Below are 144179 nucleotides of genomic sequence, written 5' to 3'. Positions count from 1 at the left end.
TCAGGTTGAGAACCATTGGGCTAAATCATGTAAAATAAGCCCTTATCCTTAAACTAACTCTAGTGCGGCAAAAGTTATTCGGCTATTAATATTTTACTACAACTCAATGCATGATATGACATACTACAACTTAAGTATATTTTCATTTATGCATGTAAAAAACTTTTTCCAGATCATGGGTCAGGTCATAGTCATAGACATGGTCATCATCGTAGTCTGCCCACTATAGAAGAAGTGCTTGCTGAAGAAGATATCAATGAGAACCAAGAGAATTATAGACTTTCAGACAATCTCCCGAATTCGTCCAATCCTGATGAAGATGGAAATCATGTACAAATGAGTAAGTTTATTGATATATTTTATAACAACTCCCTATTAAAAATACCCATCTTTGCATTAAGAAGCACAATTATGCCAAATTCATAACCTGTGATATGTAACTGTTATTACAGGTTATACTTCACCTTATCACTCCCATTTCTCAGAAATGAAGCAGATCAGTAGATTAAGGCAGGGGTTCTCAAACTGTGCATTGCTGCACCATGGTGTGCCTCCAACCTTTGTAAGTGGCGCAGCGGAGACCCTGACAAAGGTTTTTCGAAGCAATTTTTTGTTTAAAAAGCTCTGGGGGAAAAGGTTTTTCGAAGCAATTTTTTGTTTAAAAAGCTCTGGGGAACCGGCGGAGCTCGCAGATAAGCATTGAATGGGGAAAGCGGGTGCAGCCGGAGGTCAAGTTTGAGAACCCCTGGATTAAGGCAAAATAAATGATATGAAAAGAAAAAAAAATTGAAATTTATGAACCTCCAATTCATGAACTTACATGTCCTCTGGTCTTGAACAATGTGTCATTTTTTGAATGTCTTACTCATTTGGAAACATTTTAATATTTTACGAACTAATTGTTCCACTCCATTTAAGTTCGTAAAGACAAGCATTAACTGTAATTGGAATATAGGCTCTTGTAATAAATTTCATTGCATTTACTTCTGATTCAAAACTGCATTTACAGTAACAATATATTGTTACTTTAAATGCAGTATATTGTTACTGTAAATGCATCGTATTACATATTATGCATAGCAAGCATCTTGAATTTATGAACATTGAAATCGTCAACTTGCAAATTGATCATTTTCAATTACCGTATTTTAGTACATGTATGAGGAACCCCCACCCTGATTTTTCGGGCTTAAAATTTAAAAAAAAGTTGAAAAGGTATATTTGTAATACCATCAATGTATAAGGAAACCCTCTTATTTTTGGGACCCAATTTTTGGCAAAAAAGGGTTCCTTATACACATTAAAATACTGTACTTCTAATGATATTATAGTCTGTCTCAATATTATAGACTGTCTCAAAAGTATATAGACAATGATTTTTCTCTTAAATAACTCAAACATTTCATATTTGAATCTCAATTTTTTTATACACAAATCTCATGCCAGTAGAGTCATTTCACGGTAGTTGAACAGAATTTTTCTCAAGTACTAAATTAATGGAAATTAAAAACAGACTGTCTCAAAAATAGGCCTGTAGCCAGAAATTTTGTTTGGAGGGGGACTACTTGCATTTCAGGGGGGGGGGACAGATCCCTAAGTCCTTTTTCCCTGCTACGGCCTTGCTCAAAAGTACTACTTGGAAAGATTTACAAAGCCAAAAATTGAAAAATTTGCATATTTCAACATGGCTGTTTACCCTTTGAAAGGTGGTGATACAAATAGTGTCCCACCTGTTTACATGCTTTTATATGGGTTTTTGGGGAAATGTCTGCCTTCTTCAAAGTGTTAGGTGATCGTTGAATGAGTATAAATGCACAGTGGAAAGCTTGAAATGCAAGTAGTTTTCAAAGTGCCTCATAACGCTCATTACAACATGACAGATGTGACTAAAAATCTGGCAATTAAAGTATGAGGATGTGGCTGTCAAAGACATTGCAATGATAACAGAATGCAGATCAGGTATAAATAAAATATTATCTAAAAGTGGTTGTGTAGAAGTAAGATTGGGACTTGGTGGACTAAAAATGACTACAGCTTGGATGGACAGAGAGATTTTTGCATTTTTACCATCTAGCCAGAAAATGTCAGTGTGCCAAATTTCACATGAAGCTTATCAATTCCCCTATGAAAAGACACTGTTCTTAGTGGCTTGCAGTCCAGCAATTGGCATGTATTTTGAATCAGGTTATGTAGATCTCTTCTGAAACAAAACCACAAAGATGATTAGTTGACTTGGGCCAGAATGACATGAACTGGTAGGATGAATGGTTCACTGTCATCTGTAGGGACTCAAAAACAATTCAATTCTAGATGGACCCGATGAGTGAATTATTACCAGCATGACTTCAGATCATTGACAAAAAAGTTCCCTTTCTCTCACATTTCATGTTCTTACTTTATACAATTTCTATTTTAATTGATGATTAAATATGCTGATGTCTATAAACTTTTAAGACCAGTTTGTTTTTAATTTTTTGATTTTCATTAATTTAGTCCTTGAGCAAAATTCTGTTAAACAATTGTCTAATGGCTTTACCAACATTAAATTCATACATTGAAGTTTTGAGATCGGATAGGAAATGCTTGATTCAGGGAAAAGTGATTGTCTATGAACTTCTGAGGCAGGTTATAATTAGATAATAATTAGTGAAATCCATTCATATGCATTGGATCATAAATTCATTGGAGTAATGTTTGGTTTTCTGAACATTGTTCAGCGGTGGTCAAAAAAGCGAATAGAATGCTTGGTCTCATTTTCAAAAAGGTCTTTTCGCGTTTTCCTAAAGTCATTCTTCCGCTTTTTCCTAAAGTCATTCTTCCGCTTTTTTGAGGCTTAGTTCGTCCAGGACTGGAGTATGCTGTAAGGTTTTGGAGACCATACCTACAGAGGGACATAGACTTGGTTGAAGGGGTGCAGAGAAGAGCTACGAGTGTCCTTATTGTCACACGGGGCTTGAGTTATGAAGAGAGCTTCATTTTTTGAATATGTTTACATTGGATGAACGCAGGTGTCGAGGAGATATGATCGAAGTGTTCAAAATTTTCAATGGGATGGATAGGATGGACCATGAACTTTTAGTACACCGCCAATCGACTGCTTTTACAAGGGGATACCAGTATCGATTGGTGAGAGACAATACAAGGCTATGGTGTCGCAGGGAATTTTTCTCTAATAGGGTTGTTAATAAGTGGAATAGCTTACCCCCGGAGGTAGTAAATTATAACACAATTGACACGTTTAAAAAAAAATACGATAAACATGTTGGGGTAAATCGAGAAGCTATCGATACTTAGAATAAGAGAACCATAAGTATTCTTTATGGGCATTGTTTAATATTTTATCATGTGTATATATTGTTTACAATTTTTGTTAATTGCATTTTTAATTAAATTGCTATATTTTTGAAATATATGACATCCATATTTTTATGGGCATCTTTTTCTCAGCCACCTCGTTGGGCATTTTGCCTGTTGTGGCATTGTATTTGTATTGATATTGCATTTTGTTGTAAAAAGCCAGATTTTTTATACATATTTTTATTCTTGTTCATCCAGCAACCAGCAGTCAGATGAACATGCGGGGCGTGTTCTTACACGTTTTGGCTGATGCTTTAGGTTCTGTCATCGTTATAATCAGTGCCCTTATCATATGGCTGACAGATTGGAATTACCGTTTTCACGTTGATCCCGCCCTGAGGTATAGTTCGCATAAGACGTGACACTTTTTTTCAATCATTATTGGCAACGTGTTGAATGTTTTGGACTTTTTTTTACATTCAGAAAGTAAATGAAAAAGATTTTCCAGAACTTATTGCACTTTGAAAGGTTCCACATCTGTATTATTATACAAATTTACAGTGAAACTCCTATATAATGATAGTCAAGGGACCAGAGAATAGTATCGAAATAAATGAGATGTCTTACTATTATGGAAAGTGTACCAGAAACAAAGAGTAATATTCTTATGTAGGTGATTATCCTTATGTAGGAGTTTAACTGGATTTCAAAAATATCTCATCGCTCATGTGAATGATAATAATTATGACTCATTTTCATCACATTTATTTTGTTGATCTTTTTTCCCCATGAATATTAATTTTTTTTAATCAGAAAAATGTTTCATTTGCACAATTGAAGAATAAAGCATGTAATCTTACATCAGAGCTATAGCCAGAAATTTATTTCAGAGGGAAGGGGGCGACTAGTAGTTTGATATGAGATGAAGTAATAGAACAATATATTTAACTATGCTATTCCATAAAATTCAGTCATTTTTTAATATTTTGGGCAATACTATACAAGCACAGACCTGCCAACTCTCCAGATTTAGGCGGGAGACTTCGGATTTTTCATCCTTCCTCCCGCTCTCCGGATTTTTAAAAATTTCTTTTTTAAAATTTTTTTAAAATCTAATTTTCACAGAAAATTAGATTTTTTGCGAGCTTTCACGTTGTCGTGACGTCAATGAAAGTAGTCGTCATTAGGGAAAACACCCATAGAGGACAGCCGTGGTCATTTCCATCGAGCAGCCGTATAAAAAAGTCTTGGTGACCGCATTTAAGCAACTGGCATAGACTTTAAGTAGCGTTTATCTGCAATCATTTATCAGGGGCATGACCTTGGTTGCCAAAATTTCTGTATAATCGTTTTTGTATTTTGAAGTTTTTTAATTGTTTCCTCCGATTAAATATCTCTTCAGAAAGAAAATATAAAACTTTTAGCTATATACAGCTAAATATAAAGCTTTTGAGAGTTCATATACTCAAGATTACCAATCACTGATAGCATCCACGAAAGGAAACTTAAGTTTCATGAACAGTATATGTAAATGTGATTTCTCTATTCTGAATGGAAAGACTGACATGGAATTATATTCTGCTTGGGGGGGGGGGCGGTAATGGAACTTTTTCATAATTTATTTTAAAAAAAGTTTTCGAAATTTTTTTTTTTTTTTTGATCGAGTCTATGAGTGCTGGGCGGGGGGAGGGTTACCCCCCTTCGGAAGAATCTCTGGATTTCTGAATTCCAAAAGTTGGCACGTCTGCAAGCATTACACAGAAACAAGCTTCACATTAGGTTTACAACACTGACACTCATATCCCAACATGTACGAATTCGTTAGAAGTTCCACAGAGGAATATGGATGAGGTACATGTGTGGTTTAGTAGTAATATTTTGGAGGGCTACAACCACATGTCTAACACAGTAACACAATTATTACTTACCAGGTCATTTGTAGGTAGTTGAGTGTTTGAAATTTGATAAAGTGGTTTTTTCTAGAATCTAGAATGGTCAAGTATTTCTTTCTTAACCATGAGTTTCAAAAGAAAAAGGAATATAAACATGTTGCAAAGCTGTATTTAAGCAGGGATGGACAAATCCCAGGTGCCAAGTCGTCATGGCAACTGAAGAATTGGCATTAATGCGTAAAATTTCATTTGTAGTTGCTAAATTGCAGGTTGAGAGTAGCATAAAATGTTGGAATTTATAGCAGCATATCTGCCAACATGAAAGGGTCACTATGCGCTGAAAAAATTCAAAAAAGGCATTACTTTGGATCTTTTTCTTTGTGTAAAAATGTTTTTTGCACCTAGATTTTTTTGCAATTTGTCCAGCCCTGATTTAAGAAATGTAACATTTAAGAAATAGTACATGGATGTCCATCTATCTTCCTGATTAATTGGTTCGACTCAATTATCACAAAGACCAAATTACATTGAATCTAGCATGAGTGAGACAGAAATAGGGGAAGGATGAAAGAAATTAAACTAAAAAAATCAACTGTTAAAGAAATTTGTGTGAAGATGTTTCCTCCATATTTGTCTCACTCAAATTCATCAATCCCAAATTCCACAGATTTTTCCTTTTAACTATGTTATGTTTGTAATTTGCAAGTCCATTCTTGGCATTAAAACCATTAGAATAAAATTGTGGGCCAAATTCAAGTTTCACAGGTTGTGATTTTTTAGGTTGATATCCATTCAAAATATTATAATAAATACTCGTAAAATGAAGATACCTGTATGAGTATTATTGTTGCATGCATATGTTTTACTCATGCATTCAATTGTTTCTTAATTTTGATTGCATTGGTTATTTATTATCCTTATTTTTTTTATCTAATCAACAGCATTGTAATGGTCTGCATCATCATGAAATCAACATGGCCATTATGTAAGTCGATCATATGTTTAATGCTTGAAATGTTGCATTCTGATTTTGTATGCAGTTTTCAATTTAAAACATCTTAAAAAATTACCAATTTTTATTCAATTCCTTTCTTTTGATAAGAGTTGCACTTTCATTTATTTCAACTTGCTTCATTCAATATCTTTACTAAAGCTCATTAAGAATGCCCATGCTAAATACTACCATTTTGTGCATTGTTGCCATGTTGAGGTATTTTCCAGAACTCTCTTATGTGCACTTTGCACCTGGATTAACCTTTGTACTGTGCAAATAATTGTTAATATACTTCTTAACACAAAAAAGTTTTCCTGTTTTCTTCCCTACATGATGAATCATCAGTTCTATTAAGCAGCCTACTAATCTTGTGTTTTCTATTTTGTTAAATGGTACTGTTAATTACAATAATTCGGTTACAGACATACGCAAATACATGATGATAACGGACACACGATCACAAAGCTGCTATCGTAACAACAACGCGGCGCGAACTGCCTAAACGTCCGATAATTGTAATACGATACAATGACATGTGCGCCATCTGTCTGACAATAATATAACCACATACATAACAGCTTGAAAGACAGGTGACAACACCACTAAAGCATGAAACATGCATAACTCTCGACAGCATAAATACATTAGGGTCACACATATACTCAGATTATGTTGTTCCAGTTTTGATTGAAATTTCCCAGATATATCTTTATGAGGTATATGTATGGTTAACTGCAGTAAAACCCCTCTTAACGGACAACCCTATTTTGTGGCCAAATAATTTTTCCTCATATAGTAAAAATATGCATTTCAAACCCCTGATTAATTGTCACCCCCCTCTTTTAGGAACAAATGTTTTTGTCCCGCGGGTGTCTGCAAAAGAGAGGTTTTACTGTAGTAGCCTATAAGTAATTGGAGTGGTTCAAGTTGTGCAGAGCAGATAATGTAATTTATACCACCCCCCCCCCCCCCCATCACTCTGGAAAGTATTGATGACATATGACTGTGTAATAACAAGAAGTTACAGGGTGCGGTAGCCCAGGTTGTTAGCCAATGTTTCACTGTATTTTGCAGTGTTACACTTTTATTGGATATGGAAGAAAAATGACAAATTAAGACTGATCTTTTTCTGTTTTTACCTTGTAGTGGTTGATTCTGCTCTTATACTGCTTCAGACAGTGCCGACCCACATCCAAGTAGACTCCTTGCAAAAGAAGCTTCTGCAAGAAGTAAGTTTTTTGTACCCATATGTAGAGATGTGGGGTGAAAATATTTTTTGGGGGGAGAATGAGAATATTCTCCTAGATGTAAAAATTAGAGAATAATTAAGAATGTTTTTCTTTTAAATAATTAAAAAAATTTGCTAATTTTTTTAATGTTATGAAATATAATCCAGTTTTCATTGCCGGAAACATTTAAAACAAAACAATTTTTGGCACAATCACCTCATAATGATAAATTTCAGTTTGAGAATATTCTGAGAATATCCTTGGTCATAGTGAGAGGTTTCAAAAGTTTTTTGTTATTAAGATTTTTAAAACCTTTAAAGATTAAAAATTTCTTTTTAAAATTATGTAAATTTTCAGGAAACTTTCAAAGCAAAAAATTAAACCAAAATTGGTTGACAAAGAAAGCTATTCAACAAATCATCAATTCTAAGATACAGAACTGTTTTCTTTAATGTGCATACTCTCGAATTTTTTATCAATCATATTTCTTTACAAGTTATTCAATTTAGCCATGTTGATAATTTCTTCCCCCCCCCCCACCCCATTTTGACAGAAAGAGAAAATATTCTCTAGAAGGCCTACTATTGTAAATTACTGGAGAATATTCTTATTGAACAGAATTATTTTCAATTTATTTATACTAGTCATTCCAGAAAATATTCTCTGGAACGACTATTATAAATATTTGGAGAATATATAAATATATATATTCCCATCAAGAATAACAAAAATATTCTCGTTATTTATAATATTAGTCCCTTCAGAGAATATTCTCCTTGATGAGAGTATTATCTTAAAGATTATTCTTGAGAATTTTTTACATCTCTACCCATATGTATTACTCCTAATCATTTTCAATTAATTATTTAACATGCATTCATATAATTAAATTATTAATTTGTCATAACAGACACCCATTTAACATTGAAATGTTTTGAGGTTCATTTATTTCAGAGAGCTTTTATTTTAAAGTTCAATGTCAACTCCAATTTCAACAAAATTTTCTAGATTGATGGTGTTTTAGCTGTGCACGAATTCCATGTCTGGCAACTGGCTGGAGACCGCATCATTGCCTCAGCACATATCCGTTGCAGGAATCTCATAGATTACATGCAAATAGCAGAAAAAGTGAAAGAATTTTTCCACAATGAAGGCATACACTCGACAACCATACAGCCCGAATTTGTGGACGTCGTACAGCATGAAGTCAGTAATGTAAGTTCTAATAACACTATATACTTTTGCATATTTTGAATTATTGGGAGACCAGGCACTCAATCTTGTTTTTTATATGTATAATATTGGTAAAAATTTCTTATCTTCATAACTGGGGGAAATATTTTCAGTACAGATTGTTTGGTCAAAAGCTTGGTACAATTCTATTCAAAAGGTTAATAACAACCCAAACAATTCATAATGGAAGTGGCACATGAATTGATACAGGCTCTCTTCGAATGGAGGGGAAGGATGTTTTGTGCATGGATGAATTTTTCTCCCTCCATCTTTCTGCCTATGATAATAATACACTGGTGTAAGAAATTAAGAGAATTTGCAGACTTGGTCGATTATCTCTAGAACCACTGTCACTATTTTAATGAAATTTGATATGTACATACATTGATACAATACAAAACAAATAACCATTCAATAATTGTAATACACACGCATGATCGTGTGTAACACTTGTTGGAGTCGGAAGGTATGAAACAGCGGTTGCAGAATAAATAAAAAAATGGGTTAATAGGGGGTATGGTCCCCTCTTACAGATATATAGGTCTCACAGCGTGATTTCATACTTGAAATAAGGAAGTTTATCATTTCCTGTGGCAATTGGTCCCACTTGTTCAACAATGCTGTTTTCATTCCCTGGATGGTTCCCAGAGGGAGGTTGCGAGTTGCAATTGCCGTCCCAGACATGCTCTATAGGGTTAAGGTCTGGAGATCTGGCTGGCCAATCCATCCGGCGAATATCCTCATTCTCTAGAAAATCGTCGAGCAGAAGAGCTCTATGTGGCCTCGCGTTATCGTCCATTAAAATGAACTCAGGGCCAACTGCACCCCTGAAAAGGCGAACATAGGGCTCCAAGGCCTTATCCTTATACCTCACACCAGTCACAGTGCCTCTTTCAAAGACATGAAGAGGTGTGCGGCCATCCAACATGATGCTTGCCCAGACCATTAAACCTCCTCCGCCATAATGGTCGATTTTGTGGACATTGGAGGGTAGGTTACGGGTCCCTGGTTCTCTCCATATGAACGTACAGCGAGAATCGGTGCTTAGGATGAACCGGGACTCATCAGTGAAGAGAAGGGTCACCCATTGATCCATACTCCAATCTCTATGCTCTCTGCACCATGATAAACGGATTCTCCTGTCCGTAGAAGTGAGCGGGACGCAAACAGCAAGTCTTGCAAACAACCCTCTCTCATGAAGTCTTTTGGAAACAGTCACCCTTGATACACGGGTTCCTGTGGCTGCATACAAGTCACGAGAGAGCTGAGAAGCTGTAGCACTCCAGTTACGCCTCGCTATAATTGACAAATGGCGATCTTCACTGGCCGTCGTGGCTCTTGGATGACCTTGCCCAGGCTTTCTCTCGATGGATCCGGTATCCTGGAACTGTTTCCATAAGTTACACACCACGCTGGGCGTTAAATTAAACTCTCTACAAATCTGGACTTGAGATTGGCCTGCTTCTAGCCTCCCCACAATTCGCCACCTCATTCCACCATCTAAACGTTGGTGGTTACTCATTTTTACTGTTACAATTTGAAATTAACCGATTGCTGCAAAATAACACCAAGAAATTCGCAGAGGTGTGCTAGCGAACGAAATGCGTCTCAACTTACGCGCGCTTATAAAGCCTGTTTCTCTACTGGCTTTGCCTACACACGCGCGTACGCTTACGTATTTGACATACAAGATTTGCATTTTTGTCTAGAACCAGTGGTTTTACATTCACTTCAGTTCTTTTCATGAAATTCTATAAAATATGCAAATTCTCTTAATTTATTCCACCAGTGTACAAATTTTTTGGGGAAGAGGGGATCACCGCCCTCCCCCATATCTGCTTATGGAGTGACGTGTTTGCATACCAGTTTGTATTCTGCAAAATTAAGACTTTTGCAATAGAGGGGTGCTATTTTCCCATCATGGAATATAGAGAAATATTATTTTTTTATGTTATGCCAAAACGAATCATTGAAAAGAAAAGTTGTGTGTCTCCTCTGGGAATCAAACCCGTGTTCTTTTGCATACCGGGAAAATGCACTAACCAATACATCAGAGAGACAACCTTCATTTCTTTGTTATATGCTTTATTATCATGAAATGCTGAGACAGATTTTCAGCATTGCTTTGGTTTACGGAGGAAACAGACAACTTTTCCTTTTCTTAATATATTTTGGACTGCAGCAACATCTTTCTATACTATCGGCACTTGGGGTAGCCATTGCTGCAGTTAAGGGAATATCTGACATATTCCTTGAAATATCTGGATACATCCATCCCTCTGGAATGCTTCGATATCTCTCTGAGATGTAAAGCGGGTTGTGTCCAGTCCTTCAATATAGTTAAGGTAGGCTGCATTGTCTCCACTCAGTACTTCATGTTAATAATGCGTACTGCAAGGAAATGAAAGCTATGTTGCTGGTGTACCGATTAACACACTTTATGCAAGATTGCTCTGGTTCAATTCCTGGCGGAGACAACTTCACTTTTACAATATTGTAATTGGTAGCTTGACTGTATGGTAACATATAATTAGAGCTTTCATTGTTTCATGAGGAAAAGGGTTTCTTCTTTTCAACAAGCTTTATGATGAAACCTCAAAATTCATGGTGGTGACTCACAGTTTTTACCACTATATTACTTTTACCACCACCTAACATGCTCCCCATTGATGTATTATAAAATGAAATGAAGATATAAAGAAAATTTTTCATTGACATTTTTATGACAGCTATAGTTTGATAGTTATTTATCTAACTTCTCTCCCCCCCCCCCCCCCCCAGTTTCAAGCCTCCAAAGAGGAGAACTGTATTTTGGATTGTCCTACAAAGACTAGTTGTGTTGCCCAAACCTGTTGCGGACCTCAGAAGGAAAACAAGGATTCGCCTCGTACTCCTCACTCCACGCCAGGATGCAGGCAGAGAATTAATGGTCCAACTTCTATGGTGGAAGAACGGAATCCAGAAGACATCAGCCTCCCCATGGACATTGGGGATGCTGTCAACATTAAGCACTCTTAATGGTCCAATGTTCTGTCTATGACATAGTTGTAATGCCTTGTAATGGAGATGTTATCTCTGGACAGCTTTTATTATTATTTGCTATTTTTCAATTATTTTATACTTGTTTGGAAGCACTGTTGCAGTTATTGGTAGGAGATGTTTTTCTTTTTCTTACACCATATTTTTATTAGTGAGAAATGTGCTTTCACTGTATTTTTTTGTTATTGGTGGAGTTGCATCATATTAGTATTTGTATTCATTTCTAAGGATTTTTCTGTTTATTTATTTATTTTTTTCGCTTCGCAGAATGCCGAGAAATACTTACAAAAAAAGGATACTCATGTGTGTTTTTGTGTCTGTAGAATCGAGAAACGATGCATTTCACAGTTTCATCAGTATATGTACGTTGTTCAAAAAAGTAATGAGACAGACATCATGTAATGAAAACAAGTAGGAATTACCTTGCTGGTTTCATCAAATAGACCTTTCCTTAGACAATTCATGACATGGTTTCTGGAGCACAGCACTTGCTCATTTCTAGAGGAGTAGACAGTCCTTGGTGCAGATGTGTATTTCATACCTAGCATGGATTTAAACCTACAGCAAAGCAGATTTACAGGTTGTTTTTTGGCAGATTGACGAGATCTGCCTTATTTTATTAGATTAGCAGATGAGGAAACATTTTTGCAATAACTTCCCTCTAGCCCAAAAATGTTTGCACATCAACACTATACAGTCTGGACCTGTCAATCGTGCTGCCCTCAAAAAGCATCTGAAAGATGGAGGTTGGTTAGTAGAAGGATACTTGATACTGTAGTGAAGGATACTTGAATATGGGGGGGTGCTGTAAAACTAGAAAATTCTTCAGATAAATTGGCTTGCTTCAAAAAGCACACCATAGCACTCTCATCTGGTATGTGGGGAATCATGTTCGTATTTCCATCTCGCTTGGAAGTATATATTTAGGAAGTGTCATGATCATCTCAGCAGTGCCAACAAATATATTCATCATATTATCAACCTCATCTCGACAGTCACTTGATAAGATTCGTGTTGACGAATGCCAGTGGAATTCCCATCAGCATCTTTTTTCCATGCTGAAGGCCTATCCCCAACACTTGTTGGGGAATGTTGCGTATCCCCAACACTTTTCTAACAGTTGAAAATTATTTATGCTACTCACAAACTCTTGTATTAAACAGAGCACCCCCCCCCCCCTTCTTTATGTGCAGCAATGATGTTACTCTATTTCAAGTCACTTGGGTTCATAATGAGTATAAATGTACCATGAGAGAGAAAGAGATTCATGAATTATATAAATTGTCATGTTCTTTTCTGAAATTTCAAGTATTTGATTTGCTATAGTGCTACTGATATCACACTGCACTATCGTGTGTCATTGATATCACTGTGCTGTTCTAATCATTCCATAACTTTCGCTGATAGTTTTGTTCAGCCATATACAATATCCTCCACCTATTCTTTACTAGTTTCCATGCTGGGTACAAGACACACTTCTGTATTCGACGCTATCAACTATTCAATTGAACCAGTCTGCCGTTTCAAATGAGAAATGGTTGATCCAGTGAAACATATATTCATGATTCTCACTTCATTGGCCTCAATGTCATTAATTTTTGAATGACACTTCGTAAAAGAGAAAAGGGTACCTCATTTAAAAAAAAAAGTTTCATTTCATGTAGATATTGAATCTTAAAATCATTCATTCTCCGAATTCATTAGCATTTTAAAATTGATTCTCTATCATTCAGATTAAATATTCTGAGGAATGCGAGATGCATTGAAATATGTGGCATTCCTGTGCTTCCTTGTTTATTCAGGGTTCATTAAGCTACTGCTGGCCAGGTTTCAGTTTCATACTGTGTTTGATAATTTTTCTGTAATGAGTTTAACTAATACAGTAAAAAAAAGAAAAGAAATGAAAGTGTTAAGTCAAATTTTAAGCACCCAGAAACCAGGATTTCTGCTTGACTTACAATTTTCAGCAGTTTTATTGATCAGGCAAAAAAAAAAAAAATTGCAGTCAAATTGATGCATTGTGGCAAAGTTAGCAAATTTTATCTTTTACTTATTTGCCTGAGGAATCATGATTTATCCCAACAGCAATCAGCAGCATGAACAATGTTGGAAATTGAGTATTTGCTACTTGAATTCTATTATTCCTTCATGGCCAAATGTTTTTGGATGACATGAGTTGAGATTGGTCGTCTAAAATATCCAGATGGTTAGCTGTGAGGCCAGGATTACACTATAAAAGTTTTAGAAAAGTTCTTTTATAAAACTTCAAAAATGTAATCAATAAGCATATCAGTTACATTTGAGCAAGTGTAATCAATTGGCTTATTAGTTGTTGTTTTTTAGTTTTGTAAAAGATGTTTTATCAAACTTTTATAGTGTAATCGCAGCCTAACAAAAGACAGTGCTATTTATATTTCTTGAAATTTATGCGTATTTTGATATGTTCGAAAATGATTATGCTAATGTCGTTACTAAAACTAGGGTTTCGTGGGAGAAAAGTTTTCGTTTTCACGATAGCAGAATTCCTGCCATATAAGTGTTTGTGATATCGAACAGCCCTCTTTGTATGTGTACTTACCGCGCTTGTAAGTAGGTGAAAGTCTAGATTTCGTGTGTATTTTTAATAGGCTAGCTTATAACCTGTTGAAGAAGGAGGCTGGCGAGATTAGTGTCATGAATTTTCAAAGCTTACCGCTGACAAAAGCTGTTTTCATACCCGTTTGGCAAATTGTGTTATTCACTATTTTTTCATTAGCAGTAGTTCTTGGGCATTGAAAAATCAATTAACTTTGTTCTTTTTATTTACCTAGCAATCAGTGAAATTTTTTTCCTTTGATTATTGATGTATGAAGTCTATCTGTGATGAACTTCTTTTAGATGCAGAGAGCTTTGGAACATATTCTTGGGTCTGTCATACTTCTCACTGTTAGGAAGGTGGCAATCATTCTAAGCACATGTAGTGATTTTATTGATATATTAGACTCTCTGAACTTAGCAAAATTTTAATGTATTCTTTAAACCCTTACAACAGCAATCCCAATGTATCTTGTCAAACTTGATCTGCTTTATTTCGGTCACCCCAAAATATCTCGGGTTCTTAACGCTCTTTTATTTCCAATGTGGCAATTATAGTGCAGATCAAAAAAATTTTAAAAACCACTTAAACGGTTAAAAAGAAATTTATTATCATCTTCATGCTGTGACGATAGCTATGGGAGGCTTATTTGTTTCAAAGATTTTACAACTGCATTCTAACCAGTAGCCCAGTTAGAGTTTGTGACAGAATTTTGTTGGCCTGCCAGGTCTTGATAGACTTTTCTTTGCTGCGAATTAAATGTATAATCGAAGATTTCTCTGTGGGTCAAAGGTATTATGACTTCTATAAGGTTCAACTGTTATTGGAAATGTGATGATTGACACAAATAATGTATTCATGTTCATTTCTCATTTTTATAATATATTTTTTGTCTTTATGCGTGTACTGTATTTCTCAGAATGAGGGTTGCAGGGGGGCGTGTTTGCTGCAGACATTATTAAACAATGCACGAAGGGCCTTTTGATAGGCACATCATTTCAATTTTATTCCGGGGGGGGGGAAGGGCAAAGAACATTTACTCAGTATATATGTATTTCATCTTATTTGTCGATTTCTATTGTATTTTTTAATTTTCATAAAAGCCAGGGGAGGGGAGTCAGTGTTGTAAGGTGAGATGTTTGAAGCAGAACTTGATGACTTTTTGGGAAAAACTGCCCAAAGTAAGGTTTGCTTCGACTCTTGCAGGATTTGCTCTTGTTGGTAATGACACTGATGAAATTTTTGTAATCCCTTATAGGAAATTTTAGGCACTAATATATACCAATTTTTTAGTCACTGTCAAGGATTATGAGAAGTGTTTTGAACATTGGATGCTAGTCGTCTTGAACTGTATGTAGGAAATTTAGATTTCTGAATCAATTCTGGGAATGCTCTAGGTCATATATTACTTGGGTATTGAGCACCCCCTTGGCTCCAACACCACTGGTCACCACAGTAACCTGCTACTTGTAAGATTACAGTTTAGCTTCAATGTGTGTGTGTGTAACCTGCCATTGAACCACTGTATAGTGCTACACTATATCATGAAAGATATTTGAAAAGTTTCTCGAGAGTTAAAAACGGGCTAAAATATACTCTCTGAGCAGATGGCCCCCAGAATGGTAGTGTAGAGTAGTTTATATACTTTATCATCCATAGACACCCCTGGTCGTATATTGCCACAACTACTTAACTGTACATGCACCTTGTACACATTCCTCTGCAGAATTTATAATGAATCGGCACATGCCGGAATGTCTTCTAAGTGTATGTGTGGCCCTAATGTATTTATGTTGTCAGAATTATGCTTGTTGTGTGTTCTTTGTTGGTGCTGCCATCTGCCTTCCATATTTTGAAGTGTAGGTGGTAAATGCTTGAAATTTCATGCCATGCAAGTATCATGTTGAAGGTCTGCCTGTTCTCTGCGGATAGACTTTTTCAAATGGGAAACAGGCTCGCATTTGCATCTTGATATTGCTGCAACTGCAATATGAAAAGCTTATCTGCTGCTGAGATTAGAGAACAATTAGCCCACCAACCATTCCATTTTGAGACATGGATGGAAATGCTGTTAGGAACAACCTATGGGACATGTATCCTAGGGGCCATTCAAGTATTACATAAGCAGATTTTTAGCCATTTTTGATGCCCCCCCCTGTCAGCAGCTTGGAATATTTCATATCTTCAAAATGGGTAGTTGATGACGTAAGCAACCTTCAACCCCCCCCCCCCCCCCCCCGTCATCAGAAGTCAGCAAATCCGAAACCCCCTCCCCCCCTCGATGCTGACGTAATACTTGAATGAACCCCCCCCCCCCCTTATAGTCATGCTCCTCCCTTCCCCCAATACTGTAGCAGAGCCCCTAGGCTAAGATCAGATTTTTCCCTTGCCCCCACAAAAGTGAATTCATCATAGTGTTAAAAAAAAGAATAAACCTAGCCCCTCTAGACTTGAGTCCTGTCAGCCCCACCTTTTTGAAAACCACAGTTCTGGTCTAATTAGCTTTTGTGTGCATAAATGACCATAGTAAGACAAAAATGATTGAAAACTTTTTATATTCGTGGGAATCAAGATTATTATTATTATCAAGTTTTTACATTTGGCGGTTTGTTCAAAATTATTTTTTGCAAAATGCAAAAACTGACATAGATGTTGCACCAGCGTTTATGCAAATGAGTTAAAATTGTGTTTTCATGAAAACTGCTGCACTTATTCTGAGAAATACAGTACTCAATATTATGTGAATCATTATTCAATTTGCTTTGACTAATAGTTATCATGATATTTAATGTTATATTTTACTTTTTTTGTCGATTGTTGACCTCAAGTATTATTGAAACTTCACGAAATATATTTGGAGATAATTTTCAGGAAATCAAATTCATTTTCGCAGTTTTGATACAACTTTTATTGTGTAAACAAGCATTTCTTGATGATTGCCAATGATAAAATAGTGATTTTGGAAAGAGTATTCTGGCGTGGATATTTTTCAAATAAACTTTGAGAGACACATATAAGATTTCTTTTTTTAATACTTTGAGATAATTTTTTATTTTTACTAATCGAGATGCTTAAACGTTTGTATTTATACTAGGCCGTAACACAAACATATGCTTGCAAGTATCATGTCGCTTTTTTTTCCCCTGTACCATGCAATGTTCGTTGCGTTAGCGTTCTTCAACTGCTTGGTGCTGGTCCATGGGAATTTCCCTCTGATCTGCAAGACATTTCCACCGATTCATATAGCCACTACATAATTTTAAATTTTATAAATGTTATACCGCTTCTATATATATATTTGCGTCTTTGCCATCAGCAGATCTGTAAATTATCTTTCTCACTTGTATATAGTTTTTGCCAGTCTGCAAATTATTTCTTCCCCCCCCCTTTTTTTTAATGGTCTGTAAATCTCCCATCTTTGTTTTTTTTCTGATCCCCAAATAATATTCTCTCATTCATTTTTGTCAGTCTGCAAATTATTTCTTCCATTTATTTGGTTTTTTTTTTGTTGATCGGCAAATTATTTCTCTGATTCTCTCATTCTCAGCAATCCACAAATCATTTCTCTGATTAATTTTTGCTGGTCAGAAAATTAATTCTATGATTAATTTTTTAATGCTGTGTAAATTATTTCTGTCATTTATTTATATTTTTTGCTGGTCCACAAATGATTTCTCCTGTAAATTATTTCTCTCATTTGTTTTTTGTTGATCTGAAAATAATTTCTCACATTTATTTTTTGTTGGTCCACAAATCATTTCTCCCTTAAATACAAAATATTTTTTTTTGCTGGTTTACAAATTATTTGCCTCATTAATCTAATGATTTGTAAATTGTTTCCCCTATTTATTTGTTTTTTTGTTGATCTGCAGGTTATTTCTCTGATTAATTTTGCTGGTCTAAAATCATTTCTTTGATTCATTTTTGACGGTCTGTAAATTATTTATACCATTTTTTTTGTCTGTTTTTGCTGATCCCCCATTTATTTTTTGCTGACCCACGAATTATTTCTTTTATTTATTTTGTTTTACTGGTCTAAATTATTTCTCCATTTTATTTCTTTCTTGTCAGTCTGCAAATTATTCTCCAATGTTTTTGCCAGGCTGCAAATTGTTTCTCCCATCTGCTTATTTCTTGCATTATTCCTTGCTAATCCGCAAACTTTTTCCCTATTTCCTCTGGCCAGCAGAATCATTCAACTATTTTCACCAGTCCACAGTTGTGAAAAGGTTGAAGAACACTGCATTAAGCGACCAAAGCTCCTTTTCTACTGTCTTGGTTTTTATGGACCGAAATGGTATTACTATATCTTTTTTTTAAATATTTTGATAGCTGCTTTATGATTTTCCTACATGTACTCTGGTAATGTATAGAAGTATCTGGAAATATTTTAAGTACATCCCTGTATTAATTTTTTGGTGAAGTTCTTGGAGAGAAAAAGAGAGAGTGCGATTACATAGAGGCACAAACAAGAGCTTCGCAGAATTCTTAACTTTTTCTGTATGTCACAGTTGGAATGCCCTTCTTTGCAATTGCAACATTTTAACCTCCTTTACGACCATGGATCTAATATTGCACCTAAATGCCAGTGGAATAAATTCAAACAAGTTCTCTGTATTTTCTTTGCTCCCTCTTCACCATCATGAAGCTTTATAGTAATCCTATCTCTACAAAAGTTGCCTTTTCTTTTCCTCCTTTTTCTATTCTCCTGTTAATGATTTTCTTCCCACACATATAATGTATCTTTCTACTGTATACATGTAAGAGCGAAAGAGAATACAGAGTGAGGGTGAAAAAAGACTCTAAAAAAACTCTCTTATCTATTATACCTTTTCGTTTTTTACATATATTTCCTTTTTCTAATGTGCGGTTAGGTTAGGAGACGAGGTTACCAGATTTATCGCCAATTTGTCAAAAGCTTGTGTGTAAAGTGGTCAATATCCGAACCTTTTGCTAAATCTAAAGTTGCCACTGAGTATATGGTCTATGATTTATAGTAAGCTAGGTTGCCACAAAATTTTGTGGTTTACTTTCTCTGCTACCAATAGTCTACTTTGGCTCTATCAGAATTTTTCATCCACGACTGGAATGTATTTCAAGCCAACTTTAACTTTAGAAGCAAAATTATCATTTAATGTTATTTTACAACAGCAATCCGGAGATGTCTTGTCAAACTTGATCTGTTTTATTTTAGTTACCCCGAAAATATCTTGGGTTCTTAACTTTCATTTCGAGGGCATCACCATTGCCTTGTTCCAGCCAGCAGTTGATGCTAATGTGGCGTTGTAGTCAATGCGTTTTGTTATGGGACTATAAAATGCTAGTGGTGGGGATAGAGCCTTGATTTTGGCCCGCAATGAAAGTGCACTTTTAATTCTAATGTGGCAGTTATAAAATGAGGATCTGAAAATTTTTTAAAACCGCTTAAAGGATTAATACAGCATAAGCAGAGCCAGATGTCCTCATCGGAAAGCGGGGCATTTGTCGAGGACCCCATGATTTTTTTTCGGGGGGGGGGGCTCAAAATTTAAAAATATGTATTCGAAGACAAACCAAACATCATAAACCCCAGCGGCAGAGGTCCCTTAATTTCTGCTTTTCTCCCAAGACTTCCCTCCATTTCAAGTCAGCCCTGGGTGTAACAAAAATCCTCAAATCGATAGAATTTCAAGCTTGTTAAGGGTCTATGTTTTTTCGTGTGTGGCCCCATATGATCTCATCTGCCGACCCTGCATTTATCATTGGAAAATCGTCACATGGCGATTCTTTTTATCTCAATGAAAGTATTTTTTTCAAATAATCATACAGCATTTTTAATTTAGGAATTCCAAAATATTTTGAGTTTGCTATACCCTAAATTTCAAATATTTCTTTGGACCCTCAATCTGATCTCCGGGCACCCTTATAATGTTATAGAACACTGGTTGGGAAATGCTGCTCTGAATGTAATTTTATTTCATGATGCAACACCAATCTAATTTGATTTCCCACCCCCGTTATTTTGATACAAGGCTTATATAATATACAGAATGAGAGGAGTTATACAGCATTTTTGGAAAAAAAATCAATGCCATCTAGTGACATTTTCTAGTTTTTAGTGCATTTTATACGAGAAATTGGACTAAAATTTACCGTACCGAAACGTCTTTATATAGGCTAATTTTAAGATAAATAGGTTTTTTTGATACCGATTTCTATATGATGTAATATCAGAAAAAATTTACAATCAAGTACCGAGAAATGAAATAATTATTCAACTCGTCTTTATTTTTAATTGCGAAATTGTATTTCTATTCGATAATTTTAGGCGCAGCTCTGTGTATCGGAGAGATTCCTTTAAGATGTATACCAGTGGTGTAAATAATGGTGCAATTCGAAAATAAATTTACATTTAAATATTGGCCGCATTGTTTTTATTTTTAATTTAAAATAACGTGATTTGTTTCTTTCTCAAAGGGATGAGATTTTTCTGTGAATTCGTGATAAATTAGATACTTTGCTTGTGTGCTTGTAAAAAAACAGATATGGACGTCGTAGGAAGTACATAATGTATAATATATATTATATGAATAAAAATGCACAAAATTTTTTGTTATCTTTTTACATTGCTGCGTCTTCATTTCATGTCTTCCTTAGTTGATTATAACAACAGAATTTAATTTATTTCGTCTCTTCCCAGCCCAATGAGGCTGTCTGACGACTTACAAATAGTGTTTTTGAGGTGGTGTGAAGGAGAAAGACAAGTTTGTACATGTATGTGTAAAGCATAATAGAATGATTTATACACAGAACAATACAAATACACAATATATTTCCAATCTATCTCTTCTTTTTTCTAATTCAAATTTTAATTTTTTTAAATATATTTTCATTTTTTTCTCGAAAACATTTATAACAAAAATAATAGAATACATAATTTTCTTTATCAGTAGACTGTCCAATCAGAGTGCAATACCCCTTTTTGGCCTATGGTATATTGTTCTCTGCAATGGGTCGTAATCCACTATCTTATTAAGATGGCCATATTCAGAGTTCTCTAGTTTGTCATAGTGGGTTGTAGTAGATAGCTACTTGATGAAGTCCAGTATAAGGGGTATACCCAGGTCTTTGCTGAGATTGCAGTTTTTGCATGTTGCTATGACTTGCGTAGGCCCAGAATGGGGCTGCATATGTCATAATTGGTCGAAGTATGGATTTATATAGCATGACTTTATTTTTTAAGGAGAGACGAGCTTGAGGAAATGTCATTTTGGAGAGCATGCCTAGGACTTGGGTAGCCTTGTTCCTGACATAGTCAGTCTGCGGACCAAAAGTCATTGGCCGGTATAGAATACAACCTAGGTATTTCACTTTTCGTACTGGTTCCACGGCTGCTCCGATATAAATGGGGGCATTTCCTGGGTCCGTTTTTCTCGTGAACCAAATAAATTGGCACTTGCTATTCGGATACAGATGCCAAATAAATTTATGCCACACCAATCCTCAACGGCCTCGACGATTTCTTGAAGATTTTCACGGCATTTATTAGATTTCCTATGATTGGTGAGTACCATGGCATCGTCAGTAAAAAATGCTACGATTCCTACCAGAGAGGTGCAGGAATGTCATTAATATAAAGTAAGAATTAAAATAAAGTTAGTTGATTATAGCTTTTCTATAAATATATGTTAATATTATTGGTTTTTAGATTAATCGACTGTTAAGGTGAGGTTCAACGGGGTGTGTCAGATGTTTGTTGAGACTTTAAAAAATTAATTAAAATGGAACACACACAAATGATAAAACATTGTGATTTCAAGGTTGAATTATTTTTGAACGTGGAAAATCAGTTCCAAAAGTCAGATAGATGGCACTGATGTGCAAAATCAAATCAGCATGTACATGCTGCACTCTGCTATTTGTGACTCATTTTTGTTGCTCTCAAAGCTGGTTGAAAGTTTAACATAGTTACAGTCGAATTTTGTTAATTCAAAGCTCGAGGGGCAGCAAAAGAGCTCAAATTATCTAATTCATCAGTATTGCACAGGACTTTCACAAAAAATCTTTCTTTCAAACCGAGCACAACTCTGATCTATTGCAAAAATGACACAATAATCACATAAATATAAATCATTTGATCATTTTCGTCGCACCACGGTCATTTTCTGCACACGATGGGCTAATTAGACAGGGACCTACAATTTATTGCCGATTCCGAACGGCAGGCTTGTTTTTTATACTCATCGGGAGGTTGGTGCGCTAACCCCTCGATGGGGGACTCCCTGCGGTAGCAACTTTTTGCTGCGGTCAAGTCGCCGTTTTTTGTTGTACCCGTGTCATAAATATAAATACGGGCAGTTTATAACAGAGAGTGAGTGCATATATAGTGTTGTGTTTGATTTTCAGTGTGGCCATCTAATGTTTCAGAAGTGAAGCATAATGATTGAATATTTGCAGGCCTGTTGCTCTCTGCAGCAATAGGTAATATAATCAAAAACCTCTCAATTATTATTAAAATATATTGTGTGTGTATTCTCACACACAGTGAGAATACGCTACCATTTACTATGCCTGTAGATAGGCTGCTCAGAAAGCTCTTCAGAAGTCTGAAATTACTTCTCATGTGGGCTGGGAGTGTTATTCTGCACTCTGTAATCTCTTCATCGACAGCGTCAAGCTTTGCTGGGTACCTAGTCATCCAGGCATCTCGGGTGATGAATTGGCTAGAGAGAAGGGGGTTGGTTCTAGAACTCTGTTAATTTTTCTTGAGCCAGAGTTGGATATTTCACGATTAGATATACTGTTTTCAACTCATTCAGGAAAAAAAAAACCAATACCAAGATTGGCTGAAAAGTGGTGGTCAGTGAATGGGCAAAAGAGATAAATTGCGACTGCCCAAGTTTTAGGCAGAAGAAGCGAATGAATCTCAGCAAATATGGAGAAAATTACAGCTGTTGGTCCACTTTTTGGTCACTGTACTCTTAAACAGCATCTTATTGTCATAGGAATTAGTAGTAATTCCTATATTATCACCACCTATGTGTGTCATATGAGTTAGTAGTACCTCCTATTACACACTAGTAACCTGTAAAGGTTGTTTATATACGTAATGAACAACTACTCACTTTCTTTGGGAATGTGAAATGTACTTTGCGCATAGGTTTGAGCACTTGGGTCTTCATTTGATCGAACCCTGGGAGCTTCAAGACATTTCTATTAGGTCTTTGCTTCAGTTACAGGTCTCTACTAAGGACTTCTCTTTACGGGAGGGGGGGGGGGAGTAGTAGGTTCAATGGAACCATCAACCCATATGTCTAAGTCTACTATGCCTGTAAAAAATGTAAATGATCACGAAACTATTTCATTTATAATTTTTATTTCCTTTCTTTTGCTCCTGCACATTGCACAAAATCTTTGAGTTGATTTAGAGGAAGAAAGATGTGATTTTCGAGCTTCAACAGTGCTATTTTTTTCTAACATGTCCTTAGATAGCTTCTACGAGTGTTGGAGTAGGGTTGGGACTTGTACTAACACACGACTGTTTTTTTCTAGAGTTGAACATGCAAATGAACCTTGGTTAGACGTGGCAAAAATTTGTTGAGATAGAAAGTAAATATGAATATGCCAAAATAAACTAACAATAATGTTAGACACACGTGAATCTCTAGCACATTTTACTAGACAAGTGACCGGGAGATCTCAACTTTCAAACATTCCCTTTGTGTGGAGATTGCCACTCTCACATGCGAACTTTCGTATTTCTTGGGTAGTGGCATTTGCATGTGCTCTAATGAAGTCATCCAAGAACCAGTAAAACTCCAGCTACCCACCAAAAGACAAAAGCTAGTGTGTGTAACTAGTATTGTAAATATTACTTGTTACTTAGAGCCACAAAAGGAAAAGTTTAGAGTTTTATTGATTATAAGTTTTTCAATGTTGGCTACATGCTATATTCTGGAAAATGCATCAGTAAACCAAGGCTGGACAAATCCCAGGTCGTTATAGCGCCTAAAATTTTCTTTGTGTAGTTGTAGTTATACTAAATTGTACGCTGAGAGCAGCACAAAATGTTTGAAATTTATAGCAGCATATCTGCCAACAAGGCCGCCCTTATTAGAAATGGAGCCTGGTGTGAGAATAATTTCGGGTCTCCTTAGGCCCAATTTTATATATTTTGTTGGGGGAAGAGATTCATGCATTATCAGAGAATATGCAGGAATGCTGAAAATATGTCACCAATGAAAATTTACGTTTAATGAAAAAAGAAATCTCAGATATTGATCGAAATTCAGAATTAATGAGAGAAATAATTCCAGAATCGAATCAGTTGAATTTCCGACACTGCTTATTACAACTTTTTTTTTAATGTAAAAAATATGTGCATATATTTTTTTTCACTTCTTTTACCATAAGTGCAAGAGTTCCCCGAAACTGCGAGGCAACAGCACTTGTCGCACACCTCTAAAGGCAGCTCTGTCTGCCAACATGAAAGAGGGGTCACTATGCCGAGAAAGTCAAAAGTAGCATTATTTTGGACCTCCTCCTTCAGGTAAAAATTTTTTTGGTACCTAAAAAAATTGTTCTGGGGAATAGTTTTTTTTTTTGCGATTTGTCCACCCCTGTAGTAAACTACGAAATAACAAAAAGGATGTCTAAAATTCAGCCAGTAAAATCTGACGAAATAGACATTTTACTAATGAAACATGTCTGAATCCAAACTTCAAATCAGATTTGACAAATTAAAATACATAATTTTTAATAGAAAATTTCACACTACGAAAATTTCGTAGACGCCAAGTACTTTTTATCGACAAAGTTGGTGCAAAGTTTGCCACCTGGCAGTCGAGTGGTTAGGGAACTAGCTTCTCACTGTGCAGGTCTGGATTCGAATCCCGGTTCGGGAATGGATGTTTACTAACACTAACAAATTCCCTGGACGGATCATGCTGATCCCTTGGGAATACGTGCGGATCGCGTTATTATTATTAAAATAGTGTGCTCTTTGACTTAGCGTGTCTAGACTGCTAGGTTCCCTAACATAAAATTTCCGATAATTTCGTATTATCCTAAGACACCAATTGAGTTATAAGACAAAAAAAAAAAAAAATTAGGTACCAATGGCAATTTATTAGTCGCCATGACCATCTGGGATTTGTCAAGCCCTGGCTTTGAATACGAAATGAGAAAAAAATGTCAAATAGGTAATTTTAACATTAAATTGAAAGGGAATTCCTAAAATTTGGATTAACAAAGTTTGAATTAGCCAAGTTTCACCTGTATTAGTTTTTGATTGCCTTGGGGGGGGGGGGCCCACATGTCCCCCACATCCCTTCTCCCCGAATATGTCTCTGCCTCGAAGAATGCTATAAATGTAAGAGGCTCCAAAAAAAGCTGTGCTTGCATAGGGCACGAAACTATGACGAACAGAACCTTTAGCTCCCAAGACAGTTTAGATAGGAAGTATAATGGGTATATTTTGGGGCTTTTGTGGACAGCAGGGAAGATGATGAAAGCTCTCGTCAGCACCATGGGGTCCCTAATCAGCTGAAAGCACCTGCTTGTATAAATTTCTGTACTTTAAAAAATCATAGAACCAAATCTAATTAGTGTGAGGCCCCAGAAATGTGTGGTTGGGTCCATTGCATTAACAAACATTGCACTACTCATCAGAGGCTGGAACCAGAAAGACAGGGGGGGGGGGGGGGAATGAAAATAGTGAAAACCTTGGACGAGTCCACTTTGGGAATTAATATCCGAGTTTTAAAGAATTAAGATGGTTCTAGTCATAACGAATCTTAAGCCAAAGGAAGAAAGCGATTAAAAATAATCAATTTTATTTCCTCAAAAAACATTTTACACATGTTCGAAAGTATAAACAAAGATCTGTACACGGGACTCGTTTCTTCATCAAAATAAACAGTAAAATAGAGGCACTTCTTAACACGTCATGGCCAACTCGTCCAATACCTCGAACCGATGACAAAATCTCATTACCATGAAACAATGTCTCATACATAGTAAGCACAACAGCACCAAATACACCTTCTCGTATATTTACATTATCACATATATTTACACACACGTCATATACAAAGATGGATAGCGCAAGGTCATACTAAATTAGCCACAAAATAATCCACATATGGTTGGTACATTATATACAAATACAACATAAAATGACAGAAATGGGGTTTTTCTCCCCCCAACTGAAATTGCGAGAGCATTCAAACAATACATCTGAATACAATACCAAAATTTTGAAAAGAAAATGTTTAAATTGAGACTATTTCAACATCATCATGCAATTCTTAATAAAAAAAATTCTAGAGAAAATAATTGATGCCACTTGACAGTGGTGTAACATAAGTGGCGTATATGTATTTTAATAAAAAATTTTAATATGGGGAAGGGGGAGGGGTTTTTATATAAAAATTGTCTGAAAGGAATAAAAATTCTATGGTTCACTTGGAAAAAAAATCGAACAATACAAAACCAAGGGGGAGGAAAACAGCTGTAACGGCTCCCGAAATTATAATTAAGAGAAATATATACAGCAGCCAATCAGAAAAAATTTCAATATTGATAAAATTTTCATCTTCGTATACTCAGAAGCATATTTACAGGGGGGGGGGGGGGGTTACTGGCTTATAGCCCAGGGCAGAAAATTAGAAGAGGCGGGGAAACCTGAGGAATTAGTGGTAAAAAAAAAGTTAATAGAATGGGTGAAAGGTGGCAAAAATTGTGGGCAGCCCACAAGCAGCGTGAACCCGCCTTTGCCTAGAGTGCGAGGGACCAGGTCCGTGAGTGACCACAAGAGTCGCCTAGAGAGTTTGCATGCAGGTTAGTGATCAAAACAGTTTGTATGCACGCGAGTGATGAAAAGAATGACTTAGAAAGCAAAATATCGGGTCAGTGAATGACCAAGTGACTTAGTTTGCAATCATGTGAGTGACCAAAAAAAATATATTACCTCGAGTGTTTGCAGGCATGTGAGCAACCCAGAACGTTTGCAAGCATGCCAGTGACCAAAAGAATGACATACGGAGTGAGGCACCAGGCAGGTGGGCGATGAAAAGAGTGACCTAGAGCACATCCTAACACATGAGTGATCAAAAGAGTGACTTAAAAGACAGGGGTGAAGGCTAAGTGATCTGTAGCCCAGGGCATCAAATTCGAGGAACGAGTGAGTCATCAAGAAAATTAGACCAACAAGGGAGAAGGGCGGAAAAACCATAAATATGCATCTGCCTATATTATATGAAAAAAAAAAATTAACCTTGTACCAATTTAATGGAAATTCACTGAGATATCTTGATTTTTGCTAAGCTAATAACATTTGACGAATAATTTATTACTAGATTTTCAGAAGACTGGTTATATATAGAGATGATGACGGTTTTAGGGAGAAAATTCATCTCTGCCAACACCATCACAGGGACTCGAACCCCAGTCTCTCGTATGCCAGACAAATGCTCTACCCCCCCCCCCCCGGAAATGGAATGTTTTTCTAGACTTCCAAAGGAAGCAAAATATTGAAAATTTCAAATATTGATATCTCAACAAATTTTTTATCTAAATGTTACAAGGTATAAGTTTCCTATATCATAGCTGCCAACTTTGGAGAATGAGAATTCCGGAGGTTTAACCATGGATTCAAAAATTCTGTACAAAAATAAATGTAAAAGGGATCTTTTAAAACATTTTAGGGAATTTTGATTAGTAAAAGGGAAATTTTGGGGATATTTTCACATTGCAAAAACTGTGACACCGTGAAAGCCATCGCTAATCATGGCCAATCAGTAGGTTAAATTACCTCTAAAAATTCAAATCTCGCAAACCAAAAAATCTCCATCTGGTCTGAAACGGGACATATGTATAAAGCAAATACATATGAACGTGCCAATTTTGAATTTGTAAAGGAGGATTGACGCTCGCTGATTGACAAATTTTGTGTTTCCTCCCCAAAAATTATTTATTTTTGTGATTTGACAAAATGGCAACAATTTCCACAACGCTTATGAAGTTTTTTCGGGTAAAATCCTTGAGGAATGATTTTTTCCCCTAAATATAGGGATTTTTTACAATTCTTTACAGAGGAGGCAAAAAATTCGGCAGATATAAGAACTTTTCTGGAGTCTGGGAGATAGAGCAGAAAATCCGGGAGACTTGGTAGCTATGATATATCCCCTGTAACATTTTCGGGAGATTTAACCATCCCAAATAGAATTACCCATCCTACTTTTACTGATAATTTTTCGTCATTTTACTTCAATTTCAAAACGAACCTTAGAATTTTCTTAATCCTTTTAGACACTTTTGGTGAAAAACATGTTTTTGACACCTATTTGTTCAGCACGGATATGAGCAGGAATGGACCTGCAGTAGATTATGTGATCTACAGCCTCTATATTTCGCTTTAAAATTGAAGTCGTCATCATTCGAATAGACTCTTTTTTTTAAAATCATTTCTTCTCTCTATAATACTGTTTCCTGTCTTGTATTTCGTGCGAAATATATATTCTAGAAGAATAGGTCAAAGTGACTGTTACTGAATTTTAAAATTAATTTCCAATCATGTCCTCCTGCTTGACCCCTTATTTGACAGAATTAGCTGTAAGAACATGATTCAGGATCATCACTAACATTAACGGTAAAAGAAAATTTCTAAAATAATCTTATGTCAAAATGAGAAAGCTTGAACTGATCAGATCAGCATTGGAATTCAATCTATCAATGTCTAGTACTGATTCTAATTAGAAAAATATCCGGAGGGCTTGATGGCACCAGAGCTATTGCTTGTTAGAATAATACGCATGCATTGAATTATAAAGTTACAAAAGGTGCTCAGCGCAACTCACAGAACCCGAATCATTTCTAGAACATACCCTATTGCAAAAATTTACTTTTCCTATGCTCTTTTCAACAATAACTGTTCTGGTTTCAGCATGATATATTTAAATTTGAAAGAAAATTTGAGCTAAATACTGACCGATAAGTACTCGATAAATTTTTTTGAGCCATGATATAAAGCCAGGGTATAAAAGGATGAAAAATCGATAGCCTTTTTAACTGATAATGTTCAGGGGAATAGTGAAAGATATTTCGCATATTTTAGCATGGAACAATTTATAGTTCAAAAAGTACTTCAGTGAATAGCATCATTTTGATCCTGACTCGTCGATTTTGTGATATATATCAGTGTTCTTCAACTGTTGGCGCCGGTGCTGGTTCGCGAGGATTTTATGTTGGTCCATTATCTATTTTGATTTCCGTTTACTTATTTTTTGCTCGTCAGCAAAATTATTTCTCCCATTCATAAACTTTTTGTCAGTCTGCAAATTTTTTCTTCCATTTATTTATTTCTTGTTAGTCAGCAAACTATTTATCACATTTATTTATTTCTTGCTGGTTCTCAAACTATGTCTACCATTTATTTATTTTTTTGCTGGTGCGCAAAGTATTTCTCCCATTTATTTTTAATCACTCATCCATACAGTTATTTCTCCCATTTATCCAGTTTCTGCCAGTCTGAAAATTATTTCTCCCATTTATCCAGTCTGCCTCCAGTCTACAAGTTATTCTTCCCATTTATTTATTTTTTGCTGGTCAGTAAAATTGTTTCTCCCATTCATAATTTTTTTTGCCAGTCCCTAAAATTATTTCTCTCATTTGTTTTTTATTGCTCATCTGCAGTTATTTCTCCCATTTATCCAGTTTTTGCCAGTCTGCAAGAATTATTTCTCCCATTTATTTATTTATTTTATTTTATTTTTTGCTGGTGTACAAAGTATTTCTCCAATTTATTTTCTATTGCTCATACACACAGTAATTCCTACCATTTATCTATTTTTTTCCAGCTACAAGTTATTCTTCCCATTTATGTATTTTTTGCCAGTTCGCAAAATTATTTTTCCCATTCATAAATTTTTTGCTGGGTAACAAAATTATTTCTTCAATTTATTTATTTCTTATCAGTCTGCAAACTATTAATCACATTTATTTATTTTTTGCTGGGTCACAAATTATTTCTCAAATAATTATTATTTATAAAGTTTTTGTCTGTCTGCAAATTACTCTCTTCTCCCATTTATTTATTTCTTGCTGGTTCACAATTTCTTTCCTCTCATTTCTTCTTCGTCTTTCTATTTTATTTTTTGCCACTGTCACCAAATCATTTCTCAAACTTTTTAACGGTACAGCTATAAAAAAGTTGAAGAACACTGATGCATACACTGGTACGTACATCTACAAGGTATATATACATTTATCGAAAATGAAACATTATGAAATTATGTGAAAGTGGATGGTATAACACGTAGCTCTTGGGCAAAGGGGTGCATGCATGAAATAATTCAAAGGTTCATGCAAACAGATTCATGCTCCAAAAGGATGAAAAAACATTCCACCTCCGACTATATGTTTCGACAAAACAAACTATTTGATAATGTATTATAAGATAGCACAAAAAAATAAAATAAAATAAATCACAATCATAAGAAGGTTATCAGTGATAACACACAATATGTATTATGATAATAACTAGATAAAAACATGTTTGAGGCGACAAAACAAATTATTCTAGAGAAAATACGATGACTTAGCATATATTACACAAAAATTCTATACAAAAAAAACATGGTATCTATCTTAAATGAAATTAATAAAGGAACTTAACCCAAATAAAAGCGATAACCAAAAACAAACTGGTAGACATTGGTAGACTCTCGAGACAGATGGACAGTCATTTAAATGGTCAAAGCAAAGGTAACTAAAACAGCCTATACTTGCATTACTATATAAAAAATGATAATAATAAAAATGGTCGAGAGATACTCGTATGAGAACATCATTCTTCCAGAATAAAGACTGTTCTCGAAAAAGGAACACTTCCTGGCTGTATTGCAAAATATCACAAGACTTTAAAAAATAAAAATAAAAATGTACATAACTTAAAATATAATGGTCATTCAAAACAAAACTGCGCTAAAAAAAAAAAAACAGGAAAGCGTACAAAAAAATATGATGAGAGGATTGAATTTATATTCAATGAAGATTTTGATGTGTGGGGGAAAAGGTCATTTCACGAACTGAAGTTCAACAATGGCAAATACCCATCTCTGTTCTAAAACATCCATCGATTTTCCACTAGAAATGGATTAAATGACCATATAATGCATATAGAGCCAGTTTTGGGCATTTTGCGGCTCCGTCCAGAAGAAAGTTTTGTGTGTGTGTTTTTAACTCTCATTGATATTTGTCTGCATGCGCGTACAATGATGAGATGGTATCCTTCATAGAAACCATGTTGAGTCATGTGCTGAAAATTATAAGTTTAGTTTTATGTTGAATATTGTGAAAATTATTTTCTGTAAAATTATTTACCTTTCACACCGATGGTTGACTGCAGAAATCATTGGGACAATACTCTTCAAAAATATTTCACAGGCCTAGCTGGGTTGATAGCTTTGGCTAGATTGTCAATGTTTAGTTCTACCCTCAAGGCCAGTTCTGGAATGTTTCAAGTGTAATTGAATAATATGTTAGAGATAAAAAAAAATCGCCCCTCCCCTTCAGTTGACGCCCTAAAAAATTGGGATCCTTTCAGTTTGCGTCCTAAAGAATTGGCCATCTTCAGTTAGCGCTTTTTACAGCCACATTCGCAGGATTCACAATCCTCACTATTGGCAGAGAGAGTGGTGGTTTAGATATTCAATCTTGGCACACAATCAAAAATTGTTATAATTTGTAAATTTTCTTACTTCGTGATGATTGGTTGTGGTGATACAGCCAGGGACTGACTTATGTTCTCATACAGTGGAATTTTGGCTAATGAGCAAATTACAAGCAAAATGGCAAGCAAAATTTTTGAACAAATTTTGATTCAGTTAATGAGTGATGATTCGCATAACGAACAAAAGGTTTAAGCTTTATTTATTTTCACATTATGAAATCTGAGTTGATGTTTTTTTCGCTTTCATCCACACACGTGCAGTGGAATTGTGGGTAATATTCTCCCCTGCAGTCTCAGCCAGCATGTCGCATTTGAAAAATGAACATGCATGGGAGTGCAACTGTTTTTAAGATACGAAACTAGATGCAGCATTGTGACCATGACATTCAACTGTATGTGTACATGTATTTTTCTAAAATTCTGCCAACATTTGTTGAAGAGATTGTTGGGATTGACCATGGGACTGGAGGTTGCATGAAGATGACATTCAAGAACTAGTAGCAGAAGATATGGCCAGGAGTTGACCCTAGATGAGAACTGATGGATCTTCCTTACACACAGCAGCAACAGTTTATGGACGGTATCTTGTCTGCGGGAGAGAGATGTGAGGGGATGTACCTCACTCCAAATAAGATTAGAGAGATGCCCCAAAGCAGAATGTTTTGCGATGTTCTGCAACGAGCCCTCAGCCGACTGAAAATGTTCTGCGGTAAAAATTCGCATATACATAATAGCATTTTTTCACACTATTCTTAAAATTCTTCCAGACTGTTCTGCAACAGCACTGGTTGTTCTGCGATGTACGTTGCACATTTTGGCACATTCTGCTTTGGGGCAGAGATGTATACAATATGGGAATCTTTGCAAAATTTTGCACAAAAGAATCAATCAAATAAAGCTGTGGCAAAGCGAGCAATGAATCTGTTTCAATGACAATGCAATTTCCTAATTTTTCACAAAAAAATGACTAACTCAACAGGACGTCTAGAAATTCAAAGTGCCGGTCATCTTTCTGATTCCAATGTCAAAAGGTCAAACTGACGCTGGCTGCTTGGCGAATTTTCACTTTTCTCCGTCAAAATCAAACATTTCTTTGTGATTTGAAGCAAAAATTTACACAACACTTTTGAAATTTTTTTTTTTTTTTTTTGGTGGGGTAGGGTAATGGTCTTTTATTGGGCAATTTTTTCTTTGGGAATAATTTCCCTCAAAAAAAAGTGATTTTTTTGAATCACAGACAGAATTCAGGAACAATACAAATTTTCCAGGAGGAGTCCGAGAGACTGAATAGAAATTCTGGAGCATTCAGGAGGACTTGGCAGCTTAAGTTACAAACTGATATAATTTCGAACTATTGGCAGCCAAAGTCAAAACAAAATATGTAATCTATGCATCTTAATCCATTTTTTATGGCCCAGTGTGCAGCAAGCCACCACCTTTGCACCTGCATAAGCTTGGTCCAGAATATATGAAATAACTACTGACTTATAGATTCGAGAACTAATCAAAGTAGAAAAAAAGGCTTAAGTATAATAGACCAATGAAAATTTTCCCACAGTTGGAGACATAACTCGACTGAAATATGAAGGAAAGTTACTCAATGGCATGAACTTTTAAAAATAATATTATTTATACTTAAAATTCCATCCCCTCTCAAGTTAAGTCCTCACATATGAGCAGTTTTATTGTTTAAATTTAGAATTCATTTCAGTGTTTTCATTTTAACAGACAGCAATAATCAATCCATATCAATAGCATTTCATAAATAGTGAATTCCATCTCATAGGGATCCAGCCCAGTCAGCGCATTTGTCAGAGAACATGATTGTTGCGATCAATCATATCAGTGTTGTGTTTTGAAAAAGACTGAGAAATGATCCACATAACGAATCAAAAAGTACAAGCATGAAAACATCTAGGTACCATAAACAGCTTGTCCACATAGCACATTAGAAATACACCCTCGATATTTCAATAAATTCACCTGACATATAGCACCTCTGATCGATTATCATGCACACTACAGTAATTGCCATCTTAAATCTCTTACTGTTTTACTAGCGAAAAACATAAATCGTCACATTTCTCTGATTAATTGATGTATTGCTCTCCTGATAACTCGTTAACATATATATAGGATTGAAATACCATAAGGACCTATACAGCTACATGGAAGAACTTTCTATTTAAATAGAATGGATGGCGATCAGAACTGTGGGTAAGAGCCATAAATGAAAACTTGCAGTAAATAATGATTACAATGTCCACACAGAGTATTACTACATGCAATAGTTGAGAACTTTCAGGGGGGCATCTTTATTCGTCAAAGTGCCATTTTTTATTCCACACAAGTCTATTTTGTGTCGAATTAAGTAAAAAAAAAGTTGTAGCTTTCATTTTGAACCAAATCGCCCATAAGTGTTTTAAATTATGGAAGGTCTAATTAACAGCAATGAATTTTAATTATCACGAGTGCAGCAGTGATTTAAGAGCTATGCTTTCATGATTATATACATATATAGCTACTAATTTGAAAAAAATATATATATATATTAATAAACAAGGTCATACTCAAGTACTTATGGTCATCGTAGTTCCCGAAAGATACTAACAGAGAGAGAAAAATAGAGTTTCATAGAATAAGTGCAAGTAAAATTGATAACAATACTTCACAGAATATGTTTGATGGCACTTGTGCATAAGAATATCATGAATCCACATGGAATGAACGACACATAAAAGAATGCATGTTTTCCTGCGATAAGAAGTGGAAATGTGAATCTTTTCAGAGAGAATGAAAGAACTCCATGATAGATAACGCATACTAAGAACTATCGCTGGACAGAATTTGCTGGCAGCATCCGAAGAATATTTTGTTTTGCTTTAATATAGGCATCGAGTCTTGCCTTGCCATATTCCTAAAAAGTAAGACATAAAAATAATTGCATTTACATACATAGAAAATTGATCATCAGGAATTAACATTATGGAGTGAATGTAATTTCCGCTGACTTAATACAGAAGCTATAATACTAGGCAACAATGAAATTTTGTTTTGCAAGAAAATATACAATGTCGAATGATTTTGACCTGCTGAACAGGAATATCATAATGAAAAAGTATTATTGGCCCCTGTTTATGAGATATTACCTTGCTAACAGTCAAGAAGTGTTTAATAGCGAACATTATTGTACAGTGAAAAAGGGGTAAGGACCATATAACAACGTTACCAGGAAAATAGTCAACCTACATGCTGACTGACTACTAGTGGAATTGTAAGAGATGATCCTTATGTCCAGTACAAGCACAATGCATAAGAGTAGCGTGTCAGATGCCAATAAATAAACTACCAAGCCGAGTTTTTTTGCTGAAATTTTTTTTCTGTAATTTGAGGGGGGGGGGGCGGCGGCTTATACACGGGTTAGTTTTTGAGAAGAAAATATTGACCTCTCCCCACTTTACCAAATATATATGACTAACAGCTGCATGGCCTTCGCACACCTAGCTTGAAAATCTGTGACGTCATTTGAGTACTTCAGATAGTGGAATAATAATAATAAATCAGAAGAGTGATTTTCGTAGCTATGCTTAAACCCCACAGGACTGATGATGTTAAAGCCGAAGCAAAAAAATCAAAAACGTTGTTGGCTTTGATACTCGGTGGACTTAAGCCGATTTTACAACATGTCGAGCATCAACAAAGATTAGTAAAATAATCTTTAAAAAGATCTTTTGAAGATTATTTAAAGAACTTATATAGACTGAATGGATGAGTTCCAAACATCACAGAAACAGCAAAAAAAAAATGTGCCTTAACGAAAATCCAACATTGGCCTCGAGTGCCAGCGGGTTCACGGGGCCATGGAATTGTTTCCACTGAGATCATCATTAAATCTGCTAAAATTGTATCAATAACGTGATGAACAAAACTGAAGACATGAAAATATTAAAAAAATTTTACCCTCTCTAATATGGACTGCTTTTCAATTTATTATGGTTGTGATAGTCCTGAAGTGAGGGGGGGGGTTCAGCTTATACACAAGCATATATGGTATTATGCTGTAATGTATTTCTGTTTCTATGTATTCGTGTTATGTTTTTTGTGTACTACAGGACTGATTTTGCCTCTATATATTGGTGAAGTTTCTACATATTTGTGTTGTTTTTCTGCATGTTTATTTTGTTCTTTATGTACTTGTTATGGTTTGAATGTGTTATTATATGAGTACTAAACATGTAAATTCAGAGAAAACCGTAGCCACTCCAGCTTCTTTATGGTTAAATATGTGTTCAGCACACCAAACTACATAAAGAATGATTATTTTTATTCCGGACAAAGAAACTTTGTATTGTTCAGTATATAGAGCAATGCCTTCAATATAAAAGATAACAGACACTTACCCAGTAGCCAAATTCGATCTGCGAATTCTGAGCGTTGACAATGCTCCACAAGGTCCATAGAAAGTGAGAGGCGAGTGAGAAATACATGACCTCCTTCAAGATATGTTCTTCCGTGTCCACATCATCATCTAAAACCACTGAAGTCTCATTGGGAACTGACTTTTCTACATTGCTCAGATATGAACGGATGAAATTCCGCTGGAATTAAAAAGAAAAAAAAATGGGAGAAAGAGTTAAATTTTTTCAAGAAAATTGATGCATATGAATAAACAAATTTCACAGGATCATCAACAGTGGGAAAATGATACTCCTTTTCCTGAAGCTAACACAGTAGAAGATACCTATGATATACACAAATAACAAGGTAAAACACAAAATTTCATTCAGAAAGTTGATGAAGAATTCAAGACATTTTTTAATTCATTCAAATTTCCACAAAGGGAATTCATCGTTTTTTTGTCCATTATTTGCCTTTATCATTGGTCACTTCTACAGTGATCAACTGTTAAAATTTTAGAACTTCGAAACAATATTTCGATAACTGGTGATTGTATAAACACTAGTGGGGAGGGGAAGAAATTCGAAATAAACCATTTTACTCAGAAATATTCAAGACTATATATATATATATATATAACAAGATGAAAAAAATTTCAATAAAGTGCTTGTAATTATTCAATCGGACACTTCAATTTGTGCACAATTGATTCCACTAAACATACAAAATTGTATCGGCAACTAATATTCTTTTGGTGAATAAAGCAATTTTTTATAATTGAGATTGTAGGGGGAAAACATTGTCAAAAAAACTAAATTGCAGTATATTATACACAAGATTTGTTCAAAAAGTATCCATGATTTTTCGTGTATGCTAGGGAGGTGTGATTTGGTGAAAGTATAGACAATCCTAGTGTGCATGTTTGTGTTTCTTCCCGTCTGCAGAAGTTGCTAGTCGTTGGTGGATCGCGGCCGCATTTCTGTTTTTAACAAAAAACGGCAGGAGAAACTTGAACACAAAACTACTGCATTAAATTTTGTATGAAGCTTTATGATTCCCAAGAGGAAACAATCCGCAAGATTTAATAGACCTTTGGAGATGAATAAATAGGCACCACACCAATAAAGGAATGGTACAACTGCTTCAAAGATGGCCGCACATCAATAGAGAGTAAAGCACATTCTGGTAGGCCCTCAACATCACGGAATGAAATAATTATTGACCAAGTGAAAACTTAGGAGATGCAGAATCATGGAATCGCAATCACAGAACTTGCAAACAAGACAAGCATCAGCATTATTGCATGCGTTCATTCTATTGTGACTGATGATTCTGTCTTCCAGATGTAATGTCAAAGTTATGCTGACCGTGTTCTTCGGCTCAGTAATGTGGCTAATCACGAGTACACACTGCATGGCATAATCATCGCCAAAGGGGTACTATTAAGAGGTTCTGTGTTGCAATTGGCATCTCTGCCATAGTGGCGGTCGGCTGAAGTTGGTTTTCTGTGGGGTTCCCAACTTTCAACCGCGAATGCGAGCCGATCTCCCTCGTTGAAAATTCTAGTTGCAGAGACCAGCAGGCCTACAACTGCACAAATATTCAATCATTACACTTCATCCATAATTTTAAGTATAGATGGCAGTACTAAAAATTCACAAACATTATATACCAGGGTTGTCAAATTTGCTCCCTGGGTAGATACCCATTCCCTCCCAGCTGGCTTTTTCTGGGGAAAATTAGTTTTTTTTTGGAGAAAATTGTTTTCAAAGAAAATGTGTTGCTTTCAGGTTAAAATTTAAGTTTAAGGTTAGTTTATGTATTCCAAAATGTGGTTTGAAAAATTTAGAGATAAAAAAATTCAGGCACCATCCCGATTTCTCAGAATTTTCATTATCCAAATTCATTTATTTTACCACAAACAATCTTCTTGCTACAGTTCTGCATACAACTCAAGGTTCAGATACGATTATGCAGAAGTGGGTGGTTTTTGCGTGTGAACAATTATTTTCTTATTTTGTATGGTCAGTTTTATTGATCAAATACAGGGTGAGCAAAAAGTCAGTAAAAACTTTAAAAATTCATAAAAACCAGAAAAATAACCGAAATAAAAAATGGTTTGCAGGTATGCAACGCTAGGTCACTGGGATTTTTTAAAGGCAGGGGAAAAAATAAATAACTCTAAAAACAGCCAATAGGTGGAGCTGGTATTAGAGATTTTGGTGGAAACATGCAAATGAGACGGTTATACAAACTCGCGTTTCTATTCCACAACCAGTTCACCATTGTAAACCGTGTATGTGAACCTGCTGCTATCTGCCGTTGCTGGATTTGTGGCTCGCCTGCAATGTGTTATTCCCGTGTGATGGTGGTCATATGGAACACATACTGCTGTAATAAACAACTTGGAAGCATTCTGTTTATTATTTGCGTACTTTTTCTTTGACTTGTTTATGTCAGCACGACCTATCGGCTGGCTTTTTTTTCTGTCTTAAAAAAATTCCTGTGACCTATCGATGCTAACCCTGGAAATCTTTTTTTTTTCGGTTATTTTTCCGGTTTTTAATGAATTTTTAAAGTGTCTAGACTTTTTGCCCATCCTGTACATAGTTTAATATGCACCAAAAATGTATATTTAGACATAATATAGATGTACACATAATGGATACAGATACATGTTTAAATTAGATATTTTGAGGTTGTGGAAAAAGGAAATTCAATTTTTCCCATTTTTGCGGGGTTTTTACGACCCTGCTATATACGCTTTCAAACTGTTAGGTACACACACTTCTGGTGCAACTCAATCTGTAGTAAATTCCTCATGGCAATAGACCAGAGTTGTGTTCAGTTTGAAAGAAAGAAAGAAAGATAGATAGATGCAGTAGCACTATTCAAGTTTTTACTGCCATTTTGTCAAAAACGAAAATGCAAAGGTAGCCACTTACATGTTTTTCATTTATTGGCGATCTGCCAACCCACTGACAGCTTCTGCAGGCAGGGGAAAAAAAATTCAAGCTTGCCCACTAAGATTGCCTACATACGTTCACCAAACCATGCCTCCCCAAAGCTTCATTGGTTCACGCACGAAAAATTATGGTTGAATACTTTTTGAACAAACTATGTGATGAGTTTCTTGGAATCAAACATTGGTACAAACACCACAATGAAGAAAAGAGAGATTTATTTCAGTCTTTTTTTGGGAGTGGAAAGGTTAGGGCGACTGAAGGGAAGTAAAGAAATATACAAATCTATGTGAATAAAAGTTGTTCCCCCCACCCCCAACATTTTTTTAACCATTCACGAGGAAGAAAGTTTTAGAACCTAATTAATTAGAACAATTGGAGAATCTGAGAGAATACATAAATATGCAATAAAATTTAAATGTCTAAAATGTAAATATCGGTCCAAGATGCTGATAAAAGTAAAAGAACATAGAAAATTGTAGCCACCATATTACGAAGTGAAGAAGAGTTAATGTTTTTTTAAAGGTATTATGATCAATCTATTGTAAATGCTCATCACAACACACGATATCAATACAGTGGCGAATTTTTATCACAAAAAAAAAACAAAGCAAGTTGACATTGGGAAGGAATTCCTCACATGCAATGAAAATATTTTTGAATACACTCATACTGCCATGCACTTTAAAACTCTGCATTTTATATTGGCATATCACACCCAACTTATAGAGTAAATTCAGATTTACATTTCCTTAGTTGCGATGGTCCCTATGCAATCTTTTAATGTCTCGTTTCGTTGCATGTTTTTCTCCCTCAAACCTCACAATCCAGACATTTCTGACAATAATCATTATCTAATGTTAAAAAATATAAAAATTCATTATTTAAAAATTTTTCATAATGGCTAATTAAATCCTACAGGCCAATTGACCAAACATAAGTCATGAAAAGTCTGAACATAAAAGTCATGAGAATCTATGATTTTTTAATGGGAACAGTATCCTTATAGCTTATACAGGGTAATTACAGAATAGTATAATCACCCTGTTTAATTTTATACTTGATTTCCTCCTCCTGCATTTTACTGGTGAACTGTTAATTCTCTCTCTCTCTAGAGGCATACTTCTAATTAGGAAAAAGTATCCAAGTAATGTGTAGAACTCCGATACATCATTCCTGTTGCCAGGGGTTGTATAGTTATAAAAATCCCTGTCCTTCAAAACTCAATTAGAAAGTTATTGCTCCCTTTCTCTCGCTGCTGAAGAAAATAAAAACTTCCATGTTTCTAAGGGCAACATTTGTAGAGATATTTGAATTCAAAAATCGTGGAGAAGGTTGGGGGAAAACAGCATAAACTAACAAATAATGCTTCTTGTCTTAATTCATGCTGTTGTTCTTTCCGAACCTTTTTTCCTCCAATTTTCAAATACAAATACAAATACAAATACAACGCCACAACAGGCAAAATGCCCAACGAGGTGGCTGATAAAAAGATGCCCATAAAAATATGGTTGTCATATGTTTCAAAAATACAGCAACCCAATTAAAAATGCAATTAACACAAATTACAAACAATATATACACATGATAAAATATTATACAATGCCCATAAAGAATACTTATGGTTGTCTTATTCTAAGAATGGATAGCTTCTCGATTTACCCCAACATGTTTATCGTATTTCTTTTTAAACGTGTCAATTGTGTTACAATTTACTACCTCCGGGGGTAAGCTATTCCATTTATTAACAACCCTATTGGAGAAAAATTCCCTGCGACACCATAACCTTGCATTGTCCCTCACCAATCGATACTGGTGTCCCCTTGTAAAAGCAGTCGATTGGCGGTGTACTAAAAGTTCATGGTCCATCCTATCCATCCCATTGAAAATTTTGAACACTTCGATCATATCTCCTCGACACCTGCGTTCATCCAATGTAAACATATTCAAAAAATGAAGTCTTTCTTCATAACTCAAGCCCTGTGTGCCAATAAGGACACGCGTAGCTCTTCTCTGCACCCCTTCAACCAAGTCTATGTCCCTCTGTAGGTATGGTCTCCAAAACCTTACGGCATACTCCAGTCCAGGACGAACTAAGCCTCGAAAAAGCGGAAGAATGACTTTAGGAGAACGCAAAGAGACCTTTTTGAAAATGAGACCAAGCATTCTATTCGATTTTTTGACAACCGCTGAACAATGTTCAGAAAACTTAAGTCGCTCGTCAATGAGAATTCCCAAATCGGTGACTCTAGTTGCATCCGGGATAGTGACACCATTCAACTCGTAAGAGAACCGTGGGTTGTTCGAACCAAAATGAGCGACCATGCACTTATCTACGCTAAACGTCATGCTCCATTCATTTGCCCATGCTGCAATCTTGTTTAAGTTGGTCTGGAGCAACTCCCTATCGCTTTCATTTCCGATTACCCCCATTAGCTTCACATCATCTGCGAATTTGCTAGTAATTCCATCGATACCCTGATCGAGTTTATCGATAAAAAGTGAAAAAAGTATGGGGCCAAGGACACTTCCCTGAGGAACTCCACTTGTGACGTCTGTCCAACCAGAGAATTCCCCGTTCACCATAACTCGTTGCGACCTATCTCTTAACCACGATTCTATCCAATTCAGCAAGTTGCCCCCTATTCCAATCTCGTGTAAACGCTTCAAGAGTTTGCCATGTTGGACCCGATCGAATGCCTTCTGGAAATCAAGGTAAACAACGTCGACATTTTTGCTCTTACCCAAAGCCTTAGTCACGTAATCATAGAAGCAAAGGAGGTTAGTTACACATGACTTCCCCTTCCTGAACCCATGCTGATTATCCGACAATACATTATTCTCGTCTATCCACTTCACAAACTGACTGCCTTTTGATGATAATTTCCAAAATTTTCGAGAGGGAGCTCGTCAAACTCACTGGACGATAATTAGACACCACTTCTCTACTACCCTTCTTAAATATCGGAACAACGTTAGCCAGTTTCCAATCTCTCGGGACGATATCCTCAGCAACACTACTCCTGTACTCAAATTCAAATATCTGTTTAATATTGCCCTTAGAAACATGGAATTTTTTTTTTTATTTATTTGGCATCAGGAGAGACAGGGCAATAACTTCCTAGTGCGATTTTTGAGAACAGAGTTTCCGTATGAGAATTAAATTTTCATATTTTAATAACTATACAACCGCTAGCAATATGAATGACGTATCAGAGTTCTACATGTTGATTGGATGCTTTTTCTAATTGGAAGTATGTTGCTTGGATCAAAGGTTTGCCAGTAACATGCGGCAAGAGGAATTAGCCCTTTAAAGCAGCTTATAAAATTTTCCTGATCCGCATTAAAACTGCCACATTTGAAATTCAAAACCTTCACAAATTGTCACATATTTTCAAGAATTTTTTTTTTTGATTGCAAGCTGATAACTGCTCCCCCCCCCCCGCAACAAGAAAATTTACTTCACCCATCACCTTTATTTTTCTCACCATGATACAAAGACACCCACCATAAAGTGTGTGGCTTTCTAGAAAGAAATATGTATTTGGATATTTTTTGTATTATTTACACTGAGCGTATATTTCTTTGCAGTGCTTAAAGAATTGGGGAAACAGTTTTTTTTCTCGCTATTTATCTTCCCACATTGAGAAACTGGTGCATTCATTTTATTTCTATTAGATATAACTTGCTGGGATCCATCAACAACATTGACGGCAATATGTGAAAGCATAATCATGACATAAAACCACTCCAGCCATAACATGCCTTGTTTTTCAAAATATCTCTGCCATCAGAAAGACACCTAATTTATCACCTCATGATTCACCACTGAGATCTAGGTTTTACCAGTTTGAGTGACTTGCTGAATAGCCAGATAAATGTAAATATTTTTCACAATTCGTCCAACCAATCGCATTAGTTTTTCGCTCAAACAAAGGAACCAAAAACAAAAGTTATCTCCCTCGATAGCCTTAGGCAAAAAAAAGAATTCACTTGCCTCAGGACAATGTAAGATCAGGGTGCTAAGGCACATCTGGATTTTCCCTAAAACAAAGGCGTTTTATGTTTAGGGTGAGGTAATAAGGAGACAAAGAAAATTATGTGAATCTAGATTAAAGGGACCACAAGAAAGTTAAGTTTAAAATGTGAGTGCTAAAGGTGCTTTGAATATGTATCATGCGAGTCGTTATGTGAATTATGTGAAGTGAGTTCCTGTGTGTGAGGGAAATATATATGTGACGTATCACAATTACCCAAAGAGACCATGGTGGCGATTGGTCAAATATTTCTGTTATTAACAATTGATTGCATGTGAGTGAGTGCCATACGTGTTGACACAAAATATAGATGAGAAATTGATTATGTTTGTTAAGGAATAATTGGCTATGATCAGAAGTGTAATTAACTAAATAAGTAATAAAATTAATGAGCGGCACAATACAGATTGAGTATTAATTGAGAAATGTTTTCTTTATACTAAATATGTTCAGACCCACAGCCTTGCGACATTATCTGATCCTGAACAACAGCTGACTCTGCCCAAATTGATTGGAGGGATGGAAAATACGTTTTAACAGTAAAAATAACTTCAACACATTTTCAGAAGGGGGGATATTTCAGGGTGGCTGAAATAAAGCAGATCAGGTTTGACGAGATATCTTGGGATTGCCGCTGAAAGGGTTAAGTAATTACCCCGTTATAATGTCACATTAGTTTAAACAGATATAAATTATATTTATGAAATTTCATACTGATGCATGGGTTTATTTATTTTGTTTTTTTTAACATCAATTTCAATGTTTAAAATTCCAACAGAAAAATACATACATATTCACTTTAGCGAAGTTGCTCTTGTACAGATGATCCATCTCTTCACGAGCGTGACATAAACATTTACACTATCGGCATTGCTTCGCTTTCCAGCAGCACTCTGTAATAATGTACTTTACAATTTTTGGAAATACACTTGACAAAAAATGGCCACTGTTTTTCTTTCATTTACCGTAAATCTGATGATTCGAGTGAATTCTTCGTTAGAGTCAAGTTTTAATGATCACAAGTGACTCTCAAGAGGATGAAATGTGAAACACCAAACACTGCAATCATTCAGAGACACCACAGAGGGTAAAAAGTTCGGCAACGTGAATGGCAGTAATATGCAAGTAGTATTATATCTTGGTGTGTATATGTACAGGTGCTATAATTAAACTGATGCTACTCAGACCCATGTAGCACCTGTTCTGGTGGATGCATTTTGTTGAAACTTGGTATATACCTACGTATATGGACCGTGGAGAAGATGGAGAAGTATGTGGACCAAAAGAAAACTGCAATAAAAAAAGTTCAACTTTTGCTCCAAGTGGAAAAGTGGCACTTAGAGAACAAAAAACACGAATTGGCATCACAGAACTTCATTAAGTAATAGTATTTGTTGAATGCGCATGCTATTTATTTGTGTCGATCACATGCTCAAAATACATTTTAGAATATTAAACAGTAACATGCCGTGTTTCTTGGAGAATTGCAGCAACATGGTGTTACTTTTACTTTAAATTCAGACAGAATCTTTGTATGCTTCCTCCATAGACTTGATCTTTCAGAAATCCCTCACAATCATAAGTCATAGGGATTCAAGTCTGAAGAACGAGACAACCAGTCACTTGGAAAACTTCTTGATATTAAGATTGATATTATTTCAAAGTGAGCATGAAATAGTTCATTCACTAGTCAGCTAATATGGGGTGCTGCACCTCCTTCATGGCTCCCACATCCTGGGTCCCTTCTATAGCTAATTTGTAGCATGAAAAAACAAAAAATGGTGAGAATTGTCCCGGGCCCTGTCAGCACCCCCCCCCCCTTGGGGTCGCCATGACCTTCTTGCATGAAGCAATGGTCTCTAAACATCATTTAAGGTAGAAATGACATGCTGCAGCAGAATTTCCCCGGCAACGGGTGCTTCACCTTTGAGGAGACACACATTTGAGCATGCGATTGACACACGAATGCTAATTAAACAAATATTGTCATGAAATGAAGCTTTATGTTTACAAACTTGCGTTTTTTGTTCTTCAAGCACCACTTTTTCACCTGGTGCTCAAAAATTCAACAATTTTTTTTATTGCAGTTTTCTTTTCCCCCATGGCCAATATTAGATATATACCAAGCTTCAATGAAATATGTCCGCCAGAACGGCTGCTATACAGGTCTGTGTAGATTCAGCTTAATTATAACCATCCTCTGCATATATCAACAATTTTTAAATGAAATACAAATTAGTAACCTACCGATTTGAAGAATTTATTCGCCGAGCATCCTTCAAAAGATTGTGAAGATATCTGATGCAACTCGTATAGAATAGGGGGAAAAAATCTATTCACAGATTGAGTCATTAAACTCCAAATAATCAAATCATTAGTGATGAGAAGATTAGGATTGACAAGTTGAAAATAAATTAAGAAAAAATTAGAACTCAACCAATTATGTGATTGATTAAAGCAGGTAAGGAAGTTTTCTTTTGCTCATCACTAAATTTCAGCCTCAAAATCATGATTATGAGGAAGATCATGAACACTTAAAATCTCACCACCCTCAGCATAAATACTATTTAGATATGAACGACCCCAAATGGTACAGTTGAACTCGGTTGAGATGATCAGCGAAAAAAAAAGGTCTAGAATTAAACCAATGCTTATAAAATCTGTGATGGAATTTAAATGTTTATAATGCCACATGCTATTCTTGAGTTTCGGTTAATATATAAGTCATAAAACATGAAAAAGACAGGCGGGGGGGGGGGGGGACATGTTAATACGCATCTACGTGCATTAGTTTTTGATCACATTCAACAAAATATGTGTAAATGACATTCAATGCTGCCAACGGTTTTAAATAGATAATAGTTATTTGTTCTACTTTGATTAACACTCCCCCTCATTTACATATTTTCTACACAAAGAAAATCCACTTCAATGGATTCCAAAAATTTTCACAGCATTAGTTCTAGACGTTATTTGGTCGCTTCTAATTGGAAGTACTTGTAAATAAAAAAGAAGCATGAAATTTCTGAGGTAGATCAAGCAGAGAACTAAAAAGTGGTTTTAGAAATTCTCATGTCAAGCAAGTTCAACTGTATAGGCATCATATACAGGTGATTACATAATTCCCCTTGCTATATTTCACTGGCAAACCATTAATTCTACAGGCATTCTTCCAGTTAGAAAAAGTATCCAAAATGTGTTGAACTCAGATTGTTATTCATGTTCATGTGGCAAACGGTTGGTATAGTTATTAAAATACAAAAATTAACTTTTTATATGAACGATACTTTTTCTAAGTGGAAGTATGTTTCTAAGATAAATGTTAATAAAGTTTGCCAGTAAAATGAGGCAAAGGGAAATAACCCCCTTGTATACACTCTTTTACAAGTTGAGAATTTTTTTCCTCCTGTGCCCAAATTGTAGACACTTCACAAACTGGCAATGCACGAAGTGATTGGGCTTGGTACTGTGGACACAACATGCATAGATTTATATATATAAATTACCCCTTCTTCCTTTTTCTCTTTTCTTCAGTTTCAAAAAAGATCTACCGTACTATCCAAATTACACCAAAAACACTACGCCTAAACAAAATGCAAGGAAGAGTAGAAGTTCAGAGGGGAGGGAATACCATGAAGGAGCATGGTAGTTGACAGTGAGGATTTAAGTCACTCCTCAAGCAAAAAAACAGGAACTATTTTAATTAACTTTCCTGTTAATAAACCATCTATTCTTTCAGTTCAATGAAATGTGACATATATAACATAATGTATATAATCTTTGCTACTGCATCTTTATTAGTTTTTTTTTGCGAGATATCAAGTAATATTCATCATGCACCAGTACAGTCGAACCCTGATATAATGAGCTCAGATTAAATAAATTCTTTGTTTCAACAAATTTTTTCGGAAATTCTGACAAAAATAAATTTCAAACCCCCCCCCCCCCTATTTAATGAATATAAATTCACTATATAAATTGTTTTCAAACTATCCTTGAATTTTGTTTTTTTTCCTTATTCCTCATCAAAAAAAAAAAAAAAAAAAAAAAAAGGGATGGGGTGGGGAATCTTTTCCATTTCAAGTAAATGAGATAATAAAGCTATTTATAGAGTGTGTAGGGAGGTTTTAGTGACCAATCGAGGGTACACCAATACAAAAAAAAACACAACTCTGTGCTGTCTGCATGTTTAGATTTCAGAAAAGAAATAAAGTTACTTAAAGTTTATGCTGTGTCGTGGCAAGCAAAAAATGGCAGGGTCATCTGAAGAAAAAGCATTTTTCAGTAAGCAGAAAAAATGACAATTTTGACAGAATTTGATAAAAGTGATGGATGCACTAAACAAACTTCTATCAAGTAATTTTTTTCATGCATTCTGACTATTCTAGAGTTAATATATTTTTTCCAATTTCGGTCAGAAATGGTATAACAGCAACCTCAAAGTAAAGCAAAGTAGCTTTTAAATTCTGTCATTTTGAGTGTGCTTATACTTCTTATGAATTTGACCCTGATTTAACAACTTTCTCGATCAAACGAATAAAATTTCCAGTTTCTTCAAATTCGTTATATAAAGATTCGACTATATGTGTATTTGAAAAAAAAATTCCCCTTATTTTTTTCATGTTACTGATTCCTGCTGTTTCTAAAAATCAGCATGTTTCTTCCATGGTAAGGATTTTTTTAAATGGTACATGATCATTATAGCAAACAGTCCAAACACATATTCAAGAAAGGAACTTCAAAATGTAAAACATGCTCTTGCATTAGAATTTTTTAAAATTTTCAGTTGTAGGAAGGTAAGAGAAAATCAATAATAGGACACACAAAGCAGCATCATTTTTTTCGTTTCCAGAAAAACAAAATATATCATCAGTGGGTGAAATTTAGAGAGAAGAAAAGAGGGAGGATGGAAAAAAAATACAGATCACCATGCCTTGATCTTTAAAAAAAAGTTTCGTTCTTTTGAAAATGGAATGTCTAATAATAAAACATTTTATTCAAATTCAGTGATAGTATTGTCAGTGTACAAAAATAATAATTTCAACATTTGGGAAAAAGAAATATTAAGAATTTACAAACCTGTTGGTCGATTGTAGGAAAAGCTCCAGGTTTGGCGACAAAATGTGGGAATTCCGGGAGAGAATAGTCAAAACACCATTCACAGAAGTGATTTGCTAAATCAAATCCCCTGTGGAAAAATAATTTTTTTTTGTTTCTTACAACTGAAATCACATTAATTCGTAAAACAATTGAGTCTACAGTTACAGATTAAATGAATATCTAATTAAAGGGTAGGAATTACAGAACTTGTATAGACATGAACACTGTGCATTGACTTTGATGAATCACTATTTTACACAGTTCACCACGCTCCTAAAGTATACTGGATGTCCTTAAGTGCTAATGCAGCTTGTATCTCATCAACCATCCATCATAGAAGTACAGTTTCAGTTTAACAAATGCTCAAAAGGTGTTCAAAAAATTGTTGCTGTAAGTAAAAATGTGTTTCTCTTATAGAAGTTGTGTTATAAAAAAACTTAATATTTCTCATGTTATTTTGATTATAAATTTTTCATGTTATTTTGGGTATTTTTTGAATTCGGACAAATTTTTTTGAAAAATTGGATTTAGAATATTTTTAAACAATTACTGGGGGTGCCTCGATGTGCCCTCATAAATTTCTCTAAGAAAAATGGTCAAGATAGCGAAGAATAGCTTTTGAACCAGAATTGCTCATTGCGTATTGGGAATTAACATTGCTTACTATGTTCAAACTTAAAGTAGTTTAAGGGTCGCCTATCAGTTGTACGATTGAGCTAAAATTTTGCGCAGAAAGTTTTCTTTGTTGATTGGAACAGGATTACGGGGTGGGATCAGCAAAATTTTTAATGTTCCACGAGTTACCTATAGCTAAGGGCCACTCTAGTATGTACAGTCAAACCTCATTAGTGCGTCACCCGGTTAACACGTCACTCCGCTTACAGGGTCACTTTTTGGAAGTCCGAATTGTACTCGGGCAGGAATTGGCACAACTATGTCTTACTCCACTTAACGAGTCACTCCTCTTGCTAAGTCATATTTTTGCGCTTCCAAGAGTGACTCATTAACAAGGTTTGACTGTATATGCACAGCAGTGAAAAAAAGGGGAATTATCACCACAAAGAGGATAGAACTAAAGAAATAAGCATACCTGTAATTGTAGCTGCAGTACTCAAAGTCAATAAAAACAACTTTATCATCACTACCACCAGATCCCTCTGGAACTAGGATATTTCCTGAAAATAAAATCAGTTGTTAATGTTGAAAATTTTATTGTACTGCTATCAATATATTATATTTATATGTTCTGACATGAAAATATACAATTCCGCAGAATTGGAAGCCTTAACCCTTTCATTGCCAATTTTAGAACCTATTTGGGATATTGTAAGGGCTGTCTCATTCATTTGAAGTTGGTTGTCATTGCCACCTTGGCTACGTGGGCATGGTGTCACTGCTTTAACACTTTTTAACTACTACTTAATGTATCTCATACACATTCCTCTACGGAATTTCTAACAAATTGATACATGTAAAATGTGTGTGTAAATTTTGTGAACCTAAAGTGAAGTTTGTGTGTGTTTCTATTTTTAATGCTCGTTATGCCGCTGTGGTGGTCGAGTGGTTATAATGCCGGACTCGTGATGCGAGGATCCGGGTTCGAACCCCACAGTGGTGGTCGGCTGAAGTTGGTTTTCTGTGGTTCCCAACTTCAAGGCGCAAATGCGAGCCGATCTCCCCGTTAAAAGTCTCGCCACAGAGAGCAACAGTCCTACAACGATAAATCATTCAATCATAACACTTCACTCATAGTTAGTAAAACTGGGAGCAGATGACAGCACTACACATAACAAGCATTACACAGAAACAAAAAAACTTTACGTCAGGTTGCACTACACATACACGCACATTCCCGCATGTACCGATTCGTTGGGGGGTTCCGGGGGGGGGGAGGTGCATGTGTGGTGTAGCAGTAGTAGGTAGGGGCTCGGGGATCCATGATGTTCTTAAGTCAGCCACCTCGTTAGGCAATTTGCCTGTTGTGGCGTTGTATTTGTATTTGTATGTGTAGTGCTGCATCTGCTATTAATTTTTTCCAACTGTGAGTGAAATGTAATGACTGAATAATTATATAATTGCAAGCCTGTTGCTTTCTGTGGCGAGACATTTTAACGGGGAGATCAGCTTGCATTCATGCCTTAAAGTTGGGAACTGCAGAAAGAGTACCTCAGCTGAGCACCACTGTGGCACTGGTGGGGTTTGAACTCGGGTCCTCATGATGCGGATCCGTCACTATAACCACTTGGCCACCACAGCAGCAATAGTACTTTTTAATTAAAGTACTACCTTAAAATACCAGGGTAGCCAATAGCAATTAATCATTTCTTTCAGGACAATGTCGTCAACTGGTATAGACTCTGATGCGTCATGAGACAGTACTTATTATATGGCCCTGATATGTGCTAGTGAGAGTGAAAGATTAAGTAAAGAAAAAATACAATCTTTGGATATGCCATGTTACAGACATGAGGTGCCTTTCTCAAGTAAAATTTATTTAGAATGAGCACAAGTTTGTTACCTATGAGTTTCCAAAAATATCATGATCCTAAACATGTCTCATATTTACCTTCTTGTAAATCATTATGGCAGAATACTACAGGAGAACCAGCTTGAGGAAACAAACTCCTGAAAAAATGAATAAAAATTAATATTTAGGAATCTGGCCGAGTGATAATTTGCCAAGAATCAGATCATCAATCTCTTCACATACACAGGTCAGATATTTCAGCCTAGAATGAATAGAAGAAATACATCCAAATTTGCTCTCTTTTTTTCAAGACTCTGTGGCGAGATGGTGCTGTCTTTGTGCCCTTGAAGTAGTAGGTTGTTTGAGTAAAAAGCACTCATATCTGGTGGCACCAACGCGGTCACTCGATGGGATCGCTCCATCATTTCTCGTACATCTTCCCGTTTATATTCTTGTTTAACGAATATATTTCAATATAAATCTGGCGAAATGTCTGCTATTTTATCTCACCATCCTCCCCTATATTCTTCATTTTAAATGTTATAAACTGGAATTGTGTCTTTTACCTTCACCTAAACATTGATATTTTCTTCCTTTTTCCCTCATCATGGTTTGAGGAATAAAAAATTTATTATTACACACAGGATACTGGAACAGGGTGGCTCATGGTAAAGAATGAAAAACGTGTTTTGCTAATACTTTTTTCCCTATATTTTCCCAATGTTAACAGTGATACAACTTTTTACATGTATTGCTGATATTTCCACTGTATATTGTCCAAATTTGTTGCAAAAAGTCTGAATGTAAAGGGGATAAAAGAAAGATACAGAGTAATTACATTTTAATATGATGCAATACAAAAAAAGTAGATAAACTGAATTCACCTCAGCCATGTAAGCTCTTCAGTAAAGTTATGCCTCAGGAGATCTTCGGCAAGCAGCCTGTTCTTTTGTGTCAAACCATCAAGGCTGATGTTGTTCTTTGTGAAATCTAGCCACCTAATCAATATAAATCATTATAAAATATCAATGGATGATCAAACAACTTAGCATCATAATAAAATTATTTTAAAAAAGCTACTAAAAAAAGCTATAATGAATGCATTGAGTTCCAAAATTTGAACAGTATATGAGTTCACAATACCAAGAAAACCAGTTTTTTTCTGCCCGGTGGGCTTATGTTTTAATTATCACACAAACATGAAGACTATAACATAGTTTATAGTAATGAATATTGAGAATGGCACCCCCCTGGCTGACACCGAATGTGACATACAGTGAGAAGACATTATTTAACCTTTAAATACTCTTTTTTGAAGCTTATTATTTATTTTTATTTTTTCATAATTAAAAGACACATCTACAGAAAGCCTGAAAAATCATTTTAAAAATCGGTTTTGAAGTGTACTGCTTATACAGGCCATGTATAAGCAGCCTTAAAAAAATCTCCCGTAAAATAAATGTATTGAAGTAATATTATATTCCAAATACACTGCTGGCCACCCAAATTGCAACACCAAGAAAGACAAGAGATATCGCAACAATATTTATTTTGTAGATAACATGTTGACCAAGCATCAAATGATTAAATTTATAGACTTCTGTGAAGTGTGGTTCCTGCCAGTAGCAGAGTAGCCGCCATTGTTGGAGATCACCGCTGCCACACGCCTCGGCATTGATTCAAAGAGACTTTGGATGTGTTCTTGGGGTACAGCAGACCAAGCAGCTTCCACGCGTTGCCAAAGTTGATCTGGTGTGGCAGCTGGGGATGTAATCTGGGTCAATCGTTGAGCAACCATGGACCACATGTTTTCTATCGGCGAAAGATCCGGAGAGCGAGCTGGCCAGGGAAGCAATTCAATCTGGCGATTGACGAAGAACCTTTGGACAATGCGTGCCACGTGTGGTCGCGCATTATCCTGTTGAAATATGGCTGTGGGCAAGCCCTGAAGGTAAGGAAGGACAACTGGCTCCAACACCTCGGAGATGTAGCGCTGGCTTTTTAAAGTACCGGCAATGCGTACTAGAGGAGTGCGAGAGTGATATCCAATACCGCCCCATACCATAATACCCGGTGCAGGACCAGTGTGGCGGTGCATAACGCAGCTGTTCAGCATCCTCTCTCCACGGTGTCTCCAGACTCGAATCCGACCATCGTGGTGTTGCAGACAGAAGCGTGACTCGTCAGTAAAGACAATTTCATTCCACTGTGCCGTCCACATCCTTCTTTCATCGCACCATTGGCGGCGGAGACGTCTGTAGTTCTGCGTCAAGGGTAGACGAAGCAATGGACGTCTTGCGGACAGACCACTCTGCTGTAAACGGCGTCGAATGGTGCGCGCAGACACTGGATGATGCGGTACAGACTGAATGTGCTGTGCTATGGTTCGTGATGTAGCTGAGCGATCCGTCACTGCCATACGCACAATACGCCTGTCATCACGTGAAGTGGTGCACTGAGGTGGATGCGATCGAACACGTCGGTCCGTCGTACCCTCCTGCATCCAACGATCACATATCCGCATTACAGTTGTTTGGTTTCGTCCAACACGACTACCGATTTCCCTGAAAGATAATCCACAATCTCGGTAGGCCACTATCCTTCCTCTGTCGAACTCGGATACTTGATCAAAATATGATCGCTGTTTTCTACGAGGCATAATTGATCGTTTTTTTGAAAAAACCACAAGAAAAACACAATTGCCATACTTCAAATCGTTGAAATCTCCAAGCCTTAAATAGCGCTTTGAAGTGGCGCCACAGGCGCGTGTGATGTGCGTCTGCGCTGAAATTCTAACCATTTGCATATCTCACCTCTGCTAATGCATGTGTAAATTTCATATTATTTGCATGCTTCCTTCAGGGTGTTGCATTTACGGTGGCCAGCAGTGTATATAACTACCTTCCTTGTGATTAAAACTATAGTAAGAAAAATTTGGGTTGAAAAGGTAAAAAAAAAAAAAAGAAAAACAAACAAAAAACATTTTAACTAATTGGTAAAATCACAGCTACACATGATTTGCAACAAAAAAAAGAGCTGTTGGACATTTACTAGCAAATTCGAAATAGAAAATGCAAAGAATATGATCTCTGTTTTAAGTACCCTTTGCACATATGCAAAGTTACGCTTTTAAAGGTTAAAGAATCAGATAAAACCAACATTGTTATCCATAAAATCAACAAATATCATTGTATCTGGCTTCAGTTAATTTTGATATAAGTACAAGAATTGCAGAAATTTTTTTTTTTAATCAGAGTTTGTTATATTGGGGGATCGACTGTAATTTACGCAGCTCTACTTCCTGTTTCATCATCTAGATCTGTGTCTCGCACTTAGAGTGTTTTACACACATTTGAAGTAGATATACGAGAAATCGCAGGAAAGAAAGAGCCCAATATTTGCCAACTGCTAGTAGTAACTAAAGCAATGCAATTTTATAACTTGGAGGCGCAAAAGCAAGCTGATCACCCATTTGAAAACGCGTCTCAGCAGAGAGCAAACAGCAGCAGGATACTTATATAGCAAAAAATTCAAATATTTACCATCTTCACTTCAAAATATGAAATACAGATAGCAGCACTAGCAAGACTACAAAATTAGCACAACTCTGACAACTTAAATACATTAGGGCCATGCATGTGCATACTCACACAACATGTTCTGACATGTACCAATGCATTAGAAATTCCCAGAGGAATGCTTAGGAGGGTTGCATGTACAGTTAAATTGTAGTAACTTACTCTGACAAGTTGACGGTTCACTCGAAATGTTTCTTGGGGTATCTATGCAGAGTGTATCCAGTATATCACAAATGTCATGGTAACGTTGGTTATATTATACTACTACTGAAGCACAAACGCACCTTGTCCATATTCCTCTGCAGAACTTCTAACAAATTAGTACATGTTGGACTATGTATGTATGTGCAGCGAACCTGAAGCGAAGTTTGTTTCTGTGTAATGCTTGTTGTGTGTAGTGCTTCCATCAGTCATCAATTTTTCTAACTATAAGTGAAGTGTAATGATTGAATAATTGTATCGTTGTAGGCCTGTTGCTCTCTGTGGAGAGACTTTTTAACAGGGAGATTGGCTCACATTCGCACCTAAAGTTGGGAACCACAGAAACCCAACTTCAGCCGACCACCACTATGGCGACAGTGGGGTTCAAACCCGGGTCCTCGCGATGGCAGTCCGTCACTGTGCCCACTTGACCACCATCGTGGCAGTTATATATGTGCTCAGATGGCAAAATGTAATAAGTCATTTTTAAGTAATAAGTCTTTTTCAAAATTTCACGAGGACAAATTTGTGAACAATATTTTGGAAAAATGTGATACTGTGGCTTTTTGATTTATTGCAATTTGCCTCCATTGGTTCCTCATAAACCGAAAGAGATGGACAAAACTTTGTCACCTTCCAAAATTTTGACGAATGAGACTCCAGAATGCGAACTCAATTTTTTGGGAAAAGTGACTTGCAACATTTTGCCATCTGACCAGATTTTATACTTGTGTTTCAGCTAAGTAATTAAACATTAGAGTACAAAATTAAAAATTCACAAAATTAACCCAGCAAAAAGCTTTTCCGAAGACAAGACTCTACCTTATAGCATGCATTCACATACAAATGGTCAGAAGAATGCAATAGAAAAAACCAAACTGACCGATAAGGAAATTACTACAGAATTGTCATATATAAAAGGAAAAACGCCACTTACTTTGACATTTTTTCAAAAAGCCAAGTTGGTTCTTTATTAATAGGAACGTTTAAGGAATGAACTTTGGCGAGTTTCCTGGCTATGTTAGCTGATATGTCTGCGTCTTTCAATTCATCACAGGTCATGGCACGTGCCTATGTCATGGGGAAAAAACCAAATCAAATTGCTAAAAACCATATCATTTTTCAGCTTAAAAAGATTCTTGGCACTTATTTAAAAATTTAACAGTTGCTTTTAAAAGCTTGTTTAGGAAAGAAAATATATGTATGTCTGTGGATTATGGCTGCTCATGACAGTAAATGAATATTATTATATTAATGGTTTTTTTTCACAACCAACTATAAATGTCCAGAACGTTCATAACCACATTTATTGGATTGAGCAGAGATTGTGCAAGTTTTCATGTCCTTTAGCACAGAGAACAACCACCAAACTTAACCAGTAATCCACTTAATGACCATTTAGTTTACCAAAGATCATTGTTGATGTGTGATGAGAGCCTTCAGCTATTTCTTCTTCTGATAAACAGCAAAGATCCTGATAACAATAATCACATATGCAATGATATTTTTCTCTGCTCTTTTTTTAGAAAGCACACATGCACACACATATATATACATTTTTTATCTATCACGTTAAATGTTTTATGATGATATGTTTTTCCAGTCTCTCAAGAATCATTATATATCATAATTGATGATTGTTTCAATTTTTATTGCAAGGATTTTTTTTAACCCTTTCATTACCAATTTTAGAACCTGTATGGGACACATATGTCCTAGTGGCAAGGAAAGGATTAAAGAAATTTCAGAAAAAAAAACTGGCGATCAGTTGAAACAGGTGTTGCAATCAACACATTTCAGACAACTGCTTTAGATACCCTCCTCCTCCTAACCACATCATAGCTTACCACTGTCTCAATGAAAAGGTTTTAGTGGGTGGTCAAAGAATACTTGGCCCTCGCTGGAAGCTGTGCGTAGATGTGTTGTGGACCTACGAGAAGTTTGCTTCCCGTGTAATGCTTGTTATAGAGTTGCCATCTATATTCCAAACTATGAGTGAAGTGTAATGACTGAAACATTTGTACCATTGTAAACCTCTTGTAGTGAGACTTTTTAATAAGATCTCCTTGCATTCACACCAATGGGGTTTGAACCCGGATCCTCATGATGTGAGTACATCACTAAGACCACTCGACCACCACAGCAGCACTTTAGATGTCCAGAACTATTTCACTTGACGTATCAGGCATCAAAGAGCTTGTATAGGCTTTGGGAGAAGGTTTTGGTGATCATACCTATAGAGGGACATAGACTCGGTTGGGGGTGGGGAGTGCAAAGAAGAGCTATGCATGTTCTTGTTGGCACACAAGGCTTGAGCTATGACAAAAGATTTGATTTCTTGAATACGTTTACATAGGAAGAACACAAGTATTGGAGGAGGGGATATGATTGAAGTGTTTGAAATTTTCTATGGGATGGATGTTATGAACCATCAATTATTAACACACTATCAATCGACTGTGTCAACAAGGGGACACCAGTATTGTTTACCAAGGAACAACTCCAGGTTGTGGTGTAGCAGGGAGTTTTTCTCTAATAGGGTTGTTAATAAATGGAATAGTTACCTCCAGGGGTCATGAATTCTAACACCATTGATACATTTTAAAAAGAAGTAGGATAAACATGGGATAAATCAAGAAGCTATGCATACTTAGATAAGACAACTATTATATTTTTTATGGGCCTTGTATTATACATTAATAACATTTTTTTGGCGATATATGCTTTTATATTGGGTTGCTGTATCTTTTGGTTGTATTTGACATTCATATTTTTTATAGGCATAATCACCACCTTGTTGGGAAATTTGCCAGTTGTGGCCTTTGTGTTTGTATGTAAAAAATATACTGTGTATACATGAAAAAAAATTACACCACAAAAATTCAGTATCATAAAAATACTTTAAACTTACTGGAATGTATTCTTCTAGGCGCCCACCAGGAAATATGCCATAAAGCTTTGGCCCGAGTTTTCGCTCAGATAGCATCATAAAAATCACACTTTCAGTGACGGTCGCTTCCATTTCATCATGTATCTGTCCATACATGCGCATGAGGACCTGATGTGGCTCACCAACCAATGGAGTGTGTGTCTCCGGGAGTGAGCAGTAGTACAGCAAGTTACTCATACCACCACTGCAAAATAAGAATACCAATGTTTTTATAGTCTGAAATTAATTCTGCAAGTACAAGTCTGGACAACAATAGAATTTGATCACCTATTGCATCATTCATGTGTTTCATTTATTATTATAATTTTTTTTTTTACCATATGCATACTTGCGTCTTGATCACTTCTCAAATGCAGGGTGTCAATAATCTCAAAGTTCATGTGTTCTGAGCTGTCTACAGCCTTGACTACCCATCAGGAAGCTATAGAACTTTAAAAGTGTCTTAGTAAAGAGATAGAAATCAAATTGAGGGAGGGAAAAAAAAACAATTTCTAACACTCCAATCCCTACTAGAGAGGATGTTTGCATGTTTTCCATGTAAATTGCAATGTGCATGCTGATTTTTCACAAGCATATGACCAAAATGTTCAAGCTTAATGGCAGGGTATCTACACCAGTGCAGTCTTGATGCATGGGTCTACCCGAGCATGGCCAGAGGGCCTCGAGTGCAACCTTATGAAAATGAAAATTCAGCTTACAATTTTCAAGAGTAATAATGTAAATTGGTAGGCTGGAAATTTTTAGCCAGATAGGGCCTTAAAAAAAAAAGACTTTGCCTGGGAGGCCATAATGGGCCCTGGTCTAAACATCTTCAGCTGAACTGATTCCATTCTAATTCCTTCACTGAAGAACATGAAGTGGAGCTCATAAAATTGTGTTTCTCTGGTGAAACTCTCTTAGGAACAGTGATTCTTCAACAAAGAAGCTATGAACAGATTTTCACTCTGTAAAGAGGGCTTAGAAAATACTTCTCACACCCATGTTTAAAATGTTTCTAAAGTTTTATTATTTTCTGACAGGTAGTAAATACTTTAGAAAGGTCAGAACACCCCACTTTTAGTCCTCACAATATAAATTAAATTTTTTTTGGAGTCTTCCACAGTCCAATCTGTCAACTCTCTTTGACAATGCACATCAAATTATGAAGACGTGTAAGTTTTTTTAAGAATGATGCTCCTTCGAGATCACTTTCAGAAGCACAGTACAAAATGTGTAAATTACAAGCTCCAATGTCAATAAGTCAAGGTGAACTGAATGAATGAATGAACGCCAGAACTTTACCACTGGACTTATCCCGTTGCCGAGATCTCTTCCAGCCCAGCTTCGTGGCAGAGTCTGGAACACTTTATTTTGTGTCAAAAAAAACCAAAAAAAACATGAAAACTTTTTTACAACATATTTTCCCCAGACAATTGGGTACTGACGTGATTAACAAATTTTGTGGTGATTACAGACGAGATGGGATTAGGAGTTGAATTTTCGGGGTTTAGTTAAGATGAATGTACACATATTAGGATGGAGGTATGTTTTAAAAGCAATTGAGCGCCCCCCCCCCATGCCATCTCATCTGTTATCTTACACTTGCCATATTATATACACAGGATACAAAAAGAAAAAGGAATGAGAATCTTATTGTTAAATAATATATATATATATATATATATCCATCTGAGCGAGTCATCTCGCTTAACTCCTTATTGGTGAGCAAATGGGTTTGATGACTTGCGACTAGAAGCCAGCATCAGTTTTATTGGGTTGAGTTCACTCGCTTCGGCGGATTTAATGAAAATATACAAAATAGGAGTATTGTGTGGGGAATATATACAATTAGGGAGCACCCGTGGCATCTCGCTTAGCACCTTATTCGGTGAGCAACATGAATACGACAATATGAGTACGCATGTGTGTTGCGAACATGAAATGCATGAACAACTTAAATAGAGGAAACAGAAATAACACATATACACACATTTATATACATATATATAACTGCCAGGTCGAGTCATCTCGCCCCTAAACGTATTTTGGTGAGCAATGTGGGCTTGGTTTAAATGGGGGATTGTCTGGAGAGAGCCTTAGCTAAGGATCAGCTTCGGTCTTGGTGTTTTGGTTGACTGGCTCTGGCTGGTTATATTTATATTTAAAAAAAAATATGAATAGGCCTATATATAAAAAATAAACTACATGTAATGGTTATTATGAAACCATTCGTGTCCTCCCGCCTAGCACCCTAGCTAGAATAGCGGCATGAAGGACACTTGTGGTTATCACATTTACATCATTGTAACGGGAATGTTATAAAAATTCTTGTTCGGGTCCCGTTAGTGCATGCTATATCTTGTACATGTAATGGTTATGTATTAGTAGTGACAGTCATGTGGATATGATTTTTGTTGTTGTTTTTATCCATTTCTGTTTTTTCTTCCACTTATTTTTGTAATATTTAAAACATTTTTTATAAATCTGGTGGACAGATTTCTTGTTTTTCGTTGGCGTGTGTATATCTGACAAGGCTTGTAATCCTTGCTGCTGTGTTTTTGTTTTTGATTATTTGAGTGAACCATTGTTTTCGGAATATTTGTACATGTGTAGATGTTTTGTAAATTTGCACTCTGTTGCCTAGTGAACAGGAGTACCCACCATACCGCAGGCACATTTGTCTGTTCGGCGGCGTTTCCGTTCGTGTAGATATATAGGGAATGGGCCGTGTCCTGTTATAAAGATAGGCACATCCCTATTCCAGTTTAGTGTGTTGTATGTGACTCGGGGAACAATTTCGTGCACTTTCCTAGCTGTTGTTCCTTGGTCCCAAATTTGCTGCCATTTCTGGAGGGTTGCTTGTTTAAGTTGTCGCTTCAGGAGCGTTAGTGGGAAAGGGTTGTCAAGTTTATTGTCACAGTTGATTGCAGCTTTAGCAAGAGAGTCTTCTCTCTCGTTTCCAAGATTACCTACATGGGCCTTGGCCCAACCTAGGAAAATTTTTGGTTTATTTAATAGACGCCGCCTCAATACACGTACTATTGTGTTTCTATTTGTTGGATCTAGAAGTGCTTGAAGGGAGGAGCGGCTATCAAGTTATTATTAAAACTCGCTCTTTTGCTCCCATTGCGTATTGTGCAGCTGCTTCTATCGCTAACAATTCTGCTTGGAAGATACTATTGTTTTCATCTAGCGCTGCTTGCAACGTTTGCTTTTCTGTATCGTTTGTGTATACACAATAGGCTAGTCAAGGTGAACTGGATGGTTTTACTGCATTGTCATCTCCCTTTTTTAAAGGGATTTGTTTACATTTTACTGTTCAATACCGGTGTAATCGTTTTTGAAAAATGAAGCACTTTCATTTCAAGCTCTTTGCTGTGTATTGTATAGTATACATTGTCTTCTGTATTTTTAAGGCATGCAGAGGCATAAACAATGGAATACTATTGGGTAGCATCAAGATCACCAAACCTAGAATAGGCCTATGTATCCAACTGCTTTGTAATGCAAACTGTTGTTTCCCCTATACACAAAATGTGCACCTTAATTTTGAATGATGACTGCTAGTTACTGTCCAAGACCATGAAAAGTAAATACAAAATTATTTTTTCCAACCAGACAAGTTTTTAATGACTACTCTACTAGTTGAACCTTCAAACCAAGTAAAAGAAAAATTAATAAACCAAATGGTCCACATACCCCCCCCCCCCCCCGCAAATAACCTTGAAAACGATACAATTTCTGCTTTGGCAGAATCATCAATTGTAATCTACAATACTTGTACTATTTGGCTTATCGATGATTCCCTGCTCAATTAAAATCAATTACGCAAATTTTGTAGATAGGATTTGGTGATTAGGTCATATCATCTGGTGGCAGCGTCAGCAGTCGTGAGCTTGGCCTGAGTCAGGTCCGGCCGCCCATGTATGGTCCCGTTCAGTGTACACGAGCTCCTGGGAAAGATTGAGATTCATTGTCTTTGTAGTCTAGTGCGTTCACCCAGAAAGTGAAAGGACATGGGGGTTCAATTCCCCACAAAGAAGACAGTTGAATCTTCTCGTTCTGAAAATTCATCTTCACAACAGCCAGTTGTTAAAAACCTTCATATGGTAGCAGAGAGTGACATCATCCTTGCATAAGGGGACCTCTTCTACGCACCCTGCATAACATATTATTAAAGGGCTTACATCCCAGAAGGGACAGAGCCCGGATCGTGTCTGGTTTGTATAAGGTATACATAGTTAAATTGATATAGAACGGGAATTTGAATGTAATAGTTAAAAGAAATGGGATTAGTGAGTATCAATACTCATAAAGACCGGCACACCTATCAGAACTATGTTCAAAGAGATTGGCCAAATTTAATTGTAGGACTATTATACTGTATTTGGTCCATGATAGAATAATTTAGCTTCTCTATGGCCTGCATTAACCTGTACATTGAGAAGATTTATGAACACAAAAGCTTATGAAGCTTTTATGAACACAAAAATATGCATCATTATTTTGATTATGTGATCAAATTTTTTAAGAACTCAATTATTTCTATTTGAATAGGAAGAGGTCGCCTTGTCGCATATTAAAAGTGAACCTTTGACCCTAAAGGCATACTTCCAGTTAGAAAAAGTATCCAAATAACATTGAGATTTAAGATACCTCGTTCTTAAATAATGGGTGTATAGTTATTAAAATAAAAAGAATATTAACTTTCTAATAGGTCACCATGTCCTAAATATCCCAATTATAAAGTTGCCTTGTCTACCCTGAGGCCACCAAAAAAAAACCTCTACAAGATATTGTGGGGGGAGGGGTGAATGTTGCATAAATGCCGTTCAACTCTCCCCCCCCCCCTTCCCCTCTGATTCTTGCATTCAAATATCTCGGCGAAAATTGCACTTAGGAGAGACAAAGCAACAACTTTCTAACTGGGATTTTTAAGACAGGGTAGCCAAATAAAAATACATATATTTTTACATTTTAATAACTATGCAATCCCTTGCAATGACGTATCTTAAATCCACGCGTTATTTGAATACTTTTTCCTAACTGGAAGAACGCCTCTTGGATCAACTGTTCGCCAGTAATATGCGGCAAGGGGACTGTCCTATGCACCCTGTACACTCATGTATTAGTCTGGGTTTTCGATAAAACTCCCCCCCCCCACCCCCAAAATCGTCCTAATATTGGGTTTGGAGAGGGGATTGTCGTCGACTCTTTACGGGTCAGTTTTTGCGGAGAAGAACCTTGATCCGCGTTTTGGTTTCAGTGGTCTCCAAGTAAGGAGAGTGGGGGGGGGGGCCGGTTCCACTTATAGATGAGTCGACTTGATGGTGATAAAATAATTTTCAAAATGATCTGAAGGCCGTATAAAATTCCGGAAAGCCTCCATAAAACAAACTTCTTCATAGAGAATTTTTTTATATTCAACAAAATTTTAGATGGAACGCTCTCACTCGGTTAATTTAATCTACTCGAAAATTACTTGCCTGTAACGAATTTATAGATAGAAAGAAGCGACTCTATTGCAAATGCACTGCGTTGGAATATGCAATTTAACCGCAACGTGAATGTGTTTTTACGAGCAACTTTCCCACTTTTACACTATCTCAGTGAAGAAATTCATCAAAGCAGTTTATTCTTCATGTTTAGAAAATTCTCATTAAAACAATATTAATAATTAATAATAAAAAATATTAATCATAATTTATAATAATTCTTCACTAAAACAATAGGCTGCATTTATTATGTGAATATGTTTATTTCCACTAAGTAGTAAGAGCCCGGGCAGCACTGTCTCCCAAACGTTTGCTGTCAAGAATGTAGAGCATATCTTTTGTGCGGCATATTTTTCCCAAAAGCTAGAATGAGCTCTCCCAAGATGGCCGCGAGAAGATATTGATCTAGTGACGGCCAGTGGAGTAGTAAACAACACGGGGCAATCAGTTGCGCAACAAACGCACGCCACTGGAGCTTCTCACACGTGAGACACACCACCAAATGTTTCGGATCAATGAAAACATTTAACATGTACATATATAAACTTCAAGGTTTTCCCTCAGAGTATCGGATTCTGATTCTATTGTGATATTTTCGGTAAACAAACATTCTTGCCAATTCGACATCGCATGTCTGCGGTACAATATCGACGATTTTTATTACGACATCATTGTATTCTAAAGTATCCTTGAAAAGATACAAGACGTTCGTTCCAATGCCATCCGTCAAAAACATAGCGGTAGCTTCTTTTTCTCATCGAGAAATAATTTTATTTTTGTACGCCACTGTATTTTAATCTTACATAATTCTTGGTATCGAGGTTGGGAGAAAAAAAAGGCGAACAAAACCCATTACCCAGTAATGAAAAATTTACTCAACTGTTCCCGACATCTTTCTTCCATCCTACCGACACGCAATGGCTAGAATGTCATCTGATACCCGATTCTTGTAAGGTTACTCTTAAGCTCAAAACCAAACACCATAAAGGGGCAAAAAGAACTTAAATTACATGTTGGTCCAACAACAAAACGAAAAAGAAACATTTGGCTTTTTTCCCCCCCTTTTGCATGATTAGCGTATGGAAATAATGTGAGAGCCGGGTTCTCTGGTTTCAAACAAATCCTTGGTGCACGCGAACGACGAATACCGTCCCGGAAATGTCAAAGAACCATGTCAAAGAAATAAAATTTGAAAAAAAAAAGGTTTGTTTACAATTGAAAACAAAACACCTGCACGTCCGGAAAAAAAAGCTACGCATTCAACGGGGCAGATACTGAAAGACGAGATGAAAATACACGCGGGTGCGAGTACTCGGAAGAGCGAACTTCGTAGTAAACACGAGGGAACAAAATAGAAATACTGTAATTGCACCGCGCATTGAAATAGATTGCATCACTGTCCCAACACGCCAATAAGCATTTGTAGTCGGAGGGTGTGTTTCTGCGTCATTTCCTTTAAAAAAAAAAAAAGAAGAAGAAAAAAATAAAGATGAAGATAGACAATTCAAAACGAATCGCCAAAATTTTATGGCATTTTATATTTTGAAAATGATCGCGCAAACATAAAAAATGCTGAGATCAATAAAGACAAAAAATATATATACATCGAAACGGCAAGAAAATGCAGATACTATGAAAATGTTCGTATAGTTGAGAATAACGATGAGAGTAAAATATTACGTGCTTCGCGATAGTTAGTAAAATTATTGTGAGAAGAATGTGACTAGCCGAGACTAAAATACGTACCGTATGACTTGGCGTATCCGCCGCGGGTCTTACGTTATCGAAAATATGGTCGTAATTTTAAAAGCATACGGCGCTTACGTCAAATTCTGCTTTTAAAATTCAAAAAGCACTTCCTCCGAAAATTGATAACATCTCTTATAAGGGGCCATTCAAGTATTACGTAAGTAGAATTTTGGAAATTTTTTTGACCCTTTCTCCAGTCAGCAAAATTGAGTTGGGCTAAAGCCCCCCTCAGACTAGTACTGGTTCTTATCTAGGAGACTTCACTGACCCCCACAGGAGTACGGAGGGGCATGGGGGCCCTTTCCCCCCCCCCCAAACATAAAAAATTGAATAAAATACACCTTCATACAGTTTTAATCAATTTGTTAATTTAAAATACTTTTGAAAGCTAATAAAATTTGAACTTCTCTGGAAGATATACCCCCGAACCGATCAACCAGCGTGGCCCCCAAAGGAAGAAAACGCAAAAACAATCCGGTTCCCCTGAAATTTGCGATCTAATCATGATTGCCACCCACGACACGTAACCTTCATTGCTTCCGTCTAGCCCCGATCTTGCCATAAACCCATGCCTGTAAACTGAACAGCATCATATTTCCTGCCAGACCAAGTGATGTCCTGAGGCCCCTGTACCTGCTTGCACGTACTGTACCAGAAGGGTAAGACCTTCCAATTTACATACATACTTTAGGAAATCATAGATTATTTCCCGAGTTCATATATTCATACCCTATATTGCTTACATGATCATAATTCGAACCCGTCCCCCCTCCCTGCGATGTTTCAAAAGTCAGCAAATGCGATCCCCCTTCCCATGAATGCTTACGTAATACTTGAATTTCCCCCTTACGTTTAAATATCAAATTAAAACGACAGAAATGAAGAAATTCTTGAGAACAGAGGATCAAAATGAACACGTGTGCCGATGCTTATATTGACATTTTATTTTCCAGCTTACTCAGGGAAAAAAAAAAGAAAAACGCATTCAATAAGCATCGCCCATGATAAAAAAAGCCACCAAAAAGCAGCGACGTCTACAATTCCATGAACGTCAAATAAGTGACCTTGAAAAATCTTAAAAACCATGCAGTCAGTTAATTGATCAGCATTTATGAAATTCATATACTAAAAGGATGGAAATTCTTCATACGTGTCCTTGATAAGTCGAGGCGGGGGGGGGGGGAAGAGAAAGAAAATGTAACTTCACCAACTAGTTTGCATCCACAACATTACTCCCTATCAGTAGATAAAAAGTTTTTTTTAACGAAAACATAAATACATAGTCAGCATTTCTCACTTATCGTTCTCAGGGTTCATCTAAAACAATCTCTAGATCATCGTTAGCGATTTTTAATCTCATGGGATTCGAAAATACAGACAACTTATAGAATGTAAAATAAAAATAAAGTTTGAATCAAGTGAAGTTGAAAATCCGCCAGGTTTTGACGTTATTGCGATGACGTTTTTCAGACAAACGCTGTTTAGATTGAAGGGGTCAGAGCAGTGATTCTCAACCTTTAGGCCATGCCATGCCCCACTACCACACACAAAGCATCTCTGAAATCCCGATGTCCTCCGTACTTTTTTCCTCTCCCCGTTGAGAAAGGAGAGAAACTTCATATTTCCCATAACAAAGTTTTTTTTTTCAAATGTAAGAACCGTTATTTTTGCTTTTGCCTCCTAGAATTTTAAAACCAAGGGTCTGTCCCCCCCCCCCTTTTCTGTCCACTATTACTCAGCCAAAAGCAGTGGTTTTCTTAATCAGTGGTCCTTGGAAAGACCTCAGAAGGGTTTGTGTGCTTGCAATTAGGAAGCAATTAACTCAATGTTTTTACACTGCTATAAACAGAATCTTACTTTTTAAAGGATTTCTTGGTGCCTTCATTTTTCTTCATTTTATTGATACGGGGATTCCGTGGAATTTATCTTCCTGGCACAAATTTTCCGTGGAACAAACAAAACATTAAGAACCCTTAGTCAAACCCCTTTCATTGAAAGAGAAAAAATTTGAACTGATAGGAATTCACAGATTACATATAAAAACTCAAATGGCCCCACGTTGGGAATCACTGGATTAGAGGCAAGAACGAACGGAGTGCAATCTATTTTCAAAATGTCGGGAGAAGCTGGGCACTAACACCAACTGACGAAAAATCCCATTCTGAGATAATGGGTTCAAATTTCGCGAGTTATATTGGTAGTTATGGATCTATCTATGAACTAAATTGTTAGAAAATGAAATAATTGCAAATATTTCGTAAAAACTTCATTTTTGATCTTCCCCCGAACCAATAAACTGCGACGCAAAAGTCCTTTCCTTCCTTAAAAAATAACTCATTCGGAACGTGTTTATTTTCCTAGGGTAGACTCATGGCACAAGGTCAAGAAACAAGGTACAAGAAAACGTTTAAAAAAAAAAACCGGAGATGAGTAAGGGCTGCCAAGTAGGACTCGAGATCAACACTCGCATGTGTGCATGTCAAGAACGCAGGAGTGTTCTTCTCCACCCGTGTCTCGTGCTTCTTCACATTTTTTGGGCCGAGTGCCATCTTTTTCCGGAGAGCAGCAGGTGAGGCAGATTCACATTCCCACGAAGAAAAAAACCACGGCAACCAGAATAGAGGGACAGATAAAGTCGACGATACTTTAAACTGGCCCTGCGCATCAACGAAATTATTGAATTAAAGATAAATATATAATAACATCATCCCAAATTCATCAGAGATTAAAGCTTCCGCAATGTTTTGCGTCAAAGTCCGCATCTAATAAAGGTCATGTTTATTTGAAGAGATAAACGAAATTCTAAACATTTAGAACCAGATCAGTCTACTTGACTTCTGACTCTTGAGATAATTATAAACGAATATAGAATTCAAATGAACGAGAAAAATCACTGAATTATCTAACTGAATGGAAGTCACCACACAAATAGACTGACTGCAATTAAGAAAGCTGATAAGATAGATCGATCTATCTACTATGTCCACTGCTGACGAATTTCCAACTTTTCCATCAGCAGTAATATTAAGTCTATAAATCAAAAATTAGCCGAAAATTCACTGTAAGTCAAAAGTGAAGCGCTCTCTCATCAACATAAGCTGTCATCACCTCATGCCACATAGATTCTCAATTATCAATGGTGCTGACAAGAGAGAAGATAGCACGACTATTAACCATCCAGAAAAATCGAGAAATTATTTCATACGGAAAAGAGAACCTATTTCCAAAGCAATTCAGAGTAAGCCCATGTCCACACTCATGCAACAAGTCGCAGAACACGTGTTATGTGATTTTGCATGAGTGTGGACGTGTTCTGCGACTTAGACATCTATGAGCCAGATTTGTTCTCCGATTTGTAACGGAACACGTGTTCTGCAACTATGCATATGAGTGTGGACATGGCCTCAGAGAATCAACTGCTACGAGGGTTGTTTGAAAAGTGGAGCAGGTTTTCTATGGGGCGCGCAGCGTGAAAACACTGATTGGTCAAAAAACCTGAATTTCGGGTTTTTAACCAATCGGCATTTTCACGCTGCACACAGCGCAGAAATTCTACTCCTAGGAAAACCCGGCTTAAGGGCCCTTTCACACGGAGCGGATGCGGATCCGGAAGAAGTTTTAACAATTGGTATATACGGAGCCTTTCCAGACGATGCGAAATTCGCCCGCACCTAGGAAATGTTCATGCGGGTCCGGATGTCGTCCGCATGTGTCAAAACCTAAGTGCGGCATCCGCATCCGCACATACAAATTTTGTACATTAGGTTATTCGGAGCTATTCACACGACGCCGATCGAATTCGTCCGCATCTTTGGCTAATTTTTAAAGATGAATTTTGCACGGAATGTTTTTAATTATTTGCCATAAATACTCTTAAAAATACCAAATGAAGGTCCCTGTTCATCAATAAGATGTACCCACTACGTCTCTCTCAGTACTTTACAATTTTATACAATAAAACCTGCCACTGACGGGACCAAAATTATAAGCCGTTCTTTAATTCATTACGAATATAATTGACTACATACTTTAATAACTTTCAAATTTAATTCAAAAATTTTAATTATTTTATTTCTAAACATTTAAATTATTTTAAATATTTTTTTATTTTTTAAATTTTTAATCTTTTTAAACTTTTAAAACTAAATACTTTTATTAAACGTTATCCACGTACGGCGTTCACTCAGGGCCGGATTAAGACGTTTGAAGGCCCTAAGCACTTGAATAGTTTTAGTGTCCCCCATATATATTTTACACAATATTGAGTCTATAAAACTTAAAAAAAAGTGAAATTTTATATTTCAGAGGTAACTAATCTAAGTATGGGATTTCACTCTAAAAGTTTTATGAACGTTATTTTATAAAACTTGAAAAAAGCAACCAATAAATTTATCGGTCACATTCGCGCAAATGCAACCGATCAACTTGTTGGTCACATTTGTGAGAGAATTATTATAAAATTTTTATAGTGTAATCCGGGCTTGAGACAGAATTGTGATGTGAATATTTCTAAGCACAGACATTTTGGAAGTCACCACCCCTTCCCCCGTTTGCAAAGTCTTTGATATCTCCTGAATTTTTATTTTTTTTGGAACATCATTGGATGTGTTTTTGGAATTTTTCTTATTTTCCAAAACAGATTTTAGATTTTCTTTTTCAAAATCTTTTGAAAATATTTTAAGATATTTTCTCCTATCGACTACTTGTGAGGATCGAACCGAAGGCATCTTCATACCCATATTATATGGGGCTCTAGATTAAACAACCAAAGAATGGCTTTAGGCTGCCTATGGACACTGTGAATCAGGGGGTGAAGGAGAAAAATAATTACAAAAATTGCGAAAAAAAATGTTTTTATGCACAAATTTCAAACTAAAGATTCCGAACGCCCGCTTCTTTAGCGCTCGCGTGATAGGGCATGCGGATCCAGACCTGCGTCCGCTCCGTGTGAAAGGGGCTTAAAGCCGGGTTTCCTAGGAGCAGGTTTCCTATGCTGCGCGGAAAGTGATCCGCCCAGCTTGACACGCCGTCCACTCACCAATAAGAAAATCAGTATGATTGTTTTCCTACAGAGCGCAACGCGGTTCACGAGAGCACTTTACGTCGGGCGTTATTGGCTGACTGCTTCTGGAGGAGTCAAATGCGTCGTGCGTTTCACCGATCTTCTCTTCATTTTTGTTGTTTTCTTTCCCTTCAAACCGGAGCATGCAGACGACAGAGTAACTGATGCCAGGGCCATATACTTTATATAGCCACCTTGAGCTGATGCGCCACGCTAGGAAAACCCAAACGCGTAGCGTGATTATGTAAAAAGTTTCTGCCGACGCGAAACGATCCAGTTCGGTTCACGCGGCGCAAGAAGCCTATTTCTAGGAGCAGGTTTCTATAGCGCGGGCAGCGTGAAAACGCTGATTGGTAAAAAAACTCCTCAATTTCAGGTTTTTAACCAATCAGCGTTTTCACGCTGCATGCGCGGCGCAGAAATTCTACTCCTAGGAAAACCCGGCTTTAGGTAAAGCGTGGACAGCGCTATCCACCGACAGCGTCCACTAGATGACGCTGTCCGCGCCATAAAGGAAAAATAAATAAAAAAACTCTATTAACCTTTTTTTGGAAAAATTCAATTTTATTTTTCAGCATGACCTCCTTCAAGCTCCACGCAATTTTTTCAATCACTCAAATTCCTTCATCCCGCCAGAAAATTTACATTTTCTCTAACTCTCTCTCAAAAAAGTGATTCACAGCTTCAATGACCTCTTTATTTTAATGAACAACTTTTTCCCAGCAAGCGAAACTTTCAATATTGGGAACAGAAAAAACTCACATGGAGGCCAAATCCGTAGAATTTGATGAATGAGAGAGATTTGTGCAAAGCCTCATTCATGCAATTTGGCCATTGCAATGATTTATTTATTTATTCACGTCTCAACAGGCAAGGATTGCCCAATTACAGAGATGGACAAGAGAAGAAAAATACAAAAACGAAAATACAACAAAAAAAAAACGAGTGGAACAATAGAAATACATATGGAAAAGCATAACATGAATAAATACTCACACATAACTTTTAAGAAATTCCCTTATTACAGTTGAATTGAACATATCGGGTTTCACATCGCACTGATTATATATATTGCACATCTCAAAAATAGGGGACCGTCGTAAAATATTTGTTCGGGGTTTACGGAGGCGTAAAGTTCGCCGAACAGGCCTATTTCCAATTGGCACAGAAAAATCAACAAGTTGAAGAAGGTAGCAGTCATCAATTATATCATTGACAATTTTATACAAAAAGCGAAGGTAACTCCTCCTTCTTCGGCATTCCAATGATTGGAAATGGAAGAAACGTCGCAGTTCAGTTGTACTTACGTCATTGATGTAGACGTGAAATTACCTGTAAAACATATAACATAGAAATCTGTTCTGGACTCTTTCTAGTATCAGTGAGTCTAGATTGTTGTGAGGACTCCATATAATAGTGCAGTACTCTAGTTTCGGGAGCACATAAGTCCTGAAAAGTGTCGCGATTGTTTATCCGTGAGATGGGTATTGATTGACTTGGTGAGATAAGAGCGTTTTTTTATGCGTCAATTTTGGCAGTTTCACCTGCAGCAGTTCTTTCATCTCTCCCAGAATTTTTGGCACAATGTTCTCCTATCATTGTGTGACACTTCTGGAAGTAGACCATATAGATCATGACTTGAGAATCTCAAAAAATGTGGCCATCACTTTTCCAGCAGACAAAACAGCCTTTACGTTGCTTGGTGTCGTTTCATCAAGCGCCGTTCACCAATGCTTTGACTGTTGTTCCGACTCTAGTGTACTGTGACGGATCCATGTTTCACATACGGTCAAAAATCGACACCGAAAGTTTTTTGGGGTATGCATGAGCCAATATTGAGAATTTATCTTTCAAAATGTGTTTTGTATTCGCTTTTGATCAATCGTCAGCAATGGCGGCACTCACTTTGCACAAAGCTTTTTCATTTGCAAATTCCCATGAATATATTGTGAACCCGCTCTACTGGAACGCAAGAACGTTTGCTTTCTCAAGCGTCATCAGTCTGCGATATTCCATGATAACATGGACTTTTTTTAATGATTGCCAGGGTGATGACCCAAAACCGGGCGCCCAGGATGCTCTCCTCCTCCGGTGTACACACGTGCGGCCGGTTTAAATTCGTTGATCCAAAAATAAATGGTCTTTAATGATGGTGCAGTCTCCATGAACTTATTCCAATTCAGCTTTGATCAGGGCACCGAGTTGTGTTTCGGCACTCATGGGTGCTGTTATTAAGGTGGAAAACAAACAAGTTCTGTTCGAAAAACGTAGTCAGAATGAGAGAGCGCCTGTAGTGGTCAGATTTGTTCCTTCACTTCAGACGTCTTTCTGCTAACTTGTTGCGACAGGTTTTGAAGTTCACCATATTCAACTATATATATATATAATACAGTCTTGACTGGCTAACTGATGCATCATCGCCGAGCCGAAACTACTGAAGATATAAATATGAAATTTGACCAGTATAGTCTTATTTCGTGATGTAAAGACTCACAGAGAAGGGATTTTTCGAAATTCGATACCCAATGGAGGTCATTGGGGGTTCAAAGGTTATATAGAGAAATCACGCTGAGCCAAAACCGCTGAAGTTATAAATATGAAATTCGGTCAGTAGTTTTATTTTACAATGCAAAGACTCACTAAGCCAGGATTTCTCGAAATTCAACCCCAGGGGAGGGGTGCATGAGGGGTTCAAATGTTATACAGGGGAATCATCGCCAAGCAATTTGCGGATTACCAGATCCACGCGAGCGAAGCCGTAGGTGGGTAACAGCTAGTTTCAGATATTTTTTTTCTTTTTACAGCACTTGTTACAATGCATTTCCAGAACTGCTACAACGCCAAAAATTAAACCACAAACGTCTTTCTGCTAACGTGTTGCGACAGGTTTTTAAGAGCCATACATACAGTTTACTAATAATTTGAAAGTGATCGTGCGCTATCTCATATAGGGATTTACTTTACTTATCAAAAGACTTCGTAATGCTGTTGTTTCCGACACAACTAAACATCCAGTCCACCCATTATCACTTTGAAGCAGCCTCATTAGCAATTCAAACAACGATACTCCGCCAAGGAGTCCAGTCCAAGTTCTCTTTGCTAGAATAGATGAATGTCACAAAATGATTCCATTGCGTATATCATTTTGAACGATGGGTTCCTGTCCGTGTCAAAACCAGGAACCGATGCAACGGTTTTTTCATCAGTACTAAAAGCTTTTCCGGAAACCCCCTACAGTGAAAATAATACAATACGCTATGGCAGTAAAAATTCGATTTTTTTTTTTTCCACCGGCATTTATTCGAATGTGTGGAAAACTTTTTTTTAGACGGATCGACTTTCAATTACTTTCATATAAAATCCAGTATCTTATAAAAAGGTAGGAAAAAAAAAATAAAACAAACGCAGTAAATTTCATTTCAGCTGAAAAATGAATGGTATATAATTTTGATATATATGGGAGAGGGAAAAAAATTTCATGATGAAATCGGCAAAATTGAACGTCGCTGAATGCCAAGGTCATGAAATATTGTGCAAGTGATACTGTGGAACGAGAGAAGTTCCGTGGGAGTAACAAAAGGTGGATTTGTTAAAGTAATAGAGAAATAATTAAAATATTTCATGAGAAAAGAATAAAAAATAACTCGGAACACGCTGTGGCATTAACAATCCCCGACCAAGGGAATGAACAGGATTTCTCACAAAATACAAAAATGAATAAAAAAAATGTATGCATTTTCCATAGGTCTCTGGAGATCGAACTTTGTATCATAATGAGCTCAAATTTATCATAAAGAATTAACCATGCACAGTGATCCATAAATTCGTAAATAGTTGAAAATTCATAAAAACTAAAAGAATAGGTACATTTGAATGCGATTTTCGAAAAAGTTGTTCTCAAAATGTTTTTTTTTTTTTTGGTGCAGAAAAATTGATTCAAATCGTTGTCGACAGAGGACGCTGTACGAAACAAATCGCTGGAAATATGCAAATCACAATATGAAAATACGGAATGTACGATTAGCAGCTAATTTCTACTCTCTCCTGTTACTGGCGCTTACACAGGTTGTCGTGATTTTGAGATTGGTGGATAAAGCACTGTCGGTGAAGTTGTTGTGATGTAGTTACTTGTACAAGATACAAGTTGGATTCTAAATCCATAAAGATTAGACCTGTCTTTTGTGAGGTGACAAAAAAGTTGGATACATATATTGTGAAGATCAGGATGCGGTACAAGTGCAACTCCGTCGGACAGCTAGCTTCAAGAATGTTCGGATAGCTGATGCCTTGAGTATGCCGTACTGCTCCTGCCCTTCACTCCCCGCTGATTATTCTCGTCCGGCCATATTTGTACCTTCATTCTATTTATCTGAATGGCAGTGTGCATTGAAACTTGTTTAACTGAGGTTCATGGACAAACATTTCATGCCAAAAGATGTCTTTTTGTAAGATCTGAAATCACATTCTTATACACTGCTGGCCACCGTAAATGCAACACCCTGAAGGAAGCATGCAAATGATATGAAATTTACAACATGCATTAGCGGAGGTGAGATATGCAAATTATTAGAATTTCAGCGCAGACGCACATCACGCGCGCCTGTGGCGCCACTTCAAATCGCTATTTCAGGCTTGGAGATTTCGACGATTTGAAGTACGGCAATTGTGTTTTTCTTGTGGTTTTTTCAAAAAAACGATCAATTATGCCTCGTAGAAAACAGCGATCATCTTTTGATCAAGTATCCGAGTTCGACAGAGGAAGGATAGTGGCCTACCGAGATTGTGGATTATCTTTCACGGAAATCGGTTGTCGTGTTGGACGAAACCAAACAACTGTAATGCGGATATGTGATCGTTGGATGCAGGAGGGTACGACGGACCGACGTGTTCGATCGCATCCACCTCAGTGCACCACTTCACGTGATGAAAGGCGTATTGTGCGTATGGCAGTGACGGATCGCTCAGCCACATCACGAACCATAGCACAGCACATTCAGTCTGTACCGCATCATCCAGTGTCTGCGCGTACCATTCGACGCCGTTTACAGCAGAGTGGTCTGTCCGCAAGACGTCCATTGCTTCGTCTACCCTTGACGCAGAACCACAGACGTCTCCGCCGCCAATGGTGCGATGAAAGAAGGATGTGGACGGCACAATGGAATGAAATTGTCTTTACTGACGAATCACGCTTCTGTCTGCAACACCACGATGGTCGGATTCGAGTCTGGAGACACCGTGGAGAGAGGATGCTGAACAGCTGCGTTATGCACCGCCACACTGGTCCTGCACCGGGTATTATGGTATGGGGCGGTATTGGATATCACTCTCGCACTCCTCTAGTACGCATTGCCGGTACTTTAAAAAGCCAGCGCTACATCTCCGAGGTGTTGGAGCCAGTTGTCCTTCCTTACCTTCAGGGCTTGCCCACAGCCATATTTCAACAGGATAATGCGCGACCACACGTGGCACGCATTGTCCAAAGGTTCTTCGTCAATCGCCAGATTGAATTGCTTCCCTGGCCTGCTCGCTCTCCGGATCTTTCGCCGATAGAAAACATGTGGTCCATGGTTGCTCAACGATTGACCCAGATTACATCCCCAGCTGCCACACCAGATCAACTTTGGCAACGCGTGGAAGCTGCTTGGTCTGCTGTACCCCAAGAACACATCCAAAGTCTCTTTGAATCAATGCCGAGGCGTGTGGCAGCGGTGATCTCCAACAATGGCGGCTACTCTGGCTACTGATTTTGGCAGGAACCACACTCCACAGAAGTCTATAAATTTAATCATTTGATGCTTGGTCAACATGTTATCTACAAAATAAATATTGTTGCGATATCTCTTGTCTTTCTTGGTGTTGCAATTTGGGTGGCCAGCAGTGTAGTTACGTTTTAGATTCTAATTGCACTAGGTGCCCTGCAAATTCGTAAATAGTTCAAAATTTATAAAAATTGTAGGAATTGGCATATTTGTGAATGTGGTTTGCGAAGTTATTCTCGAGCAGGAGGATTTTTTGATACAGAAAAAAAGTTAAAATTTTTGTAGACAGAGGGCACTGCGCGAAAGAAAATAACTGGAAATATGCAAATCAAAGTCCTATAAAATGCAGAGTGTACGATAAACGAATCATTTCTGAATTTTCCTGTCACTGGCGTTTACATGAGGTGTTCATTGTGATGTTGACATTGGCAGATATAGACTTCGGTGAAATTGTTTTACCTCAGGCTGAAGCTTTACGAATATTTCGGACACCGCAGAGATTGAAGAAAGGTTCGGGTCCAATTACTCCTGCCGGACTGATTTTTAGCGGTTAAGTAAACAACAAAGGGCTCACTAGTGTTTCAAAACCGTAGAAGTGTGAATTTTGTACACTGGGAATTTTTCCAATTGTAACTTTTTAAATCTGTAAATATGCACGGAATGAAATGGTTTTCAGCGTCCTCAATCAACAAAAAAAATGGAACTAATTTTTTTCCATACCGAGAAAAATCCCCCTTCGTGAGAATAATTTTCTCGCAAACTCCATTCAAATATACCAATTCCTTTTATTTTTATGAATTTTTGAACTATTTAGGAATTTATAGGACTTCCTCTATGAACTAAATTCAATCCATGGGGGAAAAAAAAGATAAAAAAATAGATTCAAAAATTTTTCCCCTATAAAAACATCCTTGACCCACACACTAGGGAAAATGCGCTCTACGTTATAGTGAAACAGCTCATTAAATACAGAAACAGTATTAACTCTTCGTTTTACGCATTTTCATAGATGGGTGCAGGAAACGCAAAGGTAAATATAAGAGTGCGCATTTCTCAAATATTTCCTTATGAACCGACTACCCACAACAAACATTCTGCGAATGTGCAGCTGTCATTGGAAGACGAGAAAAAAATCTCTAATGGAACTACTGGAGATTAATCTACGCTGTCCCGACGAAAGGGGGAAAAAAATCGTAAATCCATTTTATAATGATTAATCCCATCCCTAATGTCTCAAATCATGAACATATTGAGGGAGAGGGATAGCCCATTAAGCTTATGCGTAATGATACCAAAATTTATGTTTGATTACGTGTATCAAATAGCGCGGATCTCATACATGTACGATGCATTCACAAAAGGGGTAAAGAAAATACGAATACAGTACGTATTAGAACAGTGGTTCTAAACCTGGGCCATATGGCCCTCTTACGGTCCTGGGATATTCTGGGGGGGGGGAGGGGACACGGATGAAAATCAGATGAAAGGGAAGAGAAATAACAAGAGCTGTGAATAAATAAAGCTTACTAGTGAAATATGGTGGGAAAACGTATGACTACTTTCAGAAACCGGCAGAGCTGTCCATAGAACCAGGCTATCCGATTGATTAAAAATCCAAATTACAAGCTAAAAAAAATGTGAAATTCGGGTGTTTAACCAATCGAAGACGCCACGGGTTCCCAGAATCTAAAATACGGTTAAAATTTTTTAAACATATTTTAATCTAAAATATGTTCACACCCTAAGTTTGTAAACATGTAAGCTGTTTCTTCCAGCTGAGTAGAGGGGAAGGGGGTGCAGAACATTACTTAGCCCGCGAACCCGTGATGTTGAGACGGCCATGCATATAACCAACACCACATAAGAGAAGACATCCCTTCTTTGGGGGGGGGGGGGGGTGTTGATATAACTCCCACAAGGACACTCATTAAACCCTAGCCCAGAGTAGGGGAGGACCCAGGGTGATGTGACGAAATATCGATTTACTGTGTATGTTCGTTAGATCACCACATATTTTACGCAGACCTATTTTTCCCATATAATCCGGCTCTTGGGAAGGATGATAACCCCCCCCCCCCCACACACACACACACTTCCGGATACGTGTCTTGTCCAGAGTTAACTGTACAGATCGATTTATACAATTTTTGGTCATTATAAATTTAGTTTTGACTAAATTCAATTTCATAAGTAGAAAGTGCCCCGCTCCTGGAAGAGGTCCAAGAGGGAAAAAATACCATAAATGATCATATATTCAACACACAAATAAAAGCCGAAACTTTGTCATTGACAGCTGGAGTTGGACATATAACGGGCTCTATAACCTTCAATAGCCTAGGCTCTAATGAAACCTATATCCGGCCCTGCTTCTATATCAGATAAATTTGCTCGTAAACAGCATATATTAAAAATAATTGTTCGCAATTATGGATTTAACAAAGATATTGCTTAGATCATTTTCATTGGCGCATAGACTTCCAAAAAAAAGAAGCTCGCTCTGCTACCCCTCCCTAAAGAGACGCTCGCTTTAAAAACTATCTGGAAGATACCATACACCACAAATGGAAGTCGACCCAAAGCTACCCTCAAAACTTCCCCTCGAATCCAAAAATAACTAGAGGAAGCAATTTATAACAGAGAAAAAAAAAACGCAGAACAATCTTTTCTTCTTTTCCTAGACACTGTATTTTGGACAAACAGAACCTAAATTGAATCATTTCGATTGAGAACCATGGAAAGAAAAATTCTAGAAATTTCTACAGCACATCTCTGACGACCTACTATCCTCTAAGAAAGATCACTGGATGATGCACTCGACCCTGTGTTCTACAAACCATAAAGAGAGAGAATCAAGTTCGCATATAGAAAGAAAGTTTCATTAACCCAGCGAATGGTTGAACAGATTCGGTTCCAAGTTAAAGGATACGAACATATAATGCAAGCTGTTTTCCATTACTTCAAGTCGGCACCGTTGCTGATTGGTTAAAAACCTGTATTTCAAGTTTTTCAACCAATCCGTAACGGCACCGACTTGCATAATCGGAAACCAGCGTGCCCTATGTTTGTACCCTCATCAAAGAAATTTGGGATATTCGAAGTTTAGATATTGAGATGTAATTTAAGATCGAACTAATAATACAGAGTGGTCCAGAAGTCTTGGCCTGTTTTGAAAAATATATATATTTAAAAAATGCTGTTAAAGAGACAAACGGATTAAAGCATTCGAAAGAGAAAGGTTTCAAAGTTTTTCTTTACTTACTAAAAAATTTCCGCAAACTTATCAAAAAAAAAAAAACATTCACACCCCCCAGTGACGCGGAGAATGTAGCATTTCTTGCCATGTTATTTGTAACATGGACCTCAAAGCAAAATGTTTTGAATTGTTCTGAAGCAAGCCCTCTGCTGACTGGAAATGTTCTGCGGTAAAAATCACCATCATAGTGTTTTCTATATTTTTCTCAAAATTCTTCCAGATTGTTCTTCAGCAGCACTGATTTCGGTAGTTTCTGCTGTGGGGAACATGGGTGTTATAAAAGGGAATTGAGGATGTGATTTCAAAAGAGGTACAGACTTCTGGACTACCCTGTATATAAAAGAACTGGTCGAATGAAAGTTGGATTTTTTTGAGTCTCTCGTAAAAACAATAGGGTAGAAATCTGCATTCAAACAAAAAAAGTACACGAGATCATAACAACTGATTGCAAATGCGTCTTCAGGGTTCCGAAAAACCCAATAATGCGACAGGGGTTTACGAAACATAATGTGCAATATCCGACTACTGTTGCGTAAATGTTGCGGTTGCAGAATCAATACAATCAATTGCTGATTCTTAGAAGCAAAAAAAAAAATAATAAACGAGATATTTCGTAGTTGTCATTTTTAGGGGAACCTAACCCTATAATATACTGTGGGCAGAGTTCCCAGCAAAATCTGCTTGATCATTTCTCTCAAGCCAGGTTTTCCTAGAAGTAGGTTTTTACAGCGCGTGCAGCGTGAAAACTCTGGTAAAAAAAAACCTGAATTTCAAGTTTTTAACCAATCAGCGTTTTCACGCTGCACACGGAGCAGAAATTCTACTCCTAGGAAAACCCGGCTTTACTTTCCCCGTCGACGCTCGATTTTACGAACGTCTAATTCACGAAATCGGAACAATTAAATTACCCTGCACGTTTTTAGGAACTAATCTTCTGGTCCCAAACAATACATCTATTAAGAGATTGGTTTTTTTTTTCGGCCCGAAATATACTAATAAATTGGATTTTCTAGATGTTATGCCGAAACGAATATTTAGAAAGAAAAGTGATTCGTCTCCTCCGGAAATCGAACCCGGATCGCCTTGCATACCGAGCAAGTGCGCTAGTACTGCCCGGTATGCAAAGGGGACCCAAATTCGATTCCCAGAGGAGACAAATCGCTTTCCTTTCCAAATTCTCGTTTCGGCACATTTAACATAAAGAAAATTTAATTTCTCAATACATCTATTCCTTTTATTCCTTTGAACATCTTTCCCATTTACGAATTTCCGATTTTACAAACCATTTTTTCACATTCGTAAAAAGCAGCGTCGACTGTATTTTTTCCAGGACGCTGGAACCACTGGTAGGTGAAACATAAAAATCTCACAATGCCTCTTTCCGCACTTACATTTTCCTGTATCACCGCATAGAAAAAAAAGATCCGATAAAGAAATCCCCAAAATGGGGAGGAAATCACATCACAAAATCTGGTGATGGAAAATTCGGTAGACAAGGAGGAACACTGACTAACATTCGTGTCCTAATTCGGTGTCATTTTCGACTGTATTTCGTCCAGGTTACACACACGCAGGACGTCGTGTCATCTTCACGTGGCTTAGCTTTCTTTCCATAGGGAAACGTGATCAGAATGAGTTAATAAACGGAGGGAAAGGAAGGAAACTATTTTCTTTCAATTAGGGCACCACTGACGTTTTCATATTAAGAGCTATCCCACCCCTCTTTAACAGCTAATTACCAATCTCTCAACTGCTACCCCTGTTTTCTTGAGTAACACCACAGTTATAGGGTATGATATTCTAATGTGAACGCAAGTACACAGTGTTTTCTCGCCCCCCCCCCCCCCCGCCATCATCACGTTAATCCTAAATGAAGATTGAAATATCTTTTTTTTAATTGACAACTTTCATCACTGTTTTATAGCTGACTGGCATTTACAGCTCGTATAATACGAGATCTTCGAACTTCCCGGGCTAAAAACTGAATTTCAGACTAATTCACAAGCTAACTTGGATTATCGGAGCATCAACTAACCAAGTCTCTAGTTATAGACAAACTGTATAGTTTTTTATTGAATGTTAAATCTGGTTGAATAAATTTATTCTGGAATGTATAAATCCAGAGTCTCTCTACAAGGCAGTATAAAAAATATTTAGCAGTGATTCTCAACCTTCTTTATCCTTAAACACCCGGATGCAATACAATTTACCCACCCGCACCCCTTGGATAATGTTTCCTATTTGTAAGAAAATTGTTTCCTTAATTACTTTAATTATCCACTAATTAATTTCTACAAGTTCTTTTACGCATTATTAATTTTCTTTTGGCTATGGTTGATAGATAGGTAATTTTGGCTTATTGTTCTGAAAACTTACTCATAACTAGAGTAAAAAATGCCTTATAAGATTTTACGAAATTTGAAGGGAAAATATTCAGTGCATTTGTTCTTCACTTATTAATTCCAGCCGAACAATAATATACATATGTTATTTGGCACCACTTGATTAAATTGTGACGTTTTTCCTGAGGCATGATCAGGACAGAATCAAATCCAAACGCAGCATACTAATACCAAGGAGATACGAATGTAAACAAACCACAAAATATTTGAGATATTTTTTATGGTATTTTTCCCCAATCGAAATGGAAAACAAGTATGATCGCTAACCAACAGAAAAAAAAAACAAACAAACAAACTTGCAACACAAGTTTTTCATGACGCTTTTCTGTCAGCGAAAGATAAAAAAAATGAGGTACCGAAGTATCGGTACGATTCATAATTTTTAAATAGAAAAATTCTTCTCATCATTTCGATTTTCCTGAAAAATCAGTCAACATTATTAGGATATAATTTTTTTTTTCATTTCGCATCCATAAATATGCCTTGCCGTACCCCCGAGTCACTGATTTAGAGATTTCCACAGTTTACCAGAGGAGTAAGCAGGTGAAGAGCATGGCCCCCACAAGGGGTGGGCTGACAAGGTTCCAGCCCTGGGGACCGGGACGATTTTTACAATTTTTTTGCTTTTTTTCACACTATAAATTCATCATAAATGGGCCCCCCGTGAAAGTCTGGTCAGGGGGCCCACAAAAGATCACAGCCTAGGGGCCCTGCTTCAGGATGTGGGGGCCTTGGTGAAGGGCATAGTCCCCACCCCTACAAGACGATCAAAAATATAAAAAAGAATTCAAACATTTCTTGTAAAAAAAAATTAAAATATCACCTTCATACTCGTCCTGATGCAGATGGAAGAAATTCATTCCAGCTCTCCCTCTTTTTGTTTTACCTCTTTTCATCGAGAAGCTTCATTGTAACCATCTGAACGGAAGTCCCCCCCCCCCCCAATCCTTCTATACTCCCATAATTAGTGATTTTTCCCCTACATAGGTTCCACTTTTTCCTTCTCGCACCCCTCCCTCTGGATAATACGTTTTTTATCTGTTAGAAAATTCAGGAATTTTTTTTTGTGTAAATGATTACATTAATTATCCAGAACTAAAAAAACATTTACTATTTTTAACACTATTTTTTTCAGATTTGAAAAAAAAGATACATTGAATAGTTCTTCACTCATTGATTCCAGCAGCGCAAACTATAAATTAATGTTTCTTTGATACTTGACTGAATTTTTTGACGTTTTTCCCGAGTCATGTGTGTTCACGACAGTATCAAATCTAAGCGCAACATGCTAATAACGTGAGGTATCAATGTAAACAAACCACGAAATAGTTTAAGTAAATAACGGTATTCTTTCTCGACCAAAATGGAAAACAAATACTAAAAAAATTTCACAAACGCAAAATTTGTATGACACATTTCTGCGGGAAGAAGTCAGACGATGAGGCGTCAAAATGCTGGTACGATTCATATTTTTTTTTTGGTAATTGAAAAATTCAATTTTCATCATTTTAATTTTCTTGAATAATCGGTCAACACGTATTTTTTTTCCATCTCGCACCCCCAAAAAATGCTCTCCCGCACCTCCGGTTAGGAATCGCTGTTATAGATTATAGAGAAAGAGAATATATATATATATATATATATATAGGGGAGGGTTTGAAAGAGACCGCGAGGGCGAAAGGGAAATTTACTGTCATTTATTTTTTCCCTTCCTATTTCTACCATGCGAAACGAGGAATTAGTTTTTTGAGAATTATCGATACTTCATATACGGATCGACCAAATTTGTTGTCACTGTACGTGGATAGGTTAATTATTTTGCGTTTTAAGTACTTATTTATTTTTAAGTACTTCTCGAAGGTTAGTAACTCGAACATTGAATGACACAGTTGCTTAAAAATTGAAAAAAGTTTCACGAAAACAAGAACTCCAATAAAAGTCTCAATTTACATATTAAATTAACTGAATTCACAGTAGTATTTTTGTTACTCGCTGCAGTGGGAATCAAAAAAGGCTTTCATAGCATAGATTTGACTGAACCAAATATTTCATTGGATAAATCTTGATATGTTGGAAATGAAGCATTGTTTTAACTTTGTAATACTTTCAAAGTCGATACAAATTAAATCTTGACATTATTTACAATCTATCTATCTATCTCTATCTTAAATTCATTAAATAATTTTTCTAACCTCCCCGCCGTAGAACTCCATAATGTTATAACTTTTTTTAAACAATGTTTTGAAGTAAAACAATTAATTTGAGCTGATATGAATGCCTAGCATTTTGCAAGTTTTCCCGGTTTTCGAATTACTAGACTGGGGCTTGCCACTAGCTGAAAGTCTCACCAGAACCTTACTTTTCTCGAGGGCCCGCGATTCTGTTAAGGAGGTCTCCTGAAATAGGGCATTTCAGCCTTACAAGTCTAAGTCAGCGACCTGATTATATAACATAGGAAGTCTTGAAATACGAGCATTTTTAATTGTACGCGAAATCAGTTTACGCTAAGTATTGAATTAAATTTCAAATCATGTTACTGCTTACAAACACAGCTGTTAAAACTTACGAACACGCGAAAATCCATCACTTTGTGTCCAGTAAATTATTTAAAAATATCGAAGAAAACTAAAATAAGAAAATTCTACTTCACCTGATGGACCGGAACACCATGTCGGAACTTGATATGCTTTTCCAGGAACCGCTCAGGTAATCGCGGCATATTCGGTACGCTTGGTCCCTCATCCTAGGGACAGCGGGATGTGCCTGATGTGCCCCGGAACTAGACATCAGTGACACAAAATAGCAATTGTTATTATACTTATTTTAAAACTAAAATAGTTTTGTTGTTATTAACGCTATGAATGGTTATGAAACAAGTCCCACATAAAAAACAGAACAATATAAACAATGTCACAAAAACAATATTATGGAGGTGTTATTTTTTTCGTTAGACGTTTTTTTAAATAGGAAACTCGCCGCTCCGAACAGCGGCAACGTCAACGAACTAAGTGAAATGTGTTTGGTCTTGTTTTTTTTCTTTTCTCGACACAGACACGGTAAGCAATCGGCTTCACGTGCCGCGAAAAAAGAGGCGGCGCCTCGAGTGGCCGTTGCCGCCTCTATTCCACTCTCCATGTCTATGGTGATATACTGTTCAAGCTAGATGCTGTGTCGTCACTATGCCCGATAATGGAATCGGGCTATTTTATTTGACCATACCATGAATATTTCGGGGTACACGAAGGATTCGTTATATACTGTACGCCGTTTAATGTAATCACATTGGGGCTCGAGGTTTCTGATAAAAATAACGGATTGATAACTATATCTGAAAAAATCCCGGTTGTAAGTACAGTCGAATCCCGTTATAACGAACGCTAAGAGACCGGACGAATCACTTCGTAAAAACGAAATTTCGTTATAAAGGAATTCCAGGTTACCTAGCACTGTCCCTATGTAAATTTATTTGGAGAATTAAAAAAGTGTTCGTTAAAACGAGATTTTCGCTATAACGGGATTCGACTGTATTACGACCACATGTCCCGTTCAGGACCATCATGTCCCGTTCAGGTTCATGGAAACAGGACCACCGTTCTTCTTTCCCATATAACAGGTTTAAAAAAAGTTAAATCATGCTTTTTTCCCCTTTTAAAATAATTCTGTAACAGGAATCCCCCTCCTTCCCTAAGCTAAAATCCTTTTTTTTTTAAAAATTCAGAAATAGTGAGGAGTTAGACTGAAACTGTCTAATGTGTATTACGTGTTACGATACTTTCCATAATGTATGGTACGTTATATAGATTTCCTTGTGAGATACTTCCATCCGAGGAACTGTGACTGTGGTCAGTCACAGGAAAGAAATTGCAAAAGATGCGCTACACGCACATGGTTCGTAGCGGCTATTGCTGCCCGATCAAGACACTAAACTAGAGTACGGAAACTTTTGCCAATAAAGGAGTCTCCTGACCACCTACATAGTCTTGCAGATTAAAAAAAGATAACTAATGGGGGGGGGGGAACGAGCCTGGATCACCTTTAGCTTCGAAATATGCAAAAAAGAAAAACTTTCGACGAAAAAAAATTGATAACATAAACCTAAGCCCTGATAAATTTTTACGAATTTTTTTTCCCAATGTAATAGTCCGTTCCGTACGTGGAGAAAATTATAACTACAGCCCAGAAGTTTAGGCACTAAAAATTCTTAAAATAGGCAAGGCAAAAAGGCACTAAAAAAAGACATTTAAAATTAATAGAGAAAAGGAGAAATAACACGATATTAAGGGTTCGAAGCTGGCTAAAAACTGACTGCCTTCACTGAATATTCTGTTTCAATAATGAATTATATGAATGTTTCAGACTCATGAAAGCAGAAGAAACATCGTATTAACTGATATTTCACTGTATCCGATTATTTTATAAGTGGACACAACTATATATATATTGTGGACACACAATATCAAATAATGAATTACTCTGTAAATTATCAAGAAATTTATTTCTCAGATTAAAAAAAATTGAAAAATATGACCAAAATTTGTGTAAAATTAGAACGGTGTATTCTAAGGCCGGGATTACACTATAAAAGTTATTTTATAAAACTTTTATAGCAAAACACCGGCCTTCGAAATCGAAATTTAAACTGATTAAAATAAAAACTAAAAATTATATTACCCGATATTTGACTGCATAAAATTTGTCTATAACTTAGTTCAACTGTAATAAATTTTATCAAAGTAATAACTCAAAAAAACAAAAGGTAAACATATTTCTAGAATATTCATTAATTCCGAAATTAATGTTCTAAGTCAACAGAAAGTATAAATATTATTTCTGGCAAGTGAATCAACACATTTCTTGATAGCTCGCGATTTCTTTACCAAATCACACAATTTTTTTACATGATTACTGGTCACTTAAATAACATGTTTGAGAAGTCTTAAAATATCCCCCCCCCCCCCCATCACCTACAATGAAGAAAATCAGACTAGAGCAATCGACTTGAGGGAAAACGTTTAAAATTCAAACCCTTCCATCTATAGGGCGACTCAGAAAAGATGGGGGAAACTTTAAGAGGTGATAGTACACACCAATGCAAACAATGTCATCAAAAAATGCATGGTCTAACATGAAACGCAAACACGTTAGCGCGTTTCAAAACGGCCGCTCCGCAAAAATTATAACGACATTCCTGTTATATATCTGGAGAAGAAGAAACCGTATGCAAATCTGCGTCACAGTGAATAAAAGGCGCAGACGCGAGCCCTGTGAAGTTATTCCAGCGTGCAACTGTAACGTACGGGATAATGGCACACTTTAGTAATACTAAAAAAGAAGACATTTATTTCATTTACGAAGCTGCAAACGGAACTACCACAGAGGCAGCACGAATGTATGGTGAGCATTTTCAAACAGGCGGTTACCCAATCCGAAAACATTTGCGCGCTTGCATCAGCAGCACGATGCATATACGCTGGGAAACCGCTCCCCATACATTCGTGCTGCCTCAGTGGTACTTTCGTTTGCAGCTTCCGTAAATGAAATACGTGTCTGTTTGTTTTTAGTATTACTAAAGTGCGCCATTATCCCGTACGTTACAACTGTTAGAACGGTTGCACGCTGGAATAACTTCACAGCGCCGGCGTCTGTGCATTCTATTCACTGTGACGCAGGTTTGCATACGGTTTATTCTTCTCTAAGTTACATTGGCATGCATGGTGCTCTTTTTCTCCCGATAAATTTCAACAGGATTTTAGCGTGTTTCATGTTAGACCATGCATTCTTTGATGACAATTGTTTCAAAGAATGCAATCACCTCTTAAAGTTTTCCCTGATCTTTTCTGAATCACCACCCTGTAGAGAGAAACCGATCGAGCCTCTTAAAATGCAGAGTTGAAAATTTTGAAAAAAATTCTTTTGACGTTTTAATGCCGAAAACTATATAAGTTCTATAGAATATGGTCCTAAAAAATTCACGAAAAAACAAAACAATATCGAAATAGAAATTTACAAGAAAAATTCAAAAAACTCATTTTTACAAAGTTTGAATATAGGCAAAACACATTTATGGCATTTCGCCCGAACTTCCAAGCTCTAGTGATAACAATACGCGAATGATAACATTATTCGTGATTCCGATAAGGGGCCGTTCAAGTATTACGTCATAATCGATGGGGGGAGGGGGGTTTCCGATTTGCTGACGTTTGATGTGGGTTTGGATATTGCTTACGTCATCAACCACCATTTATTAAAATATGAGTTAGGATTCAGAGGGGCAGAGCTGAAGACGAAATTATGCTGACAAGGGGGGGGGGGGTCAAAAATGGCTAAAAATTAGCTTACGTAATACCTGAACGGCCCCTAAGCTACCTCCTGCTGTATCTAGGGAGTGCACAAAGGTGCAGTGCTCGAAAGATGATCCGATAGAAATCGGAAATAAAAATACGGGATCCACACGGGAGGTTGTAAATCAGTTGTCACGATTGGCAATTGCCAAAAAAGTCACAGGAACAAAATTTCTATTTTTCTTTAGGTCCATGTGATTTTCTATTATTCTTGCTTCTTTACCCCGAGCTTTCAGTTGACCACAAGGTCAACTGTTTCTATCAATACATATCACGATATGTATCCAGGGGCGTACGCAGGATCCAAACTCTGCAAGAAAAGTGTGGGGGGGGGGCAGTAAGAAATTCTCTCCCTAGAAATTTTGAGTTTACCTTCAAAAAGCATTTAAATTAACAAAACTGAAGCAAAAGATCATACAAAAAGAATGATTTTTCAAGAAAAATATTTTTTAAATAACTTTTTGCTTTTTTTTTGGGGGGGGCAGATCTTGCAACACACCCCCCCCCCCCTTCGTGTATTCGAATATGATATTTAGTTTCAAAATGTCATGATGATTTGGATTATTTCTGCCGAAAATGATTTGATGTTTTCATGAACAATTGAATTTTGCATGTGACATCATAATCAGGAATTAGTTCATCTCTAAATAAATATATATATACGCCTATAAATTGTTCGAAAATAAAAATATCAATTGAGATCGTATGATATTTTCAGTGAAGAATGGTTTTTAATATTTTCCATCGCACATTTTCAGTCGAGAATGCATGTTTTAAGTCTGTTTTTTTTTCGGTTGAGAATGGTCTGATATTTTCAGTTGAGATTGAATAATCTGATATTGTCCATCGAGAGTGGTCTGATATTTTCAGTTGAGATTGAATAATCTGATATTGTCCATCGAGAGTGGTCTAATATTTTCAGTCAAGAGTACTTACATGCAAGGTTGTACACTTTCTTCCAAAGTGGAAAAAACTGGCCGGAAGAAACTAGTTCCCTCTCAATAATTTATCATATAAGTTAGAATTTATGCTCTAGATATAGCGAATGTACATTTTTGTACAACACATTAAGTAAATTTAATTTCACTCATTTAATTATGTATGCAAATTAATAACTGCATCAGTCTTTTGCACATTTAAGCAGTTTCTTCTGTTTGGAGGAAACTGTGCGGCAACAAACCAACTCTGTTTCTTCTCAATAGAAGAAACTAGTCTTTCATAAACGAATGCAAAAGATGAGAAAATTCTTGATTATTAAGGAAATTGAAGGAGTGCTTAAAAACATTTTGACACATCCACAAAATTCATCAGGTATGCGCTGTCAGGGTTAGGAAGTTCCCCTCAGAGTTCGAAAAAAAATCACCAAGAAGAAATAGATCTCTTCCAAACTGAATGCAAAAGCAATGGAAGAAACTAATTTATACAAAAAATTACTTCATTTTATAGTCATGCACTCATAATTTATTGCAATTACTAGAGGATTTTATCACCTATAATGTTAATATAGCATCCATTTTGAAAGGGTTTATTAGTTGTACATGTAAAGAAGAGGTCCATTATTGTATGTATTACTTTTATTGACAAGAAATACGCGAGTTTTCTAATTAAAATTCTTCATTTTATCTGTTTGTGCAATAAAAGTGTAATAAAACCTTTTTTGTTACGGTAGTCATTAAGTTGTTCCAAAGTTGAGTGGAGAAATACAAAAATATGCAGTCGAATCCCGATATAACGGCACCATTTGTATTGCAGATTTCTGGCACTATATCAAGTTCGGCATCATATCGAATCGCAAATTAACTTGTGAAATGCCTATATATAGAATATTTGTTCAATGAAAAATTCCAGAAGCTAAGCGGGATCAACACTACAACAGGGTTCGACTGTATATAAAATTCTTTTTTAACCTGCTGAATTTGCGGGACAACTTACATTGAAATAATTTGCACATCCTGGGTAAGATATTTATAATTAAATGTTAAATATTGTTTTTAAAAACTATTTATTTCACACACACAACCAATGAGGTGACATAACAACCTAAAGAGCCTCTGACTATTAGTGGATTTGTACGACCTATCGTAGAAGCCCCTGTAACCCAAGTTTTTGTCACAACCCATAGGATAAGAACCCCTGCGCTAGTATTTTCAGTTGAGAATGGTCTGATATTTTCAGTTGAGAATGAGCGGTCTGGTATGTTCAGTCAAGAATGGGTTGATATTTTCATTCAGGAATGAACGGTCTGGTATTTTCAGTCGAGAATGGACTGGTATTTCCATTTTTCCATTCAGAAATGAATGGTCTGATATTTTCAATTAAGAATGGACTGATATTTCCAATCGAGAATGAACGGTCTGGTATTTTCAGTCAAGAATGGACTGATATTTCCATTCAGGAATGAATGGTCTGGTATTTTCAGTCGAGAATGGACTGATATTTCAATTTAGGAATGAGCGGTCTGGTATTTTCAGTCAGGAATGAAGGGTCTGGTATTTGCGGTCAAGAATGGTCTGATATTTCAATTTGCGATTGAGCGGTATGGTATTTTCAGTCAGGAATGAAGGGTCTGGTATTTTCAGTCGAGAATGGCCTGATATTTCCATTTGGGAATGAATGGTCTGGTATTTTCAGTCGAGAATGGCCTGATATTTCCATTTGGGAATGAATGGTCTGGTATTTCCATTTGCGAATGAATGGTCTGGTATTTTCAGTCGAGAATGGACTGATAATTGCATTTAGAGATGAGCGGTCTGGTATTTTCAGTTAAAAACGGACTGATATTTCCATTCAGGAATGAGCGGTCTGGTATTTTCAGTTAAAAACGGACTGATATTTCCATTCAGGAATGAGCGGTCTGGTATTTTCAGTCAGGAATGAGCGGTCTGGTATTTTCGGTCGAAAATGGACTGATTTCCATTCGGGAATGAGCGGTCTGGTATTTTCAGTCGAGATTGAATTGTCTAACATTTTCACATGTCCATTGCACTCCATACTGTGGGGTGAATAAACCGGTAGTTTTTCATCATATGTATTAAATATAAAATTTAGAGAGAAAAAAGATATACTTCACCTAATTTTCCAATCTAATTCCGATAATGCGCTGATTATTTTTCTAGAAAAGTACGTAGAAGAGAAACACCTAGTCATATATATATATATATATATTTTCCTTATTATACGTGACAGCTTCTCCTCCTACCGCCTCTTCGCTCAAGTTTCTCCTCTCCGAAAGTCTTATAATACAGTTAACGGACCAAGTAATAAATATACACAGTTTAGATTCACTTCTAAGTGAATATTACGCTCGATCCGAATATAAAATATCACACATTACACGATAGAAATTTACCTGATGTTCACCACCGAAAAAAAAAATCAATTTCTGATCCTCCGAGAGTAATGTTTTCTGAGTAGGATTGTTTATGGTACAACGAGCGACTTCATTCCATAAATCTTGATCTTTATAGAAATAACCGAAAATGACGTAAATGCTGATTCAATTCGTTGTGACCATGTCAGCGACATGTACTCTCAGGACATTCACATGATTGTGGCCGCTTCAACTTAAAAAAAAAAAATACAGTGAAACCTCGATACAAGGATATTTTGCGGACCAAGAAAAATATATCGTTATAGAGAGAGATGGTCGTTATATATCGGGAGACAGAAGTTTAGGCGGCATTCAAGTACAGTATTATGCCCGCTGATTTTTAGCCTTTTCTAGACCCCCCGTCAGCTCTGCGAATCAGTGCCGTCTTAGCGCATGAGTCTACTCGGGGGCCTCCGAAAAATCCCTTGGTCCGAGGGCCCATGATGAGCTTAAGACGGCCCTGCTGCCGATACCCCCTTGAAGAAGAGGGGTGTTCTTTAGGGGGATGTTGGCTCTGCCCCTTATCTCCTAACGCAGATTAGGATCAGAGATGTGCGCGGGGAGTACGATCGTCTAATCCCCCCCCCCCAGTCGATCAAAAATTTATTTTTGATGGGAAAAAAATATTTAAAAATAATTTAAATATCGGAAGAAAATAACTTTATCATAATCAATATCTGTTAATTTCATTACAGTTTGAAGGCTAAGTACTTGAAATTGCGCATTAAAAAATTCACTGCAACCAACCCTAGCGCCTTTTGTGCCAATCAAGATGGGATCGCCCTTCAAGAACATAAATAGGGCGGCAAGTTATCCAAAAGTAGATACCACGCACGCCCTCGGTGAACTACACCATCCGCTCCTTCATTCAAAAAGCATGTATTCGCTTATGTACGAGAGTCTAGCAAATCACTCAAGAATAACGCATGTGATGCACTGAGTGGGATTGGACATAAAACAGTTTAACCCCCCCCCCTCCATATGTGAGACAGGATACGGGGAGCCCTACTAGAGGAGGAGGTTCTTTTGAGAACTTAGTGGAGTGGGAGAGGGGAGAAGGATGTCAGAGTAGAGATAGCCAAACTAAGACGCAAGGTTTTCCTCATTTATTAAAGATCTCATTAAGAATATTTTATATTTCTATAAAAAGTGGTTGATGACGGGACATCAGTCGGACCTCCCCCCATCAAAAGTCAGGAAATCCGAAACATCCCTCCCTATTGATGCTAATGTAATACATGAATGGCCCCTTTACACTGAAGTACAAGCATTTCCAACGAAGACGAGAAAAAAATTGTAGCAAGGTTGCGATATATGTATGTTATTTCTTACACGGAATGTACTTGAAATTCTATTCTTTACTAGAATCAAAGAATAAAAGTTTTCCGAATTTATAAATTATCGATTAATTGTTACGCTATCTGGAAACAAAATATACTCCAAGCAAAATTGGGACACTTGCTGTCACAAGCTTTGTAAATAAGAAAAAAAACTATGCAATGTACAATTATAAAATGTTTCCAGCAGATATTGTCAGTTAGTTCGGTGTTAGATAGCATTGCAAAACATATTTGAAAAATGTTTCTCCAGAGTTCTGTTAAGTTGAAAGCGAAGTGCTGATCAATGGGCTGGATATTTGGTGGCTTCTGTTCCAGGAGCCATATCTGGTGGAAGGAATCTTAATCTGATGGAATATAATTCCTCAACCAAATTCTGTTGATGAAAAAACAAACGCAATCTCTCAGAATTCTGGAATGTTTTCTTAGACATATATGCCGTTTTGTGTGTTCGTGAACTGAATAGTTTTTTGTTGTTCGTAGTTATTTAAATTCATTCGTTATAATTATTTTTTAAAAAATATTTTGTTTGATGACCTCTCAATTTCTCCAATTGCAGCCTTGAATCAAACCCCTCCCCCAGTTCAAAGATTTTATCTGTGTATGCATGCAAAAAATAATCAGGCAATTTAAAAGCTCAGTGAACTTTCTAAAGTCTCTCCCCAAAGAACGCAAACATTCAACACCTTATTCACCTAACACTAACAGAGACTGTCATTTTCACTTCCAAACATACAATTTAGAAGGCAGCACTACTAGAGCATGTAAAACCCATTGGTTTGACAACATCTACACGCAGAACTTGTGTGCACATACGATTAAGTAGTCGTTAGCAAAGGACGAGCTGGAACAACCCCTTCTGTACGAGAAGTCATTTTGTGCAGCAGCTCCAGATACTATCCACCTACAGTTCTTGAAAGTTCATTCTCACTGAGGTAAAGACGAATTCATTATTTGCACAGTCAATAATCTCTCCCGTTGAAAGCAAGCCTCCAGTTTTAGTGATTTTTGATTTAATTCTATAAAATTTTTGTTTGTAATATGCAGACAGAGTTTTCACCTGCTTTATACACAATCTAAATCATTCTATGATTATTTCCTCCAACTTAGACTGAGATTTTATAAAGAATATACACTGCTGGCCACCGTAAATGCAACACCCTGAAGGAAGCATGCAAATAATATGAAATTTACAACATGCATTAGCGGAGGTGAGATATGCAAATGATTAGAATTTCAGCGCAGACGCACATCACGCGCGCCTGTGGCGCCACTTCAAAGCGCTATTTAAGACTTGGAGATTTCGACGATTTGAAGTACGGCAATTGTGTTTTTCTTGTGGTTTTTTCAAAAAAACGATCAATTATGCCTCGTAGAAAACAGCGATCATCTTTTGATCAAGTATCCGAGTTCGACAGAGGAAGGATAGTGGCCTACCGAGATTGTGGATTATCTTTCAGGGAAATCGGTAGTCGTGTTGGACGAAACCAAACAACTGTAATGCGGATATGTGATCGTTGGATGCAGGAGGGTACGACGGACCGACGTGTTCGATCGCATCCACCTCAGTGCACCACTTCACGTGATGACAGGCGTGTTGTGCGTATGGCAGTGACGGATCGCTCAGCCACATCACGAACCATAGCACAGCACATTCAGTCTGTACCGCATCATCCAGTGTCTGCGCGTACCATTCGACGCCGTTTACAGCAGAGTGGTCTGTCCGCAAGACGTCTATTGCTTCGTCTACCCTTGACGCAGAACCACAGACGTCTCTGCCGCCAATGGTGCGATGAAAGAAGGATGTGGACGGCACAATGGAATGAAATTGTCTTTACTGACGAGTCACGCTTCTGTCTGCAACACCACGATGGTCGGATTCGAGTCTGGAGACACCGTGGAGAGAGGATGCTGAACAGCTGCGTTATGCACCGCCACACTGGTCCTGCACCGGGTATTATGATATGGGGCGGTATTGGATATCACTCTCGCACTCCTCTAGTACGCATTGCCGGTACTTTAAAAAGCCAGCGCCACATCTCCGAGGTGTTGGAGCCAGTTGTCCTTCCTTACCTTCAGGGCTTGCCCACAGCCATATTTCAACAGGATAATTGGCGACCACACGTGGCACGCATTGTCCAAAGGTTCTTCGTCAATCGCCAGATTGAATTGCTTCCCTGGCCAGCTCGCTCTCCGGATCTTTCGCCGATAGAAAACATGTGGTCCATGGTTGCTCAACGATTGACCCAGATTACATCCCCAGCTGCCACACCAGATCAACTTTGGCAACGCGTCGAAGCTGCTTGGTCTGCTGTACCCCAAGACCACATCCAAAATCTCTTTGAATCAATGCCGAGGCGTGTGGCAGCGGTGATCTCCAACAATGGCGGCTGCTCTGGCTACTGATTTTGGCAGGAACCACACTTCACAGAAGTCTATAAATTTAATCATTTGATGCTTGGCCAACATGTTATCTACAAAATAAATATTGTTGCGATATCTCTTGTCTTTCTTGGTGTTGCAATTTGGGTGGCCAGCAGTGTATATGAGTCCTCCAGTTGCAAAACTCGTTAAGCGCAAATCAGATTGTTTTACAGAAAGCGAGAAAGAAACTTTTGTAAAGTGTTTTTCGAGCTGACTGCTTGAAATTTAAAATTTTAATGGTACAACATTAACATTTGAACAAGTGTCCGCGTGAAAAATACTCTACAAAAGTTTCTTTTTCACTTTCTGTAAAAAAAAATCTGGTTGGTGAAAAAAAATTTTTGCAACTGGACGACTCATACAAACTCAACTTGAGAGTTCCTCTTACTGTAATTATTCTAGTACGCAAAATACATTTTACTCTGGTTCGACAAATCAGGCAGAACTATTTATACAGATTAATAAAAAAAAGACAATCCTTTGCCCGATATAATCACAGAAGGAAACCTACAAAAAAGGCGAAAGGGGGAAATCCTGAAATTCTTTTAGCATTACGGACCATTACATTATTTTTTACACCCGGACTCGTGATGCGAGGATCCGGGTTCGAACCCCACAGTGGTGGTCGGCTGAAGTTGGTTTTCTGTGGTTCCCAACTTCAAGGCGCAAATGCGAGCCGATCTCCCCGTTAAAAAGTCTCGCCACAGAGAGCAACAGTCCTACAACGGTAAATCATTCAACCATAACACTTCACTCATAGTTAGTAAAACTGGGGGCAGATGACAGCACTACACATAACAAGCATTACACAATAACAAACTATACGTCAGGTTGCACTACACGTACACACACATTCCCGCATTTACCGATTCGTTGGGGGGTTCCGCGGGGGGGGGGGGGGGTGCATGTGTGGTGTAGCAGTAGTAGGTAGGTAGGGGCTCGGGGATCCATAATGTTCTTAAGTCAGCCACCTCGTTGGGCAATTTGCCTGTTGTGGCGTTGTATTTGTATTAACAATGGACGCTGTTTTCAGAGCAGAAATGCAATCACTATTTCATGTGACCGGAGACCCCACTTGGATTTATTTGTTACTAAATCTTTACTATTGTTGCTCAGCAGAAAAATATGTCTGTTCAAGTCATCCTGGCCCACAATTTTTGACTTCAAACTATGCAGGGTTCTGACGAACAATGTGGTCTACATAGTTTGTTTCAAACTTCAAAGGAGATACGATTAAAATTATTGCTGAAAAAAAATTTTCCCACCTGAGTAACAGAACTCTTTCTTCCCATTTGGGAAGGGAACTGCGATGTCAACATAGGCTATTGTTCCAATTATAGAACAATGACTGCAGCTGTTTTTAAAATGGCAAGACACAAATTACGTGAGTTTCTACAGGAACTAACTTAATGAGTCGGCAATGGAAGCTATACGGAACATTATTCAGTCAAAAAACAGTTTTGCAAAAATAACAAACTGTTGCTTATCCAAACCTTTCACATGTATTTTTCTACTGAACAAGAGAGGGTAAAGATTTGATAACCAACCATAACGGGATGCTTCGTCAGCATGATAGAGGTTACATGTACCCCCAAAGACAGTATCCATTGTTTGTATCAAAACATTTTGGGAGTTATGATTTTTCCTTCATATGCTTTTTTGTAGGTTTTCTTCTGTGACCAACAATGACATTATTTGTTAAATCAGGATCGAGACAAAATTCCTATACAAAGGAACTTTAAGAAAACTTTTTAAACTAACAAAATCATCAAATTCCAGTGGTTCCAACTGCCAGAGACAAGAAAAAAAAGTCTTGCAAGAGTAAATTAAATTTTATTTCAATTCTGAATGACACTTTGAATTGAAACAGGAACGAAAACATTGAAGGAGAAAGTTTATACAAACATGATAAAAAGCACTTATGAAAGTAAAGGAATGCAATGATGATATTGACCACATATCCATTTTGTTAGCTGCAACCAATATTCTCAACAAGACCAAGACATTCACCACCATCAAAAAGGAAAAAGTTCTGAATTGGGATATCATCAGCACACACAGCCTATTTCAAAGATAACAAAAGAATTCAGAACAATAAAAGTATAATCATGTACAAACTTTGACAATAACCAACCTAAGCACAATCAAACTTGTTCGTGAGAATAACTTATTGGCGATTTTCGTTAAATCAAGACTTCATTCTAAGTTTTGGAAAAATACCTCCACCAGGAAGTGAATAAAATCTGAAAACAATTTAGACAAGAAAAAATCCTCTGGCTTAGTTCAGGGGGATCTTCAAAATTTCAGACACCGCAAGCCAAATTGAAAATGCCAATGAAGCCCAAGGGCCACCAACTCATACTTGGGTATTTATAATTATAAAATGGAATCCAGATTCAGAAGGGTTTGACATGTAATTTACAGTGACATGTTAAGAAAAGAATCTGGTTTGAGCAGGGAGGAAAATAATTAGACTTCTATTCATTCTGAAATCATTTATTTTGTTAATTATAAATTTTGATTTGTTCTGAAATACTTTTTATACTAATTCTAAAAAGATCCCTGTTAATAACTTATTATGATTAATTCTAATTAGAAATCCCTTTATATGATTCTGTAATTATTTAAGTAATTTTGTAACTATTAAATAAAGTAATTTGGTAATTATTTTAATTCTGTAATTACTGTATTTCCTTCTAAATATATCTTGAAATAATTTCTTTCAAATAATCATGCGATTCATTTTTTGTGAAATAATTTCTATAAAAAATTATAAAATTGTTCCTCATTGATATATAAATTTTTTTTTTTTTTTCACTATTCAAATTATTTCTTTCAAAAATCTAAAAATTCAGCAATTCTGAAATGATTTCTTCCACAAAATTTTGGATTTTCATCTATTCTGGATCGATTCTTTCATTAAAAATTCTGAAATAATTTTTTTATTAATTCTAAAATTAATCTTTCATTATAATTGCAGAAAAATATTATCTTTTAATGTATTCAACCATGTTCTGAAAATGATTGGCAGTGCCATGACAAAAGACTGAGGGCCAAATGTGGCTCGCAGGCCACATGTTAAAGACCCCTGGCTTAAACTATTCACTGTCATGTTCAGACATTATTATTTCCTTCTGCAGAAAGTGGCTACTATAATTTCACATATAAAGTAGATATTATAGCCGATATTGATAGTCCTCCCCAACATTCGAGGAGATAAATTTAAAAGCAGGAAAATGGCAATAAAACAACAAAAAATCTATTCAGTGATAGTAGTGGGGAAAATTGAGAAAATCAGCTAATCCTGAATTCTCAATTACCATTACTAAAATACAAGGGTAATGAAAATGTAATTGCTCACACAAATAACTCCCAGCATTAATTGTTCGCAAAAATATAACTTTTAAAGATTTTGTCATATCAATGTTACACCAGTTATTTATGCATCTTGATGGGCTGTTCAGGGGCCAGGACATACAGTTTAGAGCTGTTAGGAATGGCTAGAAAAGCACCTCCTTCACCAAGTTCTATGGAAATTTCACCTCCAATGATTGGCAGTGAAATGTGCATTTCCTCATGCACATTTTGCTTGCCCTGACAGTGTGAGTGATCATATGAGTTACCAAATGACTGTATTTGTGATCAAGTGAGTGAGAAATTTCGCCCCTTGTATAAATATGAGTACTGCAAAAATGTGAATACATGCAATTTTCTTAGTACAGTGAAACCATGATAGCGATTACACATGAAAATCAATGTCCATCCATCCTCCAGATCCTCATATGATTTAAACTCACATATTCACAGCCAGAAGCTGTTTGGCTATCTACATAATAAGGAGGGAAAATAACTTCTGAACATATAATTACTATCTAAAAATAATTTTCCTATTATGGAACACAGCATCAAATTTCTTGTATTCTAGAAACAAATATCTGCCACAAATCGTTTACTAAATAGTCAGAGGCAATTACAAATTGTTGAAACAGAATTTAAGGGTTTAGTATTTGAATACTATATGATGAGTACAAGTTCATGAATAATTTCTTGAAGATAATTACGAAGAAACTCTTATGCAGGTAACATATCAGAGCATGCATAGTATATAGCTATCAAAAAATAATCTTTTAACCCTTTCCGGCAGGGTGTCCCAGCAGTGCCCCCCCCCCCCAACATTTTCTGAGGGTTTTGGAGAAATGTCTGCCTTTCCAAGGGTTAAAAAAAGCATTGCTTCAGATAAGCCAAAAAATGAGTTGTACAATGGAACTCGACTTTACGTGATTTCACAAGATGATAATCTAGATAATTAAATAATCACCCTGTATAACAATACAGAAAGGACCAAAGAAAAGTATTGTTATCAAGGAGTTATCGTTATATAGATAATTATCATTATAGAGGGTATTTTTACATAGGATTTTCACTGTAAACGACATTTCAAATTTATAAACTCTTAGATAAATCTTGAATACAAGAAGCTAATTACCTTTATTATCTGATGGGCCAACACTCCTCCAACAATAGCACATATAGGGCTTATCTCGCCAAACACTTGGCTGAAGGAATAGGAAAAAAAGATGAAAAAAAAAGTCTGAATTACCAGAAGTCAGAATACATTACAGTGATACAATGATACTCTGCAGACCAAGAAAATATATTACTGAAGAGGGCTAATCGTTATATTAAAAGGCAGTACTTTAACATTAAAGTATAGACATTTCATAAACAAGACTTTAAAAAAAATATTGTTGTAGAGGGATTTATAGTTAAATTGAGTATTGTTGTAGCGAGGTTTCACTGTACATCCCCAAAGCAGAATATGCAAAGAAGAAATCTGCGACATATGTCGCAGAAAAATCAATGCTACTGCAGAACAATCTGGAAGATTTTAAGAAAAATGTAGAAAACTATACATTATGGGAACTGCAGAACATTTCCAGTCAGCAGAGTGCTCGTTGCAGAATGCAAAACATTCTGCTTTGGGGCTATACATCATTATAAACATCTTAGTTACACCCAGGGCTGGACAAATCTAAAAAAAAATTACATTCCAGACCTAAAATAATGCATGCCCCAAACAATACTTTATAAGCTAAAGTCTCAATCGAATAACAGATACCCTGCTTAACGGATAAAATCCTGCAGGAAACCAAAATTTCTCCCATGGAGACAATGTTTAAGTTTTTCACTTAATATGATAATTTCAATGATTTCCCTTACTTGCAATACTGTTTCACATGTTAACAGTTAGTACACATCAACCACTATACACATAATTTTTTTTATTGAATGAAGCTTTTGGAATTAATGAAAAATATATTACTAAGATTAAAAAAAAAAAAAAAAAATTGAGAGTAGGTACTGGCCTTCAAGCACCCAAGTTCTACATACATTTATTTTATTTTTGTTTTCCATTGAGCTAAATAGAGGGTGCTAAATTTCTTTATGAAAATTAAAATCATAGGTACTGTGATTATTATAATCAAATACCATTTCCATTTCATTTTTTATGTCTCATATATTCGAAAAGCTTTATTAATATTGATACTTTTTTCATTAGTTTTCAATATGCAGTTAACGCTCAATATAACGACCCCCATTGAAAACAGACATTACATTGGGAAAGTCGTTATATCAAAAGTAAAACATATATGATAGTCATTCTATGAAAACATTTGAGACATAATCAGATACTGAAAGCTGGAATCATTGATATCCAATTAAGCAGGGCCAATTGTAGTCACAGATTTCAGAAAATAATTTGAAAAATTCAAAATGCTATGAATTCTAGAAAAGCTTAGGTTCCATCACATTTTAAATGTCCCCATTATATTTTTGACTTTCCAAAAAATACATTATAAAATGAGTCATAATGAAAATTAATTTGTTAATTGCAAGCATTACAACAAGTCATACCAATTTGAAATTTAAAAAAAATCTTTTCCTAGCTTGACATAATTTGACAATTTTTTTTAACATGTTTCAATATTTATAAATTTTCAACAAAATAAAATGGCTCACCTCAAATCTTCATCTGAAACTTTGCTGACATCAAATCCCAAACTTTCAACAACTGTGTTTCGCAAAGTCTTCAGATTCTCTTCATCCTCAGCCCGTTTACCTGGTTCAGGATAGCGATTATGCTGTTCTCGAAACTTCAAGAGAACTAAAATAATAAATTAAAAAGAAACAAAATTGCCTTTATAAACTGCTGTGATGAAAGAATTCAATAAATTATTCGGCACAAGAGATTACTCATACGTGGGGGAAAAACATGGAATGGAAAGGAAACAGAACCCCTATAAGGTGCAATGGAAGCTGGTACAGAGAAGCTCAAGAAATGGACCCAGGCCGATCAAAAAGGTCTGAGCAAACAATCCTATTAATAATCCTGAACGTAATTATGTCACATGAAACACTGCCACAGTTAATGATGTCTGGAAGAAACTGATAGAAATCTACGAGTCCAAGGGGCTGGCGAAAAAATCAACTCCGGTGAAACTGCTGTTTTAAAAGATGACAGAAAGTATGTCTCTGATCATCTGAATTATTTTTTTATATTGTCGACAAGCTCAGTGAAATGGACATTCTAATAGCCAATGACCTACCGTCGATTCTATTCTTGTATACCATTCCTGTAAGTTTCGAAAACTTCAGATACGCTATTGAGTCCTGTGACAAGCTATTTAAGAGCCCTTTCACACGGAGCGGATGCGGGTCCGGAAGAAGTTTTAACAATTGGAATATACTACGGCTTTCAGACGAGCCGAAAAATCTCCGCACCTAGGAAATGTTCATGTGGGTCCGGACGTTGTCCGCATGTGTCAAAACCTAAGAGCGGGCTCCGCATCCGCACATAGAAGTTTTGACAATAGGTTTATTCGGAGCTATTCAGACGATGCGGATGCGGAGCGAATTCGTCCGCATCTTTGGATACTTTTTGAAAGCGATTTTTCACGGAATTTTTTTAATTATTTGCCATAAATACACCATATGATGGTCCCTGCTCATGAATATAATGTACCTACATACGTCTATCCCTCCGTTTCCTTCTGAGATGGAGATATAGCAACTTCAACAGCCTTTTGACCATATTTCACAATTTTATACAATAAAACCTGTCAACAACGGCCACTGACGGAACCAAAATTATAAGCCGTTCTGTTCATTACGAATATTTAATTGACTACATACTTTAATAACTTTTAAATTTAATTTAAAAATTTTAATTTTTTTCTTTTTAAATTTTTAAAATTATTTAAAAACATAAATATCTGAAATATTATTTTAAATATTTGTTATTTTTTTAAATTTTTAACTGTTAATTTTTTTAAACTTAAAAAAAAAAAACTTTTATTAAACAACGTTATCCACATACGGTGTTCACTCAGGGCCGGATTAAGTCGTTTGAAGACCCTAGCACTTGAATACTTTTGGTGGTTCCCCGATACCTACAAGTTTATTTTACTCGATATTCAGTCTATAAACTTGAAAAAATGAAATTTTATATTTCAGAAGTGAGACTAATCTAAGGATGGGATTTCACTCTAAAAGGTTTATGAAAGTTATTTTATAAAACTTGAAAAATGTAACCAATAAACACATCTGTTACATTCGAGAGAACTTAACTGATCCGCCTATTGGTTGCATTTTTCCAGTTTTATAAACGAACTTTTATAGTGTAATCCCGGCCTAAGACAGAATTGTGATGTGAATATTTCTAAGCACAGGCATTTTGAAAGTCTCTACCCCTTCCCCTTTTTTACTACTTGCAAATTCTTTGATATCTCCTGGATTTTTTTTTCTTTTTTTTGGAACATCGAAAGTTTTGGATGTTTTTGGATTTGATTTTTTGAACATTGGATGTTTTTGGAATTTTTCTTCCATATTTTTCCGAAAAGACAGATTTTTTCTTTTTCAAAATATTTTGAAAATATTTGAAGACATTTTCTCCCATCGACTACTTGTGAGGATCGGAATGAAGACATCTTTATTCCCATATTCTATGTGGCTCTAGATTAAACCACCAAAGAAAGCCTCTAGGCTGCCTATGGCCACTGAATCAGGGGTGAAGGAGAAAAAAAAAAAAATTGCGAAAAAAGTTTATATGCACGAATTTCGAACTAAAAATGCGGGCGATCTGTCCGCATCTTCAGCGCTCGTTTGAAAGGGTATGCGGACCCGCGTCCGCTCTGTGTGAAAGGGGCCTAAGCCAGCAGCTTTGAAAATAGAACTGCATGAAGAGTAGCACGCGAGAAAAGAAAATCATGCCAATTTTTTCCAGCAAGTCCGCCATTCCACCAAGAAGGGAAAACAAGGCCAAAAAGAAAGCAACAGAAGAAGGGGGATAGCGCAAGCAGCAATAGGAATAAGCCAAAAAGCAAGCAGTTTCAAAACATTAAGAATTACGTTCAATGGGGTTCCTTTTTTTCATTGATAAGATAGGTTCATTAGCATTATTCAATACAAAAATCGACCCAAACTACAATTTACTGATATTATATTGAAGTGTTAATACAAGCAAGGTCATAACTAGGTTTGACTGTAGTAGAAGTAGATTTTAGCGGAACAAAAAAGTTATTCAAAGTAGTTAGATCTTAGTAGATTTGTCTAATAATGATGGACTTGAAAAGTAATAAAAAATGTTAGATGCAAATGCAGTCAAACCCTGATTCAATGCCGTAGTTTTTTTGGCAAAACTTTCCACACTACAACAAGTTCGGAATTATACTGAATTGCAGCTGAATCTTTGTAATCTCAATACAAGGAAGATTTGTTCAAAGAAAATTCTTGCAACATGCAGGGTTTAACTACATATATTGAACCAGGGATTCCCAAATACTTTATATTCACGACACCCTTTGGTAATCACAGCCCAAGAACTAAGTTGAATGTAATTTGGTTCCCAAATTTTTTTTTTGCCGCAGCATTGCTTGAATCCAAATGAAAGTAAAAAAACAATAATAAAAACTAATAAAAACAAAAGGAAAAAAAAAACAAGAAAACATACTATGCATGAGAAAGAAAACTTTTGATGTTTTCTTGCGTAAACCAATTCCACTTTTTCCAATCTTGCATGACAAAGCCTTGTCTAGCGACACAAATTCCAAGGTCTGAAATAATAGAATAAGACCATACAACACTAATCTTTACACATAAAAAAGATGGCGTATCAAATATCCAATTTTCAATACATTAAGATGGGGTGGCCAACAGCTAGCCTACATGTGACCTGTGAGGTGATTTTGTGCAGTCCCTGACTAGGTAAAAAAAATTACTATGTATTAAATTTATGATATTATTTAAGCAATCCTTTTCCACAGCAGAACTGATTAACAAAAACTATTTACATTCATTATTTCTATGTTCTCACCACACTGCATTTTCTTACACACAAAGAGCTCTTTAAGTTTGTTATGGGTATTTTGACCTCATTCCTTTGTTGCATTTTTGTGGATTCTGTACTTGTAACTGAATGCGTATTTGGTGATCTGCGCACAGTGATGAAACATTTTTGAAGTAGATGTAAACAACCAATGACAAATTCAAAATTAAAACTAGGCTATGCACACCCTCAATAATCCAATAAGGTGGATGGGTCAGGTTCATATTGTGCTGTTGAACAAGAGTTCCACATAAAGACACAATTTTTTGTATCGTAAAACAGAGAAGCAGTCATCGCTAAAATTTCAACACAGCAAACTGGTGGCAGTCAACATTGAAGTAGACTAACACTTTCTCATACCAAGAGAAAGATAATATCCTGTTCCAAGATATTATCTTTCAAATAATAAGAATACATGTATCAAAAAATCTGGCTCCATGTAACCTCATGGACATACAGGAGGAGTCCATGCTAAGCTAGTTCATTTCACCTTGACACCATCACAGATTTACCCATGATAGTTAATAATATCTACAAGACTGGTTTTGGCACGTTTTCTATCCCAATAATAGAACTCCTCTCGAAGTCTACTGGTGCATGAATCAATTTTTTGAGTGTTCATTTGACCCATGCAAAACACGGTTGCCAAATCAGGAATAAGGGATAAAAAGAATTGCAGAAAAAGATAGAACAATATGTTGTTTGTAAAATTCCAACTATGGGTGCAATTGAATGGACTTATTCACAAAAGGAACAGTAATTTTGGATCCAATGCATCTACCATCTAGGAACCACAAAAGCAATGGATGTGTATCAGTTTATGAAGTGGAGCCCAAGGTAGAATTTTAATGGCTAAATTGAGTTTTTCCACCGAATTACTAATCGTGGACATAAATCTAGTTTTCTGGCTAATTTTGCAGGTGCAGTCCGTGATGCTATAGCTGATTGTTATGAATAATGTTATTGCCATTAAAATAAGTGGGATCTTAGGAATGAAACTTGCGGGACACATTTTTCTATCCCCTTTATTTTGCACTAAAAGAGATATGGCATATCACAAGGGTCTGAAACAACTGAAATTGTTTCGAACATTCGTATGAGACATATCACAAAATGTTTTTAATGTGTACGTGTTTAAAAAAGTGGAAGCTGATTTGTAGCAAGATCGAAATATCAACTTGCATATGTGATTTGAAATGTTAAAATAACAGTTTTTAATATGTTCAATGTATATACACTACCTCCATTTTCTGATTCGGGCAAGGCCTCTTAGCCACTGGCTCTCCATCACAATCAGCGCTAGGGGCAGTGGACTCACTATAAAACAAAAAAATAATGATTTACTGAACTTATTCTTATTCAATCAAACTCACATGCATACAAAGAAAAATACAATAGCCACTTCCGAAATTCACAGGAAATCAAGAATTCACTTTTTGCTCATCCTGAACAGAATGTTAAAGACACCATTACATCACAGAATACCATTTTGTATGAAATTTTCCAATGAAAACTTTTTTTGGAAATAAACCTTCGATTCAAATAATTCATCTCCTCTATGGGCCTCAAAATATGTGAAAGGAAAGTTTGTGCATCCAAATGCCCTAGAGCTTTTTTCTTTTTGAGAAAGAAGAATTAGGAATGAATATGTTTATAAAAAATAATCAAATTACGTTTTAGCGTCTCCCTCTGTGTTAAACTGTGATTTGATGCAATGATATATATAAACTCTTTATACTACCAAACTTCTGCAAAATAAATGACAGCATTGAATTGGGGTTGACTGAAGTGTTAAAAAAATAATAACAGATGGCATATCTTAGCTGGACAATGAGAATTAAGGTGCTTTTCACGCGGATCCTAATTCAGCACTAAAATTAATATAACAGGAATTAAAAAAAAAAAACAATATAGGGATCTTTCATTAATTAAAATAAAATTAGATATTTTTCTCTTTAAAAAACGAAACATCATGCATCGATTAGAGCCAAGTCACCAACCATCACCAGCCAGCAGGTTTAATTACCGCCATTACTACTCTCAAAATCAAATCTAAAACACTAAGCAATTGCTATTGGAACAGAAATAAAAAGGCATACAGATGCAAAGGACCATATAGTTAAAACAAATACAAATCATTTTGACAATTTTGGATGTCGAAAGGCTAAATTGACGCTGACTGTGACGAATGTGGTCTTTTTTCCATCCGGAAACTAAATGTGTCTTTTTCTGATTTGACCCAATGGCCACAATTCAAATTGAGCTTGTCATGCCATTTCAGGGGTTTAACATAAAAGTAACAGCCCTTTTTCTAAGTAAATAATTTAGAATAATTCCCCCCCCCCCAAAAGTAAGGATTTTTTACAATCATGGTGGGAGATATAATTTTTCGGGAGGTGGAGTAGAAATTCTGGAGACTTGGCAGCTATGATATATAAATGTGTATAGTCTAAATCACTGTTATAACCGATATCCTATCTCCCCGCCCGGGCGGGGAGGAAATATCCTATTTTCCCCCCCCCCCAAAAGTAAGGATTTTTTACAATCATGGTGGGAGATATAATTTTTCGGGAGGTGGAGTAGAAATTCTGGAGACTTGGCAGCTATGATATATAAATGTGTATAGTCTAAATAACGTTATAACCGATATCCTATCTCCCCGCCCGGGCGGGGAGGAAATATCCTATTTCCCCCCCCCAAAAGTAAGGATTTTTTACAATCATGGTGGGAGATATAATTTTTCGGGAGGTGGAGTAGAAATTCTGGAGACTTGGCAGCTATGATATATAAATGTGTATAGTCTAAATAACGTTATAACCGATATCCTATCTCCCCGCCCGGGCGGGGAGATATGGAGGGGAGGAGCTCCCCCCCCCCCAGCATCAATAACAGAGCCGGTATATGCATATATGTGAATTAGCGTGATCATCATGCTCCCAGCCTTTCATGTACATCTCTGCATATGTAACACCAAATTTCCATTCCATAAGTGGTTATAAACAATTACCAAAAATTTGTCTGGGTTAAAGACTGGGAAGAACAATCGTCTCACCGCACTTCAAAAATATCAGTGCATTATGTCGATATTCATACATGCAAATTGAACACAACAAAATATGACATCTTATAAAATCGCCTGCAGCAGGAACACCCAAGAATCAATGATTGTGTATGCACTCACTGTATGTAAGTCTGATGACCAAGATCTGAGAACGTGAATCCATACATGCCCCATGTGTCTCCACACAAGAACTTCTTCCCATTTTGCCTGCAGAGACCATCCAGTTTCCGGAGAATACTCAAATTGCAATCGGTAGCACATATCACATCGAACTGAGAGAAAAACTCGTCGTCCTTCTCCTCCACATTACCCGGATCACTTATAACTTCAACATTTGGATTTAGCTTCTTTATGCTGGCTTCAGATGAAACAGCACGCTTCATGGGAAGGGGGGGGGGGGAAGAGAACAAATAAGAAAATATTCATTTTACTGCACTAAGTACACCAATAATCAGGCTACAAAACAATCAAAAAATTAGTTTTAATCTCATATAGATTTGTAAGGTCGGCAGCATAAGTCAGGGTTAGTCATTTATTCTTGATAACACAAGGCAGGCAAGAAAGAAAGTATAGTTTAATACAGAGCTAGACAAATGCTATGAGCCAGGTCATAGTAATGACTAAAAGATTGGAAAAAATATGAAAAAAATTTTCTATGCATCAGTTATGCAAAACAGTTTGAAGAAGCACGAAATTATCATGAACTTTTAAAGAACTTGATAAAAGCACATAATACAGCAGGACTTGACAAATCAGAAAAATATGTGCCAGAGTCGAATTTTTCAAGAGCCAAGCATGATCGTTGCTCAACAAAAGATTAACTTCCAATACAGGATATACCTTTTTGTCATCAAGTTTTCGACTTGGATATCACCAGCACCATCCTCTATGGCAAATTTTTATGTTAGTAGGTACCCCTATCATCCCGCTGGTTATCCTAGCAAATGGCGTCAAAACAGTCGTCAAAGAATGGTAAATCGTGTATCAGAAATTTACCAAAAAAATATCCAAAATAACTTTCTTTTCGACTATTCCAAGAGTAATGTAATTCTGTACCATGTTAAAAATAACGCAATGTATTAAAAAAAACTGTTATCATCCAAATATTCCAATTTAACAACTACATATTGAAAATTATAGGCGCCAATATGATTTTCTAATCACTATGGTGACCTGGGATTTGTCGAGCCCAGAGAAATATAGAATTAAGGAATGTTTTACCTGGACCAACATTTTTATTTCTTGGAGTCTCGGTACCAGCTATCAATCATACTATTACTCACATTAAACCATCCGTTTAACCAAATGTAAGAACAGGGTCACAACTAGAAAGGAAAATTTGTTCTCACCAAGGACCAGTGTTTCTTCTGACGTTCCAATATGAAATTTTGAATGGGGAAACAGTAAACTCTGTACACTTTCCTAACCCAGTGCACACCAGAACCCCCCCCCCCCCACAATAAATTTCAGTGATTTCATGTCTATAGCAGCGTTTCTGTAGCCCCTTTCGACTTGCAGAGCCCTTTTTAAAATAGTTTCTTCGGTGGATCCTGTAGCCCTCATTTTTTATTTATTTATGAAATTTACTGATATAGTTTTATTTTTCCCGAGTGGCAGTGAAGCCCTGATGGCTCCACCAAGCACCAGTTGAGCACTGCGGGTCTATACAATCATTAAAAAAATTGCTTACATTACTATCTGCGTCTGCTCCAGCAACCAAGAACTGTGCCACACATACTTCAGATCCAACCTACAGTACAAAATACATAAACAATATTATAACTTATAACTTTATATGTGAGGGACGCCCTTGTAATGCATATCCCGCACAACGAAAGGATTTGTGAAAAAAATCTATTTGAAATGTCATTAAAAAAAAAATGAAACAGCACTTTAATGTCATAAGAATTAGAATGAGAGTTATATGGTGCAATTTAAAAAACAATTACTTTCTTGTTATCGACCACAGTGATAGATTTCACTCCAGCTAATGTTATGTTTTTAGCAACTTCAGCACCAAGACCACCAATGCCAACTAAGAGTATCCTCGATTCTCGCAACCTATTAATAAAGAAAGTTATCAAAAATATGAATATATATATGTCCCATCAGGACATTTTAATAATTAAAATGCAGTAGGCCAAAGCAAAACACGGAGCTATATCAGGAGCAACAAGTGAACATGACTTTATTACATGGGTGTCCGTAGTAAAAAATTAATACATAACATACATATCTTGATAAAGGTTGAACGTAGAAGTGTAGACGTATGAGAGGCAGGCAGATTAATTAATTGTGATTGGCTGAAAAGGGCAACTGCAACTTGGAGAGATATGCATCGGAGAGGAGTGAACAGTAGGGACGGGGTCATCGAACACCTGCTCCGAGACAGATAACAAAGGACAATTTTCAGTGTGAAATATTAAATTTAAGAAATATATATATATATTTCACACAAAACTTATAAAGTTTACTTGAATAACAGAGAAACCCTTTAGTAAGTTAATACTTAATTAAATTATTCATTAGGCAAACTTAGTACCAGCAAAAGATCACATAAAAAATTTGATTGCAAGACAGGTACACTCCCAGTCCAAATGCAATTGTTCAGTGAATCCTGTAGTCAACACTTTCATTGACTGTTAGAATTCTACCTCATGTTGTTAACGTTTTGTTTTCCGCCTTTGACATGCTGCTGTTTTATTGCTGGTAACTTTTGGTAAAGAAATATAAGACATATCCCCACATTGATATTCTTGAGAAATTTCTACCTTACATGGGACGGTAACCTTTGGCAGAGCAACTAAGTCTGTCGCATCCCCAGATTCTTCTTTATGATCCCCATTCCATCCATTTCTCAAATTTGCTACCCCTTGAAATCTGTCAGACTGAGCACTGAGCTGTAACCGATTCAGCCAACACCATCTATAGCAGAAACAATCCGCATGAAGCTCGTGACCAGTTCCCACATCCTAGAGAAGGACCCCCTAGGCTGGGATCTTTGCCAGGCCCTCTGACCAGACTTCCCCGGGGGAACCTCTTCCTTATTGAATTTTTTGCATGAAAAAAGCAAAAAAATATGAGAATTGTCCTGGGCTCTGTTAGCCCCAACTTTGTGGGGGGGGGGGGGGGATCATGCTCGTGACATCAATGAAGAAGTTATTTCACCTGTAGCCATTGGATATAGCAGGCAGACGCATGCGATATCTTTACCCCTTTTTTGCAGTGTATCCAATGACAATAGGTGAAATAACTTCTTCAGTGATGTCACAAGTTTCAAGCAGAGGCCTGCTATAGATGGCATTGGCCGAGACCACCCCATAAATACGCTTCTGACTACTGACTTCCCTGCCCGTGCCTCCCCTCCAATATCTTAAGACCACAAGGGGTTCATTTGACATGAAGTCGATTTTCCAGTTAGAAAATTCTTGGACATTTTCCAATGAGACAATTAGTCTCACATACACGTGCACACACCACGGGTTCTCAAACTGTGCGCCTCCAACCTTTGTCAGAAGCACCGCGGAGTCACCCTGACAAAGGTTTTCCGAAAATAAACTTTGTTAAACAACTCTGTTGAGCTGGTGGAGGTCGCGGATAAGCATTGAATGGGGGGAAACGGGCACCGCGAGTGGAAGAAGTTTGGGAACCCCTGGCATACACTATACATGGATTAATATCTCTCATAATTACTTATCTCAAACTAGGCAAACGGAATTCATTCATAAATAAAACTACGAACCTCTTTTGCGAATCCAGACCCCATAAACGAATCTGCCTATCGTACAGCTCGGCCTCATCCTCGGTGATTTCCAATTGCTGGCTCCCTTCAGATGAATTCATCCCTTGCTTAATACCCATAGCAGAAAAAAGATAAACTTTATTTGTTAATTTTTATTAAATCTTTATGATAAAATCTTGGTATCACTCACTACAGTGCAGAAAGGGACTGCCGGCAACCCCACTCAAATTTCTATCGCGGGGAAAGTATTTATCTTCCTTTTGAAGATCGAAACATAAATATTTAGGTTTTTTTTTGCGATAATAAAACTGGAGATAATGAAAACGGGAAGATAAATGTTCTTAAATTTTTGAAAAAAAAAAGATTTAAAGTCTTTCGTTAAACTTTTTTTAATCACTTTTAAAAGATATTTTTTTTTTATTAATGTAACTAGTGGCAACATATTAGTCTTCTTCCTGGCCAGCCATTTCTTTAAGCAAGGGGGTGACATTTTTTTTTTGTCCATGAAGAATTAAAAATTGTTAATACACTGAGTTTTAAATATGTCTAGAGCTCAGTTATTTATAGGCCGGTTGCCTATTGATGTCCGTGAGAGAGATGTGGAGCAAGTTTTTGAGAAATACGGGCGCCTTCTTCGATGTGATGTCAAGTATGGTGAGTAGATTTTTGATGGAGATAAGAGAACCTCCATTGGTTATTTAGTTTTATTAGTATAATTATGCTCATATATCTGGGTTCAGCTTTCATCCACTTACATCACGTTGCGTTTTTATTAAAAATATAAGCTTCGGTTAAAAATATAACCAAAGCTGCCCAGGGTTGGAAAAGGACGGGGCAATTGCCCTGGGCGAGAAATTGGGGGGGGGGGGTTGGGGGAAACAGGTGTTATATACACTGTCTTAAAATTATTGAAATTTAGCATTGGAGCGGGGAGGAAAAATTACGTTGCCTCCTCAAATTCTTAGTTGCAGCAGAACTGCAAGTGGTAATTAGCTGCAACCTTGGATCCGCAGAAGAAATTTTTCTGTTTCGTTAGATACCTGCTTATCCAATGTGCCTGCACAATGTCACTTTTCGAACACGTTTGCCCTGAATCCGCCTGCCTTCGCTCGGGTGCTGATCCAGGACGATGTGTCTGATCTGGGCGAAGTGAATTTTTAAATTGTCCTGTGTTTTAAGGACAGATAAATATCGCATATTAATCTGCTCTTTCGAAGGTAGGGGGACTCATTCCAACCCCTCTGGATTTGAAGCTGAACCAAGGCAGCCATCTTCAACTGTGAATGAAGTGGTGGGTCGGGCATTTTCAGAACTGGATGGAGTGGAGGTAGGTATCTTTAGCGGTGAATGGAATGTACTTTTTGATCACGCTGAGGACTGAAGGCATGGCGAAATAGGTGAGAAGTCACAAAAATGTTATTACAAAAAAAGAAATGTATCAGAAAAATACAACCTGGTAATCAGGAAGGAATAATCTGAGACAACGATGCGTTGGAAACGAAATGATGCTACTGGACAACGGGAAAAAATAGTTATCCGTTGAATCGCCCGTGCTTTAAGTGCCATCTATAATGGATGGGTACTGGAAGTTTCTAGAATGAAGCTTTATACATGGCATCCGAGGAACATTCTGGAACAACGACAACCCAGCATAATTCAGAGCGCCGGCGTTGGCAACTCATAGCATCGTTGCCGATCTGGATTATACTGATTTGGCAGTCTGGATTATACTGTACTTGTTCTGAATGGAGTAAAGGCAGTCAGATGGAGTGTGATGTACCAGAAAAGTGACTTATTGTGTAGATGTATTGGATCATCCTGTATATTATAGCAGGGTGGTTTGGTTTTAACCAAGTGGTTTTTTTCAAAAAATCAAATAAAAGGTGCCTAATCATCATTTTTTTTTCCTTGAAAAATATCATATTGGTTCATTATTAGCCAAAATTTTTCATTTTTATCACATTCTATATTCTTGGGGTATATTTTGATGGTATATCTTTAAATGGCATAAGATGGTGTAAGTGGTTTTTTTCAAAAAGTCTCATAAAAGTGGCCAGAATATATATATATTTTTCATATGAAGTATCTTAGTTATTTAAAGTTATATACAGAAGCCAAATTTCTCGTCCTTACCACATTTTCTAACCTTTGGCTACATTCTGATGCTCTATCTTTAGAAAATTCATGAATAAGGATTGTGTCATACATCTAAATGGAGTGGTGTATTATCTCACGGGGTTTCTTTTTCCCTTCACAAAAAAGCAGCAACAGTAGTGATACCATCATGCTAGGGGCAGGTGGTCCTATAATCCAATAAACACACCAGCTGTCCTTAAAGGACAAAGACTAGCGTACCAGTAGTTACATTACCTACACATACATGTTCATTTTCTTTCCCATAAGAAGTAGCACATCTCCTACTGTATATCTCCCAGTCTTAATATTCAATAGTTGTTTTTATACTTTCATACACACACTGTTAAGCCCAGTTAATCAAGATTCTACTGTATAGTAGTAACAGATTTGTGAAAAATCAGCTATATACAATATTATAATTTAAGTTTTGATTCCAAAACTATATAGGCACTGATCAGAATGACTTGAAAATTTGCATGGATACTCCTGAAGCAATGGAAGTTTCTGTCGCAAAAGAAAAAAGTGCAAAATGTGCAATAGATGATGCTGTACTAGGCCAGCAGTATAACCTATTTTGTGCAACCACATCATTGCGGCACTTCCACAGCATCAGTGTGTGGATAGAACTGCTATCACGATGCACATTGCAATACCAGCAAAGCAGCTGCTGAAGACCCATTTTGACAGGATGCACCTTAACCCTTGCAACTTCTGGCTGTGGGGGTACCTCAAAATGTTATAAACAGTGGTCAGATTGCAAACTTTGGTGAATTGCAATCTCCAGCACATTCCCTATATGTTAGAAGTTCCTCAGGAATATTAACGGGGGGGGGGGGGGCACGTTTGGTTTAATAAAGCTGAATTGCAAGCACATCCACATTATGACCATGGCATACTCCGATTCTGTTGTTGAACAAGAATTTGTGTGCTTAACCTCATAGCCAGAACACGCGGTGGACAACATATTTAACATTTCTTAAGTAAGTTGTAGTTATTTGTTCAATTACTTCGTTTTTTGTGATGTTTCCATGAATTATGAAATCGTGAAATGCTATAATTAAGGTATCATTCTGCCATGACTGGCTATCGTTTCCATTCTGCGAGCAAATTTCCTGCATGTTGGATGATGTCATTAATTTTACATTTTTAAGTAGTTTTCCCCCTTTATCAAATAAAATTGAATTTTTTCAGGAATATTCATGTCAATTTTCAAGTCATTCTGACAATCGTTCTTTTTTTACAGAACCTTAGTTATAATCACCCTGTATATCGTAAATAATTGTTAATTAATCTGCATCATTTATGCTTCATTAAATACATTATGTTCACCTAATTTTTATTACTTTTTGCAAAATAGCTTCCTAAGTAAGCATACTGAAAGTAACTGGAGAAAAACTTTTATATATTATATGATTGATAACAACATTAAAAGAGTTCTCAAACACAGTAATCCATTGAGTTAAGCAAAAAATAATTAAATTGCAAAAGTGGGTTTTTGTTAAAATGTAATAAATATTTATTGATTCATTAGCATGGAATAGTGTTAATTACATTAATAAACGTTTTATTTTAGTTAATTATTAGAAGTTTGAATGATTTTTCAGAAATTTCATTGTTTTTCATGTTAATACTATTTAAAACAAAAAAAACGGTTTAAACCAAAAAAAACCCGGTTTTTTTACCAATCCTGTATTATAGGACTGATGAATTTACCCCACATCATTGAGGTTTTTGGGAGGGGCGATCATCCATCTGGATTTGTGCTTGCCTCCGTTCCATTTGCAGCTGATGTCTACCTCTACTTTATTTGGATCTGAAGATGTTTGCCTTCGCTCAGGCACAGATTTAGAGAAAGGGGGGGGGGGGGGTTGATAGGAACGATCTCCCATCCCTAGAGCCAAATAATAGGGGACAATCTGTGTTTTGTGTAGTGCAGGATGATCTAAGAGCTTATATAATCATCTACTAACACACCATTCTGGATCTGTACCTGATCGGCTGAGGTAAATTCTCCCAAACAAAAGCAAGGGATGTGGGCTTATCAAACGTGGGGGGGGGGGGGTTTCTTTGAATTATCGAAAGAGTGTACCAAAGCTGGTTGAAAGTAAAGCACATCCACTTCATGTTGAAAAAAGTGGCAGAATTTAAAGCATTATTAGATTTTCTTAGGTGAAACTTCCGTAGTTTAAAATGCTTTGTTTGTTGAATTTTTATTTCTTCTCACCAATTGTATAAACCTACATTAAAATTTCTCATCCCCAGACATCTCTGATAGATATTATATTGAGTCATGCTTGGTAGCAAGAGAATTTTAGTTTATCATCCAGATGTGATTATACAGAGTCTAAAATGTACCACGAGTAGTAGCTAATCTAACATCTTCATGATAACGAGCAAAATGGTTCTGTGTATGTGAAAAAAGACGATTCCAAAACTTTCTGCTAATCACAGGCATAAAAACCAGAGAACAGGAAAAATAACAGAAAGGGTGCACCGCTAGCCACATTTCAAGGAACAGCTATATTGTAAGGTAATTTCTTGGTGAGAAAAATGTCATAAAGCATTAAGAAAGGTCGCCAAGAGTGAAATACACATTTATAGAATGTTTGTCCTGGCACTTGTCAACAACCCTGGGAATAACATTCCTAATGATAGTGTTATCACCAAGATAAAAATTGTAATTATGGTAACTTTTTAAAAATAAATAGTACTATTTTTTATTATTGTCATATTTTGATTGGATGAGTTAGTGATTTTAATTTCTTCAATGATTTCTTCTAGGCATGTTTCCACCTGGTGGAGGAAGAAGAGGAGGAAGTATGTAGATCGGAAAAACCTGTTTAAATGTTTGATAAGTTATTCTAATTTTCTATAATAGGGGAGAAGTGATCAATCATTGATATACATGGGGTATAACATTGGTGCAAAGTTTTTCAAGCCTTAATACATTGATGACGTCAACTGTTTCAAACACCTCAAATTTCGTGAAAAGACCCTAGAAAATTTAATATCCCAGGTGGCAATGACGATTAGAAAAATCTGTATTGGTGCCTAAAAACTTTTCTAAATGTTAAATTGGGGGGGGGGGGGTCTAAGGGTGACAACATTTTCTGATTTCATCGCGTATATATTTTACTTTTAACCCTCAAAGCAGAATATGTTGAAATCTGGAAGAATTTTAAGAAAAGTGTAGAAAACACGGTCATGGTGATTTTTACAAACATTTCCAGTCAACCGAGGGCTCGTTGAAAAACAATGCAAAACATTGTGCTTTGGGGTTTTTATCATGGGAAAAGTAAAAGAAAACATTATTTAGGGTAATTTTTCTTGAGCAAAATCTGTGCTTTTCTCCTAAGAAATTATTCTGGCACCTAAATATTTTTTTGATTTGCCAACCGCTGACATAGCTAAATATATAAAGTACCTACCTATACTTCTAGATATTTGGCTTTAATATATTCGAAATTGTTAATTCTATCTTATGAGTTCAACACAGCATGTCCTTACCAGGGATCTAAATTTTTCCAGCCAAACTTTGGGTCTATTTTCCGGACCTCCACAAAATTCCAGATTTGAAAAAGACCCTTCACAAAATGCATATTAATGAAACCATAAATTTGGCATATTCCCTTTGGGATAAACTAACTAGATTATTTTGCTTCCCACGAAATTACGTATTTTTAACAAAATTAATCACCTTTTCACAAAAAGTTGGGGAAATTTTCTCAAAAACAGGATCCTACAGGAAAACGTCTGGGCAGACCCCTGCTTGCATGGATAAAAATTAATATTCAATTCAGTCAATGTGATTTCCTTAGTTATAATTAGATTTGTACTGTTATATTTTATTTTGGCGTGCATCTGTTTTCAATTTGATCATTTGTTTATCTCTTCATTTGATTATTTCTTATTTAGAAGTTGTCTCGTTATTTAGGGACTGGTATGGCGTATGCTTTTGTTGATTATGAGGATAGGCGAGATGCAGAGGTGAGATAGCACCTACATACATGGATTTTTCCTCCTCTTTATAGTTTATGTAAACATGACAATGTATCTGTTTGAAAGTGATTTTATGCTGTTTTAGATTACTCGAAGCATTTATCATTTTCGTTGCTGTGAGCTTGAAATATGTTGAAACTACATTGGAATGATAAATATGAAACAAAGTAGGAAAAAAAAAATCAACTTTGAATATAGTTCTCTCCTATATTTACCATACATTTTTTGCTCAGTGGGTATGAAAAAATTACCTTTGAGTCAATGAAATTTTGACCGTGGGGGCAAAATCAATGTTGAAGCAAACCAATATTGCTTGTGATTCATGCAGTGTTGAAGTTAATTATTTGGTGGTTGTAGGGGTCATTGAGCAAGCAAAATTTGGAATACAAGCAATGACAATTTGAAATCATCAATTTATTTTTCAACTTTTTGAGACTTAGTAATGCTAATCACTGTAGTGAAGAGAAGCGTGGGCAGAACATTCCAAATAGTCTTTCAACCACTCCAATAAAAAGTTGATTGATCCCTCAACATTCTAAATTTCATACTCGTCTGGTTTTGCTTGTGTTCATAAACAACCCTTTTCATGTGACGGAAAACATTGAAGGGTGGGGGACGAATTATTTTTTAATATAGATTTGTTTTTCACTTTTTAAGAAAAAACTATCTACTGAAACATCCCAAGCTCTTCTAATTTTGAGTTGATATTTATATTTGTCTTTAATGGTCTTGATATTTCCATATCCTTGATGAAAACATTGATTACAAATGGCATTGGAAGGTACTGAAAAAAGAAGTGATAGACAAGTCTTGGGAAATTTTTTCAAATGCTTGGTGATAAAAAATATTCTTTTTAAATATATTGTCCTCAAAGTAGCGAGTGTCCAATACTTTTTTTGCCAGTGTGCATCCAGCTTCACGAAGCATTAGCGGTAGAATAATGGATTCTGGATGCATGTTGCCAGTGTCTCATTTACAAAGGACTTCTGTAGAGGTGGTTGTCCAGGATATCAAATAGGTGGAAGAAATCTGTTGATACAAGGTCTAAAAGAGATGCTATCTTCAGTACTCCATAGATCTTGTGATAACAGATTATCACCTTGCTTTCTGAAACAACCACCTTCTTGGAAAATCTTTAGCAAATTCGGCAGACTTGTAACAATATCCATAAACATTGCATTTAAGGTCTCCAGTTTTTACCATCAGGGCATTTCATGGGCACGTAGAGTTATGTTGGCAGCAAGATTCTAGGTGCTTAGGGTAGGGGTTCTCAAAAATCCCTAATCAATGCTTATCCAGTTTCCCATAGCGATTTCACCGATAAAAGATCTCTTCGGAAACCTTTGTCGCGGCACGACGTTGCACAGTTTGAGAAACCCTGCCTTAAGATATGTGACATTCACTGTATGTCAGGGCTTGCCTCTCCGTGGCAACCAAAATATTTGTATAGAACATATATGGACATTGTCATCAACATAAGGAAAAATTTTAAGGATTTGTGTGTTGGTGTCCATCTCAACACAGGATGACTAGCAGTTACTAAGAACCGGAAAAGTATTTTTTAAAAGTAGATATTGCATAGGTGCTAATGCTTCTGGAAGCCTTCCAATTTTTTAGCCTTATATAAATCTTCCAATCAGAAACCAAATTCTTACAATTTTTCATATCATTATACATGGTTTTCCCATTGACCTGGAAAATCATAGAATGAAAAATATTTGGAAAATGTCAGGGAAACACATGGAAATATTTAATAATAGTCAGCGAAAAGTTCTTTGTAGAGAAAAACCACAGAAACTCGAAAAACAAAACTTTTGGAAGGTTGGGATTTTAAATTATATTTTTCCTTCCAGAGTTTCGGGTCAGGGAAACTGTCAAGCAGATTTTGTTGGGGACTCTGTTTTTAAAAAAAAACTCATGAAAATCCTCAAATTTTTCGCTTAGATTGAATGAAGTGTCTCCAGAGAAAAATTCCTCAGTTCTTGAAATCTTAGGCTGATAACGTTTCCTCGACAAAAGTATGGGAAATCTGGATTTAAAAAAAGAAGTCTTTGGTTGTTGTCAAATACTGTGCCAAAAATTAGCAGAGTAGTCAATTATTACTAAAATTGACAATAGCATGAAATAAAGCACTGCTGCAAATCACCACTGAATTAAATTCTACGGGGAAAAAGTTTAGCATAACAAATATGTCATTACTACTCTGTCCTTCGGAAAATCTCAATTTTTTCCGCCTTCTATTTGCATGACTTTTTTGTCAGCGAAATATTTTTCATATGACAAAGTATGTATTTTCCAAGTCTGGGAATTGGCACCTATGATATAAACTCAAATTAATGAATTAAAAAGATTTTTTTCAAAGGATCTTTTTGGCATACAGTAAACACAAATCAATCAAAAAAAAATTGGCAGTTTTGGCTCAGTTGCGAAGAGAACAAACAAATAAATACCCATAGAATTTGGTGTGAGAAAGTCCAAGTTATACCGATTTACTTTGATTTAAAAGTATTATGCACATATTTTTATTATTTTTTGTATTTTTTCTGTGCTCCGCAAAGTAACTGATTTGATTTCCAGGTTACATGTAGAAGAAAAACTGACTTTGTTTTTGAATATATTTTCTTTAAAAAAAATTTATGATGTTTCTTTTAGAAATATGTTGCTGATGTTTTTAATGATTCATTTTCCACTGTTCTGAGAATATTCCAACGCCAAGCGAATGCCCAGTGGCTGGGAGCACAGCTCAGAAAACACGCCTGCTCCTCCTTTCCACAACCATCTGTCCAATAAGAACACGACAGACAGATCGAATCCATAAGCCAATATTCAAATGCCTCCTACACGCTGTGGTTGCGAAAATCCATGCCAATATCCATTCCATTACGGCATCCAATGTTTCTGGATCTGTTAAGCGCACGCACACAAAAAATATCAAAATATCCAGAGTGCGTTCCTGTCCTAAGCAGTTAGCCAGTTCCGGCCAGGCAGTGTCGACTTCTCTTGCCTCATCGCCATTTCCTAAGCCTTACTGTTCCACAGCTCTACAGTATTCTGTCTCTTGCTATGTATGAATGTATAAGATAAATCCATTTTGTGCCATGCCTGCTGACAAGGCCTACTACAAGCAACATAGGTATTTAAATTGTTTTTCCTCATAATTTAAATGCGATGCGAGGGAATAATTTTTTTTTTTCAAATTGTTTTCATGTTTCGAAATGTGTTATAAAAACAAAATATTTTGATCATTGCATGAAACGGCTGTTTTAACCGAGATATGTTATGCAGTTTTCATTAAAATCACATCTTAAGGCTACGAGATACGATTTCTAATGAACGTTGATATTCACACACACAGTGAGGCATTGGTAGAGTTCATGAACTAAGTCTGGACCTGCATTGATTTATCTATCTTCTAGGTCATGTTACAGCAGATATGTGGTTATAACATTTTGTTTCAAAGGATGTTTTTTTTTTTTAAATGGCATTGAAGTTTCAACGAGTCAAGAAAAGAAGTTGATGATAAATTCTTTCTCAAAATTGGATTATTGTTCTTTCAGTTGTGATAGAATTTTGTTTTATATTTAAGTTTCTATGAAAGTGTTTTAGTAGACTTTTAAAAAAGCCTCGATAGTTCTCTAAGTTTTTAATGGTGGTATATTCCAGCTTCCATCGTATATGTCTATACGGAATCCCACATAAATTATAATATGAAAGAGACTCTAATCTACACAGCATTAGTTAACTCTTATAATTTCTTGATATAGTTTTGTTCTTCTTTGGCTAACTAATCTTTAAGTAAAATTTTTCTAATTATGAAGATTTTTTGGCTAGTATCGGTACCACTTTTTTGAACACTTCTGTTTCGGATCAACAATTTTGTTACTAACTGATGGAAAGAATTACCATTAGTCTACTTTTCATTGTTCCTCAAAATGTATCTCACTCCATCTGGGAATCAGAGATGTCTGTTCATGAAAAGACGCATCAAAGTTTTGGTCCTGTGCATTTTCATAACCCAGTTTCATATGTTGCGAGATTAGTAAAAGATTAGTTATCCAATTTGTTAGCTCAAGTTAAGAAAATTTCAAAGAAATATTACATGCAGTTGAGGAATCAGGTTATGGATGTATCAGACTTATTGATAATCAAATCAAGTAACTTTTTTATGTTAAATTCATAGGTGGTGCTTATATTCTATTGACATTTTTTAAATGTATGTTTATACTTCTTTTATCACTTAGAATACAGCTTCAACAGTTTTTTTTGTTTCTTAATATTTTTCCTCACTTTTCCTTTCTTGTATTGATAGGATGCCATCAAATGTGAACATGGAAGGGATATTCGAGGACATAGCATTGTAGTTGAATGGGCTCGTGGGCCCTCATACCGAGGATCAAGAGTGAGTATATTTTATCACAAGGTGCAGTACATATAATATATATATGTACACTGTTATATTAAATTGAAAAAATAATGGCACATAAACCATGTCGAAAACGGGTCATAAATGAGATTGAAGTAGGGCATGAAAGTATATTCAATGATAAGAAAAATTTAATTCGGATAGTCCAGTTAGGTGGGAAACACTTACTGGCCTGACCATCAGAAAAAAGCAACTCTCTTCAACCACATTGGTGGAAAGCCACTGATAATTTTGGGGGAGAGCAGGGTTGTTTGGTTTAAACCACGTTGGTTTAAACCATGGTTTAAACCTTGGTTTTAACCAAGTGGTTTTTTTAAAAAAACCACTTCGGTTTTTTTCAAAAAATCAAATAAAAGTTACCTAAATATCATTTTTTTCCTTGAAAATATCATACTGGTTCATTATTAGCCAAAATGTTTCATTTTTACCACATTTTATATCCTTGGGGTACATTCTCATGGTATATCTTTAAAGGACATAAGATTTTATAAGTGGTTTTTTTCAAAAAGTCTCATAAAAGTGGCCAGAATATATATATATTTTTCATATGAAGTATCTTAGTCATTTAAAGTTATATATAAAAGCCAAAATTTCTCATTCTTACAACATTTTCTAACCTTTGGCTACATTCTGATGCTCTATCTTTAGCAAATTCATGAATAAGGATTGCATCACACATCTAAATGTAGTGGTGTATTATCTCACAGGGTTTCTTTTTCCATTCACAAAGAAGCAGCTACAGTAGTGACACCATCATGCTAGGGGCAGGTGGTCCTATAATCCAATAAAGACACCAGCTGTCCTTAAAGGACAAAGACTAGTGTACTAGTTGTTACATTCAGGGTTGGCAGGTTTTTGACACATGGCAGTTTTTGACGGTTTAAACTGTCACGTCAAAAACCCTCCGTCAAAAACCTTTGTCAAAAACTGTCAGAAACCTCAAATATTGCTTTTCGATATAAAAATTCCCAATGAAAATGCACACGTTAATTGCATGTAATGTTTAAAGTGACTATGTTATACAAAGAATAAATATTTAATAAGATTCTAAAATAATTTTCTACTCCCGACAGAATTATTTTGGACAATATATGTTTTTTTTTTTCTTATAAAATTTGAATAAAGCATAACATGAACATTGAAGGGAAAACTGTGGAACGATTTGACATTCTTTGATTCAAGATGATTCTTGACCTTCTAAAATTTCTTCAACTGCTTATATATATGCATTGATATAAACTATCTGCTGTACTCTTTTTACAACAGATAAGTGTTTATAAAAGTTTATTACATCATGTATGTAATGTTGATTTCTGTTATTATTAAATTACTCTTACTGCACATAACATTGAAATATATCTAGCGATCAAAATACTAAATTGTAGGACTAAAATGCCATTTAATTTGGCAATGCTAGCTTGTATATGTCAAACTTGGTTTATTCTTACTTTTGCACTATGATATGGTACATTTACTAGTATTTATAATGCAATGGTTTTCCAATTGAAGCTGTATTCAAACATGCAAAACAAATGCTTTGGGTATCAAGTCTTGTCAGCTCTGCTTTGGTTGAAAATACTCTTTAAAGCTGTGTGAATTTATACACCTTGATCTAAGAAATTTTTAGGAGAAAATAAATGAGTTTAGTTAGTGCATTAACAGATGCTGCGTTAGAATTTTTATATGGAATAAAATTTTTGGCAGATCAGAAAATTTAAAATATCAAAATATATATTTTTCCTCAGTATTTATAATTCTGAATATAAAACCCTTTAATCTAAATAAAAGTAAGTATTTTGTTATTTAACATATCTAACAAGTTAACAAAAACTATTTGACATCATTGACAGTAAGATTTTGATAGTTTTAATACCGAGTTAGTTTCTGGGGTCAAAAACCTAACCCTGATGCCCTATCATACATATTTTGAATAAGCAGCTCTAATCCACTTAACAAATTGAACACAGGTAATGAGTAGCTTAGATAAATAAACCATAAAATTATATTTTATATGTTCTAGACTCTTATGTTGAAGAATTCAAAATTGCAAATTATAATTAATATTTTGTTTTAATTATTGCAATAAATTAATGTTTAAAAATAAAACATTGTAATATGCCAAAAAGTAAGTTTTTCATCATATTGTGTACCTATTATGTTCAAAACATTATCAAAAGGCATTCATTTAGGTTTTTGATGGTTTTTGACAGTTTTTGACAGTTTAAACCAGTTTTTGACGCTTGTCATGTCAAAAACCCAACCCTGGTTACATTACCTCACATACATTTTCATTTTCTTTCCTATAAGAAGTAGCACATCTCCTACTGTATATCTCCCATTCTTAATATTCTATAGTTGTTTTTTTTATACTTTCACACACACACTGTTAAGCCCAGTTAATCAAGGTTCTACTGTATAGTAGTAACAAATTTCTGAAAAATAATCAGCTATACACAGGGTGATTATAATTTAAGTTTTGATTCCAAAACTATACAATAAGTACTGATCAGAATGACTTGAAAATTTGCATGGATACTCCTGAAGCAATGGAAGTTTCTTTCGGAAAAGAAAAATGTGCAAGTAGACGATGCTGTACTTGGCCAGCAGTATAATCTATTTTGTGCAACCACATCATTTCGGCACTTCCACAGCATCAGTGTGTGGATAGAACTTCTATCAAGATGCACATTGCAATACCAGCAAAGCAGCAGCTGAAGACCCATTTTGACAGGATGCACCTTAACCCTTGCAACTTCTGGCTGTGGGGGTACCTCAAAATGTTATAAACAGTGGTCAGATTAAGTGGTTTAATAAAGCTGAATTGCAAGCACATCCACATTATGACCATGGCATACTCCGATTCTGTTGTTGAACAAGAATTTTTGTGCTTTCAACCTCATAGCCAGAACACGCGGTGGACAACATATTTAACATTTCTTAAGTAAGTTGTAGTTATTTGTTCAATTACTTCACTTTTTGTGATGTTTCCATGAATTATGAAATCGTGAAATGTTATAATTAAGGTATCATTCTGCCATGACTGTCTATCGTTTCCATTCTGGGGGAAAATTTCCCAAATGTTGGATGATGTCATTAATTTTACATTTTAAGTATTTTTTCCCCTTTATCAAATAAAATTGAATTTTTTCAGGAATATTCATGTCAATTTTCAAGTCATTCTGACAATCATTCTTTTTTGACAGTGTTTTGAAATCAGAACCTTAGTTATAATCACCCTGTATATCGTAAATCATTGCTAATTAATCTGCATTATTTATGCTTCATTAAATACATTATATTCACCTAATTTTTATTACTTTTTTGCAAAATAGCTTCTTAATTAAGTATACTGAAAGTAACTGGAGAAAAACCTTTATATATTATATGATTAATAATAACATTAAAAGAATTTTCAAACACACAGTAATCCATTGAGTTAAGCAAAAAATGATTAAATTGCAAAAGTTGGTATTTGTTAAAATGTAATAAATATTTATTGATTAATTAACATGGGAATAGTGTTAATTACATTAATAAACATTTTATTTTAGTTAATTATTGGAAGTTTGAATGTTTTTTCAGAAATTTCATTGTTTTTAATGTTAATTCTATTTAAAACAAAAAAACCGGTTTAAACCAAAAAAACCTGGTTTAAACCAAAAAAACCCGGTTTTTTGGTTTTTTTCAAAAAAACCGGTTTTTTTACCAACCCTGGGGGAGAGTCAGATCTCCGTCAATATTTGGAAAAGACAAGACTCGAAGGAGAATCAGAAAGCATTTCAACATTTTAAACATTTGCTGCCATTTGTTATGCTTCTCGTATGATCTGAGTGGGAATTTTAACATAGCAATGCTTGTATTCATATTTGAATATGCATTAAAAATTGTCTTATTTGGCCATCATTCATCTTGGATCTACGCCAGATGGAAAATATTTAGGGCATCCTTACCCACGGGATTCACAAGAATGTGAAGCAATGTGATCCTCTTGGAGAGTTCAGAATCATTATCAAGGATGCATGATATTTCTTGCTACCAGTAGCTCTTCAAAATTTGTTGAATTCTGATTTTGTTGATTTAAACTTTGTTTAACCAGTCATCTGACCAGTTTCTCCATGTGCTACCCGCAGTGCCTCTTTCTTTATGAAGATAATAGTAAAAAGTGAAGATAACAGTAAAATAGTTTTTCCCTTTTTTAGAAGTTTGAAGCTATTAAAATATATTTTTGATTGAATTTTTTTTTTATTAAAAAATAAAGCTGGAAATTTGAAATCAAAATAGTAGAAAGCTAATTAGTTTTCTAAATAGAAATGTTGTATTTTTAATTAAATGCAATGACAGCAGAGGTTATTCAGGTTCAAAATAAATGCACAAAAATACTTCCCAGGAATTTGTTAAAATGATGTATTGAAATTTATAAAGCAACATGTAAATCTTAAATGTTTTCCTTGTATGTTACTAATAGTAAGATAGAATATAATAACTGGATGAATGTTGCAGAGCCAGGGAAAATATCACTTGCCCTCAATTTTGTGATTACATGTATCATACAGAGCTGGCAACATTTGGGATCTACATTATCAACATCTGCGATGCCAAATTTAGCATCTTTTACAGGGCTTCCAAATTTTTTTATTACTATTGTCGGTTCAAAATTTATTTTGCCATTTATCATTACTAGGCTGATCATATTTTCAAGGAAAAAAAATGAAAAAAAACCATTTGTCAATAAATGGCAATTCCAAAATATGAAATCATTTTGTTAAAAAACCTTATGTGATGGGGGAAAAATAAATTGTGCATTTTTGAAATCATTACTAAAAATAATGTAAAAATCAGTTATCAAAACCAAAAAAAACTTTCAAAAAGTATTTTTTGTAGACCTGTGTGGAGATGTAAAATTATCGAGAATAATTATTTTCATCGAGTCGAATATTCTCTAAAAGGACTACTATTATAAATAGTTTCAGAATATTCTTATTATTCTTGTTGTGTATATTCTTCTGTTAATTTATAATATAGTTATATCAGGGTTTAAGCTGTAGATAAAAAATTCCTTTAGCAAAAAAGTGAAATGGGGGGGGGGGGGCTTTAGCAAAATGCTACAATGCTAATGATTTACCGTTGGATGTCTTCTCGTTTTGTACCTCCTGTATGCATTTTTGTGAAAGTGGTACTACTTTCACATTTTATGAAAAATGCGATCATAGCTTAAACCCAGAGTTATATATAATATCTTTGAGTATTGTCCGGAAGGACTTTTATAAATTACTGGACAATATTCTTATCGAAAATAATAATTATTCTCAAGTTATTAATAAAATAGTCCTTCCAGAGAATATTCTCCTCGATGAAAATATATTCTTCAGTTATTTATATAGTAGTAAGGTCTTTCAGAGAGTATTCTCAAGAACATTTGTAATAACATGCATTATAATAAATGTCGATTAAAATTACTTGAGAATAATTCTTATTATTTTATGATAATATTCTGTAGTAATTTATAATAGTCCTTTGAGAAAATATTCTCTGTCTCCCATCTCTCTTCCCATCAAGAAGGCAGGGAATATTGAAGTTTGTAGTCCACAATATTAAAGTTTAAAAGCAAGAAAATGAAACCAACATGGCTGAATTGCACAACTTCCAAAGATATGTGAGTGATACGGAATTTAAGTGTATGTACATTGAAGAAAACGGTGGTTCTGTATCTTCTTAGAATGAAGGTGATTGTATAAGAAGAGCTTCATTTGTCAATCAACTCTGTAGTTTTACTATTTGCTTTGAACTAATTTCTGAAAATTTATCAAATTTTAAATTAACTTTTTAAGAGGTTTAATCTAAAGGTTTCTAAAATCTTCATGACCAAACTTTTAAATCCTCTCATCACATGACCAGGAGAGGTAATAATAATTACTTATTATTCTCGAACTGAAAGTTGTCATTGCGGGGTTATTAGACCAAAAATTGTTTTGTTATAAATGGTTCAGGCAATGCAAACTAATTTGTTTCATAATATAAACAAAATTATTAAAAAAATTAGAAGAAAAATGAATATTCTTTATTTTTCTTTAAAGTAATTTTTATTTTAAATAAATATATAATTTATATATTCTCCAATTTTTACATCCAGAAGAATATTCTCGATCTCCAGAGAATATTCTCACGTCACATCTCTAGACCTGTGTTATATACATGATATTAAGATACCTGATTAGCAAAAATACTAAAAATGTATTTAAACTATTGCGAAAGACTATATTTTTACATTTAATTTTCAGGGAGGATCTAGGGACTATTCCCGTTCTAGCAGGGTGAGTGATGACCATATGTTAATTTATATGAGTAAAATAGCAACTGTATTGTGTGAAACGTTATATGATGTACAAAGGACATTGCTGAATCTCATTAAATTTATTAGTTTTAATTTTTTTAACCTGATTCTATGTGCTATTGTTTATTGATGATATTTATTCTTGTTTGGTTTTGATTATTTCAGAGCACGCCATCCTATGGAAGAGGACCACCACCCAGGGTATATTTGTAGTTTTTTGTTTGAGTAGTCACTACTTTTTCTACATGAGATTTCATTCCTTATTAATTACTTAGAGCAATTTCTTTATCTACCTTTTTCTAGTGGTTAACTTTCCAGTGGAGACTTTTCAATGCTAATCACATTGCACGTGTGCCACAAGCAATGCAACTATGCAAACAATTTTTTTGAAAAATTTTGTTCATAGATGAATGTGATTATTTTTCAGGGACGCTATTCAAGGGATAGTTCTGAGATGGACAGAGATCGTTATTATGGTGGAGGCGGAGGCAGAAGGTATCGTTCGCGATCCAGATCTCCGTCGCGATCATACCGTCGCAAGTAAGTTTTAAGAGTTACAATGACAAGTGTGTGACCTTACGTTTTTAACTCGTTATCAATGGGGTGGATTTTGGCTCGTCAACTTATGGGGGGGGGGGGGTCATTTGAATGCTGAAGAAATCACTGAAATCACTTGAATCAACAATCATCAGATTTATGAGGAAAGGATGTGTGAAATGTTGAGATGGAATTTATTTGTTGTTGAGACTTTTTCGCTTTTGAAACTGTCATTTGAATAACTAAACTTTTTGACAAAATAACAAATGTTCTTTTATTTCTAATTCTTCCCCCCCCCCCCCCCCCCAATAGAAGTGTGAATTATGAAATTAAGTCTTCCTCCCTTTGTTCCCAGATTGTGTGCTTATCACACTCTGGTTATTCCAGGAGGTAAATAAAACATTACTCATTCGGCTTGATGTTTGTTTGAATTTTTAATTTTATTTCACAAGCGCTGGATGTGTATCACATGTGCTGAAAAGTTATGTATAACCTATAGATGTGTCTATTCTTTTTTTTTTTCAAAATGCTTACATTTTGTCAGTAAGCATAGATTAATAGTGATTTCACTTGTTTTCATGCCCTCAGTGTATTCTATGCACTTAGTGAGTTTCCTCTTATGATTCAGTTGTTTCATATGTATATTTACCATCTCCAGAAAGCATCATTTTGATCATTTGCATTTTGTAGGGACAGCTACAGCAGAAGTCGTTCCAGGAGCAAGGATCGTAGGAAGAATGACAGTCTTGACATTCGACGTAGGAGTAAGAGCCGTGAACGCAGCCATGATAAAGAGCGGGATCATTCCAAGAGGAAATCTGCCAGCAGATCTCTTTCTAAATCATATTCTCGTTCAAGATCAAGGTGAGCATAGTACTATAATCTACTTAATTCTAATGCTCACCTTATTTCTGTGAAAGTTTTTTGATATTGTCATTGGTTCTGATGTGCACTTGTAGTGTAGATCTTGGAGAGGAGTGCTGATTTGATTTGAGTAAATAATGTTTTGGGTTGATGTTTTTTTGGTTTTTTTTTGTGGTTTATTTTATAAATATACATATTCGTAACATTCAGGGGATGTCAAAGCCAGGAGGGGCAATTGTTACCGCTCTTGCCTTTCTGCAATGGGTGGGGAACATTTGTTCACATAATTTCAATTACGTGTCACCTGCACCAGTGATAATAGACTTTTTGCTTACCAGTGCCCGGGTTTAGTTTAAACCAAGTGGTTTTTTTTTTTAAAAAACCATTTTGGTAAAAAGCCAAAAGTGGCCTAAATATAATTTTTTTCCTTGAAAAATATCATATTGGTTCATTATTACCCAAAATTTTTCATTTTTATCACATTCTATATTCTTGGGGTATATTTTGATGGTATATCTTTAATTAAATGGCATAAGATGGTGTAAGTGGTTTTTTTTTTTCAAAAGTCTCATGAAAATGGCCTGAATATATATATTTTTTTCATATGAAGTATCTTAGTTATTTAAAGTTATATACAGAAGCCAAAATTTCTCATTCTTACATTTTCTAACCTTTGGCTACATTCTGATGCTCTATATATCTTTACCAAATTCATGAATAAGGATTGTGTCATACATCTAAATGTAGTGGTGTATTATCTCACAGGGTTTCTTTTCCGCTTCACAAAGTAGCAGAACAGTACTGATACCATCATGCTAGGGGGCAGGTGGTCCTATAATCCGATACAGACACCAGCTGTCCCTAAAGGACAAAGACTAGTGTACTAGTAGTTACATTACCTCACATACATTTTCATTTTCTTTCCTATAAGAAGCACATCTCCTATGTATATCTGTTTTAATATTCAATAGTTGTTTTTTTTTTATACTTTCACTGTTAGGCCCAGTTAATCAGGGTTCTACTGTATAGTAGTAGTAACAGCTTTATGAAAAATAATCAGCTATATACCCGGTGATTATAATTAAAGTTTTGATTCAAAACTACAATAAGTAATGGTCAGAATGACTTGGAAATTTGCATGGATACTCCTGAAGCAATAGAATTTTCTTTGGCGAAAGAAAAAAAGTGTAAGTAGATGATGCTGTGCTTGGCCAGCAGTATAATCTATTGTGTGCAGCCACATCATTTCGGCACTTCCACAGCATCAGTGCGTGTATAGAACAACTTCTATCAAGATGCACATTGCAATACCAGCAAAGCAGCTGCTGAACACCCATTTTGACAATAACAGGATTGCAAGACACCTGGCCGGCTATCGGTTCGTTTGACCTTAACCCTTGCAAACTTCTGGCTGTGGGGTGGGGGGGGGGGCCCTCAAAATGTTATGAACAGTGGTCGGATTGCAAACTTTGGTGAATTGCAAGCTTCAGCGCATCCCCTATATGTTAGAAGTTCCTCAGTAATATTAACGTGGGGGCGCGTTTAGTTTAATAAAGGTGAATTGCAAGTGCATCTACATTATGACCATGGCATACTCTGATCTGCTGTTAAACAAGAATTTTTGTGCTTTCGCCTCATAGTCAGAACACGGTAGACAACATATTTAACATTTCTGGAGTGAGTTGTAGGTTCAGTTACTTCACTTTTTGTGATGTTCCATAAATTATGAAATCTTGTAATGATATAATTAAGTTATCATTGTGCTATGACTGGCTATTGTTTCCATTCTGCAAGCAAATGGATGTCATTAACTTTACATTTTAAAGTCTTTTTTTTTTCCCCCTCCCTTAATGAAATTATATTTCTTCAGGAATATTCATGTCAATTTTCAATTTTTTTTTTTGTTCTGTTTTGTTTTACAGTGTTTTGAAATCAGAACCTTAGTTATAATCACCCTGTATATCGTAAATCATTGTTAATTAATCTGCATCATTTATGCTTCATTAAATACATTATATTCACCTAATTTTTATATTTTTTGCAAAATAGCTTTCTAATTAAGCATACTGAAAGCAACTGGAGAAAACATCTTTATATTATATGATTAATAATAACAAACACGAATTTTCATACACGAAGTAGTCCGTTGAGTTAAGCAAAAAATAATTAAATTGCAAAAGTTGGTGGTTGTTAAAATATAAGAAATATTTATTGATTAATTAAATATTGGAATAATGTTAATTATATTAATAAACATTTTATTTTAATTATTAGAAGTTTGAATGATTTTTCAGAAATGTTATTTTTTAATGTTAATTCTTAACCAAACAAAAAACCCGGTTTTTTTACCAACCCTGCCAGTGCCACTCTTCAAGGCTTAAGCCTTTTGCATGTCACTCATTTTTCTTTTATTTAATGTAGGCTTCACAGATGTCCCTTATACAACTGAAGTTTAGTTCACATTGCACTGATACTATATCGATATGATCCGTGGTATCTATTCAGATTGATTTAAAAACCAGAAATTCAGATTCTTAACCAATTTGTGTGTATGTTGTGGTTGCAGTGCTTATTGTACCAGTTCAGTGTGAACCCGGCCTTATTCTACTACAGATGTCGCCTATTCTGTTGCAAGACTGGTTTTATCACTGGGCTTTTCCCCTCCCCTTCACTATAGTTAATTTACTACAGTGTGACAAAAATTTGCCTCTAATTGAAGTCCCCTCCTTAAAGGGTGGGGGGGGGGGAAAGCATAATTCTATTCTAATGTGTTTCTAGATCTTCGTGTTCCAATCAAATTTGATTTAAAAAAATTCTTAGTCCAGTCTTAACCCTTGCAGCGGCAATGACAAGATACATACCTAACTTTTGATGCCTTGTATTTTGGTAATTTTGAGTTGTCTTGCGTTTTTAGAACCCTCTTATTTCGGCAATGCCGAGACAAACACAATCGTAACTATGTTTAACCCATGAACACATTTCCCTTCTCCTCAACCAGTCAGATCAATTGTTTATGGGCGGAGTCAGTTTTTATTCAAGTTTTGATAACTGAAGGGGAGACTTTCCCCCCTTTGTTACAGGGTAGTGTAGGAATATATGTACAGAGTATAAATGAGGGCTGGACAGATCCCAGGTCGACTTAATACTTGGAATTGGCACCTAATATTTTTATGTATGATAACTTAGTCAAAGCGCAGCACAATATTATCAAATTACGCCAGTAGGTTTGTTGGGGGGGGGGGGGGAGTCTCTTTGATTCCTAGACAAACCAAAAAACACATTTATTTGGACTGATTTTGCCAGGGAAAAATTACTTGTGTGGCATCTATTAAATTTTGCTGGTGGCTCTATTTCTTTCAATTTGTCAAGCCCTTGTATAAATAATAGAAAAGGCCAGAGTTTCTCTTCCTATGTTTTTTCCCTTGTAGTTGGAGAGGAAAAGCACCTCCAGATGCACAAAATCAGAAAAATATATTCTGCTTGAACACAGGTAGGGCGTATAACAATGAATTTCTACTGTGGCAGTTACATTGTGGATCTCGGTTAAATTTTTAAACAGCACAATCAATCAAGTTCATGGCTAGCATTCGGGGTTGTATAGGTGTTGGCCACTCCAACTTATACTGTAAGTCAGTGTCATCTTGAGACAACAATGTGTGTTTAAGGTTCAGTTAGCAAAAACATGGTAATACGTTGGTCATTCTAATACATGTTTTTTTTCTTTTTTTCAGTTGGAACTGATCTTTCAGAATATTTAAAGTTTAAGACATTATTCTAAATTTCCTCTCGTTTTACTTCCAAAGATCTGCTGAAAAAAAGAAGAAAAGTGACAGATCATCAAAGAAAGGCAAATCTCATTCAAGAAGCATGAGCAAGAGTCGTAGTCGATCTCCCAGTTATGCGGAGAAGGCTGTTGAACAAGATGACTATGTAAGTTGTTTTTTTTTCATTGAATGCTTATACATTTTCGTAGTTCATATTCTGGGATATGAGAAGAATTTTTATCAGATACAGAACCTGGGTGGTGGTGATCTTTGCATTTTCCTAACCTTTCAAGGAATTTTCTCAGAAATTTCAGGCACTTTTGCGATTTTTGTTGTTCAATATTTTAGTTTTTAAAATAATTTACATGTGCTAATTTTATTGAGTAATTATGGAGAAACTAGGCTATGCATAAGTACTCTACCGAGCGGGTGTACCAAAAGTGGAGTAGGCTATTTCTTTGTTGCAAAGTTCAACAAAATGATTAGGGGGCACTTACGTTGGTTAGAAAAATTTGGAATTCCTCTCTAGTTTAGATGCCACCTTGGTAGTTTCTTTGCATTTGTAAAGTGGAGGAATTACAATATACCTGAATTCCAACACTGAATTTGAAGTATAATTTGTATCTATGCAGCTGGAACTGCATTGTTGTTTCAGTGCCTTCAGGTGGCTCTTTGTGAAAACACACATTCTAGTTACATTGTGAACAGTCAAATAATATGCTTTGTAATATATGCATAACTTCAGACACTGTTTGTTTCACATTACTTATAGTGTGTAGATTATCCTCTCTCTATTCCCAGCATGTGTAGTAATACCACATTCTTGTTATTCCTGGAGGTAAATCAATTGTCTTATGTCAATGTGTGCTGATATCAATTTCAGTCACGTGGAGATGGGACAAACATCAAATGAGCAAATTCGTAAATTTCTCATTGAAAATAGTTGGATCGAGTAGTCCGTTAGCAGTGTTCTTCCTGGAATCGTATTGTGTTGACCATCATGAGACAGTTTAAGAGTCAAACACCTGGCTGTGATTGATTTCTTTGGCAAATTCATGAATTGCAGTGTTCTGTGCTCAAGCTCCTAAAAAATCCTGGGAAGACCATTGTTTTCAAGACTTCCATTATTGTATTTGAATACACAGAGTGCTATTCACTCTAATTGCTGCCCAATGGGTAATTCTTAAACTATTACTGTTAGAGGAAATTACTCTTAGAATTAACAAATGTTTTCAATTATAAGAAAAAATTTTTAGAAACCAAATAGGCAGTTTTTTAAAGTGCTCCAATTTCGCAATTTATAGAAATATTCCTAGAAATAAAGATGTCTCATACAGGTTGTCCCAAATTGTTTGCACAGCAGATCTCTGCAAACGTTGAATTTAGAAACACTTTGAATTACAGGTGTTTTCAAATAACATGCAGTTACTTAAAATCTCAACATTTGTTTGAAGGGTCATATACATAGAAAACTGACTTTTTTATAGTCCCCACCACATGGTCTGAAGCGTCCTGTTATTGAAGTGTCGATCCCACTCTGAAAAGTCATTTGCAAAATGCATTATTTATCGAGATGTGTATATAAAATCACTTGTGAATGTGTCTGTAATTTTTCATTGGCTCAAAAGTTGCCATTTTAGGGACTGCACACTAATATTTATAGAATGAACTCGACCTTTTTTTTGGCAATTACGGAATTTTTATAACTTTGAATTTAATTTATATTTTCTAATTTGTGAGCCATTGGTGATAAATACTGAAAACTTCAAAATCAAATAATCTAATCCTGCTATAACAGACTCCCAGAGACAGGAGAAATCAATTCGTTATAACGCATTTCTGATATAAAGGAATTTCAGGTTTTTGCATTGTTTCTAAGTAAACTGATCTGGGAGGGATTCGAAAAATGTTCATTAAAATGAGATTTTTGCTATAACGGTATTCGTTAAAATGGAATTAGACTATCTCTGTTAATATTGCATTGAAATATTGTTTTTTTTTATGCCTTCTGTAGCTGCATTTACATTCCACCAATTGGAGGGTTCAACATGCCGCTCTGCATAAAAAGTTATTGTATTTTTACAATTAAAGAGGTATGGGGTCAGCATTGGGGGAGGGTGTTCGGGTTTGCAGACTTTTGATGACTGGGAGGGGGGGGGGTTAAAGGTTGCTGTGTCATCAAGCACCCATTTTGAACATTTGAAATATTCTAAGCTGCTGAGGAGCGTGGGGCGGGCGGGGTCAGAAATGGCTAAAAATCTGCAGACGTAATACTTGAATGGCCCCTATATTTCTAAAGTCAACGGTTGTAGAGATTGTAGAGATATTCACTGTGCAAACAATTTGAAACTGTAAAACTCATATGTTAAATTTAAGTTTTTGATTCATTCAGATGCCTGTTTAATAACTTTTTTTTTTTCATTCTGATGAAGGAATTCTAACAAATTTTTATGAATATTTTTCAAATAGAAGGCTCGGGAAATCATTCCAGCAATCACAATGGCATAAAATTTGGACAAAAGCGCTTCAAATGATGTGCTCACATTTTATCAAATGAGAAAAAAACTAATAGGTGATATTGCTGCTTCATAAATTATTTTTTTAACATTAACATTTAAGAGATTGCAATTTTAACTTAGGGTATGGCTTCCCCCACCCAGTTTCCATTTGTGAAATTGTGTTTTCTGGAGCCTGATTCAAACTCTCTTGTCATTTTCCGGCCAATACAAGTTCAGTGTCTTTGCATATCGTTATGAGCTCTCCTCTGTCCCTTTTTTCAGCGTACATATCGCAGGTAGGAGCAGACTTCCCATGAACTTTGCTAACATTTTGTAAATATCTCGTACGGATTTGATTACAGGTCTCGGTATTCAATGGTATCAAATATCATACCCTCCCCCCATTATAATACTATGCTTGAAATGCCTGGGCAACAAAAGAATACTTCACATTTTCATTAACTACAACTCGTGATCTTCCACTTGATGCTCAAAATTCCCTAAGCTTCCCCCCCCCCCAATCCCCGGACATCAACAAATGATGAAGTTTGTATCCTCAAAACATGCTGAAAAATTCTATTTTCAGATGTGATTGTTTTTGATGGAGTTGCATAGGAAGCAATGTTTATAAAACTAACAGGGACATATTAAACATTCACAAAATTAATTTAGGTTTCACCTATTGGAAAATTTTCTATTTGATAAGTGATAAGCGCATTATTTAAAGTGTCTGTTTCTTGAATTTTGTGTCATTGTGATCTTTTGACTGCTTTTCAGAGCCCTCTGAGGACATACCATTTCGATAACCCTGTACTTGTGCTTTTCCCTACCTTTGAATGTATTTCCTCCCATTGTTCCCAGAATGTGTACTTATCGCACTCTGGTTATTCCAGGAGGTAAATTAAACCTTGTGCATTGAACTAAATGTTTGTCAAATAATTTTTGTTCGGCAAACACTTGATTCTCGCTCATTACACACATGCTAAAAATTTGCAGACATTTTTCAGTTCATAATGTTGCTAAGATCTTTCTTCCTAAATGATATGTTTTGATGTTGAGACTAAGGACAAGGGTGCACAACTTTTGGTCTGATACTTCTGCCCATGAAAGGTGCACGTAAGATAATATCAATCCATATGAGAATTACTTCAGTTCATGGTCTGAGAGAGGTTGCTGACACGTTGGAATATATTTGGTGTGCCTGAGATACATTAGATTTAAAGAATGTATTTCCTCCCATTGTGCCCAGAATGCGTACTTATGTCACTGTTTATTCCAGGATGTAGTCTTGTGCATTCAGTCAAAGCCTGTTTTTAATGAATCAATTAACCATCGTGAACTTAGTTTCTAACACCCATTAATTAGAAATTATAATAATTAACTAATGAATGAATTACCTATCATGAAATTATTTTCCAGTGAAATTTTATTTTCCATTATTTCTTTAAAAATTGACGCTTTCCCCCCTTCATCTTCTGATGATTTTGGGGTGATTCGCGTAGAATGTTTGTTCACATCGTTTGATTGGACATAATTTTTTTTTTACATCACCATTGAAGTTTTAACCTCTAATTTCACATTTTTTGCGCAGGGATTTTATTCCCAAGGGATTAACTTCCATGTGTACAAAATCCCTATTTTATTTGACTTCAATTTTTGAGTAGGGATTTTATTCTTTATGCTGTAACTTTTATGTGTGGAGAATCCCTATTTTATTTGGAAAAATCCCTTTTGTATTTATTAGGGAGTGGTTTTAGTTTAAAATACGGGTCCGAGCGAAAATCTCCCTAATTTTCATTTTCAAAAATTGGCAGCTATGGACTTATTACTTAGTAAGCGTAATTGTTGGTCAATTATTAAATAATTATATAACTAATAAGCATCAGAATCTAATGCTGGTTGATTCATTGAAACAAGTTTTGACTTGGTAAAAGTCTGAAATGAAAACTCTTGGTAAAACCTAGGTTTTACCAGTTTTCAGGCTTTTACACTAACGTATATATTCCCGTTCATAATGTCGCTTTGACCTTTCTTTCCAAATGATACTTGTGTTTCAATCTTGAGAGCAAGGGTACTAGTCCAGGGTTCGCACATCCTTACAAACTCCTTAAAAACTCCTAACTTTTCATTTCCCTCTGGAAGGGCCCTTATAACTCCTTACTTTTTGCAGCCGTGCCTGAAAAAGTCCTTTTTTTTTTCTCTGAAGGGATGATTTCTTAGAATAGGCATTCCCCATGGTGATGAATAGCATTGCCTAGAAAAATAAGAGGAAGCTTCCCCCAAATATAAAGAGGAAGAAAAGAGGAAGAAAACTCTCTCTCCCTTTGTAATAGGAAATGTGAAAGCAGGGGATGGGATTGGAACATCCAATGGTTGTGCATTCCTGCCAACCGTTACGATTTTGTCGTATTTAGTAAATTAATACGATTATACGCTTTTGCTTCCAGAAATACGTTTTTTTACCGAATCACTAGTTTTGACGTGTTTTCCTGCCTATGTCGCAAACTGGTCAGCGTTGGAAATCGATGGTCCATAGAACGACATCACTCCGCTGAACCAGTAGCCGAAAATTCCCCCATGCCCAGTGGTGAGAAAGTTTTTTTAAGTTTTTACTTATGCGGCGAAACGATGTCTCGAACCTCCTATATTACGCAGTATACTGAGTGCAGACCTCGCAGCTTTCCTATTTTTCCTACTATTTTCCTACTTTCGCCGCAGTCGCCTTTTTTTTTCACCCTGCAATTCTCACCTACTATTCCTATTTTATCCCTCTTTCCCATTTGCTTACAGCCAATATCTCACTACGAAAATTCCGAGAAACCGCAAAATGTCACTGCTTTCTGAATTTTTTTAGACGTGTTTCATTCACATTACAACTCGCTACTGAAAAAGAAGAAAGGAAAAAAAATTTCAGTTCCACTGGAGTGAGGGACGACGCAAAGCGTATCTTTTTCGCCGCCGCGCCTTAAAGTGCTAAAAACTGGTCCAGTGGGGAAAGCGAATCTGTTTCGCAGATTGGTTGCCGTAAATAAAAAGGCAGAAAAGAGGAACAGGCTCTATCCACACACAAGAGATTCGTACTGCTTTTCATATTGATGAATAGACGGTGTGTCGCGCTGGGTGATTCACGTTGCGCGCGGCATAGAAAACCTGCTAGTAAAACCTGGCTTTTAAAAGTGACAGCCCGAGCCACATCTGGTTTTACTGGAGTGGGGGGGAGGATGAGCCTATCAGCTGATATAGCTGAACGCACTTTTTTTAACCTTCAGAAAATGACTTTCGGGTATCTTTATGTTAGGGGTCATTCAAGTATTACGTCAGCATGGATGGGGTATTTCCGATTTGCTGACTTGATGACGTGGAGGGGGGGGGGGAGGTGGATGATTCTTACGTCATCAACCAACCCTTTATAAAAAATATGAAATATTCTTAATGGCGTCTTACTCGGTGCGCGAAAAACGAGTAAAACTTTTCACTAGTTTGTGGGCACCTGAACTAACATTCTCCCTATTGAGTCCCCTACAGAGCCACTCTATTGATCTTCAAATACTTAGCGGATCCAAATGCTCTGCAGCTGTGGCACGCGTCATATAAGTGATCCATGATTATGCTGCAGATCACTTAAGTAATCTGGGAATGTGCCGCGGATAACTTGAGTGATGTAGAACTGCACTAGTGGCAGGACCAATGCTCTAAAACTTTGTCACATGTCACTCAAGGGATCACTTAATGTGCCACAGATCGCTTAAATGGTCTGGAATTGTGCCACGAGTCACTTAAGCGATCTGTAAATGTGTCACTTATGCATTGTTACAAAAATAGATTTAGGGACAGGCCACATCATAACGCCAGGGCCACATTTGGTCCGCACAGACCGAATGTTTACCGCGGGTCAAGGGTTACCAAAGGCTTAGAGAGGTAGGGTCGCAATGAATTTCTTAAGTAATTTTGGGTTCTTAGCCTTCAAATAGCCTTCATATATCATAGAGGGAAAATATGTTTGCAAATTCAAAATAAATTTGCATATGTGCCCCGCCCCTTTTTCTGCTGTAAAACTTGTAAGTTATGAAGTTTGCCATGTCTCCTTAAAAACTGCTTGAAACTCCTTACTTTTCATTTTGAAAATTTTGTATGAACCCTGTAGTCGATCAGCTCACGTGCCTGATGCTTTTAGTAAAGTTTAATTTGGCTCATGAAAGGTGTACATATAATTGTATCAATCCACACAAGTGTACAGACCATGCAACAGCAGAGTCGCCGACTTTCTAGATTTAGCTCAGCAATGTCAAATTTTACAACTTGGATTATGAATTCATATTGCTGGGTTTTAATTATTGCCATTACAAACTTATAAAAAAGGGAAGAAAAGAAACATTTTCTTGTTTTTCCACTGCTGCTGTTCCTCTTTAGAAAGAGAATCCCCACACAGCAATTTTTACATAGAAAAGCATACTTGGCATGGTTTTCTGTATGAATAGTGGTCAAAACCATCCAAATCTATCAGCATAAACAAACATGATGGCCCGTTCATATGGAAAGGTTTTTTATGCATGTTTGATTGTAAGACAACCGGTAGATAATTCAATCACCATATTTTCTCAAAAAGAAAAATTTTCTAACTGGACTAGGGTGCTATTTGTCGTCAGATGCTTGTCATATTTCATGGCAAAAATTAAAGAAAACAAGGAATCTATGTACCAGAAAATTTCGGACGTTGCGATTTGTGGATAAAATTCTTAATCTGTTTTTAAAAATTGCAGGTGGGTGGGAAAGTTGCGGCTTATAGAGGGTGGGCAAAAAGTCTGTAGAAACTTTAAATATTCATAAAAACCGGTAAAAATAACCGAAATAAAATGGTTTGCAGGATTAGCATCGCTAGGTCACAGGAATTTTTTTAAGACCAAAAAAACCCTCAAAAACAGCTGATAGATGACTGATGTAAACAAGTGAAAAAAAAAAAAAAGATACGCTAATAAGGAACAGAATGCCTCCAAATCGTTTTATTACAGCAGTATGTGTTCCACCTGACCAGCAACGGCAAAGTGCAGCAGGTCCATGTACACAGTTTAAAACGATGAACTGGTGGTGGATTAGGAGCTCAAGTTCTTATACTCGTCTGATTTGCTTATTTTCACTGAAGTTGCTTGTATCAGCACCGTCTATGGGCTGTTTTTGTTATATTTTTTCCCCATCTTAAAAAAAATTAGTGACCTAGTGATGCTAACCCTGCAAACCGTTTTTTATTTCGGTTATTTTTCCAGTTTTTATTCATTTTCAAAGTTTTTACAGACTTTTTGCCCACCCTGTATAAATCGAAATTAATTAGAATGATTTTACGATAAAACGTTCAACATGTATAAAATGTCTAGTCCTTTGACATTGACAATTCCTTTAGAATAGTTGGACAGCAAATGGTAACGAAACATACAGAAATGTCCCGTAAAATATCGCTTATATGATCACTTTATGACATCACTTTTTAAGTGGATTCTTATTATAGCCATAAAAAAAATATGCATGCCAAAGTATGTTTTCCAGATTTTCAAGCAAATTGCATGATTTCTGTAAGTTGACATTATATCGAGATTGTTATAAGCCATACTCGTTATAACAGACTTTACTGTATTATACGGTGAAACCTATATGAAACGGAACATCAGGAGACTAGAATAATATTTAGTTTTTGCTGGGTTTTTTTTATAAGGATGCAAATCAAAGCACTAATCATTTAACAGACTATATTTTGATTCCGTTTGAGACAGGTTTCACTGTATTTTGTGTTCTTTTTAGTTGATGTACCTGATACATGTATAGGGTTCTGATCTATAGATTATTTTACTTGTAATTTCTCTTAGAACGACAAATGGGAGAGAAGCAGAGGTGGTGAACGGAACGGACGGAGCGCAAGCCATGACAGGAGCATCAGTCGAGATAGAAGTATAAGTCGTACCCCTGAAAAAGACATGGATAGAGTCAGTGTCGACGGTCATAGTGATTGATCATGGATTGATTTGTCAGGCATGGATCATGTACTGTTTTTTTCTTCTCACTTTCATCATGGTCGTTGTCCCATTTTTATTATTATTATTCACCTAACCATGGTTTATAAGATGAAATTGGTGTGTGATATAGTACAGCTTTTGATGGAAGGAAGTTTCGATTTATTTGTTTTTAAAATAGCGGTTTTTGCTATGAATTAAGGCTTTTGCTGTAGAAAATAGCACATGTATTGTTTTGACTGTTTTGTCCGTTGGGTAAAACCGGAATTACCATATAACTTATGAGTTATGTTTATGGTCAGTTAATTTTATTTCTGTAACGTGCATGTTGTAAGCTGTAAATTCGATGTAACTTGGTCTTTCCCTGTGATGGTTGATAGATTTGAATAGTGACTATTCAATTGTTTTTCATCTCTTAAGTTTATCGAAACAATCCTGAGAACGTGTCACATGCCCATTGTAAACTTGTAGTGCATATTGAGTTGTGTATCGAAGTCGTGGATGTGGAAATAAATGTGTCAAAATATATTTTTTAGTGTTTTTGAATGTTCCTGCACGAGTGATTGACTATAGAAAAATTCTTTGTTACACGACAATGATTTTAGGAAGCTCTATTCTGGTAATCATACTTTGAGGTTTTCAAGTGGGCGCTATTGAAAAATATATGTCCTAGATGGCAAGCAAACAAGTTTGTTGAGTTGTGTCAAGCTGGTAGACCACAACGTTCTTCAAAATCCAAAAAACTTTCGAAGAATTTATGTCCAAAAATTATAAAACTGGTAGCGATAGCCCTTTATGAAATGAGTAACTTTACACGCCTTTTAGTAAAGGTTCCTTGGTTGAGGGGAGAAATAGCAGAAAATGTTGTTTCAAAAATGCTCGAACATCTTGTAATACTTTTTGAAAAATACAGTAAACCCCTCTTAAAACTGACATCTCTCAAATGCAGTGATTCTTTTTTTTACGGCCAAATAATTTCCCCCTTATTAATGGTCACAGATGTTTTTATAGGTGAATTTTTTTGTCCTGCTGGTGTCTGCAAAAGAAAGGTTTAACTGTACTTCTATTTTAAAAAAAACAATAGCTGATAATTTGCCTGTGTGACCGATTAAAAGAACTCCAGTCACATCACTACACTGTAATTAGCTGCCTTTATAGAGTTTGGTCGGAAATGACATCTCTTGGTGGTCGCCTCAAGCTCGTTAGGGAAAATATCTATATTCTTCCCCCCCCAGATATTAAACCTGGAATGTGACAGCAACCTTCATGTTACTTAGGCCAGTTGAAAGTAATATCCTCTATTGCAGGGTTTTTCAAACACATGGCTGCAAGTGATTCACTTCAATTGTTGCTTATTAGTCTTATGCATGACTGGCCCTTCCATTTCCAAAAAAACAAAACCGGACTGCACGCTTTTAAAGTCTGAATGAAAGTTCGGGTATTAAAGATGTGTCTCAAACTACTGTTTCTTCTGGCTTGCAATGACACTATGAACATTACTGACAGTGGTACCAAGGTGTCTTCACAAAATTATGAAGAAAATCCAAGTGCATTCATCTTATCCAGGAACCATATAAAAATTTTTAAAAAATAGCGGAATGCCATTATTAAAGCCATAAAAAATTACAACCCAGTGGCTTTCTGAAACCATTCTTTCATCCCTTTGGCAAAGAGTGCAAACCATCCCAAGAAGAGGTTTCTGTGTGTTATGTGTTGTTTGAATGATGTCACTGTAACACTCTAGGCCAATGTTTCTCAAAGTGGGCAATGGAAGCTAAACGGGTTAAACAAGATCCTATGGGCTTGCTGATGGTGGGCGATTAGAGAGGGATACTGCTCTCGAGGGCAGCGATTCCCATCGTGGGCGATGGAATGTTCCAAGGGGCGGTAGAAGCTACGAGTATAACATAGGATTCTATGGGTTAGATTGCAATGGTACAAAAAGGTTAGGCAACTATGCAGTGTTTCTCAACCGGAGCCCTAGGACACTCCTCAGGAGGTTCCGCGGTAGCTCGAGGAAAATAAAATAAAGAAACAGTACATTTTTTATTTATATTTAAAATATTTAACTTTGTATGAATAAAAAATAGGCCTACGGGGCTCCGCCATAGAAATTACATACCAGAAAGGGCTCAGTGAGTCAAAGGTTGCAAACCGCTTCTCTAGGGCATAGTTTCCCAAACTTTTTGTTCCATATCTCCCCCCCCCCCCCCTCAAACAAACCCATAGGACCCTATGATATACTTTTAGGTTCTATTGCTCCCTTGGACCATTGCGTTGCCCACTTTGGAAACACTGCTCTAGGGTTACAGGATTTTTAAATTCCTTTTTGGACTATATTTGGCCTTTAAAATATATTTTTTTAGTGGCCCATAATTCCGGATTTTTCAACATTTTTGTGCACAATTAAATCATTAGAATCAGTGGTAATTTTTTTTCTTGGGACGCTTTCCTTGTGTGAGAGGTATTTACATATGTTTTCTATCCATAAACCACAAGACCATTTTTTTGACACTGTGAGAAAATACTCACTTCGGAACACACTCCTTATTAGTGAGAACAGAGGGTACGCCAGCAACGGCTGACAAAAATATAAATTTTGTTTC

The 144179-nt window shown here is 36.1% G+C and overlaps 4 protein-coding genes across 6 annotated transcripts in view; 2 read left to right on the top strand and 2 right to left on the bottom strand.

The window, feature by feature from the left end:
• Nucleotides 1-16413, top strand: part of LOC149084634 (proton-coupled zinc antiporter SLC30A1-like) — a 22615-nt gene extending 6202 nt beyond the window's left edge. The window contains exons 4-9 of the mRNA XM_089235027.1: nucleotides 173-340; nucleotides 3556-3697; nucleotides 6131-6174; nucleotides 7330-7412; nucleotides 8421-8627; nucleotides 11427-16413. Of these exons, the coding sequence (XP_089091153.1) occupies nucleotides 173-340; nucleotides 3556-3697; nucleotides 6131-6174; nucleotides 7330-7412; nucleotides 8421-8627; nucleotides 11427-11663 (881 nt within the window). The 3' untranslated portion in view covers nucleotides 11664-16413. The remainder of the gene's footprint in view (nucleotides 1-172; nucleotides 341-3555; nucleotides 3698-6130; nucleotides 6175-7329; nucleotides 7413-8420; nucleotides 8628-11426) is intronic.
• Nucleotides 16414-33119: 16706 nt separating this feature from the next.
• On the bottom strand, nucleotides 33120-91087 carry LOC149084633 (choline kinase alpha-like). 3 transcript variants are annotated; one of them, XM_089235025.1, is made up of 10 exons: nucleotides 90774-91087; nucleotides 84013-84141; nucleotides 57625-57847; nucleotides 55651-55784; nucleotides 51819-51932; nucleotides 51034-51092; nucleotides 49558-49642; nucleotides 48447-48555; nucleotides 36370-36567; nucleotides 33120-34886 (listed from the first exon to the last, which is right to left on the bottom strand). In XM_089235025.1, the coding sequence occupies exons 1-10, from the start codon at nucleotides 90848-90850 to the stop codon at nucleotides 34800-34802; spliced, it is 1215 nt and encodes a 404-aa protein (XP_089091151.1). In that variant the 5' UTR covers nucleotides 90851-91087; the 3' UTR covers nucleotides 33120-34799. The 3 variants fall into 3 exon arrangements, with proteins under 3 accessions (XP_089091151.1, XP_089091150.1, XP_089091152.1); XM_089235026.1 differs by lacking the exon at nucleotides 33120-34886 and adding an exon at nucleotides 44158-44260 and having other exon boundaries at nucleotides 36479-36567; nucleotides 90774-90907; XM_089235024.1 differs by lacking the exon at nucleotides 90774-91087 and having other exon boundaries at nucleotides 34676-34886; nucleotides 84013-84246.
• A 5562-nt stretch (nucleotides 91088-96649) lies between these two features.
• Aos1 (SUMO1 activating enzyme subunit 1) lies at nucleotides 96650-111449 on the bottom strand. The gene is made up of 9 exons (XM_089235021.1): nucleotides 111023-111449; nucleotides 109230-109341; nucleotides 108971-109030; nucleotides 107401-107657; nucleotides 105461-105536; nucleotides 103845-103947; nucleotides 100856-101000; nucleotides 99321-99390; nucleotides 96650-96896 (listed from the first exon to the last, which is right to left on the bottom strand). Exons 1-9 carry the CDS (start codon nucleotides 111139-111141, stop codon nucleotides 96804-96806), a joined length of 1035 nt encoding a protein of 344 aa, XP_089091147.1. The 5' UTR covers nucleotides 111142-111449; the 3' UTR covers nucleotides 96650-96803.
• Nucleotides 111450-111453: 4 nt separating this feature from the next.
• LOC149084631 (uncharacterized) lies at nucleotides 111454-142101 on the top strand. The gene is made up of 10 exons (XM_089235022.1): nucleotides 111454-111676; nucleotides 115940-115975; nucleotides 117093-117145; nucleotides 121467-121556; nucleotides 127859-127891; nucleotides 128077-128112; nucleotides 128339-128451; nucleotides 129139-129312; nucleotides 133116-133242; nucleotides 141430-142101. Exons 1-10 carry the CDS (start codon nucleotides 111565-111567, stop codon nucleotides 141571-141573), a joined length of 918 nt encoding a protein of 305 aa, XP_089091148.1. The 5' UTR covers nucleotides 111454-111564; the 3' UTR covers nucleotides 141574-142101.
• The last annotated feature ends 2078 nt before the right edge of the window (nucleotides 142102-144179 follow it).

Source organism: Pholcus phalangioides, unplaced genomic scaffold (assembly GCF_987345545.1).
Source record: "Pholcus phalangioides strain wild (caught in Gottingen) unplaced genomic scaffold, Ppha-v1.0 ptg000008l_1, whole genome shotgun sequence".
NCBI classification, from domain to species: Eukaryota; Metazoa; Arthropoda; class Arachnida; order Araneae; family Pholcidae; genus Pholcus; species Pholcus phalangioides.
The sequence above is the reverse complement of the archived record's forward strand: the minus strand, read 5'-3'. Positions and strand labels throughout refer to the sequence as shown.

What these genes read in the sequence shown, in the direction of transcription:
- LOC149084633 (XM_089235025.1), bottom strand. Translation starts at nt 90,850, where the DNA reads ATGACTAGGTGTTTCTCTTCTACGTACTTTTCTAGAAAAATAATCAGC. An exon ending in GAATTAGATTGGAAAATTAG is followed by an intron (nt 84,142 to 90,773) that starts GTGAAGTATATC and finishes ACTGATGTCTAG; the next exon opens with TTCCGGGGCACATCAGGCAC. An exon ending in AGATCGAATTTGGCTACTGG is followed by an intron (nt 34,887 to 36,369) that starts GTAAGTGTCTGT and finishes CTTACTTTTTAG; the next exon opens with GAATATGGCAAGGCAAGACT.
- Aos1 (XM_089235021.1), bottom strand. Translation starts at nt 111,141, where the DNA reads ATGGGTATTAAGCAAGGGATGAATTCATCTGAAGGGAGCCAGCAATTG. An exon ending in GGTCTGGATTCGCAAAAGAG is followed by an intron (nt 109,342 to 111,022) that starts GTTCGTAGTTTT and finishes CTTTATTAATAG; the next exon opens with GTTGCGAGAATCGAGGATAC. An exon ending in GCCCGAATCAGAAAATGGAG is followed by an intron (nt 103,948 to 105,460) that starts GTAGTGTATATA and finishes CTATTATTTCAG; the next exon opens with ACCTTGGAATTTGTGTCGCT.
- LOC149084631 (XM_089235022.1), top strand. Translation starts at nt 111,565, where the DNA reads ATGTCTAGAGCTCAGTTATTTATAGGCCGGTTGCCTATTGATGTCCGT. An exon ending in TCGATGTGATGTCAAGTATG is followed by an intron (nt 111,677 to 115,939) that starts GTGAGTAGATTT and finishes GATTTCTTCTAG; the next exon opens with GCATGTTTCCACCTGGTGGA. An exon ending in GAAGAGGACCACCACCCAGG is followed by an intron (nt 128,113 to 128,338) that starts GTATATTTGTAG and finishes ATTATTTTTCAG; the next exon opens with GGACGCTATTCAAGGGATAG.